Source organism: Manis pentadactyla, chromosome 9 (assembly GCF_030020395.1).
Source record: "Manis pentadactyla isolate mManPen7 chromosome 9, mManPen7.hap1, whole genome shotgun sequence".
NCBI classification, from domain to species: domain Eukaryota; kingdom Metazoa; phylum Chordata; class Mammalia; order Pholidota; family Manidae; genus Manis; species Manis pentadactyla.
The window spans coordinates 18,527,951-18,672,129 of NC_080027.1; the positions used below are offsets into that span (position 1 = coordinate 18,527,951).

The following is a 144,179-nucleotide window of genomic DNA, read 5'->3' on the forward strand; positions in this document are numbered from 1 at the left end:
GCTGTAAGGAGTTAAGTACATGGCCAAGATCACACACCCATGAGGTGGCAGAACTGGAATTCAAACCTAGATGTGTCTCATTTCAAAGTTCCTGCTCTTTCTACCCCATCAACATGAAGAACACCCACCAGAGAGCCCTGAACTAGGAATCAGTTCATCTGGTTTCTAGTTTTGTTTCTGCCAAAACTAATCAACTGATGTTAGCAAGTCACCCGTCCCTCTGGGGACCCATTTACTCATTCGTACAATGAGTGACATTCCAGTTGACCTTAGTGGTCCTCTCTAGCTCTAGATTCTATGACTCTGTTCATGGAATTATCCTACATTGTAAATTTATGAGTGCCCAGAAATGTTTGGCAAGGAATTGGTAAATGCAAATCCAAACACTTTAGCCTGACATCAAAAGTGTGCCAAGATCAGGCCCCACGTTACAACTTTACAACTTTATTTCTTCCTTGGTTATCTGAACCTCAGTCTTAGCAATTCTGGTCTCTTTAATAAACCCAGAACATGCCGTGCATGCTCTCATGACCTGGCCTTTGCCCATACCATCCACTTGCTTCAAAATCCCTCTCTGCCTCTCCACCTATATAAACCCAACCCATTTTAAAAGAATGGCTGTAGTTCACTTCCTCCATGAAATATTTGCTTATTACCCAAATCCACGGATAGCTCTCTCTCCCCTGAATTCCTGCAACATTCCTCCTATCCTGCTTAGTATCTGATGGCAACCGTTGTACTTGTCTCTCCCTGCCACTGAAAGGAGGCTCTTGCTTCTTGTTCAGTATTGCTGGTTAACTTTTGGAGGACAGATCCTGAGGGTTAGCTCTCATGACTTCCCCCTAAAACTTAGGACAGAACAGTAAATAAGGTAAGTCTAAGTAATGTTTCATTAATAAACTCTGAACGGATAAAATACACTTAGGAGATTTTTCCAAGTCTTTCTCCTAACATTCAGATTCTATCTCCCCAGTTTCACAGCATGGCAGGAAAAATGGGTTTCCTCTTCCTGAAACGTTGGACCAGGGTGATTGGAATCCTGGAGAAAGAATGCAATGAGAAACTACAACCACCACAACCCAAAGCAAGACATTCTTAGTCAAGATAACTAAGAATCCATACTATCCCTCAGAAAATGTTTTGGGTCCCACAGAAAACAAAGTAAACCAGCTCAAGTGTGAGCCAAGAAGGAGGGAATCTAATGAGTGGTGAAGAATATCAATCAGAGTCTTAGAGACAACTACAGATGTGAAAACTGTGTGTAGTTTTGTTAACACTTTTGCCATAGTTTTCCAAGACTGGCCACCTCTTTTGAAGGGGTCTCAGCAGAGATGACATCGCCCTCAAGTGGGCAACATTAGTTCTTGGGGGTAAAAAAAAATTAGATATTTTAATACTTTGTGGCTCTTCAAAGCTCAACACTGTATGATAAAATCTTATTTCATAGTACTTCATTTTATGGGAGGTGGAGAGAATTGAGGATGAAATATCTGTAAGGGGATGTCTGGGCTATAATGAATAAAAAATTGAAAAACACTGCTCTAGACTGACTGGACTTGATTCTCTTCTCTTTTCTTTCTCTTGGAAAAATGGAGGGACCATATTGTACCATAAAATTTAAAGATAATGACAGAGCATAGATAGATCTGAGTAGTGCAAGAGGTGGACAGTAAAGGACACAGGTCTTATATTACCTCCTCCTTTCTAATGACACTGCTTACCTCCCAAACCTACCTCTCTCCAAGGTCTTTCAGCTAGCAGAAGTTCTCTTCCTCTTCTGGACTCAGATTAATAGCCATAGTGTACAACATGATCCCTGATTTCCTGTGTCGCCACCCACAGGGCCAGATAAAGCAACCTGAAGTGCAGAAGAGTCAATTCCCTATGGGATGAACTTGGCTGATGAGAAACAACAGATGACAAGAACAGGGCATATAAACATCCCTTCCTTTTCCCATCCCTGAGCTGCTCCCGGCTGTGATTTCTCCTTCCAGAGGAGCCCCACGTGCAGAATGAACATATCTGATAAGTAATCTCTGGCTCTTCCATGCTGTGAACAATCAGCCTTGAAGTGACGCCTTTCACTGCATTTTTCTGCATCGATCCTAGCCTCCAGTTTCCTCTATTGTCTTCCTCTTTACCTCCCTGGAGTTTTACTTTCCAAATAAAATGTCAAGACTTAAATTCTTGCTTCAGGTTGTCTATTTTAGCTAAGACAATGTCATCTTAGTCCCTTCAGACTGCTAAAACAGAATATCATCAGCTGGGTGGTTGATAAACCACAGAAATTTATCTTACAGTTCTGAAGGCTGGAAGTCCAAGATCAAACACTAGCAGATTTAATGTCTGGATAGTGTCTGTTGCCTGGTTGTAGCTCTGGGCAGAGGGGATTCCCCGCTCGGCTAAGTTCACTATGAATTTGTTGAGACTGAGTAATGACAATGGAACATTGTGGGTAAAAAGGGGCTCAAAGCAAGCCTTATTCTCACAGAGGCCACCCGTTTGTCTACAAGCAGCCAGCCTGTCTCCCTCTTTTCCCCCTGGCTCCAGCCTCTGCCCAGGTGCTGCCTCCGCTCCACACTCTGCTCCCCAGGCACTGCTTCTGCTTGTAGCTCCCCAGTCTCTGGTCCCTCTTCTAGGCTCCTCTCCTGCTTCCCTCTGCCTTAGCAACAGCTGGCACTCCTCTTAAGGAAATACAGGCCATAAGTAGCTTATTGCCAATGGGTATGCAAGCACGCACCTGTGCAGTAGGCTAACTATTACCTCATCAAACGCATACAATGGGTGAGATTAGGATCAGGTGAGAACCCTGGCCATGAAATTTCCATTTTCCCTACCCTGGTTCACAGACAGCCATACTCTCACTGTGTCCTCACATAACAGAAGCAGCAAGGGAGCTCTCAGGCCTCTTTTATACGGGTACTGATTCCATTCATGAGGGCTCTGTCCTCATGACCTAATCACCTTCCAAAGGCTCTGCCTCCTAATGCTATCACATGGGGGTGAGACTTCAACATATGAATTTGGGGAAGACCCAAACACTCACACCGTTAGAATAGTAGAAGGAGTAACTCATAAATATGAGTCATGCACAAGTTGCAGGAACAAGGAGTCTGGTTCCATAAACATTTCTTTCCTAGATGTAATTAGATAGATAGATAGATAGATAGATAGATAGATAGATAGATAGATAGATAGATAGATAGATATAGATAGATGGTGGAGAGATGGATAGATAGATAGATAGATAGATAGATAGATAGATAGATAGATAGATAGATAGATAGATAGATAGATAGATAGATAGATGATAGATAGATAGATGGTGGAGAGATGGATAGATAGATAGATAGATAGATATAGATAGATAGATAGATAGACAGATATAGATAGATAGATGATAGATAGATGGTGGAGAGATGGATAGATAGATAGATAGATAGATAGATATAGATAGTTTGATCAATAGATAGATGGTAGAGAGATGGATAGACAGATAGATATAGATAGATAGATAGATGATAGACAGATGGTGGAGAGATGGATAGATAGATAGATAGTTAGATAGATAGATAGATATAGATAGTTTGATCAATAGATAGATGGTAGAGAGATGGATAGAATACTTTATCTTTTCTTTCTTTTCCATTACCCAGTTATTTTAAACATTAGTTATGAATAACCATACAATTAGCCCATAGATTAAGTTATTTCCTGTTAGGAGAGAGTGACTGCTCTTGGTTTGGATAAGAAATAACTGCACCCTATCATAAGGCACGTGTACACATAGAAGAAGGGATGGACTGATTCAAGCTGTGTCTGGCTGTGGGGCTCCCCTTGTTCCTGCCCATTTCAGGGCCCATTCCAGCCTTACCACTGTACCTGCGAACCACCCAATATCATTTAAATATGTTATTTTCAATATTAAAAGCCTGAGTTTCTTTCTTTCTTTGGCAGCTAGGAGCCTTGAGTGCTGAATCACTGTCTCCAGACCCCCAGGGCTGACATCCATTCACCGGGAAGGAAGGCCAGAGCCGACTTCCTCCTGCTGGAGACGACCTTTAGAGACATAACCCCTAGTGCAGGGATTTAACCTAATTCTCAGGGGATTTACTCAGGGCTCCCCCTCTACTAGGCACTAGAGTGGAAATAGAGAAGAAACTCTCCAAATGCTCACCATCTCCCTGGGAACATAAGACACACAGCAAACCATTGACTTGCTCCAAAGAGCAGAAACCAACCAAGTTACACACAGGAAATGACAAGTAGGAAGAGGCACCTGAAGACAAACAAACAAACAAGAACGCAGAGCTGCCTGTGGATTCCCCATTTACCTCACTGAGACTCGGATGTGAAAAAAACTGCCTGTCTTGCTGAAAATACTTCAGGGATATTACCCCAAAGGACTTAGATGGAACTAAATGTCCCGTGTGAGCACATGACTCTGTTAACTCTGGTGCTTGGGGAAAGAGTCTGGTTCTGAAAATACATAAGAGCTGATGTCAGGTCCCTCCTGCTACCCTATCAACAAGTTAAGCTACAGAGTCTATTTTCCACTAACTTCCTGAGATTTTTGCCATCTTTCATAGGTGAGCCTTTTTAGACTTTAATGCTGCTCTTAACCAGCTTGATGGCTGCCTCAGAAACTCTGAACAAATTGTATGGGACTGTTGGAGGGTGGGAGAGGCAGCACAGGAAGGTGACATTAGAAGTTCTCACTCAGAAATGCACCCTTTTCCATACTGGTCAAGCCTGAACCCTCCCAGGGCTTAGTGATCACAAGACCCTTTAAGGCTACTCTGTATCTTGCCCTGAGGTTTAGATACAGTTGCCAACAGTCCTTTATCTCATTTCAGTTTTGCCTTGGAGTCGCCCTTCCACCTTGTTTCCCACCCTCTCTGATTCTCAGGTGCAAAGAGACCTCAGAGCTACTGCCCCAATTTCCACTGCCCTTCAGTTTTCAGAATCCCTGAGGTGGAGGTTTCTCTTTTTCTGGCTTGTTCATGGAAAGAAAAGCTATTTGGGGACTTGGCTATCTCTAGTGTGAAAGACAAGTGATTTTGGAGACAAATAAAAGAGACAAAAAATGAGAGGGGAGCAATACTAGAAAAGTAGAAAGACAGGGACCAAAACACCTTGGCTCTCAAGCCAATATTCTTTCCAATAACCCACAAGGAAAACCATGCATGGTCCAACCTCACTTCTCTACCTCCAGGCAACACCTTGGGAGGTCCCTATAGCTTTCTGGTCACTTTTAGCTTTAAGAATAAGTTCTCCTTGGTTCTAAAGACCCACTTCCACATATTCAAAAGTGTAGCCCAATTTAAAACTTCAATTTACATCCCTCAAAGCACCTTCAAAGGATGAATGTGAATGAATGGTGGGAAAGATCTTAGCACCAGTTTGTTCATTTTTAAGTAATTCCTTCAGGGGTATCTACTATCTTCAGAATATGGAGTATACCTTGCCCATTGTCCTCATTTGTGGGCATTTAACTTCATTTGGAGCCAAGTGTGAAAATCACATTCTGAATTATGTTAGAGTCTAAGACGTTCATTGAGGTATTTATCTTATCTCCCCACCTTTTCTTTCTAAGGCATTTCTTGACTCTGCACTGCTGACAGATTTCCCGAGTAAGTGATCTTTCTCCAGCCTTCATTCCCTTTAGCCTAGAGGGAGTGTCTACTCCCCTGCAATGGTACTGTATTGCAATGCTACCCAGCTGAATAGTACCAGACTGGGGGTTCTTGTGGGAGCATGACAGCCTTGCATTCCTTTCTTCACATCAGCAGAAATATGCATCAAGGAAACCAAACCACCATCTCTGAATTCCTCCTCCTGGGACTCTCCAACCAGGCTGAACAGCAGAAGCTCCTCTTTGTGCTTTTCCTGGGCATGTACCTGGTCACCATGGTTGGGAATGGGCTCATCACTCTGGCCATTGGCTTGGATCCTCACCTTCACACCCCCATGTATCTCTTCCTGGCCAATCTATCCCTGGCTGATATTTCCTCCATTTCCACCTCAGTCCCCAAGATGCTGATGAACATTCAGACCAAGAGTCAATCCATCTCTTATGACAGCTGCATCACACAGATGTACTTTTCTATTATCTTTGTTGTCATTGACAATTTCCTCTTGGAAGTCATGGCCTATGACCGTTTTGTGGCTGTCTGCTACCCTCTGAACTATACGACCATCATGCAACCCAGGCTCTGCATTTTGCTCGCAGTCATGCCGTGGGTCCTCAGTAATATTGTTGCCCTAACACACACCCTTCTACTCCTTCAATTGCTCTTCTGTGACAGCAACTCTGTCCCACACTTCTTCTGTGACTTGGCCTCTCTGCTCAAACTGTCCTGCTCAGACACAACGATCAACGAGCTTGTGTTGTTTATCATGGGCTCATCAGTCATCACCTTCCCCTTGGCCCTCATCTTCTTCTCCTATGTCTGCATTGTCAGGGCTGTGCTGAGAATCTCGTCCACAGAAGGAAAGCGGAAGGCCTTCTCCACCTGCGGCTCTCACCTGACGGTCGTATCCCTTTTCTATGGTACCATTGTAGGGGTTTACTTCTTCCCCTCATCCACTCATCCTGATGACACAGATAAGATTGGTGCAGTGCTATTCACAGTGGTGACACCCATGATAAACCCTTTCATCTACAGCCTGAGGAACAAGGACATGAAAGTTGCCTTGAGAAAACTCATCAGTGGGAAAAAGTTCTTCCCTGTGTTGCCCTAAGCATCTGAATTCCTTTTATCACCATAACCAGATGGATTATTCTGCCCAGAGGTTTTGGCACAGTTGTGATGAGGGCTTTGGGCTTTTCCACATAGTTCTGGTCTTGGAAAAAAGACCCTTAGCCCCCATAGTAAGTCATAACATGTATCTTGATTGCACTCTGTTACTACAAGCTTTGGTGCAAATTGTTTATGATTTAGACAATAACAAATGCATGTAGTGCCTACAGTCTGGCTTTTGCATCTTTGAGGACAAGTGTTACTAATTATTTCATTCAATCTAGATTTCTGTAGATCAGCTTTTGTCAAAGTCTGTTTTGCCAAAAGTACTGTTTGCTTAGTAGTTACAAAAATTCAGGACCCCACATTCAAATAATTTGGGAAAACTCCAAGCTAAATGAAGCAAAATGTCTTAACTAGGCAACTTACCAGAGCCTTTAGTACACTAGAAATTCCCAGGAGGATAATGTGGTAGACAGCATTTCTCAAAACAAAGTATATTCAATAATACAGAACCTGGTTCATCACAAAGTAGTTCATGGGACTAGTGTCCGGACAAAACACATTTGGGGAAATGTATTTTGATGGAAAATCAGCGAGCACATTTCTAGAAGACAACAATTTTAGTACTAACTCTGTCTCTGACTAGCTATGAGACTTTAGCCATGTCAACTCATTTTCTTGAGCCTGTTTTCCTTATCTGTAAAATGAAGCCAACTGAAAGTGTACATCAGAATTACCTGGAGGAACTTTTTCAAAATTCACATCCCCAGACCCTGCAATGCCTTCTCTTGCTTGACCAGCCACAGTGGTCTTGGATTCATCTGGGCAATTTAACTCACAAAATACACCAAGAATCAAGATTTAAGAAAGGATACAGAACAATCACACAAAATGCACAGTGACAGCATGGTAGAAGTCTCATGATTCCCAGGCATGCCTTCTAAATATCCCAGCCATCCAATACTTGGGATGTGCATGGTCATGAGAGAGAAAGAGTCCTGAGTGGGCGTGACCACCTCAGTTCAGTTCCTTAGGCATTCAGCCTTGCTTATTGCAGACCAAGGAGCCCCAGCTGTCCCAGCCTATGTCTTTGAGTCTGTCTCATCCAACATGTAAGTGAAACCTCAGCTGACCCCAGTTTCATTTCTGACCAACAGCACAAGAACCCAAAGGAAAACTGCCTCACTGAGTCCAGTCAACTCTTCAAACTGTGAAATATAGCAATAAATGACTGTTACTATTTTACATCTGTGCATTATGGGGAGGTCTGCTATTCAGCAAAATGAAACCAAAAGAGTGCTTTTATTTCATAGGATAAAGTGATTTGTATTGTATCTCTTGTTTACTGCTTTAACATTTTATAATGACTCATTTTAGGAAGCAAAAAACCTTTTTTATTTTAAGGAAAATTAGCTGTATTGCCTATTAAACCATCACGCTTAACATATTATGAGAATCTTCCCAGTTACATAAATATCAATTGGTCAGAGCTACAATTTTCTCTCTTTATCCTGGCTTCATCTAGCACATGTTTTAGAGTAAGAACCATCAGGGTTAGACCCAGATCATTTGGTTTAAGCTCGTTTCCATTCCTGTGGGCCTGTCCTAATCCTTTATTACCTTTACCTCAAAGGCCCCACAGGAGGCTGTATACATTGTAAGGCAGAGCGCCATGTGCAGTGAGCCATGGGGAAGCTGATTTGACTAGGCATAGGCTTATATGCAAGGTAGGAGTCCACCTGAGAAAATGAATTAGGATTAAATTTGAGGCACAAAGGGAAATTGATTGAGAAAACAGAGAATCACAGACTTTCATGAAAACATTGACAAGTTGTCAAAGAGGAAGGGCATAAATCTGTATGTAGCTGCTTATGTTCCCCTGAATCATTTTCTTATTTGTCATTTTCAAATAATACCTATTGTAAGCCTTCTATTTACTAGGTTCTGGGTCTGGCCCTGGGAATAAAATGAATAATTCACAATTCATGCCCTCAGTGCCCTCAAAAATAAAGACAGAAACTGTATAAAATTATGTTAAATGATTCTTAAGACTGGATAAGCAAAGACAATGTTTAGTGAATAATTAATGTCAGATTTAGAAAGTATATAGATTTTGTACAAAGCACAGTCAACTGAAGTTTATGCTATTCTTGTTCTTTTGTGTGATACATACTTGAGAAAAGCCAACTTGTGGTTTTATGAATAAATTAACAGAAATCCCTATCGTCTAGGAGCAGGAAACACAAATGCAAGAGAAATGCTTGAAAAAACAAACCAAAAAAATATCCATACATCAGGTAAGAAGGATTTACAAGGCCTAATGTATAAAGTGTCAACAAATATTCATTAATTAGCCACTAAAAAAACATTCTGAGTACCTGGTGACAGTCAAAAGAAACTAAGACAGTTCCATTGGCCTCCTGGCTTTTACTTCACAGTACATGAGACAGACAATGGGCATAAGAATAAGTAAATGTTGGCTATACTATGAGGTAGCAAGAAGGCCTATAATAAACTGTAAGGCATGGTCAGAAGACAGATAATGACACAGGGTGAAATAGCTATTTTAGGTAAAGAGGTTGAAAAGCTGGAGAAGACCTCTCTTAGGTATTTGATCCGAGAATTGAATAAAATAAGAGGATGGCCCATGAGAAGATCTGGGGAAACAAACACATTCCAAAAAAAGTGAAGAACAGGTATAAAGATCCCAATGTCAGAACAGGTTGGCATCCTCAAGGAATACTGAGTGAATTGGACTAGGGGCAAGGAGAGGGGAAGTAGATATAGTCATGGAGGTAAAGATCTATGGCTGAGCCTTCTACACCAGAGTAAGGACTTTAGATTTTATTTAAATATTTTAAATAAGTATTTGAATCCATGGAACTGGATGAAATTACTTAAGCAATGACTTCAGAAGGAGAAAAAGACCTATGACCAAGCCTTGGGAGACTCTAACATGTAGACATGAGGACCCAGCAAAGACATCTGAGGAGGAGCGGCCAGTGAGGTAGGATGCCAGAATAAAGTGACAAGTCTTGAAAGAAGAGAGATCCATTGTCTCAGAAACCACAGGGGCCAAACCATCCCTCCTGCAGTCTTGTTTTCTGATCTGCTCTCTTCAGCCCAGGCAGCTATCATCCCTAGAAATCTCTTGGCCAGACCCATATACTCTAAGTTCAAAACAGCCTCCTTCAGAACATATTTTTCAGAAGATAAAACATCTCAAAATACCCCTTTGTCCCCATCTTCCCTCCCTTGCTTATGTCTTACTCTATATTGTCCTTTAACGGAGGAATTAAGATGACTCAGAACTAAAAATCCCTTTTTAAACTGGCATATGGCTTTAGGCAATACCATCTGTGACCTTTTTAACCAACCAGGAATGCTCAGGAACATCTTCTATTTTCTTGGATAATAAAAAGAATGCTACACTGTGACCAAGTGTGGCTTATCCTAGAAATACAAGAATTGTTTAACATTCCAGGAACAATCAATGTAATTCATCATATTAATAAACACAAGATCATCCATGATCATCCATGCTCAAACACTTTCTGATCATCCCAGTGCATACAGGAAAATATTTTCACAAAATCAAAACTCCATTTCTTATTTAAAAACAAAAACAAGAACTTATATCAAACTAGAAATCATGGGGAACTTCCTTAACTTGCTAAAGGGCATCTATGAAAATTCTATATATATGATGAATAGTCAAAGACTGAAAATTTTCCCTTAAGACCAAGAACAGGATAAGAATTTGCATTCTCATTGCTTCTATTCAACATTGTATTGGAAAGGATATAAGTCAGACAAAGAAAGACAAATATCATATGATCTGACTTACATGTAAAAATCTAAAAAAACCAAGCTCATAGAAACAGAGATCAGATTTGTGATTGCCGGTGGTGAGGTGGGAGGTAGCAAGGCTGGCGGGGAATTGGATGCAGGAGTCAAAAGATACAAACTTCCAGTTACAAGATAAATAAGTTTTTTAAAAAACATTTAACAAAAATCAACATCCAATCATGATAAAAACTCAACAAAATGGGCATAGCAGGTACATATCTCAAAGTAATAAAGGCCATATATGACAAACTCATACTCAGTAGTGAAAAGGTGAGAGCTTTCCCTCTAAGATAAGGAACAATACGATGATGTCCATTCTCACCAGTTTTATTTAATATAACACTGGAGATCTTGACCACAGCAATCAGATAAGAAAAAAAGATAAAAGGCATCCAAATTGGCAAGGAAGAAGTAAAATTGTCACTATTTACACATGACATGATATCATATATAGAAAACCCTAAAGACACCACCAAAAAATTATTAGAACTAATAACTGTATTCAGCAAAGTTGCAGGATACAAAATCAATGCACAAAAGTCCGTTGCATTCCTATATACCAGCAATGAACTAGCAGAAACAAAAATCAAGAAAACAATTCCATTTACAATTACATCAAAAAGAATAAAATACCTAGGAATGAACCTAACCAAGGAGGTAAGACCTATACTCTGAAAACTATAAGACACTCATGAGAGAAATTAAAGAAGACACAAATAAAAGGAAATCTATCCCATGCTCATGGATAGGAAGAATTAATATTGTCAAAATGGACATCTGCCCAAAGCAATTAACAGATTCAGTGCAATCCATATCAAAATACCAATGACATTTTTCAATGAACTAGAACAAATAATCCTAAAATTCACATGGAACCACAAAAGACCCCACATAGCCAAAGCAATCTTGAAAAAGAAAAACCAAGTCAGGGGTGTTATACTCCCTGACTTGAGGCTATACTACAAAGCTAGAGTAATCAAAACAGTATGGTACTGGAACAAAAGCAGATCCATAGATCAATGAACCTACACATATATGGTCAATTAATATATGATAAACAGAGAACCCTGATATAAACCTACACATATGTGGTCAATTAATATATGATAAAAGAGCCATGAGTATACAGTAGGAAAAAGACAGTCTCTTACTCAATAACTGGTATTGGGAAAACTAGACAGCTACATGCAAAGAATGAAACTGGATTACTGTCTAACTGCACACACAAAACATTCCTAATCATCAAGAAAATGCAAGTCAAAACCACAATGAGATTATAACCTCAAACCAGTTAGAATGGCCACCATCCAAAAGACAAGAAATAACAAGTGTTGACAAGGATGTGAAGGAACGAGAACCTTCCTAGACTGTTGGTGTGAGTATGGTGCAGCCACTGTGGAAAGCAGAATGGAGTTTCCTCAAAAACCTAAAACCACAAATACCATTCAACCCAGTAATTCCTCTTCAAGGAATATGCCAAAAGAGAACACAAAATCCCTGATTCAGAAAGATATATGCACCTCTATGTTTATTGCTACATTATTTACAATAGCTAACACCCAAAGTGTCCATCAATAGATGAATAGATAAAAAAAGGAGGTTATGCATATACACAATAGAATATATTCAGCCATAAAAAAAGAAATCCTGACATTTTCAACAACATGATGGATCAAGAGGGTATTATGTTCAGTGAAATAAACCAAGCAGAGAAAGACAAATACCATATGATTTCACTTATTTGTGGAATATAAAAACAAAGCAAAACAAAATAAACAAAATAGCAGTAGATTCATAGACACTGAGAAGTAACTAGTGGTTATCATAGGGGAGGGGTCAGAGTCATCAGTGGGTAGGGAGGGTGATAAAAGAGCACAGAAATTCTCAATCATAACATAAGTTGGTCACAGGATGGTAGTACTACATGGGAATATAGCCAATGATTCTATAAAGTTCTCCTATGTTGACAGATAGTAACTGTCTGTTGGGGTGAGGATTTAATAATATGGGTAACTGTTGAACCACTGTGTTGTATAAGAAATAAAAGGTTGTATATCAATTATATGTATAATATATATATACCAATGTAAACCACTATAAGATTGTATATCATTGATATTTCAATAAAAACAGGAAGTTGTAGAAGAATACATTACAATATCCTACTTTAAAACTTAAAGAAAAAGATAAGTAAGTTCTGCACATGTAATGTACAAATGATGACTATAGTTAACAATACTGTATTGTATATTTGAAAGTTGCTAATAGAGTAGAACATAAAAGGTCTCATCACAAAGGGAAAAAACTTTTGTAGCTGTGAGGTAATGAGTGTTAACTAAGCTTAATGGTAATAATTTCACAATATTATACATGTATCAAATCATTATGTTGGGCACCTTAAATTTATACAATGTAATGTGTCAATTATATCTCAATGGAAGAGGAAAAATGCTTAAATTAATAATAATAATAATAATAATAATGACAAAAAATAAAATGTACCACAGGCTCAGAAGGCAGTGGCCAAGGAGAACCAATGGTAGCAAGTTTGGAATAAATATACCATTTCTTTAAATACAAAACTACACTGGAGGTTTTGCCCAGTGTAATAAGGCAAGAAAAAGAAATAAAGTCAACCAAATTAGAAAGGAAGAAACAAAACATTTTACTTGTAGGCAACATAATGGTCTATGTATAAAGTTCAATGAAATCTATAAAAAAAGCTACTGGAAGTAATAAGTGAATTTAACAACGTGGCAAGATCAGTATAAAAATGTAATGATATTTCTGTACATGAGCAAGGAACAATTGGAAATGGATATTTAAAAATCAATAGCATTCAATGGCATTAAACATAATGGAATACTTAGGGGTAAATCTGACAAGATTTGAAAAGTCTGTACACTAAAAGTACAAAACACTGATGGAAGAAATTATAGAAGACCTAAATAAAAGGTGATAGATATATCAATCTTATGGGTCAGAAGGATCAATATTGACAATATGTCAATGCCCCCCAAATTGATCAATAAGGTTAAATGCAATCCCAATCAAAATTGCAACAGACATTTTTATAGAAATTGGATTTTAAATCATATGGAAATTCAGAGAACCTAAAATAATTAAAATGAGTATGAAAATGGATGAAGCTGAAGAACTAGCACTATGTGATTCCTAGACTTAATAATATTCAACACAGTGTAGTGGTGGTGTAAAAATAGGAAATAGATCACAGGAACAGACTAGAACCCAGAAATGGGCCTATACATATATAGAAAATATATTTCAACAAAGGTGCGAAGGGAATTCCACGGAGAAAAGATGGTCTTTCCAACAAATGGTGCTGGAACAATTGGATATCCATATACAAAATATTTGCTTTGATCCATATTTTGTTCCATGTACAAAACAACTCAAATGGATCCTAGACATAAATGTAAAACCTGCAACTATAAACTTCTAGAAAAAGACAAAGGAGAAAATCTTTGCAACCACAGGGATAAGCAAAGATTTCTTAAATATGATTAAAAAAGCACAATCCATAAATGGCAAAATTGTTAAATGGGACTTCATAAAAATTAAAAGTGTTTAGTCTTTGAAGGACACTGTTAAGAGGAACAAAAGATAATGCAGAAACTAGGAAAAAATATTTGCAGATCACATATCTCATAAAGGACTTGTATCCAGAAATATATAGAGCTCTCAAATAACAATCATGAGAAAACAGAAAGGCCACTTCAAAATGGGCAGAATATTTGAACAAATACTTCACCAAAGAAGATATACCAATGGCAACTGAACACACTAAAAGATTACACACCAACAACATTCCTCACCAGCGAAATGCAAACTGAAACCCCACTGAAGCACCACTACATACCTAGTGGAATGCTAGCATCACAAAGGGTGGCCTTGCCAAGTGTTGGTGAGGATGCAGAGGACCCGGAACTCTCATGCACTGTGATAGAAATGTTAAGTGACACAACCCTTTGGAAAACAGTTTGGTAGTTTCTTAAAAAGTTAATCATATATATTTACCTACTACATGATCCAACTATTCTACCCCCTAGATAGTTTCCTAAGAGAAATAAAGTGTAAATCCATACAAAGACTTTTCACTAATGTTTATAGCAACCTTATTTAAAATAGCCAAAAACTAGAAATAACCAAAATACATATCACTGGGTGAATGAATAAACAAATAATGGTATAGAAGAGTACACAGCAATAGTAAGGAAAGAACTGGTGATACCCACAACAATATTAATGACTCTCAAAATAATTATGTCAAGTGAAAAAAGTCAGATATGAGTCCATTTATAGAAGCTGTATATGAAATTCTAAGAAATTCTAACTAATGTACAGTGAAAAAAAACAGATCAGTGGTTGTCTGGGGGCATAAAAGTGTGGGTGGTGGGAAGGGGCACATGAAAGGAAATACAATGGGGTGAAAGGAAACTTTTGGGAGTGATGTGTATGTTCATTATCTTGATTGCGGTGATGGCTTCATGGGTATTTTCATATGTCAAAATTTAATAAATTGTATGCTTTAAGTATGTGCAGTTTTATTGCCTGTCAATTATACTTCAATGAAGCTATTTTTTCAGTCTTAGAAAATCAGAACACACATCTTATGAGACGATAGATGATAGATAAATCCATGATAGAGATGCATAGAACAAAATAATGAAATACATATTTTTAATGCAGTTAAATGGTAAGAAATGACAATTATCAGTGTTTGGAAAGGAATCTTTAATTCTTAGGTGATTACTGAAGATTGAAGAAGACAGGAATGTAAAGTAGGTGACTGCTCGGAGGCACTGCACTGATGAACTACTTATTGACGGAAGCGTTGACTCACAGTGGCTCTGGCCAGGCTCCAGAAGGCGACAGCTCATCTGAGCCATGCAGCTCTTTCTGAGGGAGCCACAGATTCCCCCAGACCCTCTTTGTTGACCTATAATAAACTTCACATTTATGTCAGGCCACAGAGTGCACTCACCCTAGCCCATACCTACCAAACACTGAAACTAAGAATGGAGCAGAAATCCAGGCATTTATGAAGCAAACTGCAACTGAGAATCGTGGTCTGGGAGAAAGCCAGAGGGAAAGGCGTCTGCCTTTCTGGATACCATTGAAGGGCACACATTTTGGAGACAGAATTGAGATCAGATCTTCCCAGGTCTGCCACTTTCTTGCTGCATAATTTGGGCAAGTTACATAATCTCTTTAGGTCTTATTTCCTCCTTTGGCTGAATGAGGTCAATAAAAACTACTTTCCATTAAAGTTGTTAGGAGGACTAAAATAAATGATTCATGCAAAGCTTTTAGCAATAATGCCTAGCATTAGTTTAAGTGTGCATTTACATTTACATTAGTTTAAGAGTTAAGTTTAAAAATTGTTAGAGACCTCTTCACTTCTGAGGACGTCTGGACCCAAGGCTAATCGCAGCCCAAAGGAGACCATTCCAAACAGACTGGAATAGAAGAAGCCACGGTCAGCTGTGGGTGCCTCTGCCTACTGATGCTCATTAGACTGCTGAGCCTGGGACAACCACTGTGATAATACTCATTAATTTTATAGAACTTCACCCAGCACCTTCCCATTCTTCATATGCACCAAATCATTGTGAGAATAAATGAGATACATATAAAATCTGCCCCAGAATAAATGGCTTCTAAGTTTTATTTCACTGTTGAGCAAGCAGGCTAACAGAGCCTAATTTATCTGGAGCCATGGAAGGAAGAAGTGACACACACTGGACACTCTGGCACCAAATCTGAGCACTTCCTACAACACAAACACCTCTATCACCTGCTACAGAAGTCAGTGTATCAGGGGATCATTTGAATGGCGGTCAGTATTTGAAAAATGGCCCCTAAGAGGCACTCTGTGGAATTGCTCCATCTTGTTCTGCAGTTTTTAAGTGATTTGTACAAAAACACAAAGGCTGATGTGTGAACCCAAATCCGCTGGCTACCAGTGCAATTATTTCCCTGTATCTTTTTTTAAACCTGCCCATCCAACTCTTTTCTAAAATTTTTGTCATATGTTAGTAGAAAGTAGAGTTCAGAAGCTGCCATTTATTTAATCTACACACCTCATTTTCTCATATACATCTACCTGCACACACACAGTGACACCTGCTATCTCATGACACAATTTTAGCACATGGGACTATAAAATAAGTGTTGTTGATTGCCTCCTACCCCTACAAATTGGACTTCTATCTTTTCTTCACCAGGTAAAAGTGAAAAGAAAAGTCCAACAGTATATTCCAGGCCGTGGTTCTATCTCATGGGCAATAGAACATGGCAGGAAACCAGGTGTGGCAATTAAGATCCAGGCTCAGTGGGGTAGAAGCCCCACTCCATCACTCGCTTGCTGACTTTTCAAAAATTACTCAACTTCTCTGACTCTCAGTGTCTCATCTACCTATAGACTAGGGATATTCATAGACCATGCCTCATAGGCTTGTGGTGAGAATTAAATGAGGTAATTCCTGCAGCAAACATCCCAATTCCTGGAAGATTCCAGAATTCCTGATAACTGCCTTCTGTTAGTTGCTATCTATCATTATCATTATTTTCATGATTATATATTATAACTATACATAAATTATATATATTACAGATTATATTAGTATCATTATTATTCAGAAACCACATAAACAATAAGAAGGGGAACAAAAAATAAATGATAGGAGTTAGAAATTCCCTTGGATGAAAACACTAGCTGTATTTGTAGATAGCTCTTAGATTTTCCAAATATTTTTGCTTCACTCACAAAGGATTTGTTGTGCCAGGCAATGTACTATATTCGACAGACACTTAACGAATATGGCAGATATGGTCCCTGCCCATTCATGCACTGGATCCTCAAAAATATAGTCCTATTCATATGATAAGCTGCTCAACATCACTAATCAGCAGGGAAATGAAAATCAAAAGTACAATGAAATAACACCTCCCACTTATTAAAAAAAAGAAAAAAAAAAACAAGAAATAACAAGTGTTAGTGAGGATATGGAAAGAGGAGACCCTTGTGCCCTGTTGGTGGGATTGTAAATTGATGCAACCACAATGTAAAACAGTACAGACGTTCCTCAAAATATTAAAAATAGAAATACCATAAATACCAGTAATTCCACTTCGGGGTATTTACCCAAAGAAAAGAAAAAATATATGCACCCTTATGTTTACTGCAGCATTATTTACAATAGCCAAGATATGAAAGCAACTGAAGCATAACTGAATGGATAAAGATGTGCAACAGTATATGCAGTGGAATATTACTCAGCCATAAAAAGGAATGAAATCTTGCCATTTAGGACAACATGGATGGACCAAGAAGATATTATGCCAAGTGAAATAAGTCATACAGAAAAAGACAAATACCATATGACCTCACTCATATGTGGAGTCTAAAAAATAAAGCATATGAACAAACAAAAAACAAAAACTACTCATAAATATAGAAAACAAACTATTGATTGCCAGAGGGGAGAGAGTGGAAGGCATGGGCAAAATAGGTGAAAGGGATCATAAGGTACAAAATTCCAGTAACATAAGTCATGGAAATGAAAAGTACAACATAAGGAATATAATCAATAATATTATAATAACTTTGTATAATGACAGATGGCAACTACACTTATTATGGTGAGCATTTCATAATGTACATAAGTGTCAGATCACTATGTTGTACACCTGCCACTAATATATGTCAACTGCAGTCAATTAAAATTAAAAAATAAAATTTTTTAAATAAACATGCAAAAAAGGTGTTTCTTTCCATTACTATTACTACTGTATTTGAAATACACTCAAATCCCAAAACTGTGCAATGCCAGCAATAGATGAATATTGCACACTAGGTAGTAGTGTAGTATTTCTTATGAACTAAAAGAAATTGGGCTACATAATGAGTTTGTATTGCATTATAAAATCCTTTTATAGTTAGATCAAGTTAGAACTTACACAGTAAAGAAGATGATTATGGTCACAAATACATACACTCAATCAGCCTTGGGAAGCATGGGAAAGATCATCCACATAGAAGCAACATGTATTTTCTTACAAAAGGTCATTCTTCTTTAAGGGGGAAAACATGTCAGAATACAATATACTGTTACATGATGTGATGAGTTTTACCTAAAGTGGTTAGTTAAAAATACATATATATATTTAATTCTAGAAAACAGATAAACCTACTTGACTGATAAGAAAACTTATTTGAGGGCTCAGAAAGTTGGAACTTAAAGGTAGACACTGGAATCTGCAGTTAATACACTCATTCCACAAATGCTATGGAGTCCCTTCTATATGCCAGGTGCTTTGCTAGGCACTGGATACAGAAAGGAATCTCACATATAAAAATGCCGACTCTCTTGTAGTTTACTTTCAAGTCGTGAGAATTAGACAATGTCCAATATTTAAAACAAAGCACATTGGATGGACAATTATTACACAGAATAATAAATCAAAAGGTGGATGAGGAAACGCAGGTGCAGTTTTAAGTAGGGTTGTCAGGAAAAGTCTGCCTAAGCAGGTGATACTTGTGGAAAGACAGAAAGGATGGAAAAACTATGGAATGACCTTGACAGGAGTCCGTCTAGGGCCTTCCAGATGTCTGTGACGTGCTCAGGGCTTTCCTAACAGCCTCCTTCACCTCCTTGTTCCTCAGGCTATAGATGACGGGGTTCAGCATCGGCGTGACCACTGTGTAGAGCACCGACACCACTCGGTCTTCCTCCAAAGACTGGTCCGTGTTATCTCGCAGGTACATGAAGATGAGGGAGCCGAAGAACAGAGCGACAGCCACGAGGTGGGACGCACAGGTGGAGAAGGTCTTGGCCCGGCCTCCAGCAGAGCGGATCTGCATGATGGCCACGATGATAAACAGGTAGGACACCAGGATCACCACCACGCAGGCTGGCATGACAAATATGGCAAACACAATGATCACCACCTCCTGGGGGTAGCTGGCCCCACAGGTCAGCTTTAACAAAGGAGGGAGGTCACAGAAAATGAAGTTGATCTCATTGTCCCCACAGAAGGACAGACTGAAGGCAGTGACCGTCCGCACCAACGCACTGCAGAAACCAGCAACATAAGCCCCGGCCGCCAAGCCCCAGCAGGCCTTCTGCGTCATGACATTGACGTAAAGCAGGGGTCGGCACACGGCCACGTAGCGGTCATAGGCCATGAGGGCCAGGAGGTAGCAGTCAAGGGAGGCAAAGAAGGTGAAGAGGAAGAACTGGGCTGCACAGCGTGCATAGGGTAAAGCTGCCCCGTGCTCCCACAGCACGGCCAGCACCTGAGGGACGGTGACAGACGAGTAGCAAATGTCCACGAGGGAGAGGTGGCTGAGGAAGAAGTACATCGGGGTGTGGAGCCGGCGATCCTTGCGGATCAGGATGATCATTCCTGCATTCCCCAGCAGAGTGAGTAGATAAAAACTGAAAAATACCAGGAAGAGAGGAAGCCTCCACTCAGGGCGTTCGGTGAATGCACTAAGGAAGAACTCTGTCACTACGGTGCCATTCCTCGCCGCCATCCATTCAGCTATTTACCTGTGAGGACTAAGGCAAGAGCCAGTGGAGGGGACCCCGGGAGAGAAGTTCAAGTCATTCCGAGTAATAAAGCTTTACGTTGGGTGTCTGGCATTTAGGCACTTGACTTCAACAAACTTTGCAGGCTAACATGCAAACGGACAACCGTAGAAGCTCACTAAAATATGAGATAAACAGTGACGAATGCTTCTACTACACTAAGAATGGACAGCAAGTGGTTCTCTGACTTAGAGTTAACTCTTGAATTTGCATCTCTGTCCCCAGTTAGCTGGTTGATGTTACACAAGACACAATTTCCTCTCCTGCCATTTGTGCTGCTCATGAGGTAAGATTAATGCACAGATTCAAACAGATGCCAAATGGCATTGGAAAGCTAAAAGCCCTCCATGTATATATACTGGCTACCTAAATTTTTAAATAAAGTTTTTAAGGAGGGAAAATTTATATTCTATGAACGAAAAAGAGTGTGAACCAAAAAAATCCATTAGCAATCAGCAGTGGGCTCTGCTTGTAGGAATATTTCTATTCTCAGTCTCACAACATGCTTGTTTAACAAACAGCTGTTGTCCTAATTAGAGTTGGCTGGCTTATTAGGGGGCTTTGTTTTTTGTACTGGAATTACCCTCAAAACGAAAGAGCAAACATAAGCCCCTTTTAGCACCTAACAGGGCTCCATAAGCACTGTTTGGTTTTCTCACATCCTGAAAAAAAGCAGTAGTTTAATAACAAACAGCATCTAAATGTGAAAGCAGAAATAGTTCTGCAGTCGGGGGCTATCTAAGTGCTGTCAGAGGAATCTGAGTTAATGGATTTGGGGGTCCTTAATGGAGCTCTGGTTCAGGGCTGTAAAGGGGGGCTTTGGTTAGATTTGATCATGTGATACAGCAGCTAGGCAGGCACTGAGCTGACCCATTAGGGATGATACCAAAGATAAAGAATTAGATCTGGAAACCATGGGCTGGGCATGAGCCATCCTCACCTGAATTCCAGTTGGCTGGAGCCTCCCTCCTTTCTCAGTGACCTGTCAATCCAGAGGAGCCCTGGGTTCCAGTTCACCCCCGCTAGATGTGTTGTGCCTGAACAAGTCACTTTTGCTCTTGGGACTTCAATTACCTGGTCTTTATTCCTTTTCATCAAACAATACACCATGAGCCCATAATCGTAGCAACCTGGTGGAGATGGAGTCGCTTCCAGACCTCTGTCTTAATGTCACTTTATGGAGTCCCTCTCTTTCCTCGCCCCTTGATGAAACTGATCCATCCCTGACAGCAGAGTTGGCTGGGATTTCGTCAGACTGAGCCCAAAATAACAGGGCTCAGGGACCAGCCGCTCTCCCTGAGCTTCTGATCCAGCACTAGACCAGCTGGTAGTGCATCTTATATTCACTGCCCCAGCATCCTGCCATAATTGGTCCCCAAGTTGAGTCTCCAAGGAGAGGCAATTTATCTTCATGTGACTTCCTGACAAAGCATCTGAGATCTTTAAAGATTTCTTTCTTTAATTTCAAACTCCCAAAGCCACATGTTGCTGTCACTCAGTACGGTCTGATGGGGCTGGTTCCTAGTCTTGCCTCATCCCTGCCCTGTACCAAGAAAAAGTATTTCTTTGAAGGTTCCCTGTATCTCAGTTGGGAATTGTGTCAAGCATTTTGCACAATGCCACTCTAGCTATCTATGACCTGGTCCCAAAAGGAGTCTGTTTTCTAAGCACAAGCTCGTGCTCTCCATCGCCAGGACATGCTGGAATGGACAGCACTGAAAGCTCACCATTTGGCAGAAACAGAATCATGCAAGTGGGGGAGTCTTGAGCTGAGATACTGGAGAGACAGGTGGAATGAGTCATGACCAGACTTCTACCAGGCAAACAGCGAATCCTTAGTGGCCACCAACCTCTCCTCCAGAGCACTGGTTCCCAAACTTTATTGTTCAAGAATTACCCAGGGAGTTAATTTAAAACATGAATACTATCATCCCACTGCCACAAATTCAGATGCAGTGCCTCTGCCATGGGACACAGCCGTCAGCATTGGAAACAGGCATCCCTGATGGTTCAGATATGGCTAATCTCTAAAACTTATATCCAGACACAATGGCTTAGGAAGCATCCTCAGGAGCTCTAGTCCTGCTTGACCCTCTGGGCACCGCACCAAAAAACTAAAGTAAAATAATAATGACATGTTCTTGAAGAGCATGATTTCTACAGAGTCTCACCAGCACCTTATCACAGGAGACCTAAGATACTTGGGGTGGGTTTGATGTTCCCCTGACTTGTAAATTTAAAAACCTGGATACAGAGAAGGCTCTGCAGCTACTTGGTGGCAGAGCAATGCCTTGAACCAGGTCGGTGCTCTGTTGACTAAGCCTATTCTAAGAAAATGGCACAAGACAGATAACGCCAGAGCCGTGGTTTGCAACTTTGCTGCTCATTTAAAAGATCACTCAGGAAGCTTTTACAGTCTCAAGGCCCAGATAGTACCCCATAACAATTAAGACAGAATATATCTGAGTAAAGGAGCTAGACCTATTTTTTTTAATCCCTGGTGATTATAAGGTGCAGTAAAGTCTGTGAACCACTGACAAGGGCTCCCGCCTTGCAAAGCCTTATGTTTCCCCAGGTGTCTTAGGTAGATGATTCAGGGAGGAAAATAGGTTTATCGTTCTCATAAGTTTGGAAATCACTGCATACTCTGTCCTCCACAGGGAAAATCATATTGCATATCAGCATATTAAGCAATCTATAAGGTCCTATAATTAAGAAACCTTATCAGCTTTTCTTTAGCCCACCATTTCCCAGAAATATACAACCACAGAACCTCTTTCTTCTTGAGAGCAGGTTAGCATCCTGCAGAACTGAGGTCCTGGAGAAGAATGCTCCTTAGGCAGTCCAGCTCCGAAAAAAGCTCAATAATTAACCAAATGCCCAAAAGCAAAGCAGTCATCATTCCAAGAAAAGTCATCTCCTGATGACTCATCTCAGGATTTGGCTCCTTTAAGTCGCTGGCAGACTGGCTGCCCCAAAAGCAATCAATCGCTCCTACTGGGGAAGAGGTCAGGAGGAGGCCAGGAGGGAGGAGCATCCTTCCAGATAGATCCATCCCTAAGGATCTGTGGGAGAAGAAACCACCTTGGTCTTTCAGAAAGACTTTTCTTTCCTTTGTGAGCTGGAATCCATGGCTAAGCTCCTGAAGTTCTGCTTCATACACAATAATGGCCCCACCCTACTGACTGAGCAGGGTCCTGGGGAGGCAAGAGGCAGCAGAGCTAGAAGCCGATGGGCCACCAGTGCTTGAACGGTTCATGATTACGTGCCGCCTGCAAGTCCAGCTGCCATCAACAAGGCATCGGAAAGACAATTGCTGTTTGGTGATCTCCTGAAGCTTTATGCCAGACCTCCTAAGGCCAGTGTCAAGTGCGGAACGTTCCATGTGTAGCCACTCCCTCTTCCTTGGCCTCAGCACCCAGTCCCATACTTCCGTTACCTAGTCCCCAGGTGCTCACTCCCCACCCTAAGCCGTGCTGAGCGAGGCTCTGAGACAGTCCCCTTCTGAAGGAAATGGCTGGCCCTGCAGAATGTGAGTTCTCTTCTCAAATACTTTACACTTAAACAGAGTTAAAGCTAAACTATATAGAATCTCATACCACAAAGGGACTCTTAGAATTCTCTTATTCCAACCTCTCCTCAATTTTTCAGGTGGAGAAATTGAGGTACAGAATGGGGAATTCCTTCATGGAAGAACACACAGCTGGTTAGTGGCAGTGACCTCCCAGCATATTCGATCATCTCTGTGGCCTCCAGAAAGGAAAATCAAGTAGGCTAATTTGAAGCAAAGGAAGTGGAAGCAAAGAAAGGGGATTTAGGAGGGAATCCGGCCCTTTCTTAGCATCTTGAAAGTCATACCATCTTGCTTGTGCTTGCTGCACCCAGTGTAAGGTAATATGGGCTAACTTGTGCTGCCCCTGGGAAGGCTATGGCTTTTTTCTCCCACATTCTGCACCAAGCACTGGGGTCTCCAGGACCCCTCTTTCAGGTATGGGGCAAAAGAAGGTGGGAGAGGCTTCTGAAGCCAGCAGAGAGGTCGTGATATCAACAAATCCCTCCTTTGGTAGCTCCTGAAGGACCTGGCGGATGGTAGCACAGTTCACCTTGGAGGAAACCATGTTTTGGCAGGCACTTGGGAAGAGTGACGGGAGAGTCCAGCTGAGACCAGGCAGGTGGGGGTAGGGTACTGAACTCAACATCCCATACGCAGCTGGATTTCTGACATTCTGTCTCCAGGAGACCTTTTTTATTTCCTCTGAGGTATGCTAGCCACATTCAAAACCTACCAGTACATAGTGGTTTCTGGTCTGAATAGGCTAGTATTCCCTCAGCCTGTATACATCCAAAGGCAGATTTTTGAATGATTGATCATCAATTATATATTTTCTTAAAACAGGACTTTTAAGATGAGTCATCAAAAACACAGTTTGCTTTATTTGAACACCTTCAGTTCAAGGTATGGCAAGAGATAAGGAACTACTAACACCTATTTACAACCAGGTAACCTCCATTCTTCTAAAATGCTTTATTTAACCCTGTCTGACCTTCCATACATAAGTGGAAAGTGTTTTCTTTTTAACTTTCCCTGAGCTCTCTCTACAGAGTAAAAAGTATATGAAAACACTAGGTTTGGGGGCCACTAGTTCCTACAGACTTTTCAGTCAGCCCTTAAATAGAGGTCTTTAACTGCCTGTTTCGTATTTAATCTAAGCATTAAATTGTCTCCTTAGACCTGGCAACTCATTCTCTTAATAGTCCCTTTCAATTCACTGTGTACTCCCTGCCTTCTGGAAGATTCCAAGAGAGCAAATAACTCTCCAGGTTACTAATGTTACTCACACAGACCCAGCATTTTCAATCAGGAGGGAACTTCATATCAGGAGTCCAAGCTTTCTTACTACTTCCTTAATTTCTCCCACCACCTGTACCACAGTTGACAAAGTAACTATTTATTGCCTATCCCCTTTCCCATAACTATAAATTTTGAACCTGGGGTTTAATAACCAGACAAACCACTATGAAATGGATCAAATATTTCTTATGAAAACTATACTATAAATTTCAAAGCACCCTGTCTTCTCGTATAAACATTATGTCTTTGAAGATTTAAATGTATTTTTATTTTATTGTAAGTGATCTTAAATTGTATATCCTTCACACAACTTCACCCTGAATCTTTCAAGTGCCTGCTGCTTCTGATTTAAAGTCCTGTTAAAAGTATTCCCCACTTTTCAAAAGTTCATGTTAAGCCACTTCAATTTCATGAAAGACCTGCATGGATGCCTGCTTTTGCTAACCCAAAGAGGATTTTCACTTTTACAAAAGAAGGTGGCAAGCAAAACTAGCGTCCAGCGTGTTTTTTGCAATCAGCTGTTATAGAGGCAGCGCACCCTGAGCAGCGAGAGGGCCCTGCCCACTCCTTGCCAGAAACCATACTCAGCAGCTCAGCACAAGCCACCAGAGCTGTGAACTGGGTCTCTGCACACCTGTGCTTAGTCTCCATTTATTTTGTATATCCTTTTTCAAGATGCGTCCTGTGGTATCAGAAAAGCCTAAAAAGAGGGTTTTTGTAGGGTATGGTAATGCTCAAAATTATTTCTATGTAAATTAATGGTAATTGCCTCTTTGCTTTACACCATTTCGGCTCAGGAAAGCTTTCATAGACGTGCTGTACTTGGGGATAGTTGGGAAAACCTCTCCTGGAATTCCAGGTGACATAGCATTTTTGGCTGACTGAGTTTGGAATTATCTCTCTCTGTTTGTAAGATACTGTCCCTTCCCTTTTCCCCTCCCGGGAAAGTTTATATCACTCATATACCTGGGATCTTATTTCTTTTATTGGTAATCCAAGTAACAGAGGAAAAAAAAGAGACTGCGTTCCAGGAATAAGAATAAAACAGAAAGACAGTCCCGGGCGTGTTACTTAAACTCTTTGTCTCAGTTTCCCCATGCGGCCCAGTCCCTTGGGTTCGGCTGAGGCACCCAGCAGTTAGGGAGGTGAAGGTGGAGGACCAGCAGGCTCTGGGAGGCTCCGGGTGTGGTGGAGCTAGTGCGGAGCACAGGGACCCGGGGTGGGCCAGGGTTCCCTCCTGCCCTAGCGCGCCCCCATCCGTGAAGCCGACTCTGCAGGTAGAAGTATGGGCACTGGGAATTGTAGAGATTCAGCAAGTGCATTTTCAGGCCAGCAATGTGACAAATGGGAGCTGGAACTGGTGGGAACAAAGAAAGAACGGGGCATATTTCCAGCAGTGACAGCATTCAACAGACATGTTATTGTGGGTGATTTTTAGCAATTTGTGAGAGACATCCCTGTGAATGACTACAAGAGTCTGAAGAATATTTGAGCAGGGCAGCTTTCTTCACCAGACCATCAAACTACGAACTTAATTTATTCATTAAAAATAAATGTAATCTAAATATTGAATCCTAGTTAATGACATAATTCTGAAGTGTATAGTGGTGCAAAATACTAATACTGATGTCTGTAACTTACTCTGAAATGCACCAAAATATAGTGTGGATCGGTGGGTGGATTGATGGATGGTAAATGAAGAGCTTAGATTATACATACGTGATAAAGCAAATATAACAAATGATGAGCAATACTGGAATCTAAGTATCGAGTATCAGGACTTCACTATACATTATTTTCAACATTTCTATAGGATGGAAATCTTTCAGAGAACATTTGGCAAAAACCACATAACTTGTTTGATTGCCACACACCTGTGAAGTGTGCCACATCGGAATTACACAGGATCTAACTTCAGGTCCTTTGGCCTTTGTCCTAGCAGTTTGAGCTCTCACCCCAGTCTCTTCTCAGAGGGCCTCTTCCTTTTCTTCCTTTCTCTCTCCACAACTAAAACTTCTGGTTCACATTCATTTGAACATTGAGCGTGTTATAAATAATGAGTGTCTGGAATGCCAGCAATCCAGATTCTCAGGATTTTCCGAGGTCAGAAATGGTTAGGACAACTTGGCTTTGTTGAAAATTTTCCTCAGGGCCTCCTTCACCTCCCTGTTCCTCAGGCTATAGATGAGGGGGTTCAGCATGGGGATCACTGCTGTGTAGAGCACAGACACCACACGATCCTCTTGTGAAGACTGGCCCGTGTTATCTCGCAGGTACATGAAGATGAGGGAGCCGAAGAACAAAGCAACAGCCACGAGGTGGGAGGCACAGGTGGAGAAGGTCTTGGCCCGGCCCCCGACTGAGGGGATCCTCATGATGGCCACGATGATAAACAGGTAGGACACCAGGATCACCACCACACAGGCAGGGATGACAAAAATGGCAAACACAATGATCACCACCTCCTGGGGGTAGCTGTCCCCACAGGTCAGCTTTAACAAAGGAGGGAGGTCACAGAAAATGAAGTTGATCTCATTGTCCCCACAGAAGGACAGACTGAAGGCAGTGACCGTCCGCACCAACGCACTGCAGAAACCAGCAACATAAGCCCCGGCCGCCAAGCCCCAGCAGGCCTTCTGCGTCATGATGGTGACGTAAAGCAGGGGTCGGCACACGGCCACGTAGCGGTCATAGGCCATGAGGGCCAGGAGGTAGCAGTCAATGGCACCAAAGAAGGTGAAGAAGAAGAACTGGGCTGCACAGCGTGCGTAGGGTAAAGCTGCCCCGTGCTCCCACAGCACGGCCAGCATCTGAGGGACGGTGACAGATGAGTACCAGATGTCCGTGAAAGACAGGTGACGCAGAAGGAAGTACATCGGGGTGTGGAGCCGGCCATCAACAGAGATCAGGACAGTCATGCTCACGTTCCCTAACAAGGTGATGAGATAGATAAACAGAAACAGGAGGAAGAGAGGGACTGCCTGCGCAGGACAGCCTGTGAAGGCGATGAGGAGGAACTCTGTCACTAAGGTCAGGTTCTTCTCTGCCATGTAGCCAGAGGTATCTGAGAGGGTGAGGAGAAGCAAGTTAGGATGCTCTAAAAGACAGCTAAACTGTCTTTCTAGCTACACTTGTTGAAAATGTGCTATGGACAAAATATGCCAGGTGCTGTGTACAGCTTCTGAAATAACTGGTCTCAACTCCTACGTTCAAGGAAGTCCTGTGACACAGAGTCATCTGAGTGTGTCAGGAACACTGATACAGATAAACATTTTCAGATCAGAAGCGCACAGTCTCCCACCTTTATTGCTAACTAGCTATGTGAGCCCCTGCAAGTCAGATAACCACCTTAACCCCAAGGTCCCTATCGCCCCAATCAGGGAGGATCCATGGGGTCTTGCCTGCAGCAGGAAGACCCTCCTCAGGATTCTGCCTCTTTTTCTGTATGATGACCGCAACACCTCCCTCATTTCTCCCTTATTTCAGCCTTTGCCTGGCTCAAGACAGCAGCCGTGTACCAAAATCCCTCCTGGCCTTCATACCTGCTTCTTGACAATTCATCCTCCTCACTGTGGCCAGAGTGATATTTCTAAGACATTAATTTGACCATGTCTGATCTTCCTGTTTAAAGTCCTGCCGTGGAACCCCATCAAGGACAGGATATCACGAAGACCCCTCAGCATGCGGGCAAATACCCTCCATGAGATCTCCCCTACTTACTCATAAGTGCTTAAGTGATTCTTTTTAGGTCTCATAAAATGCTTTAAAACAAAAGTTTAAGAACTCATTAAGATCGATCAATGCTCACAAAGGTAATAAGCCAGGCTTGAGTGTACCCTCCCATTTTCAACCTAACACTGTGCTTACTTAACCAAAAACTGCTGTCTTAATCAGAGCCCCTTAGTTTACCAAATATAGATTTTGTAAGAACTGATATTGTCCTAATAGTAGAAATGCCTAGATAGGAACTACTCTAAGTGATTAATACATTAACTCATTTAATCCCCACATCCACTTTAGAAGGTAGAAACTTTTATTATCCTCATTTTAAAGATGAGGAAACTGAGACAGAGATAAGTAACATGCCCAAGATTGCATGGCTAGCAAAAGTGGGACTATCATTAGGAACAAAACTGCACACAGAAGCACTATTTCTCTGATAACAGGCTTCCACATGCCTCACTCCTACAGACTGAGAGGACCCAGAAAACGTCTGTCTTTAAGGAGACAAGCTTGAATCCCAGCACTGCAGTCTATTCACCTCTGAGGCTGATGGAAACTTTGTGCTAATGGATAGAAAGTCCTTTGGCAGAGCTGCAGTACAGCAGGATAAATAAGATATCAGATCATCTTTAAAGTGTTGATTTTGGCAGCTAGTCCAGTGTTGGACTGACATATTGGGGGAAATGATAAATAAAAGAAACTGGATCTCATGATCTGAACTGTGCATAAACCAAGAGAATCTGTTTTCTTACCTGAATTCCACTCCACCTTTCCCTGGCCGTTCCTCTTCTCTCTTTGTCCCCTAGTTTTCCTTTGTCTCTAAAAGGTCATTTCTTTTCCACTGCCTGGAGAAGCATCCTAAGTGTGGCGGAGAGAGATCACTGCACTGGGTGGAGGGAGGCCTAGGTGGCTCCTGTCCTCCTGTACCTGCTCAGTTATGACCATGAACAAGTTACTTAATCTCTTGGGATTTCATCATCCTTCCTCCTCTCCAACATCCCCTCGCACACAGAAGAAGTGGTGACTCAACGTGGGGACACTAATGTCATAGCTGTCTGAAAACAGTCCCTGTGCCATGTCATCCTCAAGTCCCTTGCCATCAGCTTGTCAAGCTCTTTCTTCTCTCTCTTGCCTAAATCTGTTTCCACGATCTGGTAAATCTAGTTAAGATATATTCCTCACCCTGGTTTTTGCTCAGTTGCAGGCTGGGGTAGTAATTGCAGAACAGCCTCTTCCTAAGGCTTCCTGGCTCCAGCACAAATCCCTTCTGGAGAAGACACTAATTGTTGCTACAAAAGCTCTGAAGTCCCCAGCCGATGGCTGAAGTGGTCTCTAAGGAAAGGCAATTATTGCTCATCTGGCTTCTTAGCAAGGCACCTGAGCCCAACCACAGCTCCTAAAGCCCCTGAGTGGGGTCTAGGCGCTCTGCGCTCCAGTTCTGCCTGGTCCCTGGAGGAGTGACATGTCTCTGGCTTATTTTCTCTAGTCACAACAATGTCAAAAGTGGTGCCCATTGCCACATCACCGTGGAACATGTCCTGGAGGAAGGGTGCTTTGCAAACACAAGCTTTGGTCCACATTATCCGGGAGGAAACACTGGAGACTTTACACAGAGACCTCAACGAGACACACTGTGTCTTTTTAAGTTTGCCCTCCCTGCCTTCAAATGTTTCATTAAGTCTCTCCTTTTCCTTTTTTAACTTTTATAGAAAACAAAAGCCCGGGATGTTGCCCAGAGGAGAAATTGGCAAGTTCTTGCTGGCATAGCCTTTACACCTCTCTGCATCTTTGACATTGTGGTGGTTTTTATAGCCCCAAATTCACAGGCATTTTGTTAAGTCACTGAATTTCAACATGTCTCTATTCAGAAAAGGAAATAAGGAAAATGGAGCACACCAGAAAAACCGTTCTCTTCAACAATTATGAGAACCAAGAGAAAATGAAACCATATAGTTCATTGATTTATCACTGTGCTAAGATTCTAAACAAAGAGCAAGAGATACAGAATGAAAGAAACCCTTCCAAAAGGAGAAACACAATGCCTATCTAGAAGGAATGTGCAACTTAATAGGTAAGATGATTACCCACCCTTCAAAATAACAAGTACTAAATTCTTCAGACAAGTGTCCCAAAGGTGCTCTAGGGATGTAGTATAAGGCAAGACTACTTCCAGGTGGGATACATCATGGAGGGCTTCCCAGAGGAGGTGATAGACAGGGTGGACATCAGGGAGGGGACGTGATGAGCAAAACTCTTCAGAAGAGATCAGTGTGACTACTCCTGGGCAGTGAGTGAGACTCTGGTAGGCAAGACCAGGACTAAGGTGAGGTAAGTAAGGCACTTGCCTTGGGTACAAAAATTAAGGTTTTGCCAAAAATGTTAGTCAACGATGCAAATAATAATGTAATATTATAAATGTTAAAAATCTATGATGAACAAAATACGAAACTTCAAACACAGACAGCGCCAGCATCACTGATTTTCTTCTCTTCTGTCTGTCATAGGGCTTCACAGAGCACCGGTACTAGGAAATACGGGGGAAACGGGAAGGCTGCCCGGAGGCACCTCCAGGGGGCAGGCTTAACGAGTGCCTTTCAGTCATCTAGCGATATCCATGTCTTTCCTGTTGACCCCCTCCTTAGGAAAAGAAAACATAGGGAAGTCAACTTAAGATCTAACACTTGCCGAGTATCCTTAACCACTCCGAAGCACTCTCTTCATCTGTCTTTACTAGAGCCCTGCGGCCTGAGAGGTAAGAGGACTCCTCGTTTGTACTGATGAGGAGAGGGCAAAAGGGGCCCGAGGTCGCATAGTTACTTGGTGGGTGGGCTGGAAATCTTGTCTGTCCTGTGCACACTGGCTGCTAATGGACTCTGTCCCGCCCCCAGCCCCTCCTGCCCAAGAGGACATTTTTTTGTGACCACATGCACACACAGGCACACCAGAGCTCATTGGATGAAGAGGTGAGTCCTCTGGGCTATGTTGTCTTAACAAATTATCATAAAATCACAGCGACTTTACACAGTAAGTTTGCTTTTGCCCAAGACAAATCCAGCATGAGCTAGGTAGTTCTCTTCCATCTCGTAGACCTCACATTTAGAATAAGTGGCCTTCAAGATTGCTGGTGCTGAGAAAGAGCAGGGAAAGATCATGTAGGACATCACTAAGGACCAGGCCTGGAAGTGGTCTGCCTCACTCCACCCACATCCCAGAGACCTGAATCCACTCATGTGGGTTCAACATAACTTCAAGGGGTGCTAGAAAATGTGCATGATCACAAGGATATTTTTGCAAATGTTTGGGCTAAAATCTCTGCCACGCCGCCATTCTTCATGCAGTATAAACTTTAGTATCACCCCACACACACACCTTGGCAAAATGTCCAAGGACACTCAAGGACTGACAACTGCATTGACATGGCTCCATTTTCCTGCTTCCACTAAAGCGTCCTTTATTCTGGGGCCGACTTCCCATCTTCCCATGACCACTCGCCCTTCCAGTACCACATCACACCGAGCAAGCAGCATGACTTTTTCTCTTTTTCCTTCCTTCTCTAAAGTAAAATTAATAATGTTTGTTTGGGTAACAGACTTATAATAAAGAAATTGAAGAAAACTGAAGAGTTCATAGTATTGCACAAATTAGAATTGAATAACTGATGTCATTGGGCTCTAAATTCCCCAGCAACTTCCCATCACAAGGAATTTGTCACTGGCTGCTCCTCACTGTCACCTTAAGCCTGCCTGTTACCATACGAACCCATCTCTTTCTTTGTCGAGATAATCGTATTTATATCTCTCTTCCCCAGTTCCCTAGTCTTTCAAATTCCAACTCACTCCACTGGGAGAAGACTCAAAATTCTTTGCATATTGTTATACATCACAATCTAAATCTTTAATATCCAAATGCCTTCCATTTAGATGATATATTAGAGGTTCTTAATTTCATAATCAAAATGTCCTTTAAGGCATTTTCCTCAGCAAAGAGGAATTTCTCTCTTTAATAGAAGAAAATTGGGTCAAACCCCAGCTAACATTTAATTTTCTTGTTTTTAGATTTAACATAACAAGAAAGGATTCAGTGCTCAAAGACATCTAGGAAATGGGGTTATGTGAAGTTAAACTAATTGTCTTTACTAAAGGATTTCTTGGAGACTTCAGTAAGACAATATACTTTACAAATTTCCAAAATGAAGTATATATTATGCAGCAATTCTCAAAAGTACTCAGCCATGGAACATTGACTTAGCTACTGTGGTGTGATAAACACCCACAAATTTAGTGGCACATGGTAAGCATTTATTCTCACACTCATAGGTCTATGGGTCAGCCAGGATTTGGTTTATCCAGGCAGGGCTTCACTAGCTCGAACAAGCTCAGGCTTGGCTCCTGACTTGTTTCATGTGTCTCTCATTAGTGCACAGTCAAAGCTACCCAGGACGTTCCTCCAACAACAGCAGAAGTACAAGTGGGAAAGCCCCATTATAAAAGCACATTTCAAGTGTTTGCTTACATCAAGTCTGCTAAAGTCCATCAGCCAAAGAAAGTCACATGGTCAAAGAAAGTCCTTGGAGCAGAGGAGTATATTTTACAGTGGGAGAGGACTAGTGAGAATGTTTTCCAAACAATAATCTATTCTTCCTTGTTGTCCATAAATACTCATATCCTATTCCCCCCAATCACATGTAAGATACACTCACCACCACCTCCCAACAATTTCAAAAAGCTACATCATTGGGATCAGTCTAGGAATTTATTATCTCTATCAGGTCCACATGCAGCTCCCCTTGGTCTAGAGAACTAAGAACTAAAAAGATGAGTTATCTGTCAGCCCCACAAATACCCAGACTACATTGAATAACCAAAATGAACACAGCCATCAGAGAGGGGGAAGAATGGCAGCCACATGAAAGTTACTGATCCATAGCAATTCTGAAATCCTACTGGGCAAATATTGCCATGTCCTCCTACTCTGAGGGAGGAAATGTGCCTTGTCAGGCCATGAGTCTTCTCCGTGGTGGGGAGTGTGCCTCGTGGCCCTTAGAAAATACTGTGACTATTAGATCTTTTCATACTCTCAAGTACCTTAATCCTAAATGTAGATGACTTCTATTTAGCCTTTTCTCTTCCAATTAGGATTCTCTAATCCCTTAGAGTTAACCAGAAGAAAGACATTATAAGTATTGGTCAAGAATATGAATTCTGATATCAGATTGGCTGTGTTTGAATTCTTGCTCCTAATTTTCTAGCAGTGTGATCTCAGGAAATAGGCATAATCTCACTGTTCTTCAATTTCCTCATCTGTAAATTGGGAACATTACCAACCTCTTAAAGTAATGGAAGAAATTAAATGAAAGAGAAATAAGCGAGAGTAGGTACATTTAGTCTTCAGTAAGGTAGCCTGATCTTCACCATCAGAAGGGTGTTTCCCAAACCACTTTCCATATTCAACCATTCTTCCTACTTCCTATCTGAATATTTACACATTCAATGACATTGTAGAGTTCACACCGACTGGTTACTTTAAGATAGCAGTAAAACTTTCTAGCTGGGTCTTAATGAATGTACAAACCACTAATAATAATGGCTATGACTTCAAAAATAACCAACATACCTGAGTGCCCACTATGTGCCAGGCACCATGCCAAGCACTTTCCATGTAACTTCTCCCTTAAAATTATAAGGCACTCAAGCAAAATGTAATATTTATGATCATATAAGGAGATATCCTCATAGATGATAAAGTATTTTTTCTTTGGATGGTAGTTCTTATAAATCCATTATGCAATTGTCATCTCTTCATCTCCTTATCCCATTTTGCTCTTCTCTAGCTTGATATTAATGTTACTGCTGATGTCAACCTTCCCTGTTGTTGCTGTTGCATTAATTTTTTATGTATTTTTTAATTGAAATATAGTTGATATATAATTGGTTCCAGGTGTACAACATAGCAATTCAACAGTTATCTACATCATTAAATGCTCACCCCAAAAAGTGCAGTACTCTCTGTCAATATAGAAAGATGCCATTACATAATTTCATTCCAAATCTTTATCAATATTTGTCCCCATTAAAAGACAGAATTTCTTTGTTGATATCCTGTCTTTGTCTTTCACTGCTTTTCCTAGAGGCAGGCTTCTTGGGAAACTCCTTACTGGAAGATTCTTTACCTCTGGGGCCTGTTTCCATCCCTTGTGTGCTGCAAAGACCTGCAAATGATAAAGAGAGGCCAGATGATTAGTGAACGGAGGAGTCTTTTGATGAGCATTTTGCAGAGCTGAGAAGATAATTAGTACAAGTTGGCTTTATTAAGAGCTTGTCTTGGGGCCTCCTTCACTTCCTGGTTCCTCAGCCTATAAAATAAGAAAGTTCAACCTGGGGATCATTTCTGTATAGAACATGGTCACAGCTTTTTCACCATCCAGGGACTTGCCTAAAGTGTTGCATACATAGATAAATGCTGAGTCACAAAGGTCAACACAACTGTAGTTAAATATGAGGCAAAGGTAGGGCAGTTTTTTGCCTGGCAACCTGATTTGCAGATGCTTAGAGAGCCTTTTTGATTAACAGGTAAGGGAACAGGATCACAGCTAATCCAGTCAGAATTATATGGAGAGCAAAGCATGTATAGTAGCAGAAAGCACATAGAGAGAAATCACATATAGCAGCAACTGCTAAAGGAAGCTACCCTTCAAGGTCAGTGCCAGCAGCAATGGGAATTCACAGAAGAGGAATTCGATAGATGAGGGCCACAGAAGGAGAGAGAGAAGGTGAAATGTGTAGATAAGATTACATTTGTCAAACCCTCTAAGTATAAAGTCTCAGCTTCTGCCAGACATCTTGGGAGTCACGATGGTCACATAAAGCAGAGGTTGACAATGGCCACAAAATTACCATAAACACTTCTGAAAATCTAACTAATATTTCTCAAGATGAGACCCTAACTTCAGTCAAGTAATATTTTGAGATTTTTAAGCACTGACTATCCACCACTGCCAACTATTCCCACAACCCAATACCCTGTGGTCCTTATAGCCCTTGTTTTTACCTCCATGATTTAGGAAGCAATGATTACCCATCATTCACTTTTCCTTTGGGCTTGAAACATCCTGGGCTAAGGGAACCAGTTGAATTTCTAAATAGATATTTGTAATGCATTTTTTAAAAGTAATAGTCTTGACCACTGAAGATTTTAATTGCAAAAGAGACTATGTTGAAAAATAAAAGATTTTCCTTGAAATTCCCCCAAATGGATCTTTTCATACAAAAAGCAATCCTGGAAAACAGGTAGCAGAAAGTATACTATGAACCTAAAATTCACGCTATGATAGAGTCATTTTCTTACTTAAAAGGAAAAAAGATGTTATCAGCAAGCAATCAGAGGGTATTCCAAACAGATTATAGATGTTGCTAAGAAGGAGTCAGTGGCCCAATTCACCCCAAACCCGAGAAGAGTCATAGAGGGGTTAAGTATGTGATATAAGTTCTTATCTTATTTTGTATAAATATCCAGAAGGGAGGACATCTGTGCCCCACTTCCTAGGGTGGTGACAAGACTTCTAGAGATTCTCTGTATCCAATATGGAAGCAGAGCAACACACCAGCAATGGCTGATGGAGGTATCTAGGCAGAGGAACCAAGAACAGCTTCACAGAATCCTGACATCTCAGTATAAAAAATTGATGAGAGAGCTGGGAAACCAAAGGAGACTTAGGGCCATACGAAGAGAACATCGAGTCTGTCTTTCAAGAAAGAAGCCACGGCTTGAACATGGATAGCAATGGATACAAGCATATGGCAATGAGAACCAGAGAGCACTAGCTACCTCTGCACAGAGGACAATGAGAACAGAGGAAATTAGCTGGATTGAATGTCCGACTCCCGATGCCAGGACGATACACACATTCCCTAGGAATGTAGATCACTCCCAGGGAATAAAGAGGAGAGAGAATTTTGAATGGATTTTTTCAATTCTGAATGGGCCATGTTTAAAACTGAAAGTGATTCAGTTGCCTTAGATTGGAAAGGATTCTTTTTTTTTTTTTTTTGGCCTTCGGTGGAAAAAATATTGAGTTCAGTTAAAATGAATTTTTAAGAAGTTATTTTTGTTGCACACCTGTATTGAGACTATAAATTAGAAAACTATTACAGCTAACAGAATAGAAAGCAAAAATGCCAGCAGGGGAGACAAAAGTCAAGAAAAAAACCTTGAGGCACAAAAGAGAAATGTCTGTTTAATAAAAGTTCAAGAAGAATATACAGGAAGCATAATACAATTGAAGAAATAATAGAAGGAAATTTCCTTGACCTTAAAAAAAAATCTTAAACCTTCAGCTCCAAAGAGCTCATGAAGATCCTGATACCAATATTGGAAATAAGACATACTTATAGACTCAAGAATAGAATGACTATAATACACATTCCTGAAAGAGAACAATAAAACAACAAGAACAAATGATCTGTAAGAGAACAAGAAATAGACTACCATCAAATTTTTATCCACTGTACTGAACAACAGAAGCCAAAGGAAAGAAAATGTCTATAAACTTGAGAGAATATGACTTTGAATATAGAATTCAATTCTCAGCCAAACTATCATTTAAATGTTAATTAATCACGTAAGACACATACTCTGACTACAATGTAAGACACTCTGAAATTAACAAAGGCCAAAAAGAAGATCAACCATTTTGAGACATTGAAATAGCTTACTCTGTTACACTTGAGGTAAAATGGAACCTATCCTGAAATTTCGAGCTATTTAGAAATACTGACACTGACAAGTATATATTAAAACCTGTAATTGTAGCAATAATGGCAAAGGAGAAGAACTAGACTTGCAAATGTATTTGTTAGATGATATGGACAGCTAAATAAATGAAACATGTTGTAAGCATATATTACAGTGTACACACACTTGAAGCTAGAAAGAAGGGGGAGGGGAAGATAAAACAATGATATAAAAGACAAATTTTTTAATGGACCTGGTAAATAAAACCAGTATCTTTGAAATGCAATACAATGGAAATGCATGCAATGGAAAACATATTGCCAGTTGATTGGGTAAAAAAGAAACAAAATAAATAAACAAGTGTCATTAGGACTGAGAAATGAGAAAAACACAGCTTGTTAGGCAATTTTAAATTATAAAGAAGAGCAGTTCATATATAACACATTAACAAAAAATTAAATATGACCTGGAGGTACATATATCAATATGGATAAACCTCAAAATCATTATGTTGAACAAATTACTAGAGATTTGAACATTATGAACACTATGGCACCATAGATGTGAAGTTTTAAAATAAACACAAATAAACTGTGGGTGATTAAGGAGGCATGAGTATGTAGTAAAAACATAAAAGCATGTGTGGGAATATTAATATCAAATTCAAGAGTATCTCTGGAGAAGAAAGAAATGAGATCAGAGATAGGCATGCAAAGATTTCTAGAGCATCAGTGCTGTTTTACCTTTTAAAATATTAAACAAACATCGCAAAATGTTAAGATTTGGCAAACCTGGAAAGTGGGTACATGTGTTAATCAGAATATTCTCTATGTTTTTCTGGGTTATTAAAATATTGCATAATAAAAATTATAAGTAAACAGCCTATATAATTTTATATTAGTACACTTGCAAATCTACATGTCTGCTTTATTTCTCAGGAAAAGATAAATTATTAAATGAATACAGAAGAAATAGAAAACCAAATACACCAATAGGGTTAAAATGCTGTCAATGCCCTACCCTTATCAAAAGCATTGGAATAGGCTTTTATGCTAATGTTCTTTTTAACTTGCAAGTAACAGATAATTCTTCTGATATTTAAATACTCTGAATACACAATAGTTATGAAAACACTAATATGAAAACCAAAATAAAAGCATACAAAATCTCACTTATCTATTCAAAATTTTGGAGTAAAAAATTAGCAAATTGACTTCATTGGCATAAACAAATAAACTTAAGATTTCATCCAAGGACAGGTCTATGTTAGAATGTCAATTGATGTGACTTATTTTTATTATATATTAAAAGAGAAAATCATATGGTCATAGTCATAGATGCCAAAAAAGCATTTGATAAAATTTAACACTTATTCTTTGCCTAAAAATATAAACAGCAAAAATAGCAAGTTTAAAAATTATGAATAGATTTCCTTATGCTGTATTTGGAAATCATCAGAACACCATAATGGATGATGAAATACTAAAGGCGTTTCCATTAACATCACAAATGGAGCAAAATAGCTGCCCCTCACAGTAATTAACGTCTTTCTGGAGGTTGTAAGCAATACAACAGATTGTAAACACTAAATAAATTGTTAAAAAATTTAATGGAAGTGAAAGTGTTATAAATTATAGATTATGTTTTGCCAATGTAGAAAACCAGAAAACCAACTGAAAAATCATCACAACCTAATAAAATATTTCAGTGCGATGCCTGTATGCAAGAAAAACATTTTTAAAAACTAATAGCTGTAACACTAAAGTCGTGCTGTCCATTATGACAGTAGCTTCACATGAAGCTATTAAGCACTTAATATGTGGCTAGCCAGAGTTAAGAGGTATTCTAATGTAAATATTGGATTTTAAGGACTTAATATGGAAAAAGAATATAAAATATTTTTTTCTTTTTTTTTCAGTTTGTTTTTTTTTTTTAGTATTTATTTTTTTTTTTTTCCAATCTTCTAAAGTATAATGAACAAGTTCTTACATGGTGAACAAATTCTTACATAGTGAATAAGTTCTTACATGGTGAACAGTGCAAGGGCAGTCATCACAGAAACTTTCGGTTTTGATCACGCATTATGAACTATAAACAATCAGGTCAAATATGAATATTCGTTTGATTTTTATACTTGATTTATATGTGGATCCCACATTTCTCCCTTTATTATTATTTTTAATAAAATGCTGAAGTGGTAGGTAGATACAAGATAAAGGTAGAAAACTTAGTTTAGTGATGTAAGAGAGCTAATGTAGATGATCAGGTGTGTGCCTGTAGACTATGTGTTAATCCAAGCTAGACAAGGGCAATAAAACATCCATGTATGCAGAAGATTTCTCTCAAAACAGGTGGGGAGAGGTTCTAAGCCTCACCTCTGTTGATCCCCAATTTCTCACCTGATGGCCCCCCTGCGACTGTGCCTGTCTTAGGTTGTTCCTCCCTTGAGGAATCTTACCCGTCTCTGGCTAACCAGTCATCTTCCGGGGCCATACAGGGAAATGTGAAGTTGGTAAGTGAGAGGGAAGCCTTATTGTTTGAAAAGGTTAGCTTTTTACTTCTTTGCATATTTATGCCCTGTGGCTTCTATGCCCAGCATTTGTCTTGAGGTATCTTTACCACTTGGAAGAATTATGATACTCGGTAAATTCGATATGAGGCACGAAGGAATATAAAATATTTTAATAATTGTTATACATTTATATGTTGAAATGATGGTATTTTAGATAGTGTTCAATAAAATATGTTGTGAAAAATGAATTTCCTCTATTTATTTATCAATGTGACCGTAAGAAAATTTTAAATTATGTCTGTGGCTCATATTATGGCTTATGTTATGTTTCTATGGAATAACAATGGATTAGACAATGCAATGAAAGAGAAATTTAATTCATACCGGTTACAAAATGACAGCTACCACTTAGGAGCCAACTTAATAAGAAATACAACATCCTATATAAAGAAAATTATAAAAACCAATAGAAGAAATTGTATAAATAGGAAAAAATTACTATATTGTTAGACAGGAAAACTCAATAATGTAAAAATGTCACTTCTCATGAATCTATTTTTTTAATGCAAGTCCAATCCAATGCGCTTTTTGCTCATGGTGCTTGGTTGTGTCATGATTGCACTGACGACTCTAATCAGGGCTTCTCTTTAGCATCCATTTGCAATGTGATTGTAGGTGCCACACTTAAAGAGATTTTCCCCACTCTTGGAATATTTGCCTGTTTTATGATTTTTGTATGATAGCATGCAGCTGAAGGGGTGACATTCTACAGAAGGCTCAGCCTCCACAGACCTTGCACACTTCTGCTCTGATTCTTGGATCCTGCCACTGCCACATGGACAAACTTGAGACATCATGCAGTGGAAAATCCACTTGTCCCAGCCTACAGCTGCTTACAGCCAGCCAACCCCAAGTACGTGAACACCTAACCAAGCTATAACCTGATCCAGACTTGACCACAGACACATGAGCTTCCCCAGCTAAAATCAGAAACACTATTTAACTGACCCATAGACTCAAGAGCAGTAACAAAAGCTTATTGCTTTAAGCCAATGAGTTATTGCAACAGTAGGACCGATAAAACATTACAAGTTGGTCTTAAGGTTTAATCTAGAATTTTGGTTACATAAGAAATGCAAAGACGTTTCTGAAAAAGACTGAGGTATTTTGCCCTAACAGATATCAAAATAAAATCCAAAAGCTTCAGAAATTAAAGAAATTAAGTTAAATACGATGGTAGGGTTAAAACATATCTGTGAAAGAAGAACAGAGAATATATTGAAAACAAACTCAAGTAAATGTGGAATATGATATACAAATGAAGTGTCAAATTAATGGGTAAAGAAACCAATAAATAGTATCTGGACAATTCACATACCACATCAAAAAGTAAATTTTACATGGAGCAAAATTACCTATTTTTCTTATTTACAAAATTATGAGAGAATATTTTTATAAACTTTGAGCAGAGAAAGACAGCAGTGAACCTTGTACCTGGCCCAGGTGCTGGAGAAGCTTTGGGGGTGACCTGACAGGACCTGAAGGGTCAGGAGTCTGGGCTTGGACCTGTGGCAACCCAGTGACCCAGCAGGTAAGTGACAAGGTCTGAGAATAGTCTGTCTCTCTCCAAACCCCTGGGGCTCTGCACCAGTTTCAGAACCTAAAAGGAATGTAACATCTACTTCATACACTTCCTTCTTCCAAACTCATGCAAAATGTCTCTTGTGGCCCACACTGAACCAAAACTATGCAAGGAAATTGTGGGAAACAGGGGTCCACCTGATCTAACTGACCTGGGACAAATCCACCAGCGATTCTACTTATTCCCATTTATCTCACCATGAGCACAAAGCTGCTTATGCTCAAAGATGTTTGTTCCAACATTATTTGACTTTGGAAGGAATTAGGGGAATAGATAGAAAAATAAGAGTATCTCTGGACAATGGACCTCTTTGCAGCTGTTTAATGAGAAGAAAACATACCTGTAATTAGTGAGTTGCAAGGATACCATAATGTAAAATAAAAGAGCAAGTTGCAGAAAATGATATAAAATACAATACAACTTTTGTTTAAATATAAATAGATGTTTGATGAGTATGAAAATAATTATGCAAAAGCAACATTGGTTATCTCTCTGGGTGTGGGAGGCAGAGGGACAAGGAGGGAGACTCTCTCCCCTTTTTACACACACACACACACACACACATATATAATCCTTTAATTTTATCACAATAAAAATGTATTCATTTTGCAGTAAGAAACCCAAAAAAGTCTTTAAAGGAATAAGACTAAATACCTAAAAACATAAATCACAGGAATTGATAAAATGCTAACAAAAATATTTGAGAATCCTAGGCTCTATACTCGATCATTTAATCAGATCTCATCTATTAGGAGAGAACTATCTCTACAGGAGAGAAGTCAGTAACTATCAGTAGTAGTAGGATTACTACCATTAACAGTTTAGCCCAAAAGGGCTTTTTGTTGACCCACCATCTCTGCCTGTTGCATTCAAGTGGAAAGACATAAAAGAAGCAATTTTTAGATATAGAGAAATCTGGACAGTGTTTTATAATTTTCTTGTTCTGAATAGGCAGTAGAATCCCCATGTCAATCTTAAAATCCCAGGAGGTATATAACTCTTTAAATGTTGAATATTTAGGAGAAGGGGTTTGTCTGAAGATGTGTGACAGAGGGACCTGAGGGGAGTTTTCCCTGAAGCATTGCTCACTTGGGTGCCTGCAGAAAACAAACATATTTTAATCTCTCCTTGGCACTGCTAACAATACCTGGCCTCTTCAGTCAACAAACACTCATTTACTGTCTACTAAGTGTCAGTCAGTGTACTGGAAGCAAGGTTCACATGGACCCTGTCCAAGGTCCCCTGGGAAGAAAGAGACCTTAATAAGTAGTTTGTGTATTTCAAAAGAGAGTGAGGAAGTGCAGAGAAGTCTATTTGGAGAATCAGATAAAAGGTCAATAATGTGTGCAAAATTTACTTGAGGGTCCTGGACATGGGAGAGACTACTGCCAACACAGTCCTTCACAAAAACAATTAAAGAGTCAGGAGGTAACAGTAAATGATCAGGATAGTTGTAAATGGAATCCTTGGAAGAAACAAAGATGAAACAAAGACTTTCTTCTCTCATTCCATAGTCAGAGCCTGTGTTAGGTGCCAGGACCTGTGATAAATGTGTCTAACCCAGAACAGTGCATTCGTTCACCCATCATTTATTTCACAAATATTTATCAGGAACTTACTGTATGCCAGGGACTGTTTTGGGCACTGAGGACACAGCAGGATGCTGCCCTCATGACCTCGTGTAATTGTGAGGTGATGGAAAATAAACCACAAAAGGACAACATATGATGTCAAATGGTGACAAGGGCTGTGCAAAAAAAGCAAGTTAGGAAAGTTGTTTGCAACTTTAAATAGGACCATCATGGGAGGCCCCATCAGAAGGTGACATCTGAGCAAAGATTTGAAGGAATCAAGGGAACAAGCTATACAGGCATCTCAAGGAGGCATTCTAGTAGAGGCAACAGCAAGTGCAAAGGTCCTGAGGTGAGATCATCCCTGGTGTGTTCAAGAGTCTGCAAGGAATTCAGAGTCTGACCGAAGAAACAGCATACAAAAAGAAACTATTTTATAATTTAATGTGACAAATGATGATGCTAGGTATTTTTGCTAATTAATAAAGGGAAGCATAGCAGAATTCTGACTTCAGAGAGAATGTTTGATATTACCAGAAGCACTTGGGCGGCAAGGTCAATATTAAACTGAACCATTGTGCACATGACAAGTGAACAAAATTGTTTTGGCAGCATTGGGCTGGGTGTGGACCGGATGAACCTGATCAGCTTCCTCACCTGAAACCGACTTCACCTTTCCCTAAATGGGCTCTTCTCTTCCTTGTTCATTGTTGTTTCTTGGCTCACAAACTTCTGCTCTTCCGCTGATTGTAATCTCAGACTGACAGTGAAGAAAAACAGGCATAGATGGGGCAGCCACACCTGGGTCCTCATCCACATCCCCTGCACATCCCCACCAGCATCCTTGCCTGGCTGTGTGATCCTGCATAAATCTCTTAACCTCGCTTAGCTTCCACTTGGTCATCTGTTTTTTTATACCCACTCCAACAAAAGTCGTATGAGAACTGTATCATGTATCATGACTAAGATACATAATTGTATCATGACTAAGCCACTGGCAGACAAGAAGCTGGAAGGATCCTCATTTCATGATTATCTTTTCTTTCCCTGTCATTTCCATAAACTCATACATGTCCATCCTTCCAAGCACATGCAGGGCGGGGAAATATCTACCTCCTGTGGGCTCCTGGCTCCAGTGCAAGACTCCACTAGCATGTTCTGCCTGACACCATTACATCCAATCAATGGCTGACCTGGGTCCCCACTGATATTGGGCTTCCTTACATTCACGTTGCACCTTTAATGTGGGAATAGAAAAGGTTTCTCTTCCGTCCCCATTTCTAAGAGCATGTGCCCTGCTGGGCCATCACTAACAATAGTTGACAGAGCCTGAATTCTAGTTCTGACTTGTCCCAGGAGGGGTCACCCATCTTCCAGGGTCCAGTTTCCTCTGTTGTGCATCATAAGCTCTGCCTCCGTCAGCTGTGACCAGGGAGAAAGACGTTCGGTAAATACAGGGCTCCCCCCTGTGATTTACCCAGAGACCATAAAATGGGAACCTATTCACCTACAGAGAGACAAGGCCATTGTAGCCACCAGTTTGCCCTTCTGGGGTCAGGGCTTTATCAAGTTTCTCCATTTAATCGTGAACACAAGAGAAACCCTAGGGGAAAATAAGGAGGACGAGTGTGCAGCCTGGAGAAGCAATTGGCACAGCCTGCAGGTTGGCATGACCTTAGCCGGCTATCTGCAGCTGAGAAATGGTGGCAATTATTCTTAGCATCTGATGCCCAAGCATTTTTTATGAGTCTCAAAATGTCCGGGAAAGAAAAAGGAAAGGAACAAGGTCAGAAAGAAATTCCTTTGATAAAGGTTAGACCAGGGAGGGGACAGGTGGGAGCCACCTGCACATTCAGTTATTTTGTTATTTTTCACTGTGGAAGATGCTCTGGAAACCAGGGCTGAAACTTACACACAGAGACACACATACAGATGCACAAACAGGTTACCGTGAGATGTAGGTCATATATGCAGTCGATAATTTCCACACCAGGTTAGAAATCCAGGGGAGATGATTTCCAAGGATGTGACATTTAAGCTGAATGCTGACACTTAAAAGGGCAAACTCGCTATTCTCCTTGCCCTGCCTTATTTTACTCCGTAGGAATTAGCACCTTTAAAGTAACATGACATTTACTTATTATATTTATTGTCTGTCCTCCTCACCCCTATATAAACCCTAATCAAGGCTGCTCCTTTACTTCTCCCCACTGTATCCCTTCTACAAGAGAAAAATTGTTAAGCTCTCACGTTTGCAGGGTACCTTTGACCTTTCAGAGCGATGTCCCATCTATTTTACCCTGAGAAGAGCTCTGCTAAGAACAGAGATGATGTGAGTCTCCCCACTCTGCAGAAGCAGTAACTCAGGCGCAAGGCAGTGGGGGTGGTTAGAAGGCTGCTCAAGGTCATTCACCCAACACCAGCACCCTTAAAGACATGTCATTGGAATCTCTCCTGGCATATAGGAAACACAAACTACAGAAATTACTATTTCATCTTTCTTATATTTTTCAGAAAAAAGGTATTAAATTATCTTCTTAGTACTACCAGCTGGCACTGTCGATATTTTTCTGACTCCTTTGCCTTTCCTGCCTCCTTCCAGTGCCAGAAAATAAAACGACCCTTCACTTTGGTGTCCTAGCTTTCAGAGACCCAGGGAAGTCTTTTTTCCAACTACCAGAGGGTAGCGCAGGCAGCTTCACTAATGCAAGGCTTCTGCCTCTTCCTGGCTCCTGAAACAATTTGAATAGCATGTATTCACTGACCCCATCTGAGCCTAACCATCTTTACAACCCATTATTTGAATGATACTCTTTCTATGTATCATGACATAAAACACATTCAAGCAAAATAGAATATTTCTAGAGGAAGGTGAATTTTCTCAAAGAAGTCAGGACATTTTTGCTTATTATGTCTACTTATTACTGGTGACTGATGGCAATAATGGCATGTTAGCACATCTCACAGTTACGAAGAGAGTTAGAATAACTTCTAGGAGTTTTCCTCAAGACTCCTTCATTTTCTTGTTTCTCCAGGATATAAATTAATGGTTCCACATAGGCTCAGGAGGCTCTCCATGAAAAGACTCCTGGCTGGCTGCCTACACAAGGGGATCTGTTACAGGTTTAGGCAGGGAGAATAGGATTTGTTAAAGATGTTTCGATTCCTCCAAGTCATCGCCATTATAATTATTAATTTATTTATCTAGACATCTGTAGTTTTGGCTATATGGACTCTGTTTTTCCTCACATGGGATGGCTGGACAAAAATTTGCTTCTATTTTGTGGCTGTCTACCAAAGGATGCCAGGAGGAACTAATACTTTGAGATCCTGATATTTAGCCAACAAGACCCCTAATGCCTCCGTTTCTGTAGGCACATGGTCTGAGTCCCTGGTGATAACAGGTGACAGTCCACAATTCCTTTGCCAGCTCATACTCAGGAATGTCCGCGTCTCGTCCCAGCATGGGGAAGTGCCCACTGTCCCCTTCATTGTCTCGGATGACAACACATTCTTTCTCAAGGTTTTGCAGTTTACTCCTGACACTCCTGATTTTTGTACTAGTTAAGATATTTGGAAACAAGTATCAGAAACCAGCTCACATGAATAAAAGATGCTTAAGGAAGGATTTATTGCAAGGACTGAGGGGATTCTCACATAATCCATCAGCAAGGATGCAGCCAGACTCAGGGAGCACATGTCCTGGAGAGCTCTCGGAAACCCAGACTTCATTGCTCCTCTCTGCTTCTCTCTAACCATCAGCTCCACGTTACCCTACCTCTGAAAAGTTGCTGCCTTTGCAACTCAGTCCACATGCAGAATATGGCCAGCCACGGCTCCCAGTCATACATACTACAGGTCTAGCGCCTTCGAACGGTTGGTCTTTTATAGTTGCAATATCAAATTCTTGCAGTGGGGTCCCAAAACAGCTCACCTTGAGTCAGGGGGCCTCCCCTGTTCTAGTGGACTTGTCCATGGAGGTGGGACCTCCTTGGTTATTAAGCACTCATGTCTCTCCTTTGGGTCACAGTGTACCCATTGCTGGGAGTTAGAGGAGAAAGCATTCGAGAGCTTCATTATGAACCTTGGCAATCTGCCCAAAGGCATGTGATGCAGCAAGGACTCTTTACGCAACTGTGTAATAGACATGATTTTGGCCCCATGACATGAGCTACTTCTCTTAAAACCGTCCCTATGAAAAACATCTAAGCCGCAGCAGACCTCGGCAGCCATGCTCATATCCCATGACCCAAGCCCCATCTGAATATTCTGTGCACAATGCTTCCCTTAGCAACAGTGCGTCTGGCCAGATGACCCACACTATTTCTCCAGGAAATTTTACCAAGAAATACATATCTGATGGTTACTTTCATGGTGAGAACTTCATCATGTATATTTGAGGGCTGGTGGCCACGTTGAGTCCTTAGAGAGGAAGTTGATTGAAAGGAAACCCGGAAATCCAGACTGAGGCAGAGATGAGTCAGACCACAGCACCCCTGAGACATGGGGATGAAGCTTTGGTTCCCGGTAGCTTCCGGAGTCCAGGGCCCGTGAGGTCTAACTGCAGTTTGGCCCATGTCCATGAAATTGCCTGTTTGGTCTTTACCATAAAATCTCCCAGTTTCCTGGAACTACCTTGAGTAGCGTTCCATCTGCCACAACTAATAATCCACCACTAAGAGAGCCCGAGAGGGTGTCAGATGGGGAGTGAGGACTGAAGGCAGGAGGATCTCTAATTAGCCATCTAGCTGAAGGACTCCGAAGAGCATCAGTCCCTACACTTACCTACTCGTATCTTCTGTTTTCAGAACATGAAGCTCTCACAGTCCTTTGAAACACCTCCAACCTGTTTTCCAAGCCTTATCAAGACCTGGTGGTGAGAGGCTACTGGACATCGAAACTGCAGTACCCAGATTTTCCTGGGCAAGAAAACAAGTCATCACATAGCAGAACTTTCAAGCCCGACTTGTAGCCTTAAGCAGATACTTCTCCAACCATTACATAATCTCCTTTCTATCTTCCTTCCTTTCAACCATTATTTTTGTTACCAGAGAATAAGGATCCAAGAATGGGCAACAGGGATCCCACCCCTGTCCTGGTAGAGTTTATATTCCAGTTGTGGTCATAGACAGTAATTAAATATTAAATAATCATTGAAAAATGTGAAATTTCACTTGTGTCAAAGGAGAGATCTACATAGCTAAGAGAGAGTAAGAGGCTCATGTGACTCCATCAGGGAAGTCCTGGGAGGCTTCCTGAAGAAGTGAGCTGAGATCCAAATGTCAGTGAGAGCAGTCCTGGTAAGAAGGTGTGTAGAAGCAGCAGAATGGATGACCTGGGCAGCGCTGGACTGGGATTGGCCAGGATCATGTATCTGAGAGACTGGAAGGAACCAGTGTGACCAGGGCTTTGCTAAGGGAAGCAATGGTGCAAAGTGAACATAGAGTAGTTGATGGTTGGGGCCACCTTAGGTACAGTCTTACAAGCCATGTTCAGGGTTCCATCTTCACCCTAAGAGCAACTGAACCATATACTCCAGATCATCAGGTGGGCTCACAGGTTACTGGAGAAAAATGCATAGTTATCCTGTAGGGAAGTTCAACTTTTCCCTATTCTCCAGCACCCTGAGTCCTCCTATTTCTCATGGGCTGATAGTTTCACAGGCCCTTTGCAACTGAAACTGTAAGGCACTGACTCTACATAGAGTGCTCTGCCATCCAGGAAACTGACCAAAAATTATCAAATACATATTAGATATACATACACTTCAAATATGCAAATATATATGCAATATATATTGATAGATAGTTGTTACATATACATTACATTTCATTGTATCTATATAGACAGATGACAGCTATGGATGATAGATAGATACAGAGTGAGAGGGATGGACAGACAGAAAAAGATGAGAGAATTACAGAGAGAGAGAGACAGAGGAAGGAAGTATAGATTATTTTCTTTGTCTCCAAAATATCTGAAACTGTAAGGCTATTACAATATTGTTCCACTTGTTAAATGCATTATAAAATACCTGTTTAAGCCATATGGTCATGAGTAAAATATCTTTAATGTCGCAGAGGAATGGATGTATTTTTTAATTAATATCGAAAGATCTCACTGACCAAGAACACTGGTCTGGATTAGGGAAAGACTGTATAACAGCATGTAATGTGAACTAATTGCTAACAAAGTAGTTCTGAAGAACGTTTCAGCGAGTGAATGTAAAGACGGCCCCACACTATGTGGCAACCGATGCCATGAGATCCCAGGCAGTTTTGCATGCGCATCGGTGTTCTTCCCTCTGTAAGGCCCTGCGGACATGACCTTGACTTTTCCTTGAATTTCCCAAAACCGATTTACCCCAGTGGTAAATTAGAATAGGACAGCAATAAATGTTTTGTTTTTGAGAAATAAACTGGTGTCCCTTCCAACGATCACATCAATTCCTTGTAAAGAAAACTGGCCAAAATCCTACAAAATAATGAAAAGCCTCTCTTAAGCATTATCTTCTTGATTAGGCCATTAATTTGCTGTCCTGTAAATGCCCGTAGTATTTTTTCCTTAACGATAGGGGCAATGTCATTCTGAAACAGTTGCCTGAGGTAGACTGGATCTGCCCTGAATCAGACCCTAAGACAGGTGTGAGAACAAGTGGTTTTCTTGGGAGGTGTTTTTGGGAAGTGAAGGTAGGGAAGTGGGGAATAAGATCGAGGAGGGAAGGAAGTGAGAACAGGGCATGTTAATAAGCAGCCTCCTGATACTGTGAACTCAGGCTCAGACCCGCAGGGCCCCCTGGGGGACAGCCTGGAGCACACCTCAGAGGTGGCCTATCTCCGTGATTTCCCCCAAGTAGTCCTGTCTGTCCTTGCTTTTTGCTTGAGGACTGCCCTCAGGACCTTACTTCCCAGCCTGCCAAGCTAGAGGGCAAATCTTCAGAAAAAGAGTGGCCAGTATCTACAGTCAGAATCTCATAGGTGATTTGTGCGGGAACCATTAGAGCCGAGGAGGTAAGTAAGATAGGAGAGGGACTCTGGTGGCATCTGCCATGTGGCTCTACACAGCTGCGGAGCCCACCAAGGTGGGGCCAAGACTTCATGGGAGATGGAGGCTAGGCAGGGGGCTGACTTCTCCGAAAGAATCCCTTCTTAACATTCTGCAGAAAGGATGGTCAGGAGCCCCAGTGAGGTAATCCTTCGGGCACAGGTGCCATCTCTCCTTGACTGAGCATTCAGCCAATATCCCAATAATGGTTAAAAAGATGCAATGAGGTCATGCTGGATTGGAAAAGCAGTAACAATTCCCATCCCTTTTAGAATCTCTCAGCTTCATCATAGAACAAAAAATCCATCACATTGATTTTTGTTGCTAAGCCCAAACACTCCACCTTATTAGTGAATGATTCAGCCTGCAGAAGGCCTTGTGTAGCCAGACCACTGGGCTGAGAATAGGCTTCATACTCTTAATTTTCCTTTTTGCACACAGAGTTTCAGTCCAAAACTGCTTTCCATTCTCCCTTCCCTCTCTCTCTCCCGCTCTCTCTCTCTTTTTCTCTATCAGTGTCCCTCTCTCTCTCCACTTCAAATATTTTGTCTCTTTCTGTCCTCTTCAGACTTGCTTATGTGACTTCCTCACCCTCTGTTATTATCAGCAATGAATATTTATTGCCATAAAATGAATGATAGGTTGCACGTAGCAGACTAATACTAGAGACCCTCTTCCTTCTGTCAAATCCTAATTCTTCTTCCATCCCATCTGCTCTTCTCATATGCTGAGTCATATTCTAGTGATATAGTGATACTATTAATAATCCTTCACCTTTTTACAGCTCAGGAAATCAAAGAGCCAAGGTTAGAAAAGTTTTAAAGGGTCATCTAGTCCAGAAACAGTGCTACTCTATCTAGATAATTCCCCTCTTAGCTGAGGAGTTGCAAAGGGCTGAGTCACAAGAGAAATCCAGCCAACACAAATGTTTTGCTTGGTACACATGGAATTTTAGAAGTCAAGAAAATTCCCATTTTAAAAAATTCAATTTCAAACCTTGAAAAAAAGAAAAGAGCATCTTGTTGTAGCATTTGGTCACACTTGGTTAGAGCGGAAGGCAGTTACTCCTCTAGACAGAACAGGGCTTCTCCCATCATTCCCCACACCTCCCTGTTGAATTACTGTTGCCCATATTGTTCAGTTGCTTAGCTCCTGATGCTTGAATCTTCTATGACAATCCCCAAGAATCCCACAAGTGTATGCTTGAGCACCTGTAGGGAAAAGGCACCCCCATCTCCAAAGAGAACCCATTCTCTCTTGGAGCAGTTCATTTCAGAGCTCTTCCTTAAACTCTAAAAACCTAAGCATCTACCATTACCCCTAGGGTATCTCCTTCACAGTACACGAAGGAAGAAATACTCCACTGAGTTTTCTCCAAAGTCAGCATCCCCCATTCCTTGTCGAAGGTGGTTTCTAGTTCCTTCACCATCTTGGTTTTTATTTTCTGGACAAGATCCACTCTGTGTTGATCCCTTTGTAAATATAAAATCCAGAGAGGAAGGTTTCCCTCCTGATGGAGTCAGCTCGTCCCTTTATCATCCAGAATTTAATTCATGTACTAATGAAAGGAGTGTTTGCTAAACACTTACAGATGCCCAGTGCTGTGCTGTGCACTGGCATCACACCAGCAGGCATGGGAGGCTCAGTGGCTGCCTTCTGGAAGCTCACGTGCTAGCGGGAAGACAGCGTTCCTCAGCCATCTCCCCAAGAAAGGTAACTTACACAGTGATGTACACAAAATAAGTCACAGATTAATCCAAGAGTTTCAACATAAGAAGAAAATGAAATTTTAATAAATCTAAAGAAAAACATGGGTGAATAATTTATCTTAAAGAAGCTTAGCTCTTCACAATAAGAGAACTCAAAGCTACAAAAGGGAAAAAATGGATAAATCTAACTACATCAAATTTTAACATTTTTGGAGGCTGAAAGCACCATAAACAAACTCAAAAAGACAAACTTGGGAAAATATTTGCAACACAAATGTCAGACAAAGGACTGATTCCCCCACTATACAAATTACTCTTACAAATCAATCGACAAAGCACATAAAAAATTCACAAAAGAAGTATAAATGATGCAAACCAGTGAGACAATTCTGAAACTCATTGATAATGAAAGAAATACAAATTAAAATAATGAGATATTTTCCAAGTACATATTGGCCATGATATTTTTAAATGATACTCTCTAGTGCCTTTAGTGTGTAGAGAAGCTGGTGTTCTTGTTCATTGTGCGTTGAAACTGCCCTTCCACAGGGAATACAGCGATTAGCTCATTTTAAATCCTCTGATTCTGTAGTTTAATTGTTCCTATCCTTAGTTTTTTCATCCAAACAATTCCCCATCCCATCATAGCTTCCAAAACTAGCTCACACCTGCATCTTCCCAGATCCTCATACCAACACTCTTGATTCTACTCAATCTATAATTTCCAGGACTCAGGACCACTGTTTTCCTGGCCTAGAGGATTTCCACAAAGCTTGTCTTGGTCTTTTTTAGATATCCTTTTTTAGATATGGTGTGGTTTACTCCATAATGTCCCTGCAAGGCTCCTAAACAAGATGTCTTCCTGTCCAGATTCCCTTATCTATAGGATATGATGATTCTAACCTGAAAAGAAATGCAGACACCTGGAGCTTCTGATGAAGCTGAGTCACATCAGAACCAAGACAGTTGTGTTGAGGCCTGGGGTAGCTCCATGCATTGTAAAGAAATAGAAACAAGACACTAATTCACTGACCACATCATCCACATTTGTTGAGAAAAATATCTCTTTTCAACAAAGACCAGTTGTGTCCACATGGCTATGAGATAAACTCCACTAGATCTAGGTCTCCCTAGCATGTTTCGCTCACACCCTTTATCCAGGGCTTCACTCTAATGCCCTGACAGCCTCACAAGCTACAAATAGAAGAGGTTTACTCTATGTCATTTGTATTATGAGAGCTATATTCATGCTGCTGACAGTATTTCAAATTGTCTTTCACTCTCCTGCAGGTATGGATTTTCCCTCCTTGAGGAGCATCCCCCCCTGAATGTAGCTCTGGGAGGAGGGGGTTCCCCACCTGGGGCAAGTTCTTTCTGAATTTGAGGAGCCCAAATAAAGGCAAAGGCAAAAAGTTATGGGGAAAGGGGTTACTACATTTATTCTCACAGGGCTCACAGACAGCCTGGTACCCAAGGCTTGAATGCATTTCCCAGGCCAGCTACAGGGTCTGCTCCCCAGCACAAGTTTAACCCTTTAGGCAGCAGGCTTCAGTCTCTCCTCACTCCCCCACCTCCAAGCTCCCTGTTCCCGTGCTTGGGCTTAATTTTCCAGGAGCTCCTTCACTCCAAGGCTTCCTCCCCACTCTCCCGGAAGTGCACCAATCTCCCTGCTCCCGTGCTCTTGGAGGAACTCTGTGGGCAGGTCTCTGGTGACTGGCAGGTGCCTGACCAATTACGTAGCAGGAACACAGGGAGAGGAGTGAATGGGTGTTTTCTCTCTACCCCTCCCCTGGGCAGGTGCTCCTGTGACTGACCAGCGGCTCTGTCACTGGTAAGTATCTGATAAATGCACAGATAGGTGCTATCAAGGCCAGGCAGGAATCCTGGCTTAGAAAGTTCCATTTTCCTCATACCCAGATAAACACCACCTTCTCAATAGCAACTTTAAGGCGCAGTTGCTGTTTAGCGACAGTACCTGGGACCATCCCAGGTTTAATTTGCTCTGTTGATAAAAAGGTGCCAATAGAAGGGGAATAAGGGGCATTACAATTAGCACACATAATGTAGGGGGGGGCGCAGGGTAGGCAGTACAGCACAGAGAAGACAAGTAATGACTCTATAGCATCTTACTACGCTGATGGACAGTGACTGTAATAGGGTATGTGGTGGGGACTTAATAATGGGGGGATCTATTAACCACAATATTGCCCATGTGATTTTATATTAATGATACCAAATTTTTTAATTAATTTAAAAAATAAGGTGCCAACAATATATGAGAAGGAAGAAGGGTGGGCCTGACAATAAGTTGAGAGTCCTTTCCTGTCAATCATGTGATTTTTTAATAACATATCTTCTCTCACTGTATTAAGGACTTCAGCAAATGTTAGCTGAGTGCCTCTTTTCAGTAAATGGTGCTGGGACAACTGGATATTCACAAGCAAAAGAATGAAACTAGACCCTTACCTTATACCATATATAACAATTAATTCAAGATGATCAAAGACTTAAACATAAAAGCTCAAACTACAAAACTGTTTGAAGAAAACATAGGGGGAAACTTGATGACATCAGATTTGGCAATGATTTCGTGGATATGACTCCAACAGCACATGCAAAAAAAGAAAAAAATAGGCAAATTGGGCTTCATCACAATTAAAAACTTTTGTGCCTCAAAGGTCACTATCAACAGAGTGAAAGTGCAACCCCTAGAATGGGCAAAAATATTTATTAATCATATATCTGAGAAGAAGTTTGTGTCCAGAATATATGAAGAATTCACACAACTCAACAACAACAAAATGCTTTGTAAAATGAGCAAAGAACTTGAATAGATATTTCTCCAAAGATACACAAACGGTCAGTAAGCATATGAAGAGATGTTCAACATCACTAATCATTAGAGTATTGCAAGTCAAACTATGATGAGATAACATTTCTCAACCGTTAGGATGCCATCAAAAATAATAATAATAATAATAACAGTAGGGGAAATGTTGTTATTCAATGGGTATATTTGACATTAAGCTGGAAATTACACTGGAAAAAAAATAATTACCTCCCACCTCTTCATCCAGTATCTCTGAGATAGGGAACTACTCACTTATGTTATAAAATCCATGTCTCCAGTTTTTCCTTAGCACATTTTAACATACTATATTGCTTGCTTACTATGCTATTTACTTTCTATTATATCCAATGTTTGTTTATATCCTCCATTAGGATGTGAGCTCCACAAAGTTAGGGATAATTTTGCCTATTTTCTTCATTGAAGCAGCTCCCAAAGCACTAGAACAATGCATACGGCACATACTAGCCACACCTTGGTAAATAGTTAATTTATTGAATTAATGAATAAAATATTTTAGACTATATCTGTAGTGAAAATATAAAGCAGCAGGTGTAGACAGGCTATTTTTACAGTACCTTTTCTTGGGTTTTCAAAACTTGAGAAACACATTGACTAAGGGTAGAATCGGGAAGAGTTGAGCTATTCATTCCATTACAAGAAAAAAACCACTTTTGTTCCTGCTACTGCTTTCACTGTCTGTGTGTTTGCACTCTTACGCTTTAAATAAGGATAAAGATGTATTGAGAACAAGACACAATGTTCTTTTCAACAATTTTCAAAACAGTTCATGGTTTTTGAAGAAGAGATGAGTAGAAACAGCTGAGACCTTCTTTCCCAATAGGATTAAAAGGATGGATTGTCTAATGTCCATGAAGCATCTTGGGCTCCCAGAACAACCTGGCAGATGCACCACAGGGAAGCAGGGAGCTTACTTTCCTTTCAACTTCTGTCAGCTTTCCCCAATTTCTGGGTGATTTATCCTCTTCAGGATCTATGTCTAAGTAAGATTCAGGAGAAAATATTGTTTAAGGTTTGAATTCAGCATTGGGCAAAATGAGATTTGGAACCTAGAACTACCTTGCCTCCTTTGAACCCCATCACCAACCAAAACCTTTTAACCAAAATGCTTCATTCTCTTTTTGCCCTCTTCCCCTATTGTTGCCAAAAAGACACAGGAGATCCATTGGGCATGACAATGTTGGAGCTTGAGCAGCTCTGTTCTCGTGCTTGTTGGCCCACAGCTATGATGGCATTTTCCCTTCCCTTTAGGATAGACAAACAGGATGTGAGCAAGGGGGCAGAAGAAGAAATCTGAATGTTATTTCTGTCTTGCATTGATTTTCACAATAAAAAAAGATTTTTTTGTGTTTGTTGCTCTTATCTGAAATGGTATAACTCTCCTAGATGATATCTATACCTGCACACAAAAGTAAATATACAAATATACACTCAAACCAAAGGCCCAAGATGATGTGTTGTATGGGTTATACTCCATCATTCTACCTTATACCCATGCCCTTATGTGATTATCTAGTTAATTTGACTTTACATCTACATGCATTCATTCAAATTAATATATGTGAAAAATGGAATCACAATTAAAGTATTGGTGGTGTTCTTTTATTTGTCCTAGCTTTATTGAGATATAATTGAAATATAGCATCTTTTAGGTTTAAGGTATACAGTGGGTACACAATACATACACATATATATTGCAAACTGTTTACCACAGTGAGGTTAATTAACACATCCTTCACCTCCCATAATTACCATTTGTGGCTGTTGTGGTGAGAACATTTAAAATTTACTTCCATAGCAACTTCCAAGTATACAATGCAATATTATTAGCTATAGTCACTATGCTGTGTATTAGATCCAGAAATTATTCCTCTTATAATGGAAAGTTTGTACCCTTTGACCAACATTTCCCTATTTCCCCAGCCCCTTTTAACCGTCAATCTACCCTCTGTTTCTATGTTTTCAGGTTCCCCATAACAGTGAGACCATTAATTATTTGTCTTTCTCTGCCTAACTTATTTCACTTAGCATGATATTATCAAGGTCCATCCATGTTGCAAAAGACAGGATGTTCTTCCTTTTAGTGGCTAAATAGTATTCCTCTGTGTGTGTGTGTGTGTGTGTGTGTGCATGCTCACACGCACGCTCATGCATGCATGCACTCAAATGTCATTATCTTTATCCATTCATCTGTTGATGGGATCTTAGGTTGTTTCCATGATTTAGCTGTTATAAATAAAGCTGCAGTGAACATGGGAGTACAGATACCTCTTCAAGATACTGATTTTACTTCCTTTGGTTTTATACCCAGTAGTGGAATTGGTGGACTATAAGATAGTTGTAATTTTCATTTTTTGAGGAACCTTCATACTGTTTCCCATAGAATCTGTACACTTCCACCAACAGTGCAAGGATTCCCTATATCTAACTCCTCTCCAGAATTTGTTACCTTTTGTCTTTTTGATAGTAGCCATTCTAACATATGTGAGGTGATAGCTCATTGTGGTTTTCATTTCCATTTCCCTTATGATTAGTGACGTTGAGCATCTTTTCACGTACCCGTTGTTCATTTGTATGTTTTCTTTGGGAACATGTCTATTCAGGTCCTCTGCCAATTTTTAATTGGATCATCTGTTTATTGCTATTAAGTTGTGATATGATACATGGTATATGGTTTGCAAATATTTTCCCCCATTCTGTAGGTTGACTTCTCATTTTGTGGATTATTTCTTTTGCTGTGAAGAAGCTTTTTAGTTTAACATAGGCCCATATGTTGATTTTTGCTTCTGTTGCCTTTGCTTTTGGCGTGAAAAAGCCCTGGTTGTCGGCGTGCGCTCTTGTGACTGCAGGGTCCTGCAATGGGCATGTGTGCAGCCGTGCAAACCAGGGATGGGAATCAGGCTAGAGGTATACATGTGTACAGATGGAGGGGCTAGCTGTAGGTGAGCCCAGTGGTGCAGGCCAGTGACAGGAGTCCGGGCCCAACCCAGGCTCACAAGCAGGCATGGGGTCACTGGCTGTCAGTGTGTACTCTTGTGGCTGCAGCCTCTCACCCCAGGCACACATACAGCAGTGGAGGCCTGGACAGGAGTCTGGCTGCGGCGTGCAAGTGCAAGCTGGAGGGGCTAACCTGGAGTGCAGGCACAACAGTAGGGGTTCAGCTGTGGGAATCTAAGCTGGTATTTTACACTCACATAGCCACCGGGACTCTGGCTGGGGGCTGGTGCCAATTCCAGGCTCTGGCTGAAGGGGGAGGGGCGAGAGATGGTTAAAAAGGTGGGAGGAACCCTGGTGGATGGCATTTGTGAAACAAAATCCTGTGGGGTGAAAACCAGTGAGATCTGTATGGGGTCCATGGCTTATGGTTATAATGCCCATTGTTTCCTTTACTGGCCAAAGCTTCTAGGGTCTTCCGCAGAGCAGGTCACCTGGAATCATGTTTGCTCCTGCCGGTGGGGGACACTGCTAGCTCCTGCCCTCCTTCCTTGTCCTTAGCCATCTCCACACATCTCAGCTGTGCTCTCTGGGTGGGGCAAAACCAAAGCCGTTTGCTTCCTGCAGTGCCCTGAAAGGCTGGGGATGCCGGTCGCTCACCTTGCTCTCCCCTCTAGGGGAGGAGAACTCTTTCAGGCGGGAGGGTTCCCACTGGCACGGAGCAGCGCCACGCTGGGGGATAGGAGGATGCAGGCAGAATGCAGCTGTTCCGACTTCCCTTTCTTGTCATTATTCTCAGTTTTTTGTCCCACTGTGTTGCTGGAGTTTCTTAAGTGGATTCCTGAGCTCTCCCAGAGCTGTGTTTGTTCATGGATAGTCAGCGAATTGCTCTGTGGTGGGGGACAGATGCTGGGGTCTCCTACACCACTATCTTGGTGACATCACTTTTTGGAGCTGTTTTAAACAATGAGAAGAGCATTGTGCTTTGGCCTCTTATGTATTGAGTTAAATGGCAGTTCAAAGCCTGAGGTCTGCTTTCTTCATCTTTCTTATATCATTTTTGGTAGATTGAAGCCAAACTATTAGAGCTAAAAACCTATAGTTCCAAAACCCAGTTCCTAAAAGGGATATACTTAGAAGTTGAAGGGAATAAAAAGAAAAAGAGAAAAAGACTCTAATATTACCAAACAGATTTTATTACTCAGGGTTCTCAGAGATACAAAACTAATTATATATATATAGAGAGAGAGAGAGAAGATGGGTATATACCTGTGAAACCATCACCATGATCTATATTGTCTACTTAAAAATTTGCTAAGAGGGTAGATCTTAATGTTAAGTGCCCTTATCACAAAATAATAATAATAAATAAAGACGGTGGTAGGAAACTTTTGAATGTGACGGATCTGTTTATGGCATAGAAAGAGATTTACTATATGACATTGGCCCACGAGATTCCTTATATGGAAGTCAAGAAGTCCCTCAATCCAGAAGACTCAGGAACGTACTGGTGGTGCTCAGTCTGAGAACTAGGGAAGCCAATGATATAAACCCCTGTCCAAGTGCAAAAGACTGAGGCTCCAGCCGAGGCAGTGAGGCAGGGGAGAAGGAGCAAGGTCTCCCTTCCTCTGCCCTTTGTTCTGGTCAAGACCTCAACTGACCGGATGATGCCTGTGTGTACTGGGGAGGGCGAACTGCTTTCCTGAGTCCACCGATTCAAATGCTAATCTCATCTGGAAACATCCTCGCAGACACACCCAGAAATAATGTTTAACCACAAATCTAGACACCCTGTGACCCAGTCAAATTGATGTAGGAAATCAACCATCACAAGATCCTACTTTATATGTAGAGTCTATTTGCAGAATGAAATCTGTCAATGAGATGAGTGGAAGCTCTTTGCACAGAGTCTGACATATATTAGGTAACTTACGATTTTTTTATTCAATTATTAATGTATGGAAGGGGAAATTGAACATAGATGCCATTCCCTCCAGTGCCTTCTCATGTTAATCAGAAGGTGTTCCCCTAAGGCACACTAAAGTTTGATTTTATTTTTATCTGTTTGGTGCATCCCTGAAGCAATGGCATCTATATCAAACACTGCACATGTATCAAAGGTCATGCATTTACAGGCAGAGTTTCTTGCCACTCACCAAGCAGAAGGCCAAGCAGTGTGAGGCATCTCCCACCACTACAGAACAGTACCCTCGCTGTCTAACATTTGTCCCGTTTGTTTATTTTTTAAGTTGAAGGTTTTTCCTGCCTTTAAACATGCAAGAAACCCAATAACACAGTCTGGCATAGAGTAGGGGTTAACAAAAATGTGTTGCCCTCTTAAAAGAGAGTAGTTGATGGCCATTTTGATGAAGAGAGCCTTGGTACATATCTGGTATACCTGAGGAGAGTTGCAATTAAGGGAAGGGGAGGTATACCAATAAAAAAGTGGATGCCTCCAGAAGTATATTTCCCCATTTTCACCACGTTGCTAAGAATCACACCTATACCAATGTCATGGTCACATACCTGCTACTTTCTTTGGCCTAATATGATGCTAGAATGAAGCTACATTGTTGTGCAGAAATCAAGCACCATGCCCTGGGATACACCACTTGCCCTTTCTTAGATGAATGGGAATGTCTCCCTCCAACTCCACCACCACAGGTCCCCCTTCCCACACATCACACTGCAGCCAGAGGGATCTTTGTAAATTCAGATACGATCATCTCATGCTTTGTACTGGGAGTAAAGTTCACATGTCCCTCGTGTGCCTGCAAGGCTTTCTGTATTTCTTTATTCCCCATTTGTAAATGGGGAAATACACTTCTGGAGGCATCCACTTTTTCACTGGTATATCTTCCCTTCCCTGAATTGCCACCTTCTTCAGGTATATCAGATATACACCGTGGCTCCCTTTATCAAAATAACCGTCAACTACCCCCCTCTTAAGAGGGGAACACATTTTCATTAACTCCTACTCTATGCCAGACTGTGTTAATGGATTTCTTGCAGCTTTAAAGCAGGAAAAACCTCCAACTTAAAGGTTCAACTTACAGGCTCTCTAGTTTCTACCAAATTCACCAGCTATCTCTCACTCTAAGCCCCTGCAGCCATTCTAGATTCCCTCAGTTCCTCAAGGCATCCTATTTCACATGTTCATGTATTTGCAACTCTTTCTGTCTGGAATCGTCTCCCCAGTTCATGACTATGACTTACTCATTCTTTAAGTCCTTTAAATGTTAGTTCCTCAAGGAAACCTTTTCAGATGATACCAAATTAGGTCAGAATCCCACCATACCTGTCTACGCTCCAGGTTCTAATCTCCATGAAGGAAAAACTATGTCTATTATTTAACACTATATTCCTGAACCTAGGTTTATGTCTGATGCATAGCAGATAGTCTGTGAATATTTGCTGAATTGGTTAATAAGATTGTGGAATCTCCATGGAAATGCTTCCCAACTAATATTTCTAGCAGATATGGAAGTCACTAAAATGTACAGATTGGTAGTTACCTACCTTCTAACAATAAAGTAAAGTAAATGTCCTACAGGAAATGGAAGTAGATAGTGGTTTTCATTACTGGAGAATAGAAAATAGCTTGAGTTAACTGAGGCAGGTGGTCAATGAACAATGCTTCGGAAATGAAAAATAGAGCTTCTGACCTTTGGTAATCAAGAAATATTTCAAAAATTATATATGGGACTCAGTTCAGCTTTACATCAGATCAAATTGTTTCCAACAATTAATGCAAATCATTACATCTTTCTTTCATTCTACAGTGTCTTGGTCCTCTACACTATCTTAGGAAGTAGACTAACACATTCTAGTTCAACATTTTCCAGTTCACATCTTCTTTCCTCTCCCTTCTTTCCTTCCTCTGTTTAGCTCCTTGTATTTTCTATGACAAATGCCTAAATTGGATATGATTGAATGTTGAAAAAAGTTTTCTTCAGTCAAGGCTGATTTCCACCCCACTACTCAACAACTGAAGAATGTGACTGTCCTTACTATGTAAACAATGGGCACTTGTTTTATAATTATTCAAGGTGCAAAAGTTGGCTTAGTAGAAAAGAAATTCAAGGGGCTGAGAAAAGAACAATGCTCAAGACAGGTAAGAAAATTAAATTTTACACTTTATAGCATGTTCCTACTAAGAAAGCCCTTTGGCGTTCCTTCTCACTTGATACTAGTTTAAATCATAACAAGGCAGAAATTTTTGCTGATGTGAAAATGGGCAGAGAATTTCTGGCCCAAGGTCATAGAGCTAATAAAGAAGTACTGGAACCCAAACTACATTTTTTGCCTCAATGTATCTTTGTAATTATGAGATCTGGTTCATGTGTTAAGGGGACAAGCCCAAAGTTCAAAGGATGATTTGCAGGAACCTCTGAGTTGATGGATCCCAAGTCTTACTCTTCTTGGGAAACCCTTACCCTGTTAAGAGCCTTCTTCAGAGCCTCCTTCACTTCCTTGTTTCTCAGGCTGTAGATCATTGGATTCAGCATAGGGATGACCACGGTGTAAAATATTGACACAATCTTGTCCTCCCCAAGAGATTTGCCCATGTTACCTTTTAGGTAGATGAATATGAGGGTCCCAAAGAAAAGGGCCACTGCAGTCATGTGAGAAGCACAAGTAGAGAAAGTCTTGGCTTTGCCACCTGCTGTACGAATCTTCAGAATAGCCCGAATGATGAATAGGTAAGAAATAAGAATCACTGAAATGCTAGTTGTAATGACTAAGAAAGCTAAGAGGTAGATCACCCGTTCCCGTGGCCTGGTCTCACTACAGGCAAGCTTCAGAAGGGGTGGGAGATCACAAAAGAAGAAGTCCACATGGTTGGACTTACAGAAGGAGATAGAGAAGGTACACCCAGTGCGGATGGCAGAGTTGACCATGGCCCCAGCATACGCCCCAGCCACCAGCCCCAGGCGGGTCTGTGGAGTCATGGCAGCGGCATAGAGAAGGGGGTCACACACGGCCACATAACGGTCATAGGCCATGACAGCCAAAAGGAAACATTCGGTACTAGCACAGAGTGTGAAAAAGAAAAACTGGGTGGCGCAGTGCTCGTAGGTGATGACCATCTTATCAGTACCCAAGGTCTTAAGCAACTGAGGGACAATAACAGAGGTGTAGCAAATGTCCAGGAAGGAAAGGTGGCTGAGGAAGAAGTACATGGGAGTCTGTAGACGAGGGTCACTCTGAATCAGCACTATCATGCCCAGGTTTCCCCCCATGGTGATGAAATAAATGACCAGAAACACAACGAAGAGACCCATCTGTAGCTCTGCCCGCAGCTGGAACCCCATCAGAATGAATTCTGTCACTACAGTGCCATTCTCTGCCATGAATCCTAGGTGGCCCACTGAAATAAAAGAATAAAGTCTCATTGAGGATAGAGTAAGGGGAGTATGACGTGATTTGATCGTTTTCAGAAACGATAACAATCTTTTAGATTTGTAAAGCACTTCACGTTTTTTACAAACTTTGTGTCACCAGCTCTTGCAGAAATCCTTGGAAACGTACTATTAATGCTGTTTTTCGAGAGAAAAACATGAGGGTCAGAGAGGGGAAGTGACTAGATCGTGATTTCATAGTTAGTTAAGATGCAAAGCCCAAGCCAGAACTCAGTTCCTTAGATGTTGCCAAAGCTCTGACTAGTTTCAGATGGGAAGCCTTCATCAGTCGTTCTGCAAGGTCAGAAAGCCCCACTTTGTTAGAGAAGCTGTAGTGGTGTAGCACAAAGGACATGAGCTTTGAAATCAGACCTAGTTCAAATCCCTTGAGACCCTGGGCAAGTGATTCATCTTCTGAACCTCATTCTCCTTGTTCATTGAATGGGGACGTCAATGCCAAAGTCACAATATTATGGTGACAAACTTACATACTGTACCTAGCACACAGTCAGACTCACACACTTAGAATGATCGTTTCTAATTTCTGCAATAACGTGAGAACCATACTCCTAGGTTCATGTACATTTTGGAATCTCTTCTCCAAGCCCACCGTCCCCTGGAGTCGCATGATCAACCCTATTTTTCTTTGTGGTTGTTTCTGATGTTGGATGGAGCTGAAGAGCAAACACTGTGAGCACCTCTACAGCCTGTTTTCTGCCAAGTTGCTGCTTCCTCTCTGCTCTTGCCAAGCAACATGGCCTGGTTTCCAAGTTCTTCTCTTATTTCAAAGAACCTGTCCCATTTTTTTTTTAGATGTCAGATCATTATCAATCAATGAGATACATGAATCAAGCCATTCCAGAATTAGCCTGCACGGTTCATTAAGGGACAAAGCTGTCCCACTGAGTTTAGAATTCTAATACAGACAGAGTTCTTGCTGGGTATTGGGACAATCTTGTCTCTGTAACTTCGGATGCTGATTGTTTGGGTTAGTGTAAATACTGCATGTAGACTTCAAAGGTGATTCTTCTTGTCTTTCTTCCATCCTTGAAACAAAAACTGAATTTGAGAAAGGTCTCACTGGATTTCCAATAAATAAGAAAATGAAACTTTGATCAGTGTTTGACAAAAGCTGATCTACTGAAGAAATAAAGGTTAGCATCTGGTGTTTCTCCCCTGAATTACTGATAATGTAAATATTTAGGAAGTTTTTTTTTTTTCCTAAGGGCCCTAACTAATCCTGACCTTCAACCAAACACAGTGATTTGTTTTGTTTTAAAAGGAATTCACACAAATCATCCTGACCAAAGAAGGGAGTAAAAAGAAAAGCTATATTTATTTATTTATTCGATAAGAATCTACTGAGAAGTTACCAATTCCCCAGGATTCTTCAGTTGCTCAGAACAAAATGGACAAAGATCTTCGCCCCTTTAAAGTAGCCATTCTAGCAGAGAGCCAGGCATATACAATACATATTTTCTGAAAGTGTATTTTCTACCTTGTTAGTAGATGGTAAGTGCTACGGAAAAAAACACTGGAGCAGGATGTGAGAAATTGGAGGGGCCAAAGTAAGGAGAAGCATGTCAAATAGGACTGTCTGGGAAGGTTCAGGAAAAGGTAACATTTTAGCAGAAATGCTGGGGATCAGGGAACTAACTATTCATGCTTATTTGCCCACCTCATTTATCCACAAAGAATACAAAATGAAGACACAAATCACCACCAATAGACCTCCCCACTTACAAAATATACAAAGTTCTGCAGGTCCTTGTGAGACACTTTCAAGGCAACTCTGAGCAGAAGTGTCAGTCTCCTAATACATAGAGAAGCCCTGGAGATATCAGAGGCTCAAAGATCAGCCCAAGATCCCTCGGTGCAAAGGTAAGGCTGGAGTCCAGGCAATACAGCAGAGTGGCTAAGAAAATGGGCCCTTGAAACAGACAGAGCTTATTCCAAACTCATACCCAGTCCTTTCCATTTGGGTGACCTCCAGAATCTCAGCCCTGACATCAGTGCATTAACAACGACAGCGCTTCTGCACTGCGAGGGGCAACAGATAATCCATGGAAACACACACACTGTGCCTGGTAAACACTCAGGACATGTAACTGTTACAAATGCAAGTTTTCAACCCCTAGGTTGTCCTGCCAGTCAGAATTTATTTACCCCCCTTTTACTGTTCAGTAAGATGAAGCTCAAAGTCATTACACCAATTTTCCCAAGGCCATGAGTTCATAAATGGCACCCGGACTCATGCCTCCAGACCCATTGCACTTCCACGGGCCTATGTCATGGCTCACCACTTTGGCCCAGGAAGTAGGAGGCTGTAGCTGTTTTAGGCCGCCCCAGCTGGGGAGGCTCGAGTCCGAGACCCACTTCATTCCACCCCTCCCTAAGAGACACTGTTAGATCACCTTTGGGTGAGGAGAGCTATTTTCCTTTGAGGGGAAGTGTGACAGCAGAGGGACAGTTGATTATGAGTATACAGTAGGAAGGCTGGAAACAGCATCAGAGGCCCAGATGCAAGTCCCATGTCTGCTGTCATTCTGTGTAAACTTTAGCTACTATCTTCCCCTCTCTGGACCTCTGTCCTCACAGGAGAAGGCTACAGAAAGGCCCTCAAATGCTACGTCCATTCTCCAACGTGATGGTCTCTCTTCTCCTAAGCATACAATGAGAGATGGAAAGAGCATGTATTAAAAGTAATAACAAAGAATGATGCTAAGACAGCACCGTTTTCTGTCTTCATTTACTTTTCATAACATCCAACCTGGGACAAATGGTTGTTATCCCTATGTATAGACTGAGAAACAAAGGCTGGCAGAGAAGAAGCTATTTGGTTTTGGAAAACCACTAAAGCTGGGATTTCCACCACAGTCTGTGGGTCTCCAGGACCATGCTGCCAACCGCTATTCCATTACCCATGAGTATGTGCACAGTGAGTTACCGTGAAATGAGCACCTTTTTTATGCCAGAATTGTTTAGCACCTTTATGTAAATTAGCAAGGAGGAGAGTAACATGAGTTAAATAAAAATTTTGGAAAATGACTCCAATTCTGAGTTAGAAACATTGCATCTGTTCTCTTGGTAGTGCCTCGTTACCCATCATGTCCTGTCTGCAGGGTTGGCAGGGTAGAAGAGACGCACAGGGCGCCCACCAGAACCAAACTCCAGCGAGGGGTGTGCACCCACCAAGGAGACGTCGCCTCAAACACGGGTTTAAGTGTCAAGATCAAAGTCATGGGAGCCAACCTCGCTCTTGGCTGCTCATTATCTTCTACCTACTGGTACTTTCCCTTCCCCCAAACCTCATGCCTCATGTTTAATTTATTCCATCTTGCTGCATGTCATGCATTTTTATAAGCCACTTTAAGTCTCTTCTGGAAAGAGGTATTGATAAATACATAAATACAAAACAAAATTGCCTGTTTGCCAGATGCCAGCATAATCAGCATAACCAGCCCTATCAGCCCCAGACCCACAACAGTGCCTCCACAGGACTTTTGCCAAATGCGTTCTGGAAAGACAGCGCACCAACAGTGGTTCGGCCTAAATCAGGCTGATCTATGGACAGTGAAGAAATGCAGATGCTCAAGGGAGAAAATGGAAAGTGGAGGGAGGCCTCCGGGTCTGTGCCGCTGTAGCCAGCTCTTGACCTCAGAAATCCAAATCCCAAGATAGTGACCAGGGCCTCCCCTTGGGGACAGTGAGCAGCATGGAGGGTCTCTTAGCTCATGAAGCCCCTCAATGGGATTCTTTGGAGCATCAGGTATGTCCACTTTGTAGTGAGCAGAAAAAAACTGTAAAGAAAACCAAGGTTGCCAAGTGTTGGCTGACCTTGAGAGGAGCTGGAAAGTGTGATCCTCTTAGAGCAGCTCTGCCTCGCCTGGGATTCATTGTCTACATTTCTGAGCTGCTCCAAAATGATTGATAATTCTAGATTTAAAAAAAAGAAAAAGCCAATCAGTTTCTTAAATATTAAGATTATGGAACACAAAGAGCAGCTCCACAAAATGTCCAGGCATGGAGAAGAACAGTGGATTAACATGGCCTCAGACAAAATATTTGGTCCCAGACAACTGAGATAAGTTAAGTTGCTGGGAAAATATGAGCAAAACACTGAAGCAACAGTTTCCTGTTTTAAAAGCCCACAAAATAGTTAAAATTGCTGGCTTTTAGGGATGCACAGGAAGACCCTGCCATCACAAACCCACCATGCTCCATGGAATTGAGCAACAACAGTGTTTCACATTCCCAGAGATCTGTTCTCTAATTATCAACCAAGCACAGAAATATTTCACTTCCAGACAGGCCTCCCCTGGTGGACCTCTGAACCTCTAGGTTCTCTTTCCTCCATACTAGTCATGTCTACTCAAGATTCAAAGCCTTGTTTTTCTATCAACCAATGGTAAACATTCCTAGAACATGTAATTCTCACATGTTCCAAAGCTGAAGGAGAAAGACCTAGAGGTGGTCTGTTCTTTGAGATTTTTAATGCTCCCCAAAACCTCCACCTAATGACAGAAAACTAATAGGGGTTTCAGAAGTAAGCACAACAGGCTTTGATGTTTCATATGCCTCCCCTGTCGTTGGGACAGAGAAAACACTGGACTAGGAGCCAAGAGTCTACTATGCATCAAACAAGAAAAATGCATGGGAAAATGATTCTAAAAGAAAAAAGTTTGCACATTGAAAGGGATTGTTACAAGTGCCCAGACACCAGCTTTATAATAGCACATACTGTGGAAAATATATAGCCATAGATCTAAAGAGTATTTATATAGCTCAACAAAACTAATCCACTTAAATCCTCCAAATCAGGTTTAAAGTTATTTAAAAATGGTAAGATACAAAGGTTGTATGATGTGCCTAAAGTTAGGTAGCCATTGCTCTCAGCTGGAAGTATGCAACAAAGATTTATAAAAGATCTGCTTTTATACAATGTGCTGGGCAGTATTCCGGGCCCCAGGATGTGGTGATGAATACATAGAACTTAACAGACATCGATGAGAGTAATTCTCCCTCTGCCACGGGAACAGAACTGGCATCATCTGCTTGTGGTGTCTTGAAGAGGAAAAAGGAATAAAAGAATGAGGTACAAGATGCTTTGGCTGCCACTCAAAGTGCCAGGATGGACTTGGGCCCCCAGAATGTTTAAATGGTGAAAAAACAGCAGATTTTTCTACCCATATTCTGTGTTCAGGTCAAGAAATGGTTCAACCTAGAGATGAAAATAGTCTGTAGTTAAAAGCTCCCTTTTCCTCAGAAATTTGTTTGGAAAAATTTTTGGTTGCTCGTTCTCTAGTTGAATTTAAACTCATAATGACATATGAGAATATTCTCTAACAAGCCTCACTGAAAATAGCAGAAAGGCAGAACCGACATGCTGTCACAGAACCACAATGCTGCAGAATTCTGTCACATTGGAGTCAAATCCCAGCCAGTTGCTTAAATTTTCTGGACTTCAGCTCTTTCATCGTGAAGGTGAACATGAGTACTACTTAAGTCACAGGCATTTTATAGGGTGAAATGAGACCACATATTGTGTGTTCAACAAAGATTGGTTCTGTTGCACATACTAGAATGGGTGGGTTCCCCATCCCTAAAACTACCCATGACTTTCATGAGCCTGCACTTTAGAATATTATATACCCATTTTCTCATTTGAACCTCATACCACCCATTTTCAGAAGAGGAAGTGGGACTCAGAGAGATCAGCTAACCTGTCCAAAGTCACCGGCCTAGGAAGAAAAGCAGCCAGAAGTGGGAGCCCTTTGCATCGCCCCACCCAAGCCCTCACCACGGTGGCCACAGTGACGCACATGCCCCTCCTGAAGATGGGAGGTGTTGGGGAAAGACCCGGAAAGTTGAAATCTTGAGGTTTTTCCTCATTCTGCAATCCTACAGTAAGCTTCTAGAATGGCATTTAAAGCCTGTCCAAAAGCTGACCTCAAATCTCTTACATTTCTCCTTCACCAGTGCCTGCTCGCTCTGACCCATCTGCCACTGGACCGAGTGTGTAGTAGCATCTTAGAATTTAAAGGAGCCTCTAAAGATCATGGTTCTGCCCTTCTACCTTCAGACAGATGAAGTACAGATGAGGAAGGAGAGGCCCCGAGATGAGGTGGCTCTTGCCTGGGAGCAGTTAATGGAAAAGATCAGGAGTGCCTAGAGCCCGGATCTCCTGCAGCCTGGAAAGACACTTTTTACTGCCTAGGCTGCTTTGCCTTTTCAGGGTCGTTGCACTGCTTTCTTGATGCCCAGAACTACTGGGCTCTCTGCACCATGGAGAATGGTAGCTTAGATGACCCGCCTTCCTTCAAAGGAGGATTGAGGGGGGAGTTGTGGTGATGGGGACACCTAGACAGAGCCAGCCGTACAGGTTATGAGCATCCGGTCTCTCTAGCTCTTGCAGGGGGCTCCTTCACCCCTGAACTTCCTTAGAGCTCCTCCCAGTCAGCACAAGCTGACCATTCCTAAGTAAGTGACCTCAATTCTCTATGTCTTAGGGGTGGCTCTGCCAAGCTCGCACCAAAAGAAGCTTCATGGACTCTGAACTGCAAGGATACAGGTTTACCTCCCACCCACAGCAGAAATCCCCTTTAGAGTATCTCTGATGGCTGGGCTGTGAGCTAATGATGACCCCTCCTTACCAAGCACGTTCAGGGAGCCTGAGAATTTTCAGTGAAGGGGAAGTTACTCTCCCACAAACGAGGTCGTCCTGTTTTGGAGCCTGCCTACAGCTTCCAGCTCTGTCAGAACCATCACATTCCAAATACTTGCCAGAGTTTTACAAGTTTCTCAGAGACCCAGCAGGAGTTGCTGCTGCTCTTTCCCTTTTCTCGATAGAACCGCTTATATGTAAATAGCCTTCCTGGTCTCACCTACCTGGTCTCATCTGATTCTGAAAATAATCCCCTGAAGCAGGTGGGAGAGGTGTAACAAGTCCTGTATTAGAGATGAAGAAACTGAGACCCCAAGCTGTTTACATCTTACATCACTGCAAGAGGGAAGTGAAACTAGGAACTCCTATCCCACAGTGCTTCCCAGCAAACCACACTAGCTGTGACTCGACTCTCCCAAGCAGAAGGAGATGAACCTAGTTTAAGTGACAGGAACCAAGGCTCAGGCTGTCAAGTAAATTTTGAATCTGGACTGTGGTTTGTTGTCTGTCTGATCTACTATGGCCACACTTACCTCCAGCAGGACTAAGGCGTCCTTCACCAATCAGAAGACTAAGCCAAGTGAGAACAGAACGTGGTGTCTCAGTGGCACGTTGGGGGACCAGGGAAATAAACATCTCCAGTACCTGCAGCTTATGAGCCCCAATATCCAAGGGAGCACCCACTAATAAGTGCCTGGATCTCTACCCTACCTTGGGCCCCCCAGGAAGACAATTAGGAGGCAAAGGTAGGGGGGACTTCCCACTGATGGGGGTTCTCTAATCAGTCCCTAAGCTTCTAATTAGACTTCTCTGATTCCCAGAGGACAGAAACTTTCCAAAAAGGGTCCCTGCCAAGTTAGCTTTCTCAGTTCCTTCCCGCTCAACCTTTGTCCTGTCTGGCAGCCCTCATCATAATTTAATCTCACTTGGGAGATGGAGGGGGTACCTACACATCTGAAGAGTTGTCATCAACCCAAGGGGACCCTTTCTGATCAATCTTATTTATGGGGCACAAGTGAAATAAGTGGTTTTGTGAAGTCCCGGCAGCCTGCTTATCATTTACTCAATGAATATTAATAACCTATTAATAATGATAATAATAATATAGAGTACTTCTAACTGTGCTTAGCACACCGTGTTCGTTTAACCCACTGACTCCTCACACTAATCCAATGAGGTAGATACAATTATTATTCTTCTCTACCAGTGAGGAACTGAGACCCGGAGAGGTGAAATAATATCATGGCCGCAAGGGTGTAAGGGGGAAAGCTGACACCGGAATCAGGGGAAGCTGGCTCCCGTCACCTTGTTCTTAACCACTATCCTGTACCTCCTGATGTCACTTGGCTTATTATAAATACAACTACTTAGGATAGAAAATTTGGACAATGTCAAAAAAGTATAACTGAAGACACTTAAACCACACATAGTATAATCACACTGCTCTTAATGGTTGGAGAGAAGAGCACTAAAACATAGCTTTTAGTACATATCAAGTCTTCCTCCTCTACCTTGGAAATTTAAAAAAGTTATATCGCTTCTCTAAACCCACCTCCTGGGATGGGCATGGAGTTTAAAGATAATATATATAAAACACAGAACAGGATCCGGTACTATTAATATCCTTCCAGAAATTTTTTAGTATAGACATCTACACATCTTTTTTAACAATCAGGATCAAAGTTCACTATTTTTCTACTGTTCAGTTGGGGTGAGTTAACAAGGGAAAATTTAACTGTTAGGAATTTACTCAAATGAGAGGGACCTATTGCCCACACAATACCCTGGGAAGAGGTGAGGCTCTTGGAACATCAAACCCTATTCCCTGAGACTCTGTACCCTGCAAGTCCAGGCAACCCCGAGAGAAGAAAAAATAACTTCCAGGCTTTCCACCAAGTCAGCAAGATGCCCTAGTTCGGTACACTACATGCACTTACACCGTTTCAAGCGGAGTCATGATAACCTGAAAGCAAAACAGGATCTCCAAACTTTCTGGAATGTGGAAATCCTCAAAGCCCTTGCATAGAGGAGAGATTCAATGAGAAATGAAGAAGAAAAAAATGTATATAGATATAGATCTGAGATTTAATATTCTTCTAATCCTGACGGAAAGGGAATTGAAACAGATTAATGTAATTTAGAGAACACTAATAAAAACATGTGGAATTGCTCCTTACTATACCCAGGTATGTACATAAATCTATGCCTATACCAAGCCATAAGACATGAGACCTCCCTTCCATTGATTCATTCAGTTGTTTCATTAGTACTTTAGTTTTCCCTTTCATTGTTTTACTGATTATAGCTCATGTAGAGGAAGATTATTGATAATTATTTATGTAAGTCCTTTTGCTTGGAAACCTTGCTGAATTCTAATAGTTGTCAGTTCATTATTTTGGACTTTCAACATGAACTTTGGACTTTCAAATTTTCTGTGTATATTTTTTTTTAAAGATATGTTGGGGGGTTTCATTTTTTTAATTGAAATGTAGTTGATATCTAATATTATTTTGGCTTCAGTTATACAGCATAGTGATTCAACAATTATATACATTACTAAGTACTCACCACAGTAAGTATAGTTACCATCTATCAATTCAAAGATATTATATTATTGATTATATTCCCTGTGCTGTACTTCCTTCCCCATTACTAATTTATTCAAGAATTTGAAGTTCATTCTTCTTTATTCCCTTTACCCATTTCACCCATCCCTTAGCCCCACCCCATGGCAACCACCAGTTCATTCTCTGTGTTATGAGTCTATTTCTGTTTTGTTTGTTTTGTTTTTCAGGTTCCATATGTAAGTGGTATCATGTGGTATTTGTCTTTCTCTGCCTCAGTTATTTCACTTAGCATAATACCCTCTAGGTCCATCCATGCTGTCCCAAATGACAAGATTTCATTCTTTTTTATAGCTCAATAATATTCCATTGTATATATTTACCACATCTTCTTTATCCATTTATCTATTAATGGACACTCGGATTGCTTCCATATCTTGAATATTGCAAATAATGCTGCAATAAACATAGGGGTCTGTGTATCTTTTCGAATTACTGATTTTTTTTTCTCAGGTAGATTTCCAGAAATGGGATTGCTGGGTTATATGATATTTCTGGTTTTAACTTTTTGAGAAACCTCCACACTGCTTTCCATAGTGGCTGCACCAATTTACATTCCTGCCAACAGTGCACAGATCCTTTCTCTCCATGTCCTCGCCAACACTTGTTATTTCTTGTTTTTTTTGGTATCAGCCATTCTGACTCACCATCTGTATGTCTTCTTTGATGTGCGGTATTTTATATCTTCACATGTGCTGGAGAAAATTTATATCCCAAACACTGCTATCCACTCAGCACTGTAACCTGAGCGTTTTCCACCCTAGTGGTCATACAAAGTCACACATTTGCACCCATTCTCCACCCATCTCAATGTTTCCTAGAACTACTGCCCATTCCACAGAGGTGCCCTAGTGCTGAGTTACCATTTTGCACTCCCAGCCTGCTCCACAGTAAAGGAGGCAGCACCACAGTAAATCTGCTTCTCCCTCAAAGTGCTAAAGTCTCAAGTCACCCCCACCTTCCACCATCATCCACCAGTACAGCTGGATGGAAATGATCTTCTTCATCTGCTACTTTGTGCATGTGACACCAACACCCACCACCAATGGTGTGGCCCTGCCCATCAGGATGACCCCTCCTTCCCAACCCAGGCCACCCAAGGATATTTTACATCTCTGCACCTCTGTGGAGGTCTGAGTTTGAATCCCTTATCTCAGGGAAATTCCTCAGCTTCCTGTGCAGATCGGTGGCCCTTCTCAATTCCACCCATGCAACATTCAAGACCTAAAAGCTAATGTGTGCACTCAGAGACCCTTACATTCAAACCCCAGCTCCTCACATCCAAAATATCCTATTACTCATAAATAGTTTTGACTACTTTGATATTTGTAACTTTCTTATTATGAAATAATAGTATCATAACCATAGATCTTGGTAGATATTAGTGATTATTTCCTAGGGATAACCTCCTAGAAGCAGAACTATGGACAGAAGAGCCTTCTCATTTTCAAGAGACTATGTCTTCATACAAATTACTAAAACTGACTTCCAGGTGTTCCCTGGCACTCCAGAGTGTAGGAGGGAGCCTGTTTACCTAACAACATAGGTATTATGATCTTCTTTTAAATGTTTGGTGATTATGAAAGCAAAAGGATAGCTCAGGGCTACATAAATTGGAATTTTTTTATTTCTTGGGATGTTAAGCATTTTTCATATGTTTATTCAGCCACTTTTATTTCTTTTATAAATTTAGCATTCATATTCTTTGCCCATTTTTCTAAGGAGATGTTTGATTTTTCTGACTGAACTATAGAAACATTAAGGACCTCTCTTTTCATTTGTTTGGCAAATATTTATTGAGTGCCTAGTATATGCCAGGAACTGCTGTTGGCACTGGAGATACAGCAGTGAACAAAGCAGATGAAATTCCTATCCTCATGGAGTTTACATTCCATTAGGCAGAGACAGAGTAACTAATGTTATAAAGAAATGGAGAAAGGTGACTAACTGGAACTGTCTGGGTTAGCGACAGAGAGAGGGAACTCCTGGAAGTCAGAAAAGGTGCTTTCTTAGGTGGTCTTTAAACTAGAACCTGCATGAAGAGAAAACACAAGAGCATCTTCTTGTGAAGAGCATTCCAGACAGAAGGAACAGCAAGTGCAAAGGCCTTGAGGTAGGGATAAGCTGGGCTCTCAAGGAACAGATAGAAGAGCAGTAGGAAATGAAGAAGAAAGGTTGGCATGGGACAGATCATATGTGATCTCACAGGCCAGAGTAACAAAATGGGCTTTTTTGCTAAGTGCAATGGGAAGCCAATGGAGGGTTTTTAATAGGGAAGTTATAGAATCCGATTGGCATTTTAAATAATTTCTACAGATTCTATGGAATATGGATCACAGGGAGTCAAGAAAATGTGATACACACACACGATGGAATATTATTCAACCATAAGAAAGAAGGAAATCCTGCTGTTTTCAACAAAATGGATGGACCTTGAGGGCATTGTGCTAAGTGAGATAAATCAGCCAGAGAAAGACAGATACTGTATGATATGCTTGTAGAACCTAAAAGAGCCTTACTCTTATTCTGTTCCATTGATCTAGGTGACTGCTTTTATGCCCTATAATACTGTTTTGATTACTATAGCTTTGTAGTACAGTTAGAAACCAGAAAGTGTGGTGCCTTCAGCTTTGTTCTTCTTTCACAAGATTGCTTTGGCTATTCAGGGTCTGTCTTTAGGGGTTCCATAAAAATCTCAGGATTATTTATTCTAGTTTTATGAAAAATGCCTTTGTAATTTTGATAGAGATTGCATGGAAGCCAGTCTTTCTTGATACATTTCTTAATGCCCCTCCAGGCTATCTCTACTCTGCATAGTAGCCACAGAAGCCCCAGCTATGAATACTCGAAAGCCTATCCGGAGAAAGAGCATCCCTAAGTATCAGTCACCAGATCAGCAAGCACCTGCAGTGGCTAACTGCTCACAGCTACGGCCTTCTCTGGAGGGTTGTCCTCAGCCATGGGATCCAGTTCTCCCAGAAATGTCTAGGGGGTCACACCCCCACCTCTTTGGGGCAGCCCACAGTCAATGGAAGATGGACATGAGCTGCAAAGGTCAAATCCCCTGTCTAGAGGGAGAACTGAGTCCATGCTACAATCCATACTCCAGAGTTCCCCGAGGATCAGGCCAAAGCTAGACTCCAGCTGAAGATACCTTTCCTTAGCTATTTTCTGCTTCTTTCACTCCCTTAAAGGTTCCTCCTGTGACCATTCCCTAGTGAAACATTGCCTCAAAATCCCTTTCCCTGGTCTTTTTTAAGGAACCCAACCTAAGACACATCTCTTCCCAAAAGTCCAAACCAAAGTTCTAGAATTAATATTTATAGCAACAATAATAACAAACATTTACATCAAAACACTCCAGGCTACCCCCGCCCCACAATATGTCACAAAGAGAAGAAAGTAATAAATACTATACAATCATCCACTTCCACAAATTCCCCAGGGAGGGATTAATGGAATATTACCATTTCTGGCATATTCTCCCATCTTTTTCTCTACGTTCTCCCAGTTGCCACTCTACCCTCAAAATCTCTCCAGGAAATATTTGCTATACTCTTACCATACAGTTATTTCAGTAAGTATTCAATTACAGGAAGTGATAATGATATTGTCAAACAATGCACTGAGAGAATTCTCTGTGCTGCCAGAGTCCGAGTGTGTGGTTTCCTTCCTTCTTTGTAATATATTCTTGCACCGTCTGGCATCTATGATTGCAAAAAAATACATCCTGGCTAGGTTGCATGCTTGCTGATTACCAAAGGGTTTTATCCCAGCCATGTTACTTTAGAGTGAATGGGGCACATGCTTTTCTGAGACTCCTCCTTCTAAAAGAGCTCTGATCCTCTATTAATGAGGAAAAGAAATTATACAGGGTGTAAGAGTGATTCTACTGAAGCAGAAACAAGTATTTAGGAGGAAGGAAGGTGAATTCTCCACAAGCCTATAATCTAGCTGGGAAACTGAGACTGACCACCAAGGACCAGCCATGGACAATGTAAAAAAAGGGAAGTTAAGTGTCAAATGATGTGGTTCTCACAAAGGGAGTGTGGGTTTCAGAGATCAGGGAAGAGGTAAGAGCTGGAATAACCAGGGAAGGCTTCGCATAAAACTCTGGAAACGGATCTTCAGGAAAGGGAACTAATAAGCTACTTATGGTATGAAATACTAATGGAATTCTGAGCAGACAAGGTGGCTAGGTTTCAGCCTCTGAGATGAGACTTGACACTTCTCAGGATGGATGCATTGTAAGGAGAACTTCACCACAGGGCCTCGGATCTGAGTTCCAGTCCTGCCACTACCACTGACCAACGGGGACAGCAGGACGCTGAGGGCCAGTGGCAAAGAGGAACCAAGTTCATTCCCTCCAGAAACTGCAAATGAGCTTTGAGACTAATGAGACTTAAGAGTTGCCGTGAAATCCCACAAGACTTGTTTTTTTCCTCTCAGATGTGTGACAGGATAGAGACCGTGAAATAATGAGCGCCTGATGAAGTGTGTTCTCCCTGATGAGGCTGGGTTTTCCTGGGAGCCCTGGGGGCTGTCTCAGTGGCTGATTCCTGATTCAGGGACAACCCTTGTGCTCACAGCATTCCTCCGACAAAATCATCCCCAAAAGCATTTTAAACATCCTATTGGATTGCTGAGTAAGAAAAAACCTAAAATTGGCCAGCTACATTTATCTATTTGAGCAATCCTAGCTGCTATCCACAAAATGCTTAAAGGAGCTTAGATGGATACCAAACCTAAGATGAATCCAACCGGATGATTCTACCAGGTAATTAAGATGTAATTGTGACTTGGTGACATGGAGAGGTTACCAGCTCTGAAGTCACACAAACTGGGGAAGGTGAAACCCAGCAGAGATCTGGCCATTGTCACCAGAATGTGTCATCTAATGGAACCGTGTCCAGACTGGGATTTCAGCTCTTGTATCAAATACACAAGTAAGACTGGGTCATTTTTTTTTTTTTTTTTGGAAACTGACAGTTGCAATTTCTTTGGGTTCATATAGCACTTGGTAAATTTTAGAAAATACAGTTTCCTGGGTCACAGGCAGGAAGTTAGACTGCACAGCTTCGACTAGAGACTTCACATAAACTTCTATACTTCCTGTAATTATGCTGAACGTGGGATTAATCATATGTACTAGAGCTTTGGCTTTGGAATGAGATGGACCTGAATTAGAATCTGGGCTTTTTCATTAACTAGCCATGTGACCTTAGACAAGTCATTTAATTAGACAGTCTTAGTTTCCTCCAGAACAAAATAATAACTCTGTCACAGGGCCACTGTGAGGATTCTGTGAGATAATGTATGTAGATGTATAACAGCCTGATTGGCACAGAGCAAGTACTCAGTAAATGTACCAGTATGATGGAGTGTATCAAAGCAGAGTGGTTCAGAGTCCCAACTCTGGAGTCAGGGAGAAGAGACTTCAGATCCAAGCATCTCTTTCTAGCTGTGAAACCTGAAGCAAAACACTTAATGTTTCTAAGCCTTAGTTTTCTTGAATGTAAAATAAAAGTAAATATTCCCCTCTCATGTTCCTGCCAAGTTGAAATGAAATAAAGTCTTGGAGTGCTCCCTGGCTTGGGGCAAGAGCCCAGTGAATGCTGACAATAATACTTTGAGACACGAATCCCAGGCAGGTGAGGGAGGTAATTCTGTGGAGCTCCTTCACTCTCTCCAGTGGACTCAACCTTTGGAAGAAAGAACGAAGTCTAGGAGAGGTTCCATGCTGAAGTGAGCCCAAGGTTTTGGAGCCATGTTTCCCTGAAGGGTTCCTCGTGGTGAAGATTGTCTCTCTTTCTCCACCTCCTCCAGAGAACTCATATTCTTCTACATTACAAATTGTGATCAGAACATATTACCAGTAATAATGTCAACCCATAAGTGTCCCTAAGCCTTCTGAAAATGTCTACTGGCCGTGAACCCTTGCTTTCCCTCTTATAAGATGTTCTGCATTCAGGGAGTCTGTATCTGGCCCCCCCTACTCTGGGCCCAATCCAAGCTGCTGGTGCCTCAAGCCCCTACTTAACCAAGATCATACAAAACTGGGTATTACCAGCCCGGTCCTGAAATTTTTCCTTCTGGGAAATATTTTGGAAATGACCTTTCTGAAAAATAAGCAAACTCTACCACACTGGGTCAAAATCCATTTTAAGTTTTCAAAAGCAGTTATTACGTTCCTGTTTTATTATTGAGAACATTGAGATTTTAATCGGTTAGGCAATTTTCCTAAGAACATACCAAAGGAGGGATATAGCTCAGCTAAGTCTGTCATGACCTATAAAGCAAGAAGAAGAAAAGACATGAACCACCAAATAATTCCAAAACCAAACCTAATCCTCTTCTCCCATGGAAGTTGAGTATTTGCTTAAGAGTCTTTGAAGTGCTATCATTTTAAAAGTTGAGACTTAGGTCTGCAGGAAACGTAATTCTCTTCCCTAAAAGAGCAGCAGGAAGTGATGGAAAGAGCACAGAATTTGGAGTTAGAAAGTCCCCAATTCAAATGGGGATTCTGTTTTTTCCTAGGTGTGTGGCAAGTTGGGCACCGTCGCTGACCTCTCTGAGCCTCGCTTTGCTCATCTGTGTAATAGTCACTGCCGTACCCAACTTGCAGGGCTGCTGGAAGAATTAGGGCTGAAGTATGAGGTGTGCCTGACATACCCTGTGTGGCTGCATCTGCCCTCCAGTGATCTGCCACCTAATCTCTGGTCACGCGCATTGCACAACCCTGTCCCTAAATCAGAGGAGACCCAGAACCTCACCACTAGTTGGAACAGAAAGTGAATTATGACAATTTCAGATTTCGAGGTTGAGAAAGATGTTGAAATTAGCCAAGTTTTCTCATGACTTGAAAGTAGGAAGAATCCAATTTTCTAAAGAACTGCAGAGATATTTTTTTATTCCATGAATCGTAAAGATACAGTTAAATAGAGGAAATAGCACAGCAAACAGAACTTGCCATCAGTCCGTTGTCATTTGGAACCCAGATCTTCTGCTTATTAAACTGAGTGACCTTAGACAAATTCATCTTCCAAAAGCTCAAGTTCCTGATTGGTAAAAATTAAAGATAACAGCTCTTGAAGAGCTGTTTTCAGGATTAAATAAGATAATATATAGGCAAAGCCTCAAAGTCTTTAGTGGAATGGATAAGAAAAATGTACTATAAGCATACCAAGGAAAACCATAACAAAATCAGAAATAACAAACTAGATTTACCTACGTAACATGGACAAATCACAAAAATATAGTGTATGTGGAAAAAGAAAGAAACAACATAGGATTTATAGCACAAGATCATGAATATAAATTTTAAAACACACCAAAATCACTGTATTTTTTAAAGATACACATATTTCTAAATAAATGTAAAAGGAATAAGCATGGAGGATATATATTTCACATACACAGCAGTAGATACCCATGAAGAGCAGAAGAATTGGGGATGGAGAGAGAAGGAGGGAAAAATCATAAAATAAAATGGAGAGGGGACTTTCCTTGGTCAATAATGATGCTTTATCAGGAACTAGGGAGTATGATTCACTCAGTTTGGGACCCACAATCCCATAATATTATGTTTAAGTAACTAAAAATAACCTGAAATAGTGCCTGTATATTTTATATACTTAGTAATTAGTTGCTAAAGAGTATGCACATTACACAGTACAGATATTAGGAAAATGTTTCAAAAGCTTCATTTAGCCCATATACCTGGATTGTGAGATAAAAAACTTTAATGATCATATAATTTAGCCCCACAACCCCCATTTTTCAGAATAGAAAGTGAAACCCAAGGAGGGGAAGCGAACTTTTAAAGTTCACTCAACTCAACCAGTTAATGTCTGTCCTGTCCCTCATGGAGCCTGACCACACCAAGAGGGCCTTTCAAAGAAGCCCAGGCGGGCCCAGACCGGGCTGCTGGAGTCAGCTAGAGGCAACGGCTCTAGGAGTCGATGCTTCATAGGATACGTCCATCTCCCTCTAGGGACTCCTACTTCAAGCTGAAGGAGGCTCCCAACCAAGATGAAAGTGACAAATATTAAAGTGGAGAGAAAAATTGTGTGTGATTCTTTTTTATTATTACTGAGATATAATTGACATAGAACATTGTGTAAATTCAAGGTGTACAGTGTGTTGGTTTGACATATTTATGTATTGCCATACGAATGCCACCTTCAGATTTGCTAACACCTCTCTCACATCCCATAATTATCGTGTCTTCTTTGTGAGGGGAACAATAAAGAACTAGTCTCTTAGCAACTTTGAAGTTTAGAATACAGTGTTGCTGATATAATCACTATGCCTGGCTTTAGGCCTCCAGAACTTATATGCACGAGTTACAAGTCTATACACTTAAACATCTTTTAATGTCACCTGACTAAGCAATTTTGACCACATGTTGAATAACTGTATAATGAGAAAACATATATCAATAAGAAATATGAGGGAATAATCAACACAAGGAGCAGGTTTATCATCTTCTGTCTTCTAAAATGCTTTCACCAGAAGAAGGGATTTACATTGTTATGAGTGTCTGGAAGTGATAAAACTGAAGCCAATGTGTGGGAGGTAAAGGGGGAGAGAACACAGGTCCAAGAAGAGAATTAACAGGCAGAGCTGTCCACAGATGGAGGCTCGTACAGTGACCAGATGACCACATGGAGGCTGTGCAGAGGAGACCCCAGCATCCAGGATGGATCAGAGCAAATATCGACTAGATTCTTTCCAAAGCTGAGAGTTTATATGTCTCTTATCTTCACAGGAATTTCCAAATATAAGTCGAAATTAATTTGAATCAGAACACCAGCTCATGGTTCAGCTCTGAAAAATGCAGAAGAACATAAATGCCCTTGAAGAATCATTTAGGTACAAGATTTCTCAAAAACAAGCTCTATAAATTAGCCCAGAAATACAAACCTAATTTGTCCCATAGGGAGAAAGAACCTGTCCTTCAATTCTGGGATTTTTTTTTTTTTACATTCTCATGCCCAAATCATTGTCTACATTGAATCCATGGCCAAGAGCAATCTCACCACAGTAACCAAGTTTATTCTCGTGGGCTTTACTGACCATCCCATGTTGGAAATTCCCCTCTTCCTGACGTTTCTTGGTTTCTATCTGGTCACCCTTCTGGGAAACGTAGGGATGATGATTCTGATCCAATTGGATGTCCAGCTCCACACCCCAATGTACTTCCTCCTGAGCCACCTCTCCCTGCTGGATGCCTGCTACACCTCAGTCATCACCCCTCAGATCCTGGCCACGCTGGTCACAAGCAAGATGGTCATCTCCTACGGCCAATGTGCTGTCCAGTTCTTTTTCTTCACCGTCTGTGCAGGTACAGAGTGTTTCCTACTGGCAGCCATGGCCTATGACCGCTATGTTGCTATTAGCAACCCACTGCTCTACACTGTGGCCATGAACCCCAGAATCTGCTGGAGTTTGGTGGGGGGGGCCTATGTCTGTGGTGTGTCTGGGGCCATCCTGCGTACCACGTGCACCTTCACCCTCTCCTTCTGTGACAACAACCAGATAAACTTCTTCTTCTGTGACCTCCCGCCCTTGCTAAAGCTTGCCTGTAGTGATACCACAAACCCTGAGATGGTCATTGTCTTCTTCGGCAACTTTGTGATTTTGGCCAATGCCTTGGTCATCCTGATTTCCTACCTGCTCATCATCAAGGCCATTTTGAGAGTGAAGTCTTCAGGTGGCAGGGCCAAGACTTTCTCCACGTGTGCCTCCCACCTCGCTGCTGTGGCCCTTTTCTTTGGGACGCTCATCTTCATGTATCTGCGGAGTGGCTCGGGCAAATCCCTGGAGGAAGACAAGGTTGTGTCTGTCTTCTACACAGTGGTCATCCCCATGCTGAACCCTCTGATTTATAGCCTGAGAAACAAGGACGTGAAAACAGCCTTCAGAAAGGTCACTGGTAGATTCCAGGTGGCCCAGAGCATGTAGATCTGAGTGAGAGGATTCTTCTTGGTCCATCTTCTTCTCATACCACTATATTCTAACAGGCACCACCACTGTAGGAAACTTGCACCTACAAACAGAGGGAAGGTAGACACCAGGTGCACAAGAAAGCTTCAAATGTGGTAAAATTTGTTTCCAGCAACCCCTCCAGTCCATTCCTTGTCTCACAGCAGTCTCAAGATACTCTTTGATATCACAACTTGTGGGATTTCAGGGGCTCAAGGAGACCTGAGTTAATCTCACCCCACCCCAATACTCTCTGCACCCATGCTTGGGTTCCCATTCTTTCCCTCTCATTTTCACTCTCATGAATACTGTCTTTTTCTCTGTGTCAAAGATTATATCCAGGGATCCCAGTAATTAATTCTAACTAGTCTTTTATTTTTTTCTTTTAATATATGAATGATTGATCTACTCAGTAAGCAAGGTGTGCTGCATAAGACAAATACTGGGTCTCTAACTGGCCAAGGGAAGAGGATATTTGAGAAACAGGTCTTCCTCTTCCCCATTCTAGAGACTCCCTTGGAGGGTCTTCCTCCTCACTCATGCCGCAGCTGCAGAATTTGCAAATTCCAAACCTGCAAACTGCCTCCCATTTGATCACTCACTGGTTTTGTTGCTGCTTTAATGTTACTCTGATGTCTGATAAGATGAACTAAGCCACCTTATCTTTGAGGATGTTTCCTCAAGGGCCAACTCCCTAGTTTCTGAAGGACATGGTTATTGCTTCTCGGCTTCACTCACGTTCCCTGACTTGTAAACCGTTCTCTGCTCCCTCCCCACCCCCCATTTCCAGGAACAACAGTAAAAGAGCAAAGATGCAGGTATAAGGAAAACACTGAACCATGTATAATCTTCTTTGGCAAAAGATACGGTGAGAGGGAAAAGTAACTAACTCCTGCCTGAGACTGTAAAACCCTTCAGGACAGAGCCTGTTCTCTTTACTGCTGAATTCATCCCCAAGTGAAGAGTCTGGACCAAACGAGCTCTCGATAATCACTTTCAAGCACATTTTATGGCAGCTGCATGGTCTCATGTGACATCATGGAGATCTGGAAGACAAATAGGAAAGCCATGGTTGAATATAAGGCTCCCATTTTGCAATTAAGGAAACACTGTCTCACAGTTCCTTTGGACCTTTGCTCAGAGTCCCTTTGTTCAGAGGATACAGTGATAGTCAAGGCATGACTTTTGGAGTCAGGCTTATTTCTGAATCCCATTCTACAATTAATGCACTGTGAAACCTACAGTAAATTTCTCAGATTCTAAATTTCCTCCCATCTAAAACAAATACAACAACTCTTAATTCAAAACCATAAAGTAAAAATTAATAAGATGATGAATAAGAAATCTTTTAGCACAAATCAGTGGCTCAATATAACTCCTCTTTCCCTCCCGTTCCCTCACTTTATGTCAATCCTGGGCCTTCCCACAATTCCATGGCCATTAACAAAAATAATGGATCATGAACAAATGATAGTGAAAGACTATGAACTGAGGAAGATGAACTTAGGTGAATTCTTTTCACCTAAGAAATAAAATGAACATGAGTGTTTAATTGGGGGATGCAGGGTGGGGAGTGCATATACCTGCACCCCACATAGTGAAGGATAATCAAAGGATGTCCTTTTATTCAATATATTGTGTGTGCCCAATGAACTCTTCTACTCAACCTTAATTTTATGAGAAGTTGATCTCCCATGACCCTCTATATGGAAACAGCCATTTTATTAAAATGGCCCATATCCCTGCCTACAGTGAATTGGTTCAGAAATGAGCATGTTAGGTTTATTAAAAAGTTTTCCCTGGGCATTGTGAAGTTGAACATGTAAAAGAGATTCACAAAATAGGAGACCAAGTTGGCCAAGAGAGATAAGTCAAGAGAGAGACAAAAATGAAGCAGTTATTCAAAGAGGACCAGCAGCAAAACACTAAGAAATAGCCCCAACAAGTTCCATACCCTACTTGCCATTATACTGAGACACACAGCCAGGGTAATTTTCTTTCTTCTTTAAGAAACATTGGGATCCAAGAATACATTCCCCTTTGGGGGCTGGCTTAAGCTTGGTCATCAGGCTCTGAGGATTCCGTACTTACAGAACTCTAACGGAGAGGAGTTCTTCCGCTAATCACAGCAGATCTGCCCTCATTGACCTGATCACATCTACATCTACTCCTTTGACTAAACAGAGGACTGGGTCTCAGTATCCTCACTACTCTCATACTCCCATTAAGAGAGGAGCAATTTGTAAGGAACTAATAACTCATTGACCTCACTTCTAATAACAAAATAGCAATAGCTAAGATTTACAGAGCAGCTATTATATGCCAGACACTATTCTAAGAACTTTAGTGTGTATTTAACAACCTTACAGTACCTTAGCAGCCCTATGACATAGGTGCAGTTATTATTCTCACTTAGAGATGAGGAAGCTAAGACATAAAGAAGTTAGAATAAGTTTCCCAAAATCACAGAAGCAAGGCCATGACTTGAGTTTAGGGAATCTGGCTACAGAAAGTCTGCTCTTATTTATCTTACATAATCTTTAAACACCACTTAATACTCAATCATCTCTTCTCTGGTTTAGAATCACTTAAGAAAACAGTCTTACCCATAGCTTTCTCCAGGAACCAGAAAAAGATGGTTTGCCTGCTTAGGAATTTGGGAGTCATGTGAACAGACATTAGAAGGTCAGTGGAGATGTAGGATGAAATAAAATAAAAGACCCATTTAACAAAGAGAAGAGCTTACTTTTCACAAATGCCTATGCACCGGCAGGTTCTTGGCTAAGCAATCAAATGGAAGCTGGGAGAGATTCCACATAATGGTCACTCAATAAATACTTACTCTGAACCTACACTGAGCTGGGCAGAAGAGATCCTATTTTCTGTGACTGCTAAAATAGAACGAGGGCATTTAGGTCAGTATCAGCCATAAGGCTTGTCCCTGACAAGACAGAGCTCTTGACATTTGAGAGATTGAGAGCAACACTGATTCTCAGCTCCACTGACCCAGGTGGTAGGTCTAAGTTCCCTACATTCAACTCCTCTGAATAAAATGAATGAGATCAGGAGAGATACATGCCTGCTTCCCAATATCTACAGATCTACAGAAGATAACTGTCCACACAAAGCATTCCTACCCCATTATCAATCTACAGGACCTATCATTTACTTTATTCAGGTAATGTTGAAAACACTAAAATTTTGCCTCATCTGGAAGAATCTTTCCTTGACCACCATATCTAAAATAGCATCCCTACTGCCAGTCACTCTCTTTCCCCCTACCTTGCTATTTTATTCTTAAAGACATTTAATAATACCTAATATCTGTTTGTTTGTTTTTAATCCCCAACCCTAATAAAGTGGTAAGTTCCATGGGAGCAAATTTCCTGGCCTGGTATTTTTTGTGCACCTCCTGACTCACAGTAGGTGTTCAATAAGTATCTATTGAAAAGCAGAAAGAAGACATAAATGCATAGAACTTCCAATTGTGGTAATATGGTGGACCAGGATTTTTTGACTGAACTCTCCCTTGAAAACCTATAGAAAGTAAAAATAAAAAGTTGAAAAGACACTAAGAAACCAAGGGCTAAAAATCCAAGAGAAAATAAGAAGTCCAGGAAGTAAACAGTATTAAAGCTATGTTTGCCATCGAAGAACATCTCCTCATGAGAATATATTAGTTGTCCATTGCTATTAACTTGACAGCTTAAAGTAACAAACATTTACTATCATGCAGTTTCTGTAGATCAGGAATCCTGGTTAGTTAGTAGGTTAGTTGGATGTCTCTGGCTCAGGGTCCCTCACGAAGTTTTAATTTTTAAGATGTTGGCCAGGGTTGCAGTCATACTGAGGCTTGGCAGTTGGTAAGACTCAAGCTCTTCTCCACTGTTGACCAAATATGTCAGTTCCTTGCTACATGGTCCTCTCCACAGGGCAACTCACACACGACAGGTGAATTTCGTGAGAGTGGATGCTCAAGACAGACACCACAGTCTTTAAGACCTAACTTCAGAAGTAACATCCCATCACATTTTATTTACTACAGGTGACTCACTAAATCCAGGCCATACTCAGGAGAAGTAGTACTCAAGAACATGAACTCCAGAAGGTGGAAATCATCAGGGACCATCTTAAGGGCATCCTACTACAGTCCACCTTCTGACCCCAAATGATTCATGTTATGCTCAGACTGGTTATAAGCTAACTAATATTTCCTAGCCTCCTGTGCAGTGAAGTATGAACATGTAGCTGAGTTTTTCACCAGGATAATGTTTGAATGAGTGGTGTTGGCCTCTTTTTCTTTCTGACATGGGTCTAATGGAAACTGAAGAGGGAAGGAAGTCCTCAGCCGCATCCTGAGTCCAATGCGGCATTATGCCAGTGTTTTGGGGTCACTGTGCACGTGGCCTTCAGGATGGCTCAGTGAATCCCAAGACACTGAAAATGCTGGCTCCCACAGTCGTGTCCTGGTTGGTGCTGACCATTTCCAAGCCATGCTCCTTCCATTCTGCTGGCTTGAGGCAATTGAACACAGTGAGTTTGGGAGCCATGGGTTGAAAGGCACAGAGTCACACAGTGAATCACTACTTGGAAGGCTGGTAATGGCTCCCCTCGGTTACTAGCTGCAAGGTACTGCCTCATCCCACCTTGGTTTTCTCAAATCCTGTCCACTCCTTTTTAAATAGTGGTTTTAATAAACTCTCCTCCAATTACCCTGTTTGAATATATGAGCTGTTACCTGTAGGGACTCTAGGTAATAGAGATCTCACCACAGTAACCAAGTTTACTCTCACGGGCTTTATGAACTACCCCAACTTGGAAATTCCCCTCTTCCTGATGTTTCTCAGCTTCTATCTGGTCACCCTTCTGAGGAATGGGGGGATGATCATTCTGACCCAAGTGGATGTCCAGCGCCACACCACAACGTACTTCCTCCTGAGCCACCTCTCCCTGCTGGATGCCTGCTACACTTCAGCCATCAGCCCTCAGATCCTAACCACACTGGCAACAGGCAAGATGGTCATTTCCTCTGGCCAGTGTGCTGTCCAGTTCTTCTTCTTCACCATCTGTGCAGGCAAAGTGCTACCTGCTGGCAGTGACGGTCTATGACCGTTCTGTCACCATTAGCACCCATTGCCCTATCATGTGGCTATGACTCCAGGCACCTGCAGGGGCTTTCTCTTTGTTGACAGTTACAGCTATAAATCGTACTAATGGGAATATAAGGATTTTTTTTCCCTTTGTGGTATAGATAACCTGGCAACTCACTATGAGGAAATTAATGAAAACAACCCTGAGCCAGTGGAATTTCCAACTGGTACCAATTAAGGTAGTGGGGAGAGGGTACCTCCTTTGGCTACACTCCCACTGTGTCTTCCCAAATGGGTCCTCATATGTCCAGGACTCTGATATCTATCGTTCATATTCTTTATATTTTATATTTCCAATTCCTTTGTTTCTCCTCCTCCTAAACACAGTGCCTGACTCGTGAAAATTACTGCTCTCAATAGACTCATTCCCAGGATCTGCAAAGTTGGCAATGATAGACTTTAGCAAAACAGTCAAAATGTATTACCTCCTCAGGTAATCTTACCCTCTTAGAACATCAGTTTCCTCAGTCAAACAAAAAAAAATTAATAATTTTTATTTGAACAGTTTTATTTATAGCTCAATACTTTTCCCATGCAAATTGACAGGGGACTCCTCTATATAATTATTCAGAGATCTGGGCTTAAAGAGACTGAACACCCTTTGGTAGCTGCACTGTCTAGAACATGAAAACTTCTCAGTCATCATAAAATTATACATGGACTTTCCCTTCTTCAGCCCATTGGTTAGAACTAGTTACACAGTCCTGCCTCACTGGGCCATTAAGAGTAAAGGAGAAAGTGGAACAGTTGCTAGGATATACTGGCTTTGCCACAGGGATTATCTACGGCTGCAATTATCAGCATTCTACAAAATCATTAATAATAAGATTACCTTTTTATGGTTCAGATTATTTTCTACAAATCCTCCCCTCCCCCCCATATTTGGGGAAATGGTCCACTCTCTCACTGAGCCTGGCCACCTGGCCAAGTTTCATCATAACACATGGGCTTCTCAACCAAACTCAATTAATCAGAGTGCTCCGGGAATGTTACTTGTGAAATAACAAGTAGCCTAAAATACTCTACTAACTAAAGCCAAAAACAAAAAAAACGATAGTTTCTATTGAGTAAAACTAAAAGATATGAAACTCATATTTCATCAAAGGCCGTGACTCCAGCCATATGAACTAGAGGAAAGAGGAGAGAAATAAGAAAGAAAATCATGTGTAAAGAGGAGGAAGAATGAGAGAGGGAGAGAGAAGCCTCATCCCAGTTTCCTAGTAGATTTTTCAACCGTTATATACCCAAAACAGGAGTCTAGACTCCCTACCCCCTAAAACTACTCCTCTCCAGTCTTCTCCAGCACCACCTAAGGAACCCAGTTACCCAGGCAAAAAGATATATAATCAACATCATCATTTCCTTACTCCTCCCATTCATTCACACCCAAACCATCAGCAAATTCTAACAGTTTTGACTTGAAATAAACTCCCTGCAGTTTATGCAGGTGGCAGTGACCACTGTGCCAGAGTACGTATCCAACATCCTGTGTTGGTGCTATTGTTGGGGCAACAGTTTTGTAGTCTTTTAATGCATAAGCACCCTCTTCTTGGTTTGAAATGATATTGCTTCTCCAGCCCTCCTGCTGATTCTATGAACTACCCAATATCATTTCAATAAATTCCTTTATAATTAAATCAGAATCTATAGCTTTTGCTTACAACTAAAAAAGCCTAATTGATACAGAAATCAGTAGCAGGATTGTTACAGAAAAGAAGCCATCAGGGAAATTGGAGAAATCAAGAATGAGAGAGAGAGATTTATTATAAGGAATTGGGTCATGTAAGTATGGAGGCTGAGAAGTCCCAGGATCTGCAGTCAGCAAGCTAGAGACACTGGAAAGCCAATGGTGCAAGTTCCAGTCTGAGTAAGAGTTCAAAAACAGGAAAAAACCTATGTCCCAATTCAAAGACAAGCAGAGAGAGCAAATTCTCCCTTACTGAGCCTTTTGTTCTTTTCAGGCCTTCAACAGATTAGATGGGGCCCACCCACATTTAGGAGGGCAATCTGCTTCACCCATTTACCAATCCAAATATTATCTCGTCCAGGAACACCCTCACAGACACACCCAGAATAATGTCTAACTAAATATCTGGGTCCCCCATGACCAGTCAAGTTGACCCATAAAATTAATTATCATGTGATTGGCTTGCTATCTTGCCTGAATCAGACTGAAATGGTGAGAATATATCCAGTATTATGATATAAGATGCAGACCAAGACTCTATAGCTCAGAGTAGTGAAACAACCAGTAGATTATGATCTTGAAATGTGAGGACTAGTAAAGGTGAAGCTTTGGGAACTGTGAGATCTCTGTCACACACTCAGTGTGTGGCACTTACCAGTAAAGCATGGGTAATTCAAGATTATGTGGTAAGAAGTTGTTTCTAAAAGCACTAGATGGTGTTTACTTAATAGTTTGGTAGACTTCTGTTTTATGCTTCCAGCTTCTGCCATTGTCAGACCTAGTAGTGTATGGGACACATAAACAGTGACACGGTTGTCACTTTGACGTGTATTTAGATCTGAATGACAAATCAGCTATATCTCATCTCTTTTCTCCCGATTCTTTCCAGACTGAAATATCTCTTCCAAGGATGGCACATAAAGTGCTCCCTGCTTAAAAAAACGATCATAAATAACTCAGACACAAGGACCTGGGAGGGCTCATTTCTCTGGTCTAGGGTGGTGGAAGAAATATTCAACACCATAACCCACAGCGTTGCGCCAGCCAGTTGTACTGTGGCCCACGCCATAGCACATGAAGCCAACAGGTTGTCCATTCACAAGCACTTAGATATACATGAAAAGACTAAGAAGTGCTGCTGTAGAGAGAGTGTTCTGAAAGCTTTTGGTACAGTGGTTAGGTCCACTTTTGCATGGTACAAAGCCACAGCAACATATTTTATTGATGTCACTTTTTGTATTTTGCAATAAGCATTTTCATTTACAATAAACTCACAACCCAGAAGCACATGAAATTTAAGAAAGTTGATGATAACTATGCATTTTTGCACAAGATGTTTGTCAGCATTTATCATCCATTGTGGGAGTCATAGCGATGTCCATGAGGACCTGAAAAGTAGACGATACAGATCTGCTGAAGATGCATCAACATCAGCTTTCAAAGCCTGCCTGATGATGATGATTTAATACAGCAGGTGTGTTGACATTTTGCTCTGTGAAGCACTACTTCTCATTCACATCAAAGATGTGAAATGATAGCTCATTTATTTAATTCCAATCTTTTGCATACAAAGAAAAAGTAAGGCAATACTTGATAACATATGGGTTCGAATGGAAAAGGACAGTTTTATACCCAGTGAGTTGATGACAGTTTTATACTAGTGTCATTAAATGCTTCAAATAGAAAACCATTTGTTATTCCAATAATTTTATTTTTTCATCCAATACATCAAAGTAAAACTGTTGGAATTTCATTCTGTCAGAGATGAAATATCTGCCATTACTGTGAACACTGTTGTAAATTCAGCATAAAATATTAACCTTGAAGAAACACTTCTTGTTTTTGTGGTGATACTATAAATACAAATGTTAGTAAAGCACAGTGACATAATAAAACTAATGTTCTTATTGAATTATGAAACCCGTGGAAAAAACATGTATTTGGAATCAGTTGTGGTACACATAATTTAGGATCACATCCAAACAAGTTATGATGGTTCATCAAAATAGAAGCTATAGCTGTGAAAATTTACAAATATTTTCATATAGACACAGTTAGAATAATGGAGATACAAAATACTTTACCAATATGGAAATTCTTATCCATAGGATAAGAATAATATGTAGAAGTATGTAAGCTTTTGAAAAGTCTTTTTAATCAACCTAAGTGATCTACAATAATATTGGACTCATTCGTTAAAACATTCTCAAAACTGTATTGTATTATTTAGAATCATTTAGAAATTTTGCGTCTTTAATCAAAGTACGTAATGAATGAAGCATAAAAACTGTCAGCTTTTGAAAGCTTTAGCAAGTTCCAAGTATTGAAAACAAATCTTGCAAACTGAAAGGCATGGAAATTCATCCCTCGATAGTAAGGGGAACACTAAACAAAATAAACAAATAAAAACAATGTACAGGATGTAATTCAGAAATTACATAATTGTGACTTGGAATACATTGTTCTGTAGCAATACTCATTTGTTGAAATTCCTAATTTTAAATTGGCTATAATTACATTCTGAACAGGAGTGAAATGTCTAATAAACCCAATCATTTTCAGGATTTACAGTGTTTTATTGAGATATAACTGACATATATAACATTATATTCATTTCAGGGGTACCATATGATGATTTGATATTTGTATATATTGCAACAGCATTTAAATTTGGTGAAACATTCAAAATAGTCATAATTTTTTACTTTTCTCTCATAAAATTTTGCCAAGGAAAGATATTTTAACCAGAATATTTATACAGTTCAATGTGAAAAAAATGAGAATTAAGAATATCTTCACTTAGATTCTGTAACATCTTTCTACGTTGATAGATAATAACCACACTAGAGGGGGTGAGGCTTTGATAATGTGGGTAACTGTTGAACCACTGTGCTATACATTTGAAACCATCATAAGATTATATATTGATACTTCAATAAAAAAAAGAATATCTTCATTTAGCAAAATTTTCTTAAAGGAAAAGTAGTGTTCCACCAACAATATTACAGTTTATGGCAATAATCTGGATGAATCTCACTGACAAAATTTGAATGAAAGGAATCAGACACAAATGACAACATACTGCAAGATTCCAGATGGAAAAAAGGACAAAAGCAAGCAAGGTCATCAATGTGGTCAGAATCCCAGGGCGGCGAAGACATTGGTGCCCAGTAGTGTTTCAAGACTTGAGATGTGTTTAATCTCAGTCTGGGGCTAGTAACTCAGGTTTGTAAAAATTCATGCATGATATTCATTATTCTGAATTTTTGTTTCACTTCAAAGACACTTTTTTTAATATTATGGATATTAAGGATATTCTTCTACATGACCATAATATTATAATACCATTACCATACCTGAGAAAATGACCAAATTACCCCAAAACATAATTTCCTTTCTAGTCTGAATTCGTAATTTCCTTTTTATTCATGAATGGGTTTTCTTATTTTTATGAGTCTTAATCAGGAGCCACTCTAAGTTCAAGCACATGTTCTTTTAATCTAGTACAGTATCCCTTCTTGTTTATTTGTTACAAGTCACTGATAGCTGTGTTATAAGTATTCTCTATTCAAGATTTTTCTGATTGGTCGTTAATAGCTATGAATTCTAACATGACCTCCAATGACCTTGTATAATGCTCTCCGCTAGAATGAGGACAGGACCTATGAATACGATGTGCTAACACTCCTGTTATTAAGTTAACAGATTTTGAAGATATAAGGTCCCTTTATGTCAGTTGCCTCTGAGTTCATGAAAAGGGAGATTACCCGGAGTGGGCCTGACCTAACGGAGTAAGCCCAAAAGCACATTCCAAAGCAGCAGAGATGTTCTCCAGCTGACCCTGAAGAAGTAAGCTGCCACAGGGCAGTGACCTGAGGGTGGGCTCAGGACCTCTCTGGAATCGTGACTGTGTTTGTCCCAGAAACCAGCCTCACTCCACGAGGGCTGGCACGATCCACGGTGGAACTAAGTTCTCTGCTTCTCAGTTTATTAGCAGTTCCTGCCACCCGGCGTTCTTAGTCCTCCCTTGTGCCCAGTGCACAATCCTGAAGCTTCCCCCGCTAACCCGAGTCTAGACTGTCCGTAGCTCTGTTCAGCCCCACCACTGCCAGGTCAAGTGTTCCAACTATTCCAATGCTCCCCTGACATCATACCTGAATGATGTCAGATCAGAGTCAGACCTGAAAGGAACCTTACAGGCCATTCATCCTGTGGCATCAGCCTCAGGTTCTTACAGGTGGAAGATTCTATACAGAGGCCTAAAACCACTGACAGGGGCGAGGGAGGGCCCAGCAGGTGAAACTGCAGGCCAACTGATCCCACCCCATTGGGGGGCATGTCCACCCCTATCTATTTTATGCACTAAGTTTCTGTGTGCTGCTATGGAAGAGATTTGCTGTTGAAATAATCTGAGGACCATCTGCTAAAGCCAATATTTTCCTACCACAGAAGAGAAACTGAGGCCCAAGAGAGAGAAAGCACCTAGCCTAAGATCCCTCAGAGCATTCCCACCAGAGCCGGGAACAGCATTCAGGCCAAGAACAGATTGCGGCTGAACCCACCCCCCGCCCCCGGGTCTGTGTCCTCTGTGACATGACATCGAGTGTACTTAGACCACAGGTCTGGGGCTACAGACTTGACAGGCCTGCTTCAGTGGCGTATTTTTCAGCCTCCCCCTGGAGACCCTAAGCCTGTCCAGTGTGTCACTAGATTAATTCTGGCTTTGAAGATCACGGGTTGTGAGCAGGCTCAGGCGGCCCTGGAGCAGGGGGTTCTGGCTTCTTCAGAAACACAGACCCTGCGGCAGGGTCCCTAGAAGAAAGGACGTATAGACAGGCAAGCTCCCGCATGGCATGCCTGTCTCTGCCGATACCTCAGCGAGGAAGTAAGGGAAGTTAGTTGTCAGGATGTGAGAGGCAGGCTTGGGCTGCAGGGGACCAGAGCAGCCATGAGGGGGTCACAGAGCCTGGAGGGCTCCAGAGGGATAGACAGGCAGGCAGGGCAAAGGCTGGGGGCTCAGGCACGCTCCCTCTCCTTCTCTGCTGGATTTCCTGGAAGGCTCAGCAAATGTACCCTTAGCCTCCCAGAGGAAGCCAGGCCCACAGGTTCCGAAGCAGAAGACCCCAAGCTCACATCCCAGGAAAGGACAGCCCCATGCCCTGTCTAATGTTCCTGTGGCTCTGCTCTCAGCAGTGCCAGTGAGAACGCTGTCTAAGCCCCTGGATACCTGCCAAGGTTCAGGCCCTCGGACATCTCCATGGAAGGAGGCGTGCTCATCGGGGCTGTGGCCCCCTTACACATGGTGCTGGGTCAGCCACAGGTCACATTCCAGCAGCCTCTGGAGCAGCTGCTATGCCAACGGTGGGTCATGCTCTTTATCCCTGGGGAAGGGAGTGGGGAGAAGCCTTCCTGGTCACTGTAGACAGCTGGGGCCTAGACCTGTCTCTGACCCTCAAGCCCTTCTGGCAGTGAGACCCTCAGCAGGACCTGTCCCCTGTGCTGGGCACTGGGTAGTAGAGACTCCATTTCAGTCCTGGCTCCTCCTGAGTCTAGAGTCACCAAGTCAAGGTCCCTTCTCTCTCTGGGCCTCAATGCGCCCTTCTGCACAATGCTGGCATTTTCCTTAAAAGAGAAGAGCTCCGCAGCCTTAGGCCTGCAAAAGGCTTCAGATCACCGTGGCTGGTGGGGAGATGCACCCATGGGCACATTCGTGGGGCCAAAGGGAAGGCAGCCCAATGCCCACCCTTGTCAGCAACTGTCTCCCACAGGCCCAGCTCCACAGATACCTGGCCTGTGTGCAAGGCTTCACTGGCTGCTAACCAGATTTCAATGTGCAGGGTCTGTCCAGAAAGAGGCCCAGAAAGTGTGTAGCCAGACCCCAGTGTCCCTCACCCTTTGCCTGTCTCATTGCTGCCTCCATAGATCTTTTCAACAGCACCCAGTCTATGTCTTTTCCTCAGTCATGGCTAACTGCTTGTGTATGTGGCTATTGGTCTGTGCCAGTGTTTGCCAGCACCATGGCCATGTTTGCTGGGCATGTGGCCACAGTCTGTGTGCGTGTCTGTCCCACTCACTAGGGTCTGTGTCGCCTGTCACCCTGTCTCTGTATGTACCTGTCTTTGCACCTGAGTCACCCGCCCCAGCCCCTGTGTCTGCCTGGTTATGTGTCACACCCACTCACCAACTGTCTGCCTGATTTGTGGCCCTGATGCTATATACAGACCTATATTGTGTCAGCCTCTCTGCATGTCTGCAAGTCTGTGCATCTTCTCTCTGTCTGCCAGTTTGGGTGTCTCTTTTTCCATCCCTGGGGAGCCAGCCAATCATATCTACTTGTGCACATCTGCACCCTAGAATCCCCAGCCCCCGCAAGGCTTCTCATTTCAGCAAACGTACATCCAAACTCAGCCTCACATCCCACCTTGCCCACGCTCCTCCCAAGGAGACACTCTCTGGGGTTGTCTTGTGTGGCTCTGAAGAATGCCCCTGAAAAGTCCTAACCACCTGTCCTTCCCCCTCTAAGAGTCAATGTCTGTTTTGTCCTGAACTTCCTGGGCCTTCGCTTTACTGTATCCCAGGCAAAAACGGACCCAGCGTTCCTGCCTAATATCACCATGGGACTGAAGGTCTATGATTACTGCATCTCAGGGACCCAGTCCCTGAGGAGTACACTGGCCCTCCTGTCCCACCAGCCCCAGACCACATCCAACTTCAGCTGTGGCCCCAGGCAACTGCTCCTGGGGGTGGTTGGAGATATGACCTCCCCAGAGTCCAGGCCCATGACTGAGCTGCTCTCGTGTACAGAGTCCCTCAGGTAAGAGGGAACAACTGAATGCTCTAGCAGGTGCACATGCCAAGGTGCTGGAGGAAAGACCTGCACCTGGATGGAAAGATGGCAGATGACTATGGAAAGGTCACTTCTCTTCTCCGGGCATGGACCTCCCCTCCCATTCTATAATTGGGGGGAGCAGATATCAGGCTATATTGGTGGTTCCCTAATGCTGGTCCTGAACTGGTGCTGATGTCTGATGATCTTTTCTCTGGTTTGCAACAAGATGACAAAGAAATGACATGGTGTACACATGTGCCAGAGTGAGCCCTCCTAAGCAGTGATTTTCTTTTTCTTTCTTTTTCTTTTTCTTTCTTTTTCTTTTTTTTTTTCCAGTTTTACTGAGATGTAGTTCGCATACCACAATGTGTAAGTTTAAGGTGTCCAGCATCACAGTCCAATTCACATATACTGTGAAATGATTCACAATAAGTTGACTTAGAATCCTTCCTCTCTCACAGACACAATAAGAAGAGAAAGCAAAAAGGAACATTTTTTTTTTCCCTGTGAGTAAAACTCAGGATTTACTCTCCAACTCTTTCCTATATGTCCTAGAGCAGTATTGTCTATACCCATCATGGTGTATATTACATCCCAAGTACTTATGTATCTTGTAACTGGAAGTTTATACCTTTTGACCACCATTCTCCCATTTCCCCTCCCCTGACTCCCCACCTCTGGTAACCTCAAATCTGATCTCTCTTCTTATGAGTTTTCTTGGGTTTTGTTTCTTTTAGATTCCACATATAAGTGAGATTATACAGTATTTGTCTTTCCCTGACTGGCTTCTCTCAGCATAATGCCTTCAAGGTCCATCGATGTTGTCCCAAGTGGTGCAGGATTTCCTCATTTTTTGTACCAACATAATATTTGATTGTATGTGTTTATATATACCACAATTTCTTTATCTATTCATTCATTGATGGCCAGTTAGGTTGTTTCCATGTCTTGGCTATTGTAGGTTTACTTTTCCAACCAACTTTGTGACAGCATAAAACTTTGGCATCCTTAGGCCAAATGCTGGTAATGTCTTTGTCAATTGGTTAAACAGACTGGAACACATGTCCTCTAACAGCTGAGGGCTGGTGACAGCACTCAAGGTTTATAGCCCAGGCCAGGATGACCTTCCTTCTCCTCCCCACCTTTCTCAGAAAGTTGAACAAGTGACAGACTATTTGGCTGGAAATCTTGATGTTTCTATGAAACATTTGCCCAGACTTGAGTTCTGTTTGATCTTGTATATCAAATCTGTTAGGCAGGGAAACAATGTTCATCAAATCATTATTCAGGTGGAAATTATGTTCCCCCAGCATGCCTGGAAGTAAAGTACATGACTGCTGACTTGTGATCTGAAAAGATAACCCAAGAAATATTAAATATCTTCCCTTCTAGAGTCCACTGAGGCCTCATATGTCACAATTAAAAAATGGGCATCATTCAATTAGATGCAAACACTTGCTCACAATAACTGTGCTTGAGTAATGCATAGCTGTTGTCAGCCATTCATACCTTAGTATAAATGAATTTATCTCATGCTTTCTTCTGCAATAATGGCTAAGAGCAACTTGGTAATAACTATATCTATTAGATAACTACCATTAGTGGAAACTGTTCTTCAGATATTTTGCATATATCATAATTCTTATGAAGATCAAATGAGATGATACATGTAAAGCACTCAGAAAAATGCCTAACATAATTAAGTACTATATTCAGTCTTTCTTAGTATTATAGTCATTTTTATTATCTCATTTAATCCTCACAACAACTCCATGAGGTAGCTTTTATTACTATCCCCATTTTACAGATGATGAACTTGAGGACTGAAGAGGAATTGTCACTTGCCAAAGATCACACAGCTAATAAGGAGTAGTCTGAGATTCAAAGCCGGGCAACTTGACTCCCAGGGTACAGGAAGGTACAAAAGCAAGGACGAGGGAGGAGGGAAGTCACCTAAATGTAAATTCTGCCTATGGTGGGGCTCATTAGTATTTCCAAATTTTTACTAAGCACACTATTCATGGTGTAGAGTGCTATGCTATGTGTAATGTCCCATGAGGCACATATGAGGCCATGATCTCATCCTGGAAATGCTCACACTCTGGACAAGAAGGCCAGCATGAACCACAAGTGAAATAACACTGGGGTACACATATGGTTCTCAAAGGGTCAACCACAGGACTTAGGGCAGAAAACCCCAGCCTCAAGGTTCCCAATTGGAATGTTGGGTCACAGTGAATGTAGCTTCTAAACCAGACATCAGGACATATGGCTAAAAGACAATTGCTTTTTCTAGTTTTTATTTATGTGGAAAGTCTTAAAAAGGTATGAAAATAAATCACTTTTGTTAGATCTTAACAGCTTTAATTGAAGTTAAAGTGCATGAAATCAGACCCATCCCCAAGGTTACCAGCTACTTTGAGGTCGCACTCCAGCACAGTGGGTGATGTTAGACCTGAGGCCATGCTCTTCACAGGGCCACCCCTTCCACATCAAGTCCTTCTTCTACAGCTCCATAGCTCTCAAATTGGAGTAGCAACCACTGCTCCTGGGTTAAGAGCCCCAGTGACAGGGGGGAAAATCTTCCGAATACATTTAGCGTTGAGTTGCAAATTATTAGTCTCAGCTTTGTAACTCCAGAAAGGTCACTCTTCACACCTATTCAACAGATGTTTTCTGCACAACAGCTGCATGCCAGATCATAATCTCCCAAGACACAATATGAGTAAGACCCCATTGCCAACTTCAAACAGCTCATGGTTGAGTGGGCACAAAGAGATGGTGTCATAGTTCTAGGAAAGAAGCACTCACCTCCAAATGACTGGTATTGGTGGGGCTGGCTCAGCCTGCCCAAAATCACAGTCAAAACTGGACAATACTTATTAACTCAGAGTGAGAAATGTGATTCCCAATACAACCAGCAGCCTCGTGATGGCTGGTCAGTGCATTTTCTCCCTGCAGAAAAGCTTCTATCTGAAGTCAAATTCTTCCCAGCACAGTAATCCATGAACCTAAAATAAGAGCATAAGGAAGAAACTGGCCTATTGTCTCTATGCAAAAAGATCTCCCCAGGCACCCAGAGTGTTCAGCTCCACTGAGACTCCCTCTGCCTTGAAGAGGAGGTAACCACGCAGGTACGTTGAGTCTTTCTTCAGTTGATTTTATTGTCACCCTCCTGGGAGAGGCTTCCTTAGTCACATTCCATCCCTGAGGATATAGACCCCGCCCACCTCTGGGTCTTCTTAGCATCACAACCCAGTGGATCACTTGTGAAAAGGTTATCCTCAGCAAATGTAAATCCGGTTTCCTCAGGATTAACCTTGGACGCCACACTTACTAGGTCTAAAGTCCCACACACCGAATAGTGTGTACACCTCTCACACACTGGCGACCCCACTCCAGTTGGGTGGCGCCTTTATTTTGCTAAAATTCAAGGGAGCTCCGAGTTCACTACACCTTAAATACTTGAGCCTTTGGCAATAGTCCTTGCTTTTCCCAACTCTGATTTTGCAAAAACCCAGAGTTCATAAAATCAGAAGATCTGGTAGAGACTCTCCTTCTTTGACACAAGCGCTGGAAGGAGGGACCCGGACAGAGATGGGCTGGGAAGCAGAGGAGCTAGAAATCGTGAAGGCTTGCAAGTCAGTAAACCTGGATTTGAATCTCAACACTATTTTTTTTCTTCCTTTTTTTTTATTAAAGTATAGTTGATATACAATCTTACATTGGTTTCAAGTGTACAGCACAGTGGTTCAATCGTTACCCACATTATTAAATCCTCACCCCAACTAGTGCAGTTACTATCTGTCAACATAAAGAGATGTTACAGAATCATTGGCTATATTCTCCAAGCTGTACTCCCATCCCTGTGACCAACTAACATTATGTTTGAGAACTTTCATACCCCTTTGCCTCCCTCACTCTCTCCACCGACCCAAACCCCTCCCCCATGGTAACCACCAGTCTCTTCTCAGTGTCTGTGAGCCCACAGCTATTTTGTTCATTTTGTTTTGTTTTGTTTGTATAGTCCACAAATAAGTGAAATCATCTTGTATTTGTCTTTCCCCACCTGGCTTATTTCACTGAGCATAATACCCTCTAGGTCCATCCATGTCATCACAAATGGTAGGATTTCTTTCTTTTTTATGACTGAACAATATTCCATTAACACTACTTTTTAATTATGTGATCTCAACAAATTAAGTCATTCCTTTTGAACTTTACATTCAATTTATTTTTTATTTTTGATATTTTATTGAAGTATAGTTGATATACAATATTATATTGGTTTCAAGTATACAATATAGTGATTCAACAGTTATATACAATGTTAAATCCTCACCCCAACTAGTGTAGTTACAGTCAACACAGAAGGATTTAGAGAACTATATTCTCTATGCTGTACTTTTATCCCCATGACTAATTTATATTATGATCGAGATCTTGTGCCTCTTTATCCCCTTTACTTCCATCCACCGACCCAATTCCTCCCCCACGGTAACCACCAGTCACTTCTCAGTGTCTATGAGTCTACTGCCGTTTTGTTCACACTTCCTCATTTATAAAGGAAGGTAACAAAGATTAATGATGACATATCTACTCGTAGAGTCACTGTGGGTGTCACAGCGGAATAACCAGTGCCTGGTGTATAACAGAAGCTCATGAACATTAGTTGTCATTGCTGTTGACAAGAATGATGATACCAGTGTAAACTGGGAATGAGCAGTTAAGTTCTGAGAAAAGCCAATTTCCAAGCATAATGTTGCCAAGTCGAGAACCAGAGAGTCAGCAAAAAGACTTTGACGTACATAAGTTTGTCTTTGTACACCTCATGGGAAGCTCCCTTACAGCAGGCTGGGGAAAGTCTGTGACATCAGGCCCCTGCACTCAGTCCCCTGGGGAACCTGTAGGAGGAAGAGAAGAGAGAAAGAAGACCATGCACTTGACAGCTACATAAATTAAATGGATCCCGCTTAAATCCAATTGAAGGGGAGAAGCCGTAATTCCAAAGGGTCTGTGGTAGAAAGAGCTCGGTGACGGTGTGATGACGGGGAGGATCCTAGGCCTGGCATGGGCCCAGAAGGAAGAACTCAATCTCAGCTTAAGAAGCAGGAATCAGAAGTGAACTTATTAGACAAGCCATGTTTTATGTCGTCGGCATGCTCCTCTACGAAAAAAAAATACTTAACACTCTATGCCTATTTCTCAGCTGTAGTATTCACCTAACCACAGCACCAGCCTGTCATTTCCCCAAGAAGTCTTTTGCTAACGATTGGGTTAAAGAAAACTGAACACCTCTTATGGAACCTCAGTCTACCCACCAAAATCATACCTTGCATTGATTCAACCCCTGACCCCCTCTGCTACAAAAGTTTCACATGCAGGAGGGCTGGAAAGCCTTCAGGGCAAGTGGACTCACCTAAGAGTTTGATGTTACCTGTCCCTGGTATTGAATTGTCTTGTTATTTTGTTTTAGGTGCATCCCTTCTAAATAGCAAGTAAATGACTTTTGCTTTTCATCTAATTTGAAGGTGTCTGTAATGTCAAAATCTTTCCTCCAGCTACGTGTCAGGATAGCTCCATCCTCCCCTCTTTGCCCTTGAAAAGGTAAAACACAGAGAGCACACTCAAGAGTGTGATGAAGGGGCTCTTTTCAGAGGAGCGGACAGGGTGAATGGTACAATACCCAGAGGTCAACCACAGTAGGAAGCTCTGTCCAACCGGGGGAGGAAATAGCAGGAAAGGGTCTCTGGACCAGAGTGGTGGCCTTGCCTGGAGGAAAGCGGCCAATGGCAAACCACGGTGAGCAGAGAGGAATCAGGGGGCATGGGTACCCCAACCTCATGCTCCCCACACCCCACTTCCTACCAGAAGGCAGAGGGTAGGTGGGGTTCATAGAGGTCAGCCTACTGTGGCCCAGGGGATACAGGCAGCTGTAGATCTCATCTAACAGCAAATTGAGAGCTAGCGTGCTCTCCTTAACTAGAGTAACTCAATTTTTCACATTTCATTCTGATTGTTGATATGTTTGATGTTATCCCTCCTCTTATATACTTTTCCACTTGCTTGTCTTTGTCACAACTTTCTATCAGTAAATAAAATACCATAATGAGAGAAATTATAAATAGAAAGCATTTGTATGTGTTATTTAGTGAAAAAGTATTTCTATGCTTTCATTTATTATTTCTAGTATAGTTTTCTACTTACTTTACCCTTTCTTGACATATCCTAAATGTTTCATCTATTTTTCTCCTTCCCAGGCTTTGGGAGTTCAATATCTTATCTCTAGTCTTCTGATGCTTACTCGAGTTTTTAATTCACTCAAACCTTTATTTCTCAAAAAAAAATTTGTTTTGAAATTATTCTATGTATAAAGACACACACTTGGCACATCTTTTCTTCTCTGCCTCTCCCACCAGCACTCTAAAATATGTTCTTTAGTCCACTGCAATCTTCTTAAGGTCACCTGGCTTCTCGGGCCTAAGAGACTTTGGGAGTACCTGGACCTAGCTGGTGAGATACTAATCAAAACTAAAAGACAGACACAGAAGGATCACTACTACATCATACATATACAGTGCACTGAAATAGTCAAACTCCTTGAAGCAGAGAGTAAATGGTGGTTGCCAGAGGCTGCCAGAAGGGAACAACAAAGAGATATTGGTCAAGAGGTAAGAAGTTTCAAATATATCAAATAAGTAAGTCCTAGAGAGCTCTGTACAGCACAGTGCCTGTCATTAGCAATAGAACATTGTATACTTAAAAATTAGCTAAGAGGGCAAATAATATGTTAAATGTTCTTATAGCATAAAAGCGTTAACAACAGTGTGAATCAAAAGGCGAGAGGAAGCTTTTGGATGAGATGGACAGGTTTATGGCGTAGACTGGTGACGGTTTCACAGGCGTACATATATATCCAAACTCATCGGGTTGTGTGTGCTAGTTATGCATTATCTCTTGTATGTTAAAAACTGTTTTTAATAATAAAGACAGAGGCCAAGTTACAGGGCAGCTAGTGAGAATATCTGTGGATACCAAGAGTGGGGTGGTGAGGTGTTGTATCCAGGACTATGCAGCCCCATTTCTTCCCCCAGATTACTATGGATCTCAGCACCCTCAGCTCTCCAACCGATTGCAGTTCCCATCCTTCCTCCACACAGGGCCCAGCAGCGCCCACCAGCCCTGGATCCTGGCCAAGATCTTCACTCAATTTAACTGGACCTGGGTGGGCCTGGTGGGTTCTGACAATGGCAACTTGGAGTGGCTGCATCGGCAGCTGTAGGTACAGATCCGGCTCACAGGTGGCTGTGTGGCCTTCTCACAGTGAGGGTGAGAGCATCAGTATCACAGCCACGGCCACCGCCTCAAGGCCTGCTGCCACGGTCATCATCTGTGACCGTTACCACTTCCACTTCAGGCTACTGCCTGAGACCCTCTGGGAAAACAATGTGACCTCAAGGATATGGATCTTCTGCGCCTCCTTCACCTACAGTCCCTCAGTGCTAAGCCCCGAGGCCCTGGATTTGCTGAACGGCAGCTTGAGCCTGACCATACACTCAGGAATAATGCCCAGCTTTGAGGACTTCCTGTTGGCACTGCGCCTGGCCATGTACCCAGGCAAGTCTGGTGAGAAAGCTGTGAGAGTTGCCGCATGGCTGCAGGTGGTCTGGATTCGGGGTTTCCAACCAAACTCCCAGGGAAGGGGCTCAGAACTGCACAGGGCTTGAGAACATGACAGCTGTCCCCCTGTCTGCCTTCAAACTTCCTGACCTGACGGCCACTTACCATGCCTACCTGGCAGCCAAAACCCTGCTGGTCGCCTTTCGGAACCTGATGACCTCTCCCCAGGAGAAGGACCGTTCCTGGGAGGCGGCTGCGCCAATGCACAGACTGCCAGGCCTTGGCAGGTGAGCAGCCAAGACCCTCTACCCACGCCCTGCCCCTCCCAGCTTGCTGTGAGCCACAGACTAGCAGCGAGGCCGCGTGGTCTCATGAAAGGAGCACTGGATTTAGAGTCAAAGTGACTTGGGCTCAAATTCCTTCTATTGAAAATATCAGGATTCCAGCTCCAGAAGAGAGAACTGGCTCCAACCAGCAATGAGAGTCAATTATAAATGTTCAGGAATTATAAAAGTTGTTAAACCATGGAAATCAGAAAACTCCAAAAATCCCAGCTTTTTTCCCCCAAGAGCCAGTTTAGTTTAGCATGAAACATTTAGCAGCATGCCGCTGCAATATGCAAGCAAAGAATGGAAAAGAAGTCAGCATAGAGAAAAAGTCTCTTAATATTAAAAGAATGTCTGCAAGCCAAGCACAGCTTCTTTAAGATGGATTTTATGTAACTTTATCACTATTTATGTAGTATGAGTTCTTAAAGCTTGAAGAGTAATAATAGTTAACACTTTCTGAGTGCTATTCTATGCCAAGTAATGTTCCAAGATTTTATATGTATTCATGCATTTCATCTTGACAACCCTATGAGGTTGGACCTCTTTTTACAGATGAGAAGACTGAGAGGTGGGATAACATATCCAAGGTCACACAGCTGGTTTCAGGTAGAGTCAGGGATCATACCAGGCCATCTGGCTGCAGAGTCTGGGCTCGGGGCCACTGATCTCTACTGCCTTGAGCCTGACCATACACTCAGGAATAATGCCCAGCTTTGAGGACTTCCTGTTGGCACTGCACCTGGCCATGTACCCAGGCAAGTCTGGTGAGAAAGCTGTGAGAGTTGCTGCATGGCTGCAGGTGGTCTGGATTCAGGGCTTCCAACCAAAATCCCAGGAAAGGAGCTCTATGCAAATGAAAAAATCTTCCAGGATTTTAGACCCAGCTCTTCCACCAGTCAGGTGATTGGCTCAAATTCCCTCTTATATACTTACCTGGCCTCCTTGGCCTAAGTTAACAAATATGCATTTATGCTGCAAGTATTTACTAAGCAATTTCCACACACTTTGGAGCACTGGAGGATACAGAGAGGTATAAATCTGTGCTCGCTGTCTAAGTGTTTACAGCCTAGTTAGAAAGAAAAGTAAATATCATACATACCAGGTATGGCAGGATATGGCCTGAGCAGGAGTGGCGAAGTGATCCAGTTGGTTCAAAGCATGGGATTAATTAAGAAAAAAAAAACAGTAGAAAGAAAAGCTTGGAAAGGCAAGTGGAGATCTATTATAAAGAACCTCAAAGGTCTCCTCAAAGAGTCCCAGAATTCTGGAAAAGATCACAACCTAATCACAGACTACAAGACAATCCCATCTTCTCCAACGGTGTTAAAAGATCCAGAAGCACACCTTCTACAGCCCCTGGTGGGCTCCTGAAGGACTCTGCTTGTCCCCCCTTTCTACTACTTAAACTATTTCCATGAGGGACTGACAATGGGGCTTTCAGAGTCACATAATCTGAGGTTCTCGCAGCTACGAAATGTTTAAGTGACACCAAAACATTCCTACTCCTCAGTCCACATCTTATGTTAATCAAAAGATATTGCCTAACAGCCGCACTGCTGAGACAATCAGCTGGATAAGGTGGTTCTTTGAAAGCAGGACTGTGTTTTGGGATCCCAGGTACCTATCCTGTAATCTGTATGGATGGATGGTGCAAAACTGGATAGATGGAGACATGCATATTCTTAAGACCAGCCTCCTGTAAACTGACCCTCAGCAAGACCCAGCACTTCCAGATTTCCATTAACTTGACTCTCACTTCCCTCCTCCTCCCCCAGATGAATGCAAACTTGGGAAATGAGAAAGCAGCGTCTTTTTTTTTTCCTCCAATTGCCAGGAGCACAAATGGGGGAGAACAGCCCCATGATGTGGAGGAAGCACCCCTTGCCTGCTCTGCTCCTATCTGGTTCTTTTCTGCCTCCTTTCTCCCTGCCTCAGGTGCTCCATTACACCCAGAAGGTTTGCTTCACCACCAGAGCCCATGAAGAGGTTCTCTTCACCAAAGATGGGGAGATACCAGCAACGTTTGACATCTATGTCCTCCCAGACCAGAGCGGACAGACAACGATTGTTGGACATTTTGACTTCAGAGCACTGCCGGGAAAAGAGCTGCTGATCACTGACAGTGCTGTGACCTGGGCAGAGTGACTCCAAGGTACTGCTGAGAGCTGCTTAAGAACCAAGCCCACACTGGCTCTCACACCCCTGAGCACCCAGCAGTATTTGTTCTGTTGAACTGACCTGCGCACTTAGTCAAAAGGAGGGCAGGGTGGACTATTGACTTACACAATTCTCAGGCTGCTCAGCAAATAAAACTTTCCAAAGCCACTGCCTGGCTCCCAAAACAAAGAAGCTTGCTAAAGGCAAATCTAATCCATGAGCAAATGGAAAAGCAAACCATATATGATTGCCATTTCACATTTGCCCTCAGATTGCTAGTGTGTCTACCTGGAGTTGCCACTGGTTTAGCTTTGTGGCCTTATGTCAAGAGACAATTGATGCCAAGTTCTTTGAAAGAATGGAAAATTATTCCTGGAACCCCATTAGTCCTTTCCCAGACCCCTAAATATCTGAGGTCACCAAGTGGGGACTTCTAATTTAAGTGCAGTTGCATCTAAACTATCACACCATGCCTTCTGCAGTTTCCTCCAACTCATCGAGGTAGAGTTAAGCACTTCTTTTTTAGTAACTACAGCATTTTCCACATGCCTCTATAATGAGAATAAAGGTAATTACTGTAACAGATACAGTATGTTTTAGCCCCATCTGCAGTGATTTCAAACTGGTTCTCTCTGGTCTCACCTTAGTCTGGCACGTCTTTGTCCACTCCCGTGACCAGCATACCCCAATGCGCAAAGTCCCCCACCCTTGGAGGAGGAACCCAGGTGGCTGGTGAACAACCGAGCAGAGCAGCATTCCAGGAAGAAGTGAGCTTCATTGCTCCCTTGCTGTCAGGTCATCATTCAGTAGCTTCAGGTATCTTCTCGCTCACTTCTCCTTCCTGACTTAAAAAATATTTTTATCAGATCTTTCCAAAAAATGCATTCTGAAAGCATGATCTGAATGTCATTTGTTCTCAACTCAGAGTATGATTTTTGCCTCCCCGGGGACACTGGCAATGTCTGGAGCCATTTTTGGTTGTCACAACTTCAGGGGAATGCTACTGGCTCCAGTGGATAGAGACAGGGGCTGCTGCTCAACAGCCTACATGCACAGGACACCTGCCATAACAAATAGTAATCTGGTGCTAAATTTCAGTAGAGGTAAGGGTTGAAAAACCACAGGCTGAATTTCACTCGATCTGATGTATGATCCTTATATTGTACTGTTGAAATCCATCTGTTACCCCTTTGTTGAGGATTTTTGCATCTATGTTCATCAGGTATATTGACCTGTAATTTCCTTTTGGTATGTGATGTCTTTGGTTTCCTTATCAGGATAATGCTAGCCTCATAATATCAGTTTAGACACTTTCCCTCCTCTTTGTCATTTTTGACAAAAAGATAAATCTTTGAATGTTTGGCAGAATTCACCATGAAGCCATCTGGTCCTGGGATTTTTGTTTATGGAGAGGGTTTTAATGACTGTATCATCTCCTTACTAGTCATCAATATACTCAGATTTTCTATTATTTCATGATTCAGTCTTGGAAGATTATAAATAGAAATTTATCGATTTCTTCTATGTTGTCCAACTTCTTGCTGTATAATTGCTCACAGTCACTTATGAGTCTTCATATTTCTGTGGTATCATTGCTCTTCTCGGTCATTTCTGATTTTATTTATTTGAGCCCTCTCTTTTTTTTTCTTCATGAATCTAGTCTAGCTAAAGGTTTCTCAACTTTGTTTATCTTTTCAAAGAACCAGCTCAAATGTCCTGTTTCTATTTTTTTTAGTATCTATCCCACACCGATCTTAATTATTCCTTCCTTCTACTAAGTTTGGGCTTCACTTATTTTTCCTTTTTCTAGTTCCTGTGCCGGTAAAGTTAAATTGTTTATTTGAGATTTCTCTTGTTTCTTGAAGTAGGCCTAAATTGCCATGGTCTTAGGACCACCTTTCTGCACCTTATAGATTTTAATATGTCATAATTCTGTTTATTTTTTCTATGTATTTTTTACCTCTCCTTTGATTTCTTCTATGAACCAGCAGTTGTTCAGTAACATGTTGTTTAATCTCACCAAATTGTAATTTTTCCAGTTTTTTGTAACTGACTTATAGTTTCAGATCACTGTGGCCACAAGAGGTGCTTTATATGATTTTGATTTTGTTAAATTTACTGAGAATTGTTTGGTGGCCTAACATGTGACCTATCCTGGAGAATGTTCCATGTGCACTTGAGAAGAATGACTATTAATCTCTAATAAGACTACCTGGTCTGATGTGTTGTTTAAAGCCAATGTTTCCTTACTGATTTTCTGTCCCGATGATGTATCCATGATATAAGTACGACATTAAAATCCCCTACTATTACTATACTGTTTCCAATTTCTCCCATTGGGTCTGTTATTATTTGCTATACCATATTCTGGTGTTCCCATGTTGGGTGCAGATGTACTTATAAATGTTATGTCTTCTTGCTGAATTGATCCCCTTATCAGTATGGGGTGCCCTATTCATTACCATCTTGGTATTGAATTACCTTAGTAGGCATCCCATAAATATTGAGGAAAATCCCACTAATGAGTCAATCTGTATTTTACTAAGATGTCATTCATTCAACAGGTATCTACTGGCACCTATTGCATGCAGCCACTGTACAAGGGTAATCATAACAAATACATCACAACCCTTGGACTCACAGAGCTCATAAACTGTTAAAGGAGAGTGACCATTGTCCCTCCCACATCTAACACAATAAAGAAACTAGACTCTAAAGTGAAATCTTTGCTTTAATAAAAGTTCAAGCATCAAACCATGAGAGTGCAGAGAAACAATTAATTTTAACAAAGGGTATGTAGGGAGACACTTCCCTGGAAGAGTGGTATACACGCCGTGAATGAGAAGTAGGGTCTCAAAGGCCGTGGAGCATGACAAGGATAATCCAGGACAAGGAGTAAGTAAAAACCCAAGGTATGAAAGCAGTAAGGAGCCCAGATGGCTTGAGTACCCTCTGTGGCGGAGATACAGGAAGCAGGTGGCCAGATCGTGGATGGCCTTACCTGCCAGACTCAGGAGCACGCACTCCGTTCTGTAGGAAACGGGAGCCACTGAGTTATTTACCCAGGGAAGCAGTGTGCATTTAATATGTGTTTGTGGGAGTTCAACACATAATGAATGTACTTACAGGAAAGGGATAATGGTCAGGAAGACCAGGCTCAGGGTCCAGGTAATTACTGAAGACACAAGTTTAGGCAAAATCTCTCCTCACACTGAGCACTCCCTGTGTATGAAAAGTAAAAATATACTTTTTCTATTCAAAGAGAAAAGCACTGCTGGATGAAGCTGAGGAGGAGCCACCAGATGCTAAAGAGAGGATGCCAAAAATGATAAATAAATCCTCAGCTTGAAGATGAGGAGGGCATGAATTCAAAGTATCTAGGAACAGGGAGATATAACCAAATCAAGCAAAAAGGTCAGATCAGAAGATACGACTTCTCCAGAACTCCAGCCACAAAACCTCTTTAAAATCACTAAGGAAAGCAAAGTTCTGATAAGTTCTGTCAAAGGGGTGATTTAGAAGAGTGTGGCTCCATAAAAATGGAGAGAGACTGTGTAAACACCCCATAAACATCCTTAAATCGAATAGACTGATGAATGAATAAATACACTGGCACAGGGGTCGCTCAGTTCAAAGGGATGACATAGGTAGGAGTTGGAGCTCGCACAGGTAGTCCTGTCAATATCATTCCACTCTAGTCTGATGCATGAGAAGCAGCTGCAGTCAGGATTCCTGCCATCTGTGTCTTTGGTTCTGAATCTGAGGACATCACACAAATCTGGCAAACCCATTACAGCAAGACAGAAATACACTGAACCTACTGGAAAAGCCATCGCAAGTCTTATTACTGCTTGACCATGGGAAAGTTTCCAGAGGCTTCCCCACATTGTTCTCTGACCCAGTTACTCTTTCTCCCTTAAGATAGCCCTGCATGTGAGAAGTGTCCTGAGGACCAGTGGCCCAGGATGGAGAGGACTCAGTGCACACCCAGAACTGTTGACTTCTTGCCCTTCCACGAGCCTCTTGGCATGGTGCTGGCTACCTGCACAGCCCTGCTTTTCCTCCTTGCCCGGGCCATCTAGGCATCTTCATCTGGCACCACCACACCCCCATCATCAGAGCCACTAACTGCCAGCTCAGCTACATTCTGCTGTCCTCCTTGATCCGCTGTTTCCTCTGCCCCTTCGTGTTCAGTGGGCATCCACGACCCCTCACCTGTGCTGGGTGCCAGGCAGCTTTTGGGGTCACCTTCACCATCTGTGTGTCACCTGTGCTGGCCAAACCATTGTGGTGGCGACAGCCTTCCATGCCACCCGGCCAGACACCCAGATTAGCAAGTGGCCGGGTCAGTGCTCCCTAGCACCGTCGCCATTATCTGTTCCCTGGTCCAGGCAGCCTTGTGTACACTCTGGGTAACTGGAGAGCCCCCACAGCCTGTCAACTCTACAGAGCCTAGGTCCACAGTGACCTGAAAGGGTGACGAGGGCTCTTTGGAACTGTTCTGTGCCACGCTGGTTGGGTTTGCTAGGTCCGGTCAGCTTGCTGGTGGCCTTCCCTGCCCGCTGCCTGCCTGACCCCTTCAATGAAGCAAAGCATATCACTCTCAGTGTGTGGATCTGCTACTGCATCTGGGTGTCCTTCATCCCTGCCCAGCTGAGAACCCAAGGCAAAGACACAGTGGCCATGGAGGGCTTTACCATCTTAGGTTCCGGAGCAAGCCTCCTGTCCTGCCTCTTCATTCCCAAATGCTACATCATTCTTCTCCACCCAGAAAAGAGCACAGAAGTACAAATGCTTTGGAGGCATCATATCATCTCAAGTGAGAAAAACAGAAGTGGGCTGTAGGAGGGCCATTACTGGGATGCCTTTGCTGGACTTACCACCAGGAAAACCCTCCTTACCACACAGGTCTGGACCCCTCCTTGTCACTTAGCTGCTTCTACTTTTTGTTTCATTCTATCAAAGAGGAATGAGACACATCTGCAAATACATTGTCTTTGATGGAAGCATTTGCTCTAACTCATCCTGGAGCCCCCAGCCACCAGCCAGTGCCTGTTGCAAAGAGGAGACAGAGTAGTTGTCTGATGAATGAATACATCAGCTTTGCAAAGTTAGCCTTGGAAGAGATCTTCAAGAGGAGGCATCGAGGGAGGGTGGTTGAATGGATCCTCCTGGCTCCTCCATGCTGCAGCTATGTGACTGTGATAATGTTGCTCGTCCTCTCAGAGCCTCACTTTCCTACAATGTGAAATGAGACTAAACCTTCCTTAGTTGTTTGAAGATGAAGTGAGAAAATGTGTGAAAGCGCTCAGCACATATGAAACATTCAACAGGTAGGTATTTAAAGGTGTCCAGTGCACCCTGTCCTTTTACAATGAGGGAAATGAGGCCGAGAGAGGGACCAGTGTACCCAGGGCATCAGTGTACAGGTGTTAAGAGTCAGATAATCAGTTTCAAGTCCTAGCTCTGCCATTTACTTAGCTGTGTGCCTTAAGCAAGTTACTTAACTTCTCTGTATACCAGTTTTTCTCATGTATGAAGGAACAGAGGACTGAGTTAGTATTTATAAGCATTTAGAAAAGTACCTGTTATATAGTAAAGGCTATACAAGTATTCATTAAATAATTCAATAGAAGTATACATAGTGGCAAATCTGGATCTCTTGATTCATTGCTGAATTACTGGAACTTTTATGAGACTCTTGCTCCATGCAAGGTCCTGAGGAGATGCCTCCAGGGAGGTTCAGAGTCCTTAAAAACAAAGAGCTTGTGATCTAACATTTCCAACCTAACCCAATTGGATTAAACTAAATACATCTATTGTGAAACTGTTTTATAAGAAGTAAACAACCTGTTCCTGGTCTGATTAATTCCCATTCTTTGAGTAGATGATGACAGGTGACTGTCACAGACCCATGACCCCTAAAGCAAATCCTGCTCTAAATGAAGCCCCTCCACATCCATGAGAGTGTGAGGATATTGATGACATCCGCTAAATATCAGGCACTTCTTGCCCACTGGGACCCAGTGTTGAACGTGTAAACAACAAGAAGGTCCTAGATTAGGGGTTGGCAAATGGTCTCTGTTACAACTACTCAACTCTATCATTGCAGCATAAAAGCAGCCATAGACAATACAGATAGTGTGTGTTCTAATAAAACTTAATTTATGAACACTGAAATTTTAGTTTTATAAAATGTTTATGTATCATGAAATATTATTCTACTTTTGATTTGTTTTCAACTATTTAAGAAGACAAAAGTCATTCCTAGCTCACAGATCATTAAAAACAATGCTGAACTAGATTTGGCCCACAGGCCTTAGTATGCCAATATTCGAGGGGAGATTGACTCTATGACACAGAAGGAACTAGGATCTTTAAATGCCTGTTTAGCGGAGACACCCATCAACCTGGAACACTCTTCAGGGAAGAGAAAACATCCTTTCTTTAAGCTCCATTCTATTCGGTCTCTCTTGTTATAGGAGATTAACTACTAACACACGATTCATAACTACTGATCACCTGGTCTGCTCCATTCCATAGACCTCACCACCCTCCTTCTCAAGAGCCAAGGCAAGGAGACTGGGTCCCTCCCTACCTCCTCATTGACCTTTCCAAGACCCACAGGATAAGGCCCTGCCCAGAGCTTCCTTTACCTCTTTGTTCTGAAGACTGTAGATGAGGGGGTTGAGCATTGGCGTGACAATGGAGTAGAAGACAGACACCACCTTGTTGAAGCCGATGGAGGATGCCACTTTGGTCCGGACATACATAAAGAAAAGAGTGCCATAGAAGAGGCTCACCACAGTCAGGTGAGCTGCGCAAGTGGAGAAGGCCTTCCGGCGCTCAGCAGCTGAACGGATATGGAACAGCGTCCAGACGATGTTGCCGTAGGACCCAGCAATGACCATAGAGGAGGCAAAGAGCACCACCAGAGAGACAAGGAAGTCTGCAGTCTCCTTCAGGGTGACATCCGAGCAGGACAAGGCTAGCAGGGGTGAGGCATCACAGAAGAAGTGGTCGATGACATTGGGGCCACAAAACACCAGCTGGGACATGAGATAGATGGGCAAGACAGGCGTGAGGAAGCCCACTAGCCAACAAGCACCTGCCAGGTAGATGCAGGTGTCCCAGGAGACCAAGGTCCCATATCGGAGAGGCATACAGATGGCCACATAGCGGTCATAGGCCATGGCAGCCAATAGGAAACACTCAGTCGCCCCAAGGAAGGTGAAGATGAAGAGTTGGGACAGGCAACCAGCATAGGAGATAGTCTTGCCCCCATCTACCCCAGTAAAACCAGCCAGCATTTTGGGCACTGTGACTGAAGTGTACAAGATTTCAAGGCAGGACAAGTGGTTCAGGAAGAAATACATGGGTCTATGTAGCCGGCGGTCCAAACCCACCACCAAGATGATGGCCAAGTTCTCCACCAAGGTGAACAGGTACATGGCGAGGAAGAGTATAAAGAAGAGGAGGCGTGCTTCTTGCAGGTCAGCAAAGCCCACCATGACAAACTCAGTCACCTGGGTCCGGTTTGGGGCATGCGGCTGCATCTGTGGGCATGAGAGCTCAGCCGACCCAGCCTCAAAGGTAATGACAGGTCAGGCAGAACCTGTGTGGATGTTGGACTGAAATGTCTTTCGCTTCAGTAAAGTAAAGTAGAGTCAAGACACAATCCCTCCCCTCAAAGAATTCATAGTCCAGGAGAGGCACAAAGAAACATTTTCAGTACAAAATTTAAAGTGCTGAGTAGAAATCATGGGTAGGTATATTATGGGAGGAAGAGTGGGGAAACGCAACCAGTCTCGAGGAATCAGAGAGATCTTCCTAAAGGAAAGGTTATCTAAGCTGAAACCTGAAAAATAAGTATAAGTTAATGAGATAAAGGATAGATAAGAGAAGTAAAGAGAACACAACAAGGATAAACTCTGTTACTAGGAAAGCATTGCACATTTGGGAAACTTCAAATAGATACAGTTTACCATAAAGGTTAAGAGCTTAGCTTCCTAATCAAGCATACCTGTCTGCAAATATAAAAACCTAACAGAGTTGTGAAATTTTAAATTACATAGTCTCTCTAAAGCACTTAGCATTATGTTTGGGTTAATAAGAATTAGAGAAAAGACTGAAATGTTGACCTCCCCTGTGACAGAGTATGAAAAGAAATGGCTCAAAAAGACATATGCACCCCTATGTTTATCACAGCACTATTTACAATAGCCAAGACATAGAGGCAACCTAAGTCCATCAGTAGATGAATGGATAAAGAAGATGTGGTACATATACACAATAGAATATTATTCAGCCATAAGAAGAAAACAAACCCTACCATTTGCAAGAACGTGGTTGGAGCTAGAGGGCATTAAGCTCAATGAAATAAGCCAGGCAGAGAAAGACAAGTACCAAAAGATTTTACTCATCTGTGGAGTATAACTACAATGCAAAAACTGAAGGAACAAAACAACAGCAGACTCAGAGAACCCAAGAATGGACTAGTGGTTACCAAAGGGAAAGGGACTGGGGAGGGTGAGTGGGAAGGGAGGGAGAAGGGGATTAAGGGGTATTATGATTAGCACACATAAGGGGGGGGGCACAGGGAAGGCAGTATAGCACAGAGAAGACAAGTAGTGACTCTATAGCATCTTACTATGCTGATGGGCAGTGACTGTAATGTGGTATGTGGTGGGGACTTGAGAATGGGGGGAATGTAGTAACCACAATGTTGTTCATGTGAACCCTGAACATAAGATTGTGTATCGATGATACCTTAATGAAAAAAAGAAAGAAAGAAAAGAGGATGGCTGGTGTTGAACTTGAGGAACAGGCTAAGACAACATAGTAAAGAGCTAGTAACCAAGTTAAGGGAAAGGACAGATCTGAGCTTCATTCGAGGACAACAGGGAGCCTTGGAAAGTTCTAAGCAGGGGAATAATGCTGTGCTTTCCGCCTTCGTAAGGAGCAAGTATGCAGTGCTGAGGTAGGTTTAGAAGGAACAAGATGGAACATAGAGAGGCCAGGTTGGGAGGGTGTTGCCGGTATAGCATAAAGGGATGGTGGCCAGGGCCACTAGGCATGGAGAGTGAACAGAGCTGTTAAGAAATAAAATCATCAGGATTGAGTTTGCATCCAAGTTCCAGCATCAACTTGAGATATGTGTGATCATGAGCAAATCACTAAACAATTACTTTTAAACAGATAATAAGAGGTCCAAAAAGATGAATTCCTATCTTGTTTCAGGGTTAAGTGAAAGAATATAATATCTCCACCATATGGCAGTTTTCAAATAGAGCCCCAAATTCTTTGACACCCTTCCCATTCATAAGTGGGGTCTATGGCCATTCCCCTTGAACGCAGGCTTTGTCACTGCCTGACAACAGAAGAATATGGAAGTGACATGATGCCAGTTTCCAGGCCCAGGCCTATAGAAACTATTTCTTCTTCCTGCTTCTTGGCACCCAGCCACCATGGTGTGAGGAAGCCCGAGCAGCCTGCAGAAAGGCCCAGGCAGAGAACAGCTCAAGTAACAATATAAAATCAGGAAAAGGTGCCCGCCCAGCATCCACCATGGGGCCTGGTGCGGAGCTGGTATTGCCTAATAGTAGTTTCAGTTTCCTGATCCGTGACTTAGAGAGAGGATGCCAAAATCTGAAGGAGTGTGTATCAGGTCCAGATAAGTTACCCTGAAAGAACCTGTATTTATTACTCAACAGCTGAAGGAGGGGTAAAGAAGTGGGATGTTTCACATACACACAGAAAGCAAGATTCACACTTCCTCAGTGTTATATGTAGGGTTTTTAACAAGCACGTGTGCTTTTCCTGCTATCTCTTTCCCCATTCACAGGCTAAATTCAGAACATTTTGAGACCTCGGTGGATGGTGGAACCACAAGACTGAAGGAACCTGGACCACTGAGAAAAATTACACATGCGTCCTAAGGAAGGGGTCACCCAGCTTCTCCTGTAAAGGGCCAGACAGTATATATTTTAGGCTATGCAGAGCACATACAATCTCTGCCACATATTCTTCTTTGGGTCTTTTTTGTGTTGTTTTTTGCCAACGTCTAAAAATGTAGAACTCCTTAGCTCATGGGCCATGCAGAAACAGGCCAAAAGCCAGATCTGGCCCACAGGCTGTAATGTGCCACTTTTGAGCAAAAAGAACACCATCTTACTGTGCTATAGTTATTCTACCTGGTGGTCACACATACCACCTTGCCACCACCAAACCGCAAACCACCCCAAATCATCAGCTGTCCCTGCATTGCCCACCCTAATCTCTAATTAATAAAGTACATAGAGACCTTTTCTTGAATTCCACATCAAAAGCCTGATACCTAAAAAAATGAAATGATGATGAGATCATTGAATTAGCTCTTCCTCTGCTTTCCAATACCCAATTGTATTCTTTGAGAGACCCAAGAGATTAACTCAGACTGTCAAATAGATTGAATTGTTATATCGAGAAAACCACCCAAAAGTTGAAATGAATCAAATGATTGAATGGCTGTTTCATTACTTCATTTATTTACTAACATATAGCAATTCACTTCCACTCATCAAAAAAGAAAGCATCCCACAATTATCTAACTGTTGGTAATTTTGAAGTCAGCAACTTTTTGTACCTGGTCATTCATAATTTACTGATGTGGCTTCCCCAGACTTCCATGCCTGCCACTTCCTCCTTCATCACGGAGCCCTTGGGTACCAGGTGTTGTACTGGTATCAGGCCTCTGATCGTAAATGAGTTAGGAGCCCTACCCTTAAAAAGCCCATATCTTTCAGGGGAGATGGAGAGGTATCCAGGTGTCACAACAGGGATGTGATCAGTCCATTTTTATGCACCTGGGAGAACAAAGCAGAGGACAGTTAATTTGACCCAGAAGGAAGACAGGACAGGTGAGATCAAGAAACAATTTCCCAATCAGATCAGTGTGCAGGGTGAGGGAGAAGGTGATCCTTGACAGACAAGACCAAGTTCAGCAGGAAAAGCGAAGTATAAAAAGCGAATTGTGAGAGGAGATTGTGAGATCCTTGGGGAAGCAGGCCAGGAAGTGCCTAAGACCATGGTCAGTCATCAGCCCACTGGTATCTTCACGACCCAGTTTTACCACCTCCTAACTGAACGGCAGTCAAAACACCAAGCTAGAGGGCAATGCCTAACACGACAGAATAAATCTCCAATGGAATCACTGAAGTCACCAGAGATGAGTTAAATGAGGAAAGTCTTCTGAGCAAGATTTTCAGGATGAAGGAGCCCCACCTCAGAGCTCTTCAACCATGTATTGGTGGGCAGAGGAGCCTCCCTCCAAAAATAAAAGAAGAGTGTTTACTGAACCCCTCCTGTGGGCCACATTCTGCTGGGCTTAGATCATCTCCTTTAATCCCCACACCTATGCTATGACCCAGCGACCCACCCTCCATAGAGGTAAGATTCATCCTGGATTTCATGCAACTGAAAAATCAGGCTCAGAGAGAATAACTTGCATCAAATTAGAGAACAGTATGTGGCAGAGAGGGGATTCAAACCCCAGTGAATCTGACACAAAAGCCTGAGCTTCCCTCCCACACACCATGCCATCTCCCTCTGCCATCTCATGTCTCCGAGTGACACAGCTGAAGTCCAGGTCTCCAGCCCTGCTTTGTGAGGTTGATTTCTCTGCAGCTCAGAGCCCTGCTGGAGGGATCCCGCGCAGGCTCCAGCATCCTGCAGGGGCACAGGGAAGCCCCGCGGCCTAGCAACTGCTTCGGCTTCCTCTCCAAGGCTGAGAAAACTCTACCACCCAAGGGCCACTTAGGGAAAGGCAGCCAGTAGGGGAGGAAAGGGAGACAGGGACAATCACTGAATAAGGAGAGAGGCTGCACAGAAATTCAGCCTAATCTGATGTCCTCAAAAGGTGGTGCTCCCTTGGCTAAGATTTTCCCAAACTAATATGGAAAAACAATTTGGGGTTCATGCAGGGAAATGAAACTTAGTTGCTGCAGCTGTTTGTTTGTGCAGCCGTGTGATGAGCCTGGTGAGCGGGGCCGCACTTCTCTTGCTGCAGAGCTCTCGATCTGGCCTCCAGCAGACTTGTCCCCAGCAGTGAAAGGAACTGAAAAATGAGCTCACCAAGAGCCCGACATTGTTGTGCGGAAAATAACCACCGAACCAAGGTGAGCAGGCAGAGATGGGGGTTGGGGGAGTGCCATGGGGCAGACGGATGGCCTGCACTCCCTCGCCCTGGCTCACTGCACGCCCACTTCCCTGCTCCCGCTGCGCCCTGAGAGCAGCCTGTCTCACTTCCCAAATGCACCATCTCTAAAGTCCGAGGAGCCAAGCTTATATTTTGGGAAAGTCGCTTAATCTTGCTGATCCACAATATTCTCATTGTCAAATGGGGGGTAAAGTACGTACATTTTGTGGGGCCTTTGCTCTTATTGCTCCCCATGCCCCTTGTTGCCCCTTTCTGTACTTCTTTCAATTCTCTGCATAAAGCTATTTTAACAGAGGCCCTTTCTGAGCACCTCTCTGAAGATGCAACTCCCATCGCTCTCTGACTCCCTCTTGCTTTGATAGTTTTGTCCCAGCCTCATTGTCATTTGTTAGAGATTTATTTGTTTATCTATAATATCACACATGTTAGCTCCTTGAAAATATTATCTTTGTCTGTTTGCTCCTCATTGTATTGCCAATGCCAAAAAGAGTCACGGGGATGCAGTTTGCATGCAATAAATATGTTGGCATAATAAAAGAATGCATGCATGCTCCCAGTACCATGCTGACCCCAAGTGCTGTTTGCTTTCCTCATCCTGCTACTTGTTTCAAGGAAACAGGAAGGAAAGGAAGCCCACCAGTACTTACGGAAAAGCCATCCAATCTGGGTGCGGATGTCTGTGCAACCCTCCTGCCAATCAGCTCCAAGACAGAGGATGCCTGGAGGCTGGTGCCCAGAGTAGCTCACTGGCCTTGGGTGGGAGACTAGTTAAATTGATTTTTATGTGTAATTTCTTTTTCTTACCTGCTGAATTTGATTATAAATTTCCTGAAAAACTGTACTGTATCAGCTGTTTTCGAACTCTGCTCCACCAAGTCATAGATTTCCTCAGTCGCCAGGTAGCTGTGAAGGGGAAGAAAGGGCCCTGGCATGTGGGGCTCCCCTGAGCCTTGCTTCAACCAGCTAGTAAGTCGCAGAGTCCTGACGAGAATACAGCCCATTCTGACCCCAGAGCCCACCATCTTTCCACCACACATCTCCCCAGAGACTGACACTCCCAAAGCCAAACCTGACCCAATAACCACGTGCTTCTCTCATTATTTTTGCAGCTTCAGGACTGAGTAGCCAAGATGTAGTCCTCCAGCTATTCACATAAGGTCTCCCCGAGATGAGAACAAACGGGAAATGGAGATAGGAGAAAGGAAATGGGAGGTCTCTACAGTCACATGCAACAGAGGCCCCAATCCCAGAGCAACTTGGAGAGCCCATTACCACAGAATTCCCAAGTGGAAACCAAACTTTCTGAGCTTCTAAGCTCCTAGTTGTTAAATAGAAACAATACCTGCTCTTCCTGTCTCCCAGGATATTCTGTGAATCAATGAGATAGTGGATATATAAGCTCTTTGTAAACTTTAAAGTGCACTCTAGGAAGACCTTCTTATTATTGTTGCTTCCATTGCTTATGGACTATGTGATTATTATACAGAATCTCAATAAAGGGAAAGCCTGAGGGGTGGCAGCCTCAGTGGGGCCCTGGGGATGGCCATGGCGCTGCACTTGAATAATAAGCAAAGTGATTTTGGTAAGATTGTAGGTTTACTTGCAATGGCTTAAGGGGGCAGATGGAGATGAAGAGGAACTAAAACCCCCAATGTCCTCGGCACCCTACCCTATGTGAATTCCATTTCCTCACTTAAAAAGTGGGTTGATATTTAAAACCTCCATGACTCTATAAAAGAGGTTTTGAAAGAAAAAAAATGAGGTAACAAAGTGGGAAAACTCTGAGAAATGATTGTGTGACACTGAGGTCAGGAACCCTTACTCTGCCTTGGGTATGTCTTTGGGTTGATGGCATTCTTTCCAAAGGCCACCTTCTGCATGCTCTGAGTGTATGTGCTTGCTAGTTCCCAGCATGCCTGCAAACCAGAAGCTAAATAGCCGTATCCAGGTGTTCAGGCATCGCTAGAGGAGCCGCTCATCTGCCCTCCTGCTAATTCTCTGCCTCTTCCGTAGATGAAACACAAAGGTCCAATATGCTCAGGACCTTGGGGCTGGTGGCAAATGCAGGCTATTAAACCTCACTGCAGACAAGAGACCCCAAATTTAAGAATCACAGCTTCTCTAAACCAAGGGTAGAGATCTGCCATCAGCTGAACTGGAAAGGGAAGAAGAAATGGGGGTTGTCACTGGCTCTAAGACGACTCATATTCTATGTGAGTGCCTCTTAAAACCTAGGAGTGACCCATGGGATCAGTTCTCCATGGAAATTTGAAGCACTCAGACAATTAAGAAAAAAAGATAATAAATTATGGAAAACTCTGCCCCCAGAGGGTGTGCAGAAACTACATGGGAGTCCCAAGTTTGTAGACCAGTAGGACAAACACCAGTGGAGGTTGGGGAGTCAACCAAGGAAGATTCCGTGCCAGCTAGACTCTTTGCCGAGGTTTCTGGCTCTGAAGTACTCTGGAATAGGGTGAAATAAATTCTTGAGAGTTCTAGATTTATCCAGAATGCAATGAGGCTTTCCTTTACTAGAGTCAGTCAAATGTCTCCCCATTCACCTGCCTGCCCTTTAACCCCAGGTGGGGAAAATCTACAGTGATAATGGATATTACTAGTAGTAGCCATACTGTGCCAGGCTACATGCATGTGGATGTAAACAAAACAGCCTTAATCCTTAAGGAGCTCACAGTCCTATAGCGGCTGTGACTAAGGGTCACTTTTATCCAGAAAATAACTATGCCTAATTGCCTTCCTTCCAAAGAATTTCCTCTAGAGCATTTGATCATTATCTACAGGCTAAGTCGTCTTTTTCCACAGAAGGGAAATATGGCATCATTTCCCTATAAAGCAAAAGGAAGATCACAAGTGGTGAGTACTCATTCTGATTGTAGGAGGCGGCTGAGCAGAAGCTAACAGGGCCCTGGAGATGCGTGGTCCTTTAACATGTCCTAAACACAGAGGATTCTCTCTCTTGATTCCATATGACTTGAATCAGCCTTAATGTTTCAGGTGCAGTGTCTCCCAAAATAAACAATCAAGCTCCCTGATGGCCAGGACACATCTTATGTTTTGTGGCATCCCACAGAACCTGGCACACTGTGGCTCAATGGAAAACATCACGGACATGGATTTGAATGCACATCGGCCTCTTCCTGGATGTGCTACCTTGAGCAAGCCAATCCTCTGAGCTAGTTTTCTCTCCTCTGAAGGAAAATAATACTTCCTGCCAATGACACAATTAGAGGTAAAAGAGGTAACAAAGTGAAGGTTCATTCACCCAACAGTGGACATGAGATGGTTGCACTATAAAACTCGGGGCTGCTCCGGGCAGACATCAGCTCTGACTCAATTTGACCCAGTCTGGCACTCTTATTCCCCAGAAACACAAAGTGAATTCCCCGCCTCTGCCCTGACATGTGAGGCTGATCAAAAGCAGCAAAGAAGACCACCAGGTCAGCAGGCCCAGGGCATCGAGGGGGAAAGAACCACCTGGAGGGCCAAGGGAGCAGAGGCGAAGACCAACGCTCTGCTCTCCAGCCCGGCCCCCTGGCTCCTGTCTTTCTCCTCCTCTGTTCGTGCCCTCAGGAACCTCTTCTCCTGCTCCGGCGATACTCTGCCTTTACAGCGTGAGCCCACCCAGCCTTGCTGTCTCCTCAGGCTTTGTCACTCCATCTGTTGTCCCAGTTTCTCACCATAGAAGTCCAAAACTGAGCAATTAAAGGCCAAATTCTCCTCTGTGAGTGAGGCTAATAAAAGAGGCTTTGAAGGATCATATTCCTTTTATTTTCCTCCCACCCAAGGAGTCAAGTATCCCAGCCCAGAAAGCAGGACACACAGGGGAGGATGAGCAGAACCAACACATTGACGAAGGGAGAGGTACACAGATTAGAGCAAAAAGAAAGGAGTTGGAAATCAACTTGTACGTATAATTTTATTGTATCTCATTGTGATGAAGTGTGCAGGACTGGATAGAGTTTTCAATCCACAGTGGAGGCTCAGCCTTCTCACAAGGATGTTTTCCAGCCTTAACATCCACAAAAAGTCTGGTCTGTTAATTTTGCAGGTACTCTTTTTAATCTATTTTTGTCATGAAAGAAATCAAATTTATGGGCAAGAAGGAACATAATACAGTGATAACTTTATACCCACTACCCAGCTCTATCAAATATTGACCTTTGGCAATTGTTATGGACTAAATGCTGTGTCCCCTCTAATTCATATACTAAATCCTAATGCCCAATGTGATGGTATTAGGAGGTGGGGCCTTTGGGAGGTGATTTTGTCATGAGGATGGAGCCCTTATGAATGGGATTAGTGCCCTTATAAAAGGGACTCCACAGGGTGCCCTTGCCGACTGGCTGCCATTTCCAAATACAAGGAGAATTTGGCAGGCAGTGTGCAACCCCAAAAAGTGTCCTCACCAGAACCAGACCATGCTGGCTCCCTGATCTCAGACTGCCAGCCTCCAGAACTGGGAGAAAGAAATTTCTATTGTTTATAAGCCATCCAGTCAATGGTATTCTGTTATAACAGCCTGAACTAAAATAGCAATATTTACTTAAAATCATTTTTTGTAAAATTACAATTGGTGAAGATAGATTGTACATCTTTAAATTTGATGTCGTGAAATGTATCTCTCTTTCCTTGTATGGTTTGTGCTTTTATACCTTGACTAAAACATATTCTAAAAATGTTTAGACTTTGCTTTTTTACACCTAGGTCTTTAACACAAGTGGGCTGGATCTTTGTGTATGCTGTGTGAAGTAGAGATCTAAATTGTAGATTTTTTTCCATGTTGATAACATCCTTCTCCACAAATTGATAATGTCACTTCTGTCAAATATCAAGGGAATATTCAATACACTTAACAATCTCATGGGTGTGGACTGAACTTTTTTCTTTTTTCTAAATATTACTTATTTACATATCTTCCCTTTATTTCTTGATGAGTCTTGCTAGAGCTTTACGTATTTCATTATTTTCCTTTTTTTATTTATTCTTTTATTTTCTTTATTTTTTCTTTATTTTATTTTGTTTTATTTTCTTTAGAACAAGCTTTCGGTTTTGTATCTTCTCTAATTTTATATTTCATTACTTTCTCTCTTATATTTATCATGTCCCTCCTTCTTCCTTCATAGGTTACTTTATATTTATTTAGTTAAATACAACTCATTTATTTTCATTCTTCACATTTATAACAAATGCAATCAAGCTACATATTTTCCTCTAGACACCACTTTAGCTGCATCAGACAATTTTTTGTTTTAGTACATTTAGTGTTGTTCAGATATAAATATTTTATTATTATGGCATTTATCCCCAATAAGCAGAAAAATAGAGGAGGGGTATTAAAATACTTTTTATCATTTATATTATTTCTAATTTAATTGTGTGGTAAGAGAATGTGGTCAGTATAATATCAATTATTTGAAAGTTGTTGAGATTTCCTTTTTGACCTCATGGGCAAATTTTACAAGAATTCTATCTACGCTTGAAAAGAGTATCACTTCAGCTCTCTGAGACCTGACACCATAATGACTTCTTCACCTATTCTCCCCATTCTTGTTTATTTTTTCCTTTTTTCAGTCTCTTTATGGTAATTCTGCTGTGCTTTAGAAAGATAGTGAATTAGGTATTAGAGGTAAAAGAGGTAACAAAGTGAAGGTATCATTTTGTGTGAAGCCACACAACATTCATAGCTTAAAGCCCCACATTTCTTGTTTTGATGACTACATTTTATGTTCAAATATTCTAATCAGTCCTTTCCCCTATCTCCCCCTTCTTATTTTCAACCTATTTTCTCCTGTCTTTTTATTATTTTAATGGGAGTTTTCATTTCATTTATTTCTTTGAAATAATCAATATATTTACTTTATATAAGCTTTGTCTGATCATTCAATAAAATCAGTTTCAGCTGAAATGAATCCATTTTCTGGGTGTTGGTTTGTTGAGTGATTTTCTTAGTATTAGCTTGTATTCATCCAGTTTCTTTTATTTGGTTTACGGTCTCATTTGGAACATGAGGTGGTGTGTTTGTTTCAGTTCTCTCTCTCTCTCCTCCCTTCTCCTTTACCTCCATATTCCATTGTCTCATTGAGCACCTTTGAGGGGCCCCAGTCCAAATCCAGGTGTAGCAATGGCTGTCAGAGGGACTGGCCCGCAGAGCCACTGGGCTGTGCAGACCCAGGCGGGGTCAAGGGGAAGCTTGATTTGCTCTCGGTCACAACACTGTCGCATCCTTCTCTCCCACCTGGGGCTGGGTGTGAGCCATCGCTCCCTCAGCATTTGGCAGCAGGTTTATTTCTAGCCTCTTCCCAGGAGCGTGGAGGATGAGAAATCCATACCACCCCAATCCTGGACTTCAGTCAGTGTGCCTGCCTCTGCTTCACCATCTCATGGGCAACACTTTTGACTCATTTACCACCCCTGACTGTCTCTGCACCCAAAACCCAGCAAGTCCGCCCACCCCTTCCGCCCTGATCACTGTTGTGTTTCTGTGCCAGCTTGGATCCTCAGAAATGCTTGCCATGTAATCAAGCCTCCCTGTGCCTGCTTCTGTTCTCTCTCTCTCTCTCTGGTAGTCCAGTACTATGTTCATGGAGCCGAGGGGATTCTTGAAGCATGAACTTACTGTTCCCCTTGACCTGGAAGTCAGTAGGTATTCTTAAAGTTAAATCATTGGATAGGGTAAATCTCAAATTTCTGGCCAAAATTCTGATGCCCAGAGTGGTCAGACCGGGTGGGATGTGGTGGTACTGAATGCCACCTCAGCCGGGCTTAATGTTGTCTGTATCTGCTGCATATTCCTGAAGCACCAGTCAAGATGAAATAGCAACTGACTCTGTTTCTGAATATTCAGAATTCAAACAGCAATCGTGTAGAATTGAACAGAATTGAAACAAAGATGTGAAATTAACTCATTTTAGAAAATTCTATTCCTGTGATAAACAACTGTAAAACCCCACAGCATTGTCGGAAGGGTTACTTGTGTGGTGTGGAACTTGTACCCTGTCTAGCATGCCTGACGGCTATTAGGATGCACCTGGGGCGAGAGCACACTAAAAAAGGGCCAGAGGATCCAGTGAGTATAGAGGCCTTTAGAGGATCAACAGGAAGAGAAAAACAAAAGGGACCAGGAAATGACTCTCCAGCCAACAGGGGGAAAGGATTAAAACAGAAAAAGATGATTATCACCAATGCAGTGAATTTTTTCTCCCTTCCAGTAACCTTCACCCTGTACACAATAAACAAGTAATTATTAGTATAAATCCTGAGAAGCTACCAGAAACATGACCTATTTCTAGACTCTCTGGAATGTATTAGGACATTTGATAAGGGCTAGGGTTTATCTGTGTCGCTCATAGCTTTCTGCCTAAGACATAGAGAACATTTAATAATTGTGAAATGAATGAATAGATTAAAGGTGCTCAGAAGGGGGTTCCTGCAGCAGATCCCTCTGCAAGTACTTGAGAGGATGAATCTATATTGTGGATACAGGGAGGTGGCAAATCAGCAGAGGGCATATTCTCTCAGCCTCCAAGTTCAGTGCCGCTTGACTGCAAAAAAGAGAGAATCAGACCAAATAAATGTGTGTCCAGCATCGGCTGTGGGGAGGATCAGAGTAAGAGCATTCAGGGGCATCCCTTTACAGCAGGAAAACAGTGAAGTCTGAATCATGAGGTCAGCCACCCCCCAGGAGTTCACATATGCGTGAAGCATCATTGATTAAATGGGGTCTGTGCGGGTCTGTGTCTGTTATTCTCTTTCAAATAAATATATTAATTCAATTGTATGGTAAGAATCCTTGACCTGAATTTCATATATGCCTAGAAGTGCCAGAAAAGGAGGCTACAGCAACCAGGAGCCCTACTCTGAAGGGATTCTAAAATAAATCGCATAGGTTGCAGGGTTATTTGTGTAACCCCCACGTACTCAGAATGTAGCTGGCTTCCCAATTCCAAGGTTCTTTAGAGGTGAGGGGCTGAGATGGCGAATTCTACTTCCACACATGTGCCGCCAGGATGTCACTTCCCCCTCTCCGGTCCTCAGATTCTTCATCTATGAGACCTTGTCTATCAGGAGTATGTTGGTTGCAAATAACAAAAAGTCACCGACTCAAGTTCGCTTAATCAAGAATGCTAATTATGGGCTTGTGTACCTGGGAGTCTAGGGATGTAAACAAGGCGCTCGGGGTCAACTTCTATGTCCACCTCTATGTTGGCTTCACAGAAACTCATGATAGACCAGAGAGGAAGCCGAGGATTCTCAGGCTGTCTTGGAAAGGGTGTTGTGATTGATTAGTAATGTCTGCTGGAGCCCAAGCCAAGGCCTTGACTCACAGGTAACATACATTCGCCACCCCTAGGAGAGGCCACCCAGGCCTTCATTCCCAGGACCTAAAGACAGACGGAGCACCAGTTGTGCTTCCATGTCTGATACAGGAAAGAGAAAGGAAGACACAGCAAAGACTTCATGAAGAAAGTAGCAACTAGAATAACCCTTGAAAGAATGTAGGCATTATGGTTTTGTTTTATTAAAAGAAAAAAAAAAGAACTAAAAACAGAATACTCTGTCCAAGCTCCAGGTATATTTCTAATGGTTAAATGCAGAAACCTTGATTTTATCCCAACACTAGCCCACTGTCTAGCCAATAATAAATGCTTCTTAACAGGATGTAGAATAAATGTTAATAAGTGGATAACCCTGAGCATATTACTGCATCCTCTCTGAGCTTCGGTTTTCTTATTTGTAAAAGAGACTTAATAGCACTTCCTCTGGCACTGATATGAAGAGTCCATGGGATCCCTTATGTACAGGGATCGGCATACTGTGGAAATTCATTAGGGCGCTCTAACAGCCCCATCAGAGCTGCTGCTCTTAAACATTAATCAATAGGATTATTTACTAGTCCAGACTATACACTCAGCACCTGGGAACCACAGGGGGTGGGGGATTGAAGCATCAAGAAGAGAGGACGCAGGCTGTAACCTTAGAGACGCCAGAACGCAAGGTGTTCATTGCAGCCCAAACTTCTGGCTGGATCATAACGAAGGACGTCAGGAGAGGGCAGCAAAGAGCCACAGGGCTAGATGGGGAGATGAGCCTTCATCTCTGATAAGGTCTATCTGATAAGGAATGCAGGTTAAGGTCTGAAATCAAACTAGGAGCCAGGACCCTCACACTGGCATCCTGGATCAGACTCTTCCTTGCTGCGCAACCTTCAGTAAGGCAGATAACCTCACTCATCTTCATTTCTCAGTCTCTAAAATGAGGATAATTAGGTCTTAGGGCTGTTGTAAAGATGAAAAGAAGTGCAAGATTTGCTGAGTTCTGCAACCAAGTTGCCTCAGGGAAAAGATGGAGCCCTCACAAATCCTAATTCTGAAGCAGGAGAAGAGAGATGACTTCGGGGATTACATAAATAAGGGTTGTTGTTTTTTTAATAATAAAGCACACATCATAACCAAAATACACGATTCCATGATGATACAAATACACCCTTTGACCTTCAGACACATGCATCCTGAAACGTGACTCAGTCAAAGACCATGCTTTTGTTCGCCAAATCCCATTTATTTTCCTGGACACATGGAAAAGTAGTTTTGTCCAATAAAATGTGAGGGAAAGAGCTGTCTGTCACTCCCAGGCTGAAGCAGTAGAAAGACCTACAGGCCCCTCCTCCAGCTTCTCTCCTCTTCTGCCACAGGACCAGAGACATCAGTTCTCTGAGCCCTTCCTCCCAACAGGCTTTAAACAACCTAAAATGAGTCAGAAATAAGATGTGTTAAGATAGATAATTGGGAGCTACATTTTACTGCAGCATGGCTAAAGCTATCCTGACTAATACAGTAACAGAAGAAAAAAAGATTTAAAAGGGACAGAAGCAAGTGTGGCAATATTAATCTAATAAGATTGAGTCTGAAGTAAAAAAAAAATCCCATTTTACAATATAATTTTTTACTGAGTAAAGATACATCCTACCAAGACATGTCATGATGCCTCATGAATGCAAGCACATGACCTCAAAATCTTATAAAGAAAATCTGTTTAAGCAGCAGAAGCACAGAACCCAAGAATGGACTAACAGTTACCAAAGGGAAAGGGACTGGGGAGGATGGGTGGGAAGGGAGGGATAAGGGCGGGAAAAAAGAAAGGGGGCATTACGATGAGCATGTATAGTGTTGGGGGGCATGGGGAGGGCTGTGCAACACAGAGAAGACAAGTAGTGATTTTACAGCATCTTACTATGCAGATGGACAGTGACTGTGAAGGGGTATGTGGGGGGGACTTGGTGAAGGGGGGAGCCTAGTAAACATAATGTCCTTCATGTAATTGCAGATTAATGATACCAAAATAAAACTAATAAAAAAAAAAGAAAATCTGTTTAATATGTAAGGGAGAAAAAAACGGCATCCCTAAAAGAAGAGTCAGATGGGAAGCCACTGAAGAGGTCAGAGCAGAGAAGTGCATGGTCTGACTTAAGTTTAAAAGGATTGCTCTGGCTATTGAACTTTTTTAAATAGACTAGAAAGGGGAAAAGGGAGAAGTAGGAAGACTAGTTAGGAAGCTGATGCAGTTATCCAGATGGGAAATCCCAGTGGCTTGGACCAGAGACTGAGCAGCAGAGGTGATGAGAAGCGGTCAGACACTGGATGCATTTGGAAAGTACAGACAACAGTAATTTTAGGCCAATGGGATGTGAGGCTCAAGGAAAAGAAAAGAGACAAGGACAATACCAAGGTTTGAACCGATCCACTAGAAGGATGGATTAGCCACTAACTCGTGTGTTAAAGGCCTTGGGAAGAGCAGGCTTGCCCCGGGGGTGGGAGTAGGGTGGGCCATAAGTTTGGTTTTGACCCTATAAAATATCTTTTTAGATTTTTCCAGGCAGAAAGATTAAGAGGGGAACTGGATCAGTGAGTCCGAAGTTCGGAAGCGAGATTTGGCCTGGAGATATAAAATCGGAAAGTCTTCAGCATATAAATTAAAGCAATGAACCTAAGTGAGTGCCTAAGGAGGGAGTGTAGGTCAGGGGAGAAACTGCACCGTGGGCACCTGTACATTGTGAGGCCGGGGAAATGAAGAGGAACCAACCAAAAAGACAGAGAAGGAGCCACCAGCAGTGGGAAGAAAACCAGGAGAGCGCCAGGTGGGTGCCAAGTGAAGAGATTGTTCCTGGAAATCCGACATCATCAGCCGAGTCAAACACTGCCAATACATTAAGATAAAAACAGAATTCACCATTGGATCTAGTAACTTGGAGGCCATTAAAGATCTGGGAAGGAGCTGTTTTTAGTAGTGTAGGGGGAGTGAAATCTTATTGCAATGAGATCAAGGGAGAATAGGAGAAGAATGAAAGACCATGAACATGGGCAACTATTTGGAGAAATGTGACTGTAAACTGAGGCAGAAAAATAGGACAATAGGTGGAGGGAAGTGGGGTCAAAAGAAGGTTTGGGATTTTTTTTTTCAGCTCAGAGAAATAAGCAAGTGTTTGTTTATCCTTAAATGAATAGTGAGAGACTCCATTCCCATTTCCATTCCTTGGTTCCCAGACCTATTCCCTCAAGAGTAAAAGGCCATGATCAGCTCGAGATGACTTCAAAGAAGATACCACATTCCGCATAACTGAGCCCCTGTGATCCGGATGTCCCCGGGCCCCACAGTTACCAGCACGGCAGGGAGGCCAGCCGATTACAGATGAGGAGGTATATAAGACCATCACCTCGTTAGCATCCTGCTTTTTATTTATGTTTTATAATCAAAGGACTTCATTATACAGTCTAAAGAGTCGGACAATACCCTGAGGCTTATAACAAGGACACAACTTTCCCGCCTCACTCCCTAAACCCAGTCTCCACACCCGAAAGCAATCACTTCCAACCCCTTCATTTGTTTCTTACAGTGTTTACTGTCACATTTCTAAATCACATGCGGACAGGGTTTTTTTAATTTGTTTCCATTTCAAGATTTTAACTCTTGACTTCATAAGATGGAAACAGGATTTAGTTCTTTTAACTCACACACCACACCCATACCCCTACATCCTTTCTATATCATTCTCTCAATAAACTTACATCAACATTTTTTTGTTAAGTTGGTATTTAATGCTTATGTTACTGACTATAAAAACGTAATTCATAGCTCAGACATTTGCTGTTTGATCACATACCCTTTCCTGTACGATCTTTTGTCTTTCCTGGATTAATGATGCCTTAGCATTTCATTTGCTTAGTTTTTTTTATGTACTTATGACAGATACTCAAACTACCCCCAGACTATTTCCAAACAGAGCAAAAAGCCCACCATCATACACATTCATGAGGTAATCTATCAGCTCGATGTGCTGCTCAGAGACACTCTCCTGGGGCCATGTAAGCTCTGCTCCTCCCGGACAGGATGCCCTTCTGATCTGCTGTCATCCCAGACCACCCTCAGGATAGGAATTCCTTTCCCCTCTCTTCTTTTGGATTCTCTGCCTGCTGGATCCTAGATCTTCCTCTCTCCTGGTTTACGTCCTAATTTTGTCATTTTATCTGTAACTCCCTTCCTTTTATCTGTAGCCTGCATGAGAGGGATATTTTTGTGACCTGGCGTATCTGACAATTCTTTATTTTGCTACCACATCAGTTTAATAGTTTGTCTAAGTATAGAATTCAAGGCAGGAGGTCACCTTCTCCCAGTCTTCTGAGCACGTTACCCCACTCTCTTCTGCAGTGAGATTCAACTGCTGTCTTCTTAGCTCCTCCCTTCCCCTCTGCAGGGGCTTCAGGGGATGCCTCCTTCACCTCTGCTCTCCTCTCCTCTCCTGTTCTCTTTGTCCGCGTGGGTTCACGCCCTTTATTTTTCTTTTACTGAAGTTGTAGCAGCGTCATGGAAGGACACACACATGAAACCATATTCTCAATCCCCTGTGTTTAACCAGGATAGTTTCTTTGTGGCAGCCACTCCTAATTGATGCAGATAAAAAAGAATAGGAATAATAACAATTTCTGAATCATCATGTTAGGTAGAGTTCACTGCCAGGCAAAGAAGGGAAAATCTGACTCAACACAGAGGGAATCCAGCCCTGTGGGTCTTCAGATGAACTGTCAAAAACAACTGAGAGACAATTAGCCTAAGCCTTGAGGGTTCCATCATGTACACTTCAGGAGCATGTGACCTGTGCAACCACAGGGGACCCCGCCCTTGGTTTAAAGTCCCACGGTCAAATTGAAATTCTTAATAACTTTTAAACACAGGGGCCCCACAAAATTTTTTTTTTTAAACAATAAATTTTCCTGTCACAAGTTTACCATCAGGCTGTTTCTCTGCTGGCTCTATTTTCTGGGAAGCAGTTGCTCTGATTTCTTTTCCTGTGGCCTGACCACTTGCTAAACTTCTCTCTCTGTCAAGCAGTCTCTCTTTCCAGACTCAGAGTCCTGCATGAACAGATCTACAAACACATGCCCAACATCCAGCAAAAATTGCATTGCTGCTGAATACCCATTCCCCCATCTTCCTTACTTACAGAAAACTACTGTGTGTGTGTGTGTGTGGCAGTAACGTGCCAAGCTGAAAGCTTTACATCCCAGACTCTTGCGAATAGCCTTGAGTTCTGGCCGATGCTGCTCAAGTAGATTGAGCTATGGATTTCAATCCATTGGCTATGGATTTTCTGGGGATACGTTATTTTACTGACATAGAGGTTATCTCTTCTGTTGCATCTTGTCCTCTTTTCCGCTGCCCAGATCTTTTAAGCAGTAGCTGGAGCCACAGCAAGCCACTCGACAAACGTTTAATGGGTCCTTGCTATGTGCCAGGCACTCTTCCAAACCACAGAGATTCAGCAAAAACAAAACAAATATTCATGTCCTGTGGTGCACACTCTCTAGGGGACCATCTTGCAACACAAAGAAAAGCAAAGAGAATCACACAGGGCTCAGCTTTGACATTTCTGAGCAGCTGAACTGAAGATAGGAGCGTAATTGAGAAAAATACATTTTATTCAGCCCTTAGGGCTAGCGAACTGGCATAAGGAATATTAGAAATAGCTTCTTTTTTTAAGGTATTATTGATATACACTCTTATGAAGGTTTCACATGAAAAAACAATGTGGTTACTACATTCACTCATGTTATCATGTCCCCCCCATACCCCACTGCAGTCACTGCCCAACAGTATAGTAAGATGCTATAGAATCACTATTTGCCTTCTCTGTGCTACACTGTCTTCCCCATGATCTACTCTACACCATATGTGCCAATCATAATACCCCTTAATCCCCTTCTCCCTCTGTCCCCACCTACCCTCACCAAATCCTCCCCTTTGGTAACAACTAGTCCCTTCTTGGAGTCCGTGAGTCTGCTGCTGTTTTATTTCTTCAGTTTTGCTTCAGTGTTATTATACTCCACGTATAACAATGAGGGAAATCGTTTGGTACTTGTCTTTCTCCACCTGGCTTATTTCACTGAGCATAATGTTCTCCAGCTCCATCTATGTTGTTGCAAATGGTAGGATTTGTTTCTTTCTTACGGCTGAATAGTATTCCATTGTGTATATGTACCACTTCTTCTTTATCCATTCATCTACTGATGGACACTTGGGTTGCTTCCATATCTTGGCTATCGTAAATAGTGCTACAGTAAACATAGGAATGTATATGTCTTTTTGAATCTGAGAAATTATATTCTTTTGGGTAAATTCCTAGGAGTGGAATTCCCGGGTCAAATGGTATTTCTATTTTTAGTTTTTTGAGGAACCTCCATATGGCTTAGCTCACATTCCCACCAGCAGTGTAGGAGGGTTCCCCTTTCTCCGCATCCTCGTCAGCATTTGTTCTTAGTCTTTTCGATACTGGCCATCCTAACTCGTGTGAGATGATATCTCATTGTGGTTTTTATTTGCACTTTCCTGATAATTAGTGATGTGGTGCATCTTTTCATGTGCCTGTTGGCCATCTGCATTTCTTCTTTGGGGAACTGTCTGCTCAGCAGCTCCACCCAATTTTTAATCAGGTTGCCTGCTTTAGAAATCGCTTTGACTGGAGAAATCAGAGTTGTGATTTATTTTGGATAAGCGACCTGTGATTTACTTGGGAACCACAGTTAAAATATAATTTTAAATATATATATATATATATTCATATATGTTTATTATTTATATACGTGTGTGCTTATATTCTTTTTTTAGAAAGAAAGCTAATGTGGGAAAATGTTATCATGAGTCTGAGTGAAGGATGTCCCTGTGTTTGTTAAGTTATTCTCTCGATTTTTCTAAATGAAAAGGGGGAGAGAATCTGATTCACTTGGGTCACGTAGCAGCTCATGGCCTTCCTAGACAAAGGGAGGTAAGGCAAGCCCAACAGTCCCCGTTGGGGTGGGAGTGGTGCTTGGCCCCGAGGCCCCTTGGCCCACTGCTATCCCGTGTGGAAAGCCTGTCAATCCCACTGTAAGAAGTATCTGCTTTGGAGCGACCTTCTCCAGCCAGCGTGTCTGATGACTGCGCCAGAGCCCCCTTCCGCACTCCAGCCCCACCATCTGTGCCTGCCCACCCAGAAAGGGCTGCACAGCTGCCTGCATGTGGTCTGAGGCTTGTTCTCCAACACTCCGGCCAGCAGCGGGGTGTGTGGGCGGGGATGTAGCCTATCCCCCACCACCTGCTCACAGAGCCATTCGCCGAAAATAACTCGACACTGACGTCATGTGGTCGGGAACAACAGGACACCGGCTGCGGAATGTGTGCCTCCCAGAGCCGGGGCACCGCGGCCTCGCGGAGGGTGAAGGAAAGGGGCCCAGCAGTGTTTCCGAGTGAGCCCGCGTCGGGGAGAAATGAGGGATGGAGGGGGAGGGAGGACAAGGGGTGGGAAGGAAAGGAAAGATGGAAAAGGGGAGGGAAGGGAAGGAAAAAGGCAAACGAAACACCAGAAGGAAACCTCTCTTTGGTGTCTGCATGTGTGCACTTACTATGTATATACACACACATCAAAAACCTGAGAAGATTCCGAGTGGTTATTCTTAGAGTGTGTCTGAAGATGAACGTAAGACTCTCACTTTTATCCCAATCTTTTCTTGTATATTGTATACATTTTCTGAATTAGTCTACCTTAATTTGCATTTTTTTCTAAAGAAGAAAAGCAGTGTTCTGTTTAATGAGGAGGAGGCTCTCCCCTTGCAGAAAAACGGCTGCTGCTACCGCGTGGAAACAAACAAGGGCAAAGTGCATCCGGAAACAGAGATCCGCAAACTACAGTCGCTGGACCAACCACCGCCTGCCTCCTGCTTTTGCAAAGAAAGTTGTATCAGCCCACAGCCACCCCCATCCATTCACATGTTGCCTATGGCTCATTTTCTGCTACAAACTGCACAGTTGTGTAGCTGCGACAGAGACCACAGGGCCTGCAAAGCGAAAATCACTTATTATTTGCTCTTTACCCAAGAAGTTTGCCGATTGCCGGTCTAGACTCCTGTTTACCTCTGAAACCGGAGTCGTGATGTCTACATTAGAACACTGACTCGACAATTCAGACTCTGAGCGGAAGGGGTGAGAGGTAAATTTTAAATTTATTTTGTGAACTTTAAGGGTGGAATCAATAAACGTCACCTCGTCAAAAAGGCCATCCCTATTCACTCAAAATCAGCAGCCCCTGTCATCCTCTGTCATCTTCCTTCAAAGAACATGGTACTTTGTTTGTTTGTCTCCCCCACGACGTTGTAAGAGCCGGGACACCAGGAAACGTCTCAGTCTTGTTTGTTACTATAGCCCAGTGCTGAGCACATAGCCTGAGTGCCCAAGAAACATTGAAGGAATGAATGAATCACAATTCAGTTGCAGAACATTTGTATGGCAGTGAAGAGAGAGAAACACAATCAATGGCAGCAAAAACCAGACTCCTAAAGGAAAAAAAAAAAAGAAAAGAAAAAGCAGTCAATCTCAAACGGTCCTTGAAAGTAAATTAAAGATATTAACTATGCTTAGTGACTAAGTGTGACTCTTCTGTTTTTCAATTGCATTTAAAACTAGTATGGAGACGATCTGACTGCGGGCAAAGACTTCAGTGAAATGCAACAGTATCAGAGTGGGGAGGGGCACTTTATTGTGATTTATTCGTTTCAGGCAGACCCAGGGGTCTTCATCTGAAAAGCCAGGTGCTTCACCCAAGGATGCTCCTTTTGAGGGGTGGGGAGCAGTCAGTGACTCAGAGGAAGAAGGAAGGAGCAGAGGGTCCAAACCGAAATCCCACCCTTTCTCTTGTTCTTTTTGAACCATAACACTATCAGGTGAGGTCCAATAAATCCCCAGACAGGAAGGAGATATCTAAGCTGGCCTGTGCATACAGTAAAACAACAAGTTTGACTGGATCTATACTGTTGGAACTCAACCAAGAATTAGGAGAAGTGCAAATTGTAGCGCTCCAAAATCTTACAACCACAGACTATTTACTGTTAAAAGAACATAAGGGATGTGAACACTCCCCAGGAATGGGTTGTTTTAATTTGTCTGATTTCTCTCAGACTGTTCAAGTTCAGTTGGACAATATCCACCATATCATAGATAAGTTTTCACAAATGCCTAAGGTGCCTAACTGGTTTTCTTGGTTTCACTGGAGATGGCTGGTAATTACCGGTATGGTTTGGTTATGTAACTATACTCCTATTATGTTAATATGTGTGCGCAATTTAATTAGTAGTTTAAAACCTATACATGCTGAAGTTACTCTACAAGAAGATATGTCAAAGAAATAATCAATCTTCCCATGTTTTCTTCCGCCTGCTACTTCTATAGCTTTTCTTCTTCCTTCCTAATTACAACCCTTAAATAGAATTCGTGCCTCATATCAAATTTACCGAGTATCATAATTCTTCCAAGTGGTAAAGATACCTCAAGACAAATGCTGGGCATAGAAGCCACAGGGCATAAATATGCAAAGAAGTAAAAAGCTAACCTTTTCAAACAGTAAGGCTTCTCTCTCACTTACCAACTTTACATTTCCCTGTATGGCCCCGGAAGATGACTGGTTAGCCAGAGACGGGTAAGATTCCTCAAGGGAGGAACAACCTAAGACAGGCACAGTCGCAGGGGGGCCATCAGGTGAGAAATTGGGGATCAACAGAGGTGAGGCTTAGAATCTCACCCCCCCTGTTTTGAGAGAAATCTTCTGCATACGTGGATGTTTTATTGCCCTGGTCTAGCTTGGATTAACACATAGTCTACAGGCACACACCTGATCATCTACATTTGCTCTCTTACAACACTAAACTATGTTTTCTACCTTTATCTTGTATCTACCTACCACTTCAGCATTTTATTAAAAATAATAATAATAAAGAGAGAAATGTGGTATCCACATATAAATCAAGTATAAAAACCAAATGAGTATTCATATTTGAACTGACTGTTTATAGTTCATAATGCATGAGCAAAACCGAAAGTTTCTGTGATGACTGCCCTTGTACTGTTCACTATGTAACTTATTCATTATGTAAGAATTTGTTCTCCATGTAAGAACTTGTTTGTTATGCCTCAGAAGATTGGAGACTGATGAAAATTAGGCTTGGGGTGTATTAATGATTGTGCATTGAGCATTGACTCCCCTATACAGAATTTTATTGTCGTTAACAACCATTTGATCAATAAATATGAGAGATGCCCTCACAAAAAATAAATAAATAAATAAATAAAAATAAATAAATAAAAAAGGACAGACCTCCAATGGTAAAATAAATAAGTAACCGGGATGTAATGTATAGCATAAGGAATATAGTCAAGATATTGTAACAGCTTGGTAGGGTGATAGCTGGAACCTAGAATTATGTATATAAATGTTTTATCACTGTGTTGTACACTTGAAACTAATGTAATGTAATACTGTGCGTCAACTACCCTTCAATAAAAAATAATTATTTTTAAAAAAAAATAAATAAATAAAAGATATATCTATTAGGGTAAAAAATAAATAAATAAAAAAATCCCCAGACAAACAGCCCCCCCCCTCAACAAACACAGTGCACAGAGGGAGGTAAGCTAGAAAACAGGGTCCAAGTGGGGCCTGGGCCCGTGGGAGCCCCCAGCCTGGGGACAGGCACGATGCCACGAAGGGTTCTGTCTTCCTTTACTCCATTCCTCCTTCTGAGAGCAAATAGGAAAATCAGGTCCTGGGGGTGGATTACCGGTTACAACTGTTCTCCACTCCCTGTCTTCCTTCTAAGGGAGTGGATATTATGCAGGGTCCTTCATTTGCCAGGCAAACGACTAGATGCAAGGATGAGAGACTGCAGACCTTGAAAGGGATTCAATTGTTTTGCTTAAGAACCCAGAAAAGAGGACATGTGAAACCTTTCCCTTTTGTAAGGAGAACAGACGTGAGTAATAGAAATTTTTATTAGGTTTTGTCATAGATAAAAACTATCTCCCCAGGAACCACAGAGCTTTTCACTCTCTCCAAGACTTTCAGTAAAATTGTCATTATTCATTAGTCCTTTGTGCCACTGGATTTGCTTTCTGGGAAACGATAACAAAATTCCTGCTTCAAGGTGGGTGTAGGGTCAAGAACAGAGGCTACGCGTGGTGCCCAGTCACATCTGAGTTACAAGAATAGCCTATTATGTTCTGCAGCCCTGGCGTTCTTATCTCTGCCTAGACAAAATGCAGAAAAATGCGCAACCTTGAAAGACAGAGACCCATTCACTCTCCTAGGTGAAACCAAAAAACCTTGTACTGTTTTAGAAACAAATTAACTCCCAGTTGGCTAGCCGATACCAAAGGAAGACAACCATCCATTCAAAGGTAAATTAATCTTTTGTACAAATAACCAAACTAGAATACCAAGACTAGTGTGGCCCAAATACCCATGTAAAATTTCTCCAAACTTTGTACAATGTGCCCCATTCTCTCAGTTGAACAATCTCCTTGTTTGTCTAAAAAGACTTGCCTGCAAACCCAGGATCCTGTATTTTTCATTAACTGTTTCACTACTGCTCCCTCCCCAGACAGATCCTCTCTACCTGGTTAATTTCATGTTCAATCAGAAAAAGGAAAATGGTACAAACCCAGATTTACCTGGAGGGGGGTATGTTTGGGGGTTACAACCTTAAAGGAATCCAGTTCAGAAATTCCTGTTTTTATCATCTTTAGATCTTTGCCTTCCTGCAAAATCAACATCTCTCATCTACAGCATTTCCCTGTGGGTGACATAATGTTTTATATCATCTCAAACACTGACTTGAACAAGGAAATTCACAAAATAAATAGATTTGCTTTCTCGCAGAGCCTGCATCCCCTCATCTTTATTTCTGTTCCATTTCAGAGATTCATCTGGATTCAGACCAGCCTTTGCCAATATTTGCTCCAAATTTTCAGTCATCACCTCCTCTTCCCTCGCTGAAGTCAGGTGGTCTCTATGTCTCCCTTTTTATCTGTTGTGGAGTTCAAGGGAGTGGAGTAGGAGGGAGACAGAGTATATACATGACAGCTGTAAAAAAATCAGACAGATATAAAGGCATAACATGGTACTGGAGGTCCTAGCCATGGCAATCAGACAAAACAAAGAATACAAGGAATCCAGATTGGTAAAGAAGAAGTCAAACTGTCACTATTTGCAGATGACATGATATTGTACATAAAAAACCCTACAGACTCCACTGCAAAACTATTAGAACTAATATCAGAATTCAGCAAAGTTGCAGGATACAAGATTAACACACAGAAATCTGTGGCTTTCCGATACACTAACAATGAACTAATAGAAAGAGAAATCAGGAAAACAATTCCATTCACAATAGCATCAAAAAGAATAAAATACCTAGGAATAAACCTAACCAAGGAAGTGAAAGACCTATACCCTGAAAACTACAAGACACTCTTAAGAGAAATTAAAGAGGTCACTAACAAATGGAAACTCATCCCATGCTCCTGGCTAGGAAGAATTAATATCGTCAAAATCGCCATCCTGCCCAAAGCAATATACAGATTCGATGCAATCCCTATCAAATTACCAACAGCATTCTTCAATGAACTGGGACAAATAGTTCAAAAATTCATATGGAACCATCGAAGACCCCGAAGAGCCAAAGCAATCCGGAGAAGGAAGAATAAAGTGGAGTGTATCTCTCTCCCCAACTTCAAGCTCTACTACAAAGCCACAGTAATCAAGACAGTTTGGTACTGGCACAAGAACAGAGCCACAGACCAGTGGAACAGATTAGAGACTCCAGACATGAACCCAAACATATATGGCCAATTAATATACGATAAAGGAGCCATGGACATACAATGGGGAAATGACAGTCTCTTCAACAGATGGTGCTGGCAAAACTAGACAGCTACATGTAAGAGAATGAAACTGGATCACTGTCTAACCCCATACACAAAAGTAAACTCCAAATGGATCAAAGACCTGAATGTAAGTCATGAAACTATAAAACTCTTATAAAAAAACATAGGCAAAAATCTCATGGACATAAACATGAATGACTTCTTCATGAACATATCTCCCCGGGCAAGGGAAACAAAGGCAAAAATGAACAAGTGGGACTGTATCAAGCTAAAAAGCTTCTGTACAGCAAAGGACACCATCAATAGAACAAAAAGGTACCCTACAGTATGGGAGAACATATTCATAAATGACAGATCTGATAAAGGATTGACATCCAAAATATATAAAGAGCTCACACACCTCAACAAACAAAAAGCAAAGAATCTGATTAAAAAATGGGCAGAGGAGCTGAATAGACAGTTCTCTAAAGAAGAAATCTAGATGGCCAACAGGCACATGAAAAGATGCTCCACGTCGCTAATCATCAGAGAAATGCAAATTAAAACCACAATGAGATATCACCTCACACCAGTAAGGATGGCTACCATCCAAAAGACAAACAACAACAAATGTTGGCGAGGTTGTGGAGAAAGGGGAACCCTCCTACATTGCTGGTGGGAATGTAAACTAGTTCAACCACTGTGGAAAGCAGTATGGAGGTTCCTCAGAATGCTCAAAATAGAAATACCATTTGACCCAGGAATTCCACTTCTAGGAATTTACCCTAAGAATGCAGCACTCCAGTTTGAAAAAGACAGATGCACCCCTATGTTTATCACAGCACTCTTTACAATAGCCAGGAAATGGAAGCAACCTATGTGTCCATCAGTAGATGAATGGATAAAGAAGATGTGGTACATATACACAATGGAATATTACGCAGCCATAAGAAAAAAACAGATCCTACCATTCGCAACAACATGGATGGAGCTAGAGGGTATTATGCTCAGTGAAATAAGCCAGGCGGAGAAGGACAAGTACCAAATGATTTCACTCATATGTGGAGTATAAGAACAAAGGAAAACTGAAGGAACAAAACAGCAGCAGAATCACAGAACCCAAGAATGGACTAATAGTTACCAAAGGGAAAGGGACTGGGGAGGATGGGTGGGAAGGGAGGGATAAGGGCGGGGAAAAAGAAAGGGGACATTACGATTAGCATGTATAGTGCGTGGGGGGCATGGGGAGGGCTGTGCAACACAGAGAAGACAAGTAGTGATTTTACATCATCTTACTACGCTGATGGACAGTGACTGTGAAGGGGTATGTGGAGGGGACTTGGTGAAGGGAGGAACCTAGTACACATAATGTTCTTTCTGTAATTGTAGATTAATGATACCAAAATAAAAATAAAAAATAAAAGACATAAAGGTATAAAGTGGAAGTCCAACCCTGCCCCCTGGCCTGAGACAACCATTATTACCATTTAGGCCTATCTCCTCACAGGGCTTTATATGCACACAGTTTATGCAACACACACACACACACACACACACACACACACACACACACACACAGAATCATCTTGGACCCTTGCTTATGTGACTTGCTTTTTTTTCCACTCGCTCTGTGATTTCATTCATTCCTCACACATTTAATGAGAATCAATTCTGTTCCAGTGCCCTCCAGGCCCTAGGAACAGGTCAGTGAACAGGACAGACAACAATTCCTGTCCTTGTGGAGCTTATATTCTTGCAGAGAAGGCAGACCAGAAAAACGAATAAGCATGTGCTATTGCAGATGGTAATAAGTGCTTTTTTAAAAAGAGAGGGTAGGAGGATAGGGAGTTGGTATGGCTATTTAAATAGGATCAAAATAGGTCTCTCTACTGAGATGGCAGTCCAGCGGAAACCTGGGATTCAGGTCGCCAAGGAAATGGGGGTGGTTGAGAAAAATGGGGAAGAAGGGACTGTGAGAAACCGTGTGGGTTAGGTGGCAGGAAGAGATCAAATAAGGCCTTGGAGACCACGCAAGGAGCCTCGACTGTCATTGAGAACAATAAGGGGCACCACTGGTGGGTTTTAAGCAAAGGAAAACTCCTTTTTTTCCTCAATGGCCCTTCTGACCCATTTTCCCTCCTCCACCACCCCACCAACCCACCTTTCATTTTTAAAAAGTACTCTGTGTCTTCACACTACCATCCACCAGCACTCCTGTGACTGTCATCTGCAGGGCCAGGTCTCTCCCCACATTCTGGAAAGATTGTATCTCCTGGTTCAAGGGGTCACCCTTGGTGATTCAGATGTCCCTGCAACTCAGAGAGTCTCAATCCTCCTGCACATTAAAATCACCTATGTTAGGTGCTTTAAAAACAAAATACCTATGTTAGGATCTAACCCACAGATAATCTGCTTAATTTGGTCTAAGAAGGATGAAGGCATGTACTTTTTTTAATTCTCAGGTGATTGCAATATGCAGCTAAGGTTAAGAACCATGTTATTTATAACTGATCCTTCAATATCCTGAACTTTCAACTCCTGATCTTCTTATATCCCATCTTTCTCATGCCATGGACTTTAATGGTATCCATAACAACCCATTGTAATCTCAATTTTAAGCCTTCCATTCTCCAGCTACACTTTCTAGTTATCCCAACTAGAGCCCAATGATCCTACCACATTTTCAAGGTCTCAGCCTCCACATGGCCTCACTTCCTTCCTTACTCAGTGTACATTCTGTGGTCAGTCATTACCATGACCCTTTCCGTATATCATTAACCCCTGTCCTATTATCACTCCTTCTATCCAGCCCAGAAATTACCCAAACTGATTAATGAATCAGTCTCCTCTAATTACACCAGTTTCCAAAGGGTTGAAGACTTCATCTTTACCTCCATGGCTCCTTCAACCAGTTGCATGAATCTCAAAGCATTATAAGATCATTTCCTTTGCCCTATATCCAGAATACTTTGACTCAGACCTCCAGGGCAACATATCCTCTATTCAATGCCATTTAATCTTTCACTTAAATCTCTCGGGGGGCTCTAATTGCTGATTTAAGAAGTTACCCTACTAGAGACCTAGCCCTAATGACATTCAAAAGAATATTGAATTTTCTACCTGGTCAAACTGATACAAACTTATGCCACCACTGAAAAGCAGGGGAATGTTTAAAACACTGTTAAAAACATCAAGTTTTTGGTACCTGTCTCCCAGTCCAGAAGTTTCAAAATTGGAGAATAAGCTGAATGCATAGGGTTATTGTTTCCTAATCTTATCAGAGATGGAGCTATTGGAGAAGTTTCAGATCCACATAGAAGTAAGTCTTAATTTCATCCCTAATACAGTTTGATGACCTTGTTGCCTCTCCCACCCATTATAACTTCCTGCCGAACACCATCAAAACACCTGGTTCCATTAGTCAAATCCAGGGTTGCTCACCCACATTTAAGTTTCCTTCCACCTATAGATATAGGAACAAAGCTCATGTGAACTTTACTTCAGCATCCCTGACATCTACCAAACTTACCAAAACTTACCCAAGAGGATTAAGAGCAAATATAGTCTTATAACTCATCAAGAAATCGAATCCATATGAAAACTTCCCCACTAAGGAAACTCCTGGCCCAGAAGGCTTCACAGAGATATTTCTAAACATTTAAGGAAACGATATAATAGATCATTTCCCAATTCTTGTGTAAGGCCAGCATAACCTGCATCCATAATGACACAAGAACATATAAGGAAAGAAAATTACAGGTCAATCTCTCTCATGATAATAGATGTAAAAATCCAAAAAAATAAATAAATAAAGGTTGGCAGACTTATTCCAATGTTGTAGAAAAGGGGTGCTTCATTTCATATTCCTGGATTAAATCTTGTATTTTTCCCAAGCATACAAACAAGATTCATTCATTTAACATTTGAATATCAATCAGTGTAACTGACCACATTTTCAGAACATAAAAGGAAAAACTGTATTTCCTTATGTGTTTCATGTGCCAAGCTGTCTCATCTCCATGCCCCCCACATAAAACCAACTGGACAGCGCCTGCTATGGCTCATCAAATGCAGTTAAAGTGAACTTGCCATGTGGGAAATTACCCTTGTCAACACCAGGGAGGTCCTTTAGCAGAAAGGCTCAGGGACCAAACTGAGATGCTCAAATCAAATGGTTTGCTAAATCAGTAACAAATCTACAGGGAGAAGCAAGGGCAAAGGGACTTATTTAGGAAACAGTTCAAATAGAAGGAAGAACTACACTACCTGAATCGTGTATCATGCAATGTGTGCGTGTGCGTGTGCACGTGCCTCCATCTCTCACTCTATTGCTCTCTCACCCTCTCTGCCCCATCAGCATCTTACTGACACATGGTCATGAGAACACTGAGTTGAGGACAAACAAAGGGAGTCAGAGGACAGAAGGTGCCTGGAGCCAGCAGGTGTTCCATCAGAAGGATGCAGCAACAAGTATGCCTCGCCAAGAGCTGTAGCACGCCAGG

General features: G+C 42.0%; 6 protein-coding genes across 8 annotated transcripts; 2 read left to right on the forward strand and 4 right to left on the reverse strand.

Annotated features, from left to right (window-relative positions):
- Positions 1-5,744: 5,744 nt before the first annotated feature.
- On the forward strand, positions 5,745-6,870 carry LOC118909716 (olfactory receptor 1S1-like). The gene has a single exon (XM_036880460.2). The coding sequence runs from the start codon at positions 5,758-5,760 to the stop codon at positions 6,742-6,744; it is 987 nt and encodes a 328-aa protein (XP_036736355.2). The 5' UTR covers positions 5,745-5,757; the 3' UTR covers positions 6,745-6,870.
- Positions 6,871-19,212: 12,342 nt separating this feature from the next.
- Positions 19,213-20,157, reverse strand: LOC118909717 (olfactory receptor 9Q2-like). The gene has a single exon (XM_036880461.2). It carries the CDS (start codon positions 20,155-20,157, stop codon positions 19,213-19,215), a length of 945 nt encoding a protein of 314 aa, XP_036736356.2.
- Positions 20,158-26,891: 6,734 nt separating this feature from the next.
- On the reverse strand, positions 26,892-52,988 carry LOC118909764 (olfactory receptor 9Q1-like). Of its 3 annotated transcripts, XM_057507056.1 has the most exons (5): positions 52,899-52,988; positions 45,493-45,669; positions 45,155-45,356; positions 34,773-34,995; positions 26,892-28,128 (listed from the first exon to the last, which is right to left on the reverse strand). In XM_057507056.1, the coding sequence occupies exons 4-5, from the start codon at positions 34,813-34,815 to the stop codon at positions 27,179-27,181; spliced, it is 993 nt and encodes a 330-aa protein (XP_057363039.1). In that variant the 5' UTR covers positions 34,816-34,995; positions 45,155-45,356; positions 45,493-45,669; positions 52,899-52,988; the 3' UTR covers positions 26,892-27,178. The 3 variants fall into 3 exon arrangements, with proteins under 3 accessions (XP_057363039.1, XP_057363040.1, XP_036736401.2); XM_057507057.1 differs by lacking the exon at positions 52,899-52,988 and having other exon boundaries at positions 45,493-45,809; XM_036880506.2 differs by lacking the exons at positions 45,155-45,356; positions 45,493-45,669; positions 52,899-52,988 and adding an exon at positions 43,291-43,528.
- Positions 52,989-62,210: 9,222 nt separating this feature from the next.
- On the reverse strand, positions 62,211-63,152 carry LOC118909740 (olfactory receptor 9I1-like). Its single transcript, XM_036880479.2, has one exon. The coding sequence runs from the start codon at positions 63,150-63,152 to the stop codon at positions 62,211-62,213; it is 942 nt and encodes a 313-aa protein (XP_036736374.2).
- Positions 63,153-81,509: 18,357 nt separating this feature from the next.
- LOC118909675 (olfactory receptor 9I1) lies at positions 81,510-82,454 on the forward strand. Its single transcript, XM_036880392.2, has one exon. It carries the CDS (start codon positions 81,510-81,512, stop codon positions 82,452-82,454), a length of 945 nt encoding a protein of 314 aa, XP_036736287.1.
- A 30,395-nt stretch (positions 82,455-112,849) lies between these two features.
- Positions 112,850-113,803, reverse strand: LOC118909763 (olfactory receptor 6Q1). Its single transcript, XM_036880502.2, has one exon. It carries the CDS (start codon positions 113,801-113,803, stop codon positions 112,850-112,852), a length of 954 nt encoding a protein of 317 aa, XP_036736397.2.
- Positions 113,804-144,179: the final 30,376 nt, after the last annotated feature.

Excerpts from the sequence above, each read along its gene's own strand:
- LOC118909764 (XM_057507056.1), bottom strand. The coding sequence starts at position 34,815 with ATGGCATCTTTCTATATTGACAGAGAGTACTGCACTTTTTGGG. Across the intron at positions 28,129-34,772 it reads AGAGTACTGCACTTTTTGGG|ATACCTCTGGCTACATGGCA; the intron begins GTGAGCATTTAA and ends TCACCCTCTCAG.
- LOC118909675 (XM_036880392.2), top strand. The coding sequence starts at position 81,510 with ATGGCCAAGAGCAATCTCACCACAGTAACCAAGTTTATTCTCGTGGGC.
- LOC118909763 (XM_036880502.2), bottom strand. The coding sequence starts at position 113,803 with ATGCAGCCGCATGCCCCAAACCGGACCCAGGTGACTGAGTTTGTCATG.
- LOC118909716 (XM_036880460.2), top strand. The coding sequence starts at position 5,758 with ATGACAGCCTTGCATTCCTTTCTTCACATCAGCAGAAATATGCATCAA.
- LOC118909740 (XM_036880479.2), bottom strand. The coding sequence starts at position 63,152 with ATGGCAGAGAATGGCACTGTAGTGACAGAATTCATTCTGATGGGGTTC.
- LOC118909717 (XM_036880461.2), bottom strand. The coding sequence starts at position 20,157 with ATGGCGGCGAGGAATGGCACCGTAGTGACAGAGTTCTTCCTTAGTGCA.